This window comes from Oncorhynchus nerka, linkage group LG26, assembly GCF_034236695.1.
Source record: "Oncorhynchus nerka isolate Pitt River linkage group LG26, Oner_Uvic_2.0, whole genome shotgun sequence".
Taxonomy (NCBI): Eukaryota; Metazoa; Chordata; class Actinopteri; order Salmoniformes; family Salmonidae; genus Oncorhynchus; species Oncorhynchus nerka.
The window spans coordinates 12,555,557-12,677,452 of NC_088421.1; the positions used below are offsets into that span (position 1 = coordinate 12,555,557).

The window sequence follows — 121,896 nt, forward strand, 5'->3', positions numbered from 1 at the left end:
TTACTGTATTGTACAAATCCATATCGGTATACCAGTATTCCAGATATATCGCCCAGCTCTAACCACATTATTGACCATCATTCTGGGCGGGTCAATGGACCTGAGACAATGAGATGGTGAAACAATCACCTTTCTTTTTTTTTACTGAGAAAGTACACAAAAGATAGCATAGAATTGATGTGTGTGGTTTACCTTGCCTAGGAGGGGACACACACACAACATGGCCTAAAAACCACACCAGTTCTCTCATGCAGACACTACAGGAAAAGACAGACTGAGACTCTGCAGGCCAAGCCTCCCTGAACAGCCTAAGAAAGCATTTTATGTCAGTGGGAGAACCATGCTGCACGACTTTTTCTCTGAAAGAAGACAGAAACAAAATGCTATTATTTTGTAGGTAGTGCCACACTGTGACTAAGAGTAATTGCAGTCTAGGAAAATCTGCCTCAGGGGCTTTTGTGATTTTTGTAACTCAAAAACACTCATGTTATCCTGAAAACCTTAAAGGTTTACCTTGTTGAATATGATCTGTTTTCCAAGGTAATGAATAGGTTCTTACTGTGGTGGAATTGTGAACTGATGTTTCAGTATCTAAGCCTATTTTAGCCCAGTGTTTCAGTATCTAAGCCTATTTTAGCCCAGTGTTTCAGTATCTAAGCCTATTTTAGCCCAGTGTTTCAGTATCTAAGCCTATTTTAGCCCAGTGTTTCAGTATTAAAGCCTATTTTAGCCCAGTGTTTCAGTATCTAAGCCTATTTTAGCCCAGTGTTTCAGTATCTAAGCCTATTTTAGCCCAGTGTTTTAGTATCTAAGCCTATTTTAACCCAGTGTTTCAGTAGCTAAGCCTATTTTAGCCCAGTGTTTCAGTATCTAAGCCTATTTTAGCCCAGTGTTTCAGTATCTAAGCCTATTTTAGCCCAGTGTTTCAGTATTAAAGCCTATTTTAGCCCAGTGTTTCAGTATCTAAGCCTATTTTAGCCCAGTGTTTCAGTATCTAAGCCTATTTTAGCCCAGTGTTTTAGTATCTAAGCCTATTTCAACCCAGTGTTTCAGTAGCTAAGCCTATTTTAACCCAGTGTTTCAGTATCTAAGCCTATTTTAGCCCAGTGTTTCAGTAACTAAGCATCTATTTTATATTTTCATGAAATAAATATACAAGAGATTTGTAATAGAGATCTCTTTATTATAGTGCATTTCTCAGATGTTACAAGATGGGTTAAAAAAAGCTAAAAACAAAGGTAAATCCTTAATTAAAAGAAAATACATATGCACACACACCTTGTGTCATTTGTACAGAAAATGATCTGAAAATGAAAGCTTCACATCTGAACAAGGGTAGCTAAATTAAATTGTCAAGTTTAAATAAATGTTCATACAGAAGTTGATATACACTTTAATTACCTGCCATATGCCAGAAGTGACGCTCATCATTCAATTCAATGGGTTTTCTTTCAGCACTAAACTCTACAATATCATTAGAAAAGAAAAGGCCAAAAATTAGATTAGAGTTATTCATTTGTTGAAACCATTTTCTGGAACAATTCATAACAGAAAAAAGAGATGTAATTGTCCAGTTGTACACAGATACAAGGGTAAAGGTCAGTCCTACCCTCAAGAGGTCAGTATGGGGCTGGGGCCTTAGAGTCATCTTCAATCAGCAGGGGGTGTGTACAGTACAGTGTACTAAGGGTTTCTCAAATAAATTAGCAGTAGCCTTTGGAATACATGGGATGTACAGAAAACCATTCTGTCAGTTATGGTATACATTTTGAAGCTGCGTGTTGATGTGAAGAACATCTGCGGCTTAAATTGCACATGGTGACTGTCTGCTGGTGTAGTTGCTATGGCGATGCTGATGGGGGAGAGTTGTCAATGAGAGCATTGCTGATGTGAGCAGAAAGCTCAATCTTTCCCCCCGCTGCTTGTTGTAAAGAGGTTGATGAGGCAACCTTCCATGGTCTAGTTACAGTACTATTGTATTATAGTGTAAGCTGGTCATGTTTCACATGGAGCAAAGGGGAATATGTGACTCTACCTGTGCAGAAGAACCGGGATAACTAACCCTGACGACACATATACAGCAAACAACCTAGATAGCCCCGCATAGGGTGTGTTAACAATTCAGTTTGGATTGTAGGCTGAAGCGGAACGCATTGAATGCCATGAGAGCTTGATAACAACACAGCACTATGAGGAATTGGAGAAGAGTGCCATGTTAGTGCAGCTGAAAGTCAGTGGCGGCTGAAGGAAGGCGCTAAAGGAGGGCCTTAATGTAATGTCTGGAATCAAACATATCGGAACCGGTCATTACAATGAGCCCATCCTCCTACAGCTCCTCCCACCAACCTCCTCTGCTGGAAGTGACCAATCAGGCCCACCCCATGCCCTGCAGAAAAGTCCAACTCTGCAAACATCCTAAAAGCTAACCCAAACACAACCAGCCCTTCATAAGTCGCTCTGGATAAGAGCGTCTGCTAAATGACTTAAATGTAAATGTAAATAAGTCAAACCCAAAGGATCCTAAAGCATTTTGATTGAAATACTGCACACCTGGCTCCTCAGCTCATGCTAGACCAAGGGAACCAGGTCATCTGTACAAAAAAGAACAATGGAAATAAAATATAATAAAAAGGAAAAAAGTAGACAACAGAAAATGTAATGAGGAGAAAGCCAGAGTGGGAGCAACTCTCAAAAGGCCTCGCTGTTCCAGTGGACAGGAACGGTGCTGAAAACACCCAACTAATCCCATGTACACTCACCCAATGTACTCACAGAGCTGTGGCTAGCTACACTCAACTACACTGACCCTCTGCCTAGCATAGGTAGTATAGTACTAGACAAATACACTGTTTATTGCGTTTTCCATACCCGGCGGTAAGGATTGTTCACTCAATCAAAACATTATCAATGATCTCACAAGGCCCTGTGAAAGGAACATATCGCTTGGTGTTCGCCACCAATAAAGATGCAGCGTGATAAAGAGGCCATCACTTGTGATCCTAGAGGGCAGCAAGGTCAGCAGCTGGTTACCATGGTTACCTTTTGGAACAACTTATTTCCAGACAAGACACGTCTTGCTCCATTCTAATAAACCAAAAACAATAGTAACAACTCATTTCAGTCAGTAATGCCTACCAAACAGCTGACCCTAAAGTCCTGCAGGTCTTATCAAGCACCGCCGTCATCATTCAGGCTAAGGCGGCTTCGCTCAACAAAAACGAGTGGGCGAGGGGCTGTGTGACATCACTAATTTGTTGTGCTTCAATGGAGATTTGAGGGTTAGGACAGAGACTGAAAGCTAGCTAATAATTGATTAGCTAGTGTTCCCAAGACAGCCAGAACAATGCGGTTGGGCATACTAGAACAACATGATTTCCCAAAGAATGCAAAGAAGGATCTAGGATGGAAAAGCTATTTTTATTTGTCTTTTTTCCAACCTGATACAGGTTACATTGAGATGTATTTCATGGTGTGGGGTCTCAAACCAACAGTTTAACAAGAGTGTCTGACAGATCGCAACACTAGTGGATGGAAAATCAAAGTTGTTTTTTTAATCTATAAACTTTATTCATTTTGCAGATTACACATAAGACTTAGCATCCTGGGTCTTTCTTTGCCTTGTGAAAACCAGGGTGTCTTAGGAGCCACTGACGGTGGGTCGGGAGGGGGGCGCTAGAGTTAGCCATGCTGTCATTTCCATGGGTGAGTGAGACTGTTGAAGGCACAGCAGGGCTGCTCCCACTCCCGGCTCACACACATGCACCCACACATACATACACATTAAGATCCACACAAACACTTGCACTCTCACACACACGCGTATGTGGGGTATCACTGGTCAAAGCCCCAATGGTTGGAGGGGATGGAGTGAGAGAGACGGGAGGAGAGAGGGGCTGGGACCAGCGCTGTCGCCCATAACACACTGCGCAGACAAAGACGCAGACAGACGGCGGAATGGTGGATCATTTTGCGTTCTTTAGCTGGTTGGAGAGCCAGTCGAGGCCCTCGTAGAGGCCGTCCCCGCTGGTAGCGCAGGTGGCCTGGATGTACCAGTTACGCTGGCGCAGGGAGTGCAGGCCCAGCTTGTCTGTGATCTCCGCTGCGTTCATAGCGTTGGGGAGGTCCTGAAGAGTGGAGAGAAAAGGGTTAACCCAGGAAAACATGCGTCTGCAACAGACCTTCACAAGCCATCTTAGTATTAGAGGTCGACCAATTTAATCGGCATGGCCGATTTCAAGTTTTCATAACAATCGGTAATCTGCCTTTTTGGATGCCGATTACATTACATTCCACAAGGAAACTGTGTGGCAGGATGACCACCTGTAACGCGGGTGCAACATCAAAAGGGCCTTGTGGCTGCAAGGAGCCAAGGTAAGTTGCTAGCTAGCATTAAACTTATCTTATAAAATACAATCTTAACATAATCATTTGTTAACTACACATGGTTGATGATATTACTAGGTTAACTAGCTTGTCCTGCGTTGCATATAATCAATGCGGTGCCTGTTAATATATCATAGAATCACAGCTTACTTCAACTTCGCCAAACGGGTGATGATTTAACAAAAGCGCATTCGCAAAAAAAAGCACAATCGTTGCACAAATGTACCTTACCATAAACATCAATGCCTTTCTTAAAATCAATACACAGAAGTATATATTTTTAAACCTGCATATTTAGTTAAAAGAAATTCATGTTAGCAGGCAATATTAACTAGGGAAATTGTGTCACTTCTCTTACGTTCAGTGCAAGCAGAGTCAGGGTATATGCAACAGTTTGGGCCGCCTGGCTCGTTGTAAACTAATTTGCCAGAATTTTACATAATTATGACATAACATTGAAGGTTGTGCAATGTAACAGCAATATTTAGACTTAGGGTTGCCAGCCGTTCGATAAAATACGGAACGATTCCGTATTTCACTGAAAGAATAAACATTTTGTTTTCAAAATGATAGTTTACGGATTTGACAGTATTAATGACCAAAGGTTCATATTTTTGTGTTTATTATATTATAATTAAGTCTATGATTTGATATAGCAGTCTGACTGAGAGGTGGTAGATGGCAGCAGGAGGCTCGTAGGCATTCATTCAAAGAGTACCTTACTGCATTTGCCAGGAGCTCTTAGCAAATTTTCACACACACACACGAGAGAGAGACAGAGAGCGACAAAGAAAATGTAAAAATCATCTGAATAATCACTATTGGCTTTTTTTGGTCCTCAAATAATCGGTATTGGCGTTGAAAAATCATAATCGGTCGACCTCTACTTAGTATAGAGGGAGTCCATTGTATGACCTTGAGTTGAACTACTAGTATCTGCAAACCATATGAATAACAATACTGTACTACCAATTACAGATGCAGTTTACTGGTGAAGCCTTGGGCTGCGTTAACACAGGCAGCCCAATTGATCTTTTTCCCAATTACTGGCAAAATATCTGATCTGATTGGTCAAAAGACCAAATTAGTGGAAAAAAGATCACCCGTTTGTTAGTTTCGCTCTGCTCAGTGTAAAATTGCGCTCTGATTCCATTTGAAAGAATTTCACGCACTGCTCACGCCGAAAACACTTGATTTAAGTGGCCTACTCTTTACGCGTCAAGCTAAAATTACATGTCCAGGGTAGCAGGTAAAAATACCTACTGTTTTCCTGACACACTAGTGTCTCTCCCCAGTTAGTCAGTTCACCTGTTTGTTAGCGAACACAAGCAGCACAGCGTCTCTCAGCTCGTCCTCAGCCAGCATCCTTGTCAGCTCCTCCCGCGCCTCGTTCACTCTCTCCCTATCGTTACTGTCCACCACAAAGATCAGACCTGAGAGTAGCAGAGGGAGAGAAAGGATGGAGGGTGAGGAAAATATGAACATTTACCCGGGACAGTCTCAACTTCACTGTTTCTGACTTTGAGATGGTGCTGAGGGAGTTCTGGTGATAGTGTCCACTCACCTTGGGTGTTCTGGAAGTAGTGCCGCCACAGAGGCCTGATCTTGTCCTGACCGCCCACATCCCACACTGTGAAGCTGATGTTCTTGTATTCTACCGTCTCAACGTTAAAACCTGAGAGAGCGAGAAAGATCAGTTACATCAGCAACCTAAGACACTAACACTCCAAGAGGCTGTGTGAGATGACATATCAGCAATCCCAAACAGGCAAGCTAAGTCACTCCCTTAACACAAATGTCTGTATGAAATGTCTTTGCCCGAATGTAGCTGCAAATTAAAATGTATATTTTAATAAAATACACAAAGTGAATGAACATCTACTGGAATATGAAATGTCATCAGCCTTGTGTTACATTCCTATAAGGCAACATTTATTTCAGGGGGGGCTGTAAAGCTCCATTCATTCCTATATTTAAAAGTCACTTAATCCCTATGACAACAGCCACACTGCAGGACGTTGCCTGCCTGCGGGAGCTCTGCAGCTGATGTAGGTAGGCTACACAGTGCCCGACCCACGTCTCCTAATGAAATCCATGTACAGGCAGACTGTTGGCCTTTACAGGGGCCCACTCATTGCTTCAGAGCCTGAGGGCAGCTCACGGCAGCTACTCTGGGCATGTGGGTAGTGATCAGGGTTCAGATGAGATGGGGACATTCATTTCCACTCCCCTACAACTAAACAAACAGGAGCCTAGATCTCATGAAAATCACATGGAACAAGTTATTGGAGGAATATTGGGGAGCATTTCAAGAGGGGCTTGTACCTAGGTGAGGGGTGTGTGATGACAAGGAGTAAAAGGGATAAGGCTAAGCTACTCACCGATGGTAGGGATTGTGGTGACGATCTCTCCCAGTTTGAGCTTGTACAGGATGGTGGTCTTGCCGGCAGCATCCAGCCCCACCATCAGAATCCGCATCTCTTTTTTACCAAAGAGATTCTTAAACAGGCCTGCAAACATGTTCCCCATCTTGGCTAATCTGGAGGAAGGGAGACAGAAACCAAAATGGTTAAGCTAGAGGTCGTAAAACATTCATTATGCCTAACACCAGGCTAAACTGGCCGTGTGTGTGTGTTCACGTGTTCGGTAACACAAAAGCTCAATGACGTATGTGAGCAGTGTGGATGAAAAGATTCATTAACATGAAAACGTTGAAATATTCTGCACTGCTCCCGCATACAATGTGGGTGGTGTCGGATCGGTGTAAAACAAGACATTTTTTATGAATCAATTTATAAATGTATATAGAAGGTACCCATCCTTGGTAGTTTCATTAAGATTTTTGACCTGTGAGGGTAATAATGTCAGGCTAAGCTTCCTTATCGCTGATAAAGGGCAACCACAGAGATTAAATTCATGAGAGAGAGAAAAAGTGCTGAGAAAAGCATTCAGTCACTGTCTGTGTTTATTTTGAGTCTTAACAATGGGCCCTCACAGTGGCGCCTCTGGGTCTCACACCACACACGAGCAGAACTTGGCTGATGGGGCTGCAGGTCGGTGACGTTCTGACTGGCAGGCAACTGTTTACTCATAGCCAGGAGCAGAGAAGTGGATCACATGACTGGCAGAGCACTGACCAGAGACACGATCCAGGGGTAGAGGCTGGTTACAACATAGCATCACCTGAACACCTATTGCCCAACACCCACCAGGCAAGAACACAAACAGGCTCTGTAACAGCAGCCACAACGATTAGAATGTAATAGCCTAGTCAGTCCCAAATAGAAGCCTACATACATGTCTAACACAACACCATAACTAATTCATGTTTTTTTACTTAACTTTCTCACTGTTGAAATGCGTTTCTAAATGTACACGGGTCTTTCCATCAATTTGGTGCCTTTTGAGAAGTGTAACTTTTACATAATTTCAATTTAATGAAAAAATAAAAATCCTCCCTCAAGAGGTACATTTTGTTTTAATAGTGCCTATTACATGCAAAATAAAGTAACAGGGTTGATGATTTCTTCTGACATCAACCATAAAATTTGGGGCGGCAGGTAGCCTAGTGGTTAGAGCGTTGGACAGGTTGCAAGATCGAATCCCCGAGCTCACGAGGTAGAAATCTGTCGTTCTGACCCTGAACAAGGCAGTTAACCCACTGTTCCTAGGCCATCATTGAATATTAGAATTTGTTCTTAACTGACTTACCTAGTTAAATAATGGTGTAATTTTTAATTTTTTTATAATAATATCCACTTGTGACAGGGAAACTTTCACAGAAACATTTGTTCAACCGGGAGGGGCAATTGAATGCAAGCTTCACACAAAAAAATACATTGTTACAACATTTCTAGTCTATGGGTAACTGGGTTGACATGTTATGCTCGACCCGCTCAGTTTTGCACCACAAAATTGCCAAAAAGAGTAGAATCAGCTCATCTGCTTTTACTCTAAGATATTACTATTAGATGTTCAATGTTTTAAAAGACAGTGTCACCATATTAAAATGAGAGTTCAGTTCACATAACAGGGTTGAGGGACATACTTAAATGAATCACATAAATAATCATCTTCAGAAATAACTGTCTAGCAACAAAATGACTAGGACTTTACAATGATGCTGAACCATGAAGACGTTTAGGGATTAAGTGGGTTAAAATCTTCATAGAAGTGAGAGTTGACAGAGGGACGTCAAAATGCTGCATTTTAGCACTTTAGCAGATTGATTGAATTGTCCATGTTGTCTATAATATTAAAGGGCACCGCATTTAAAATAAAAGGCTTTTAAAATCCAATATTGGTACACAATTTCTACTTAAAATATCGAAGGGCACTCTTTCATGGAATGACCCACAAATGTATAAATTGTTAACTTTCATTTTGAATTAGGCAAATTCATTGCAATAACATTCATTCCTATTATTCAGTATGTTGCCAAGCACATCGCAGAATCATGTGATTTAAGACACAGCTTATGATGAAACAGGCTCACTACATCAGACAAATAGTGTATCCTAAACACCATGACAAAAACAGATTCATATTTGAGACAAGTTAGCAGTCTTAATACAAACTGGACAAGAGTAGGGGACAATGGGACCACATTATAAAATACCCATACAAGTGTTGTAGGTGAAACGAAGAGCATGCAGTCTGAGCTCAAGTAAAAACACACAATGAGGCCAGTGATGTGGCGAATATAGGTCAGCGCTCAGAAGAACCAGAGTACTAGAGGCTGGATATGGGAGAGGTAACAACACACCTGTAAGCAGAGACACACTGCTGAATTAACCAGGAGAGAGACAGGGAAACAATGATCCTGTCAGGGCAAATAGGCTATTGAACACTCAGGTCTTTCTCCAAAGGACAGGAATGACTTTAAAATAATGGAACACTATGATGTTGAGCAAATCCCTCCCACTAGCACATGGCTACAAATGATAGCATAGGATAACACCAACACGGTATTATTACACTCCTTCAAGACAATTGTGTGGCAAATGGTATACAAATGAACATAATTCATAAAGGTGTTCTTTGGTGGAAACATGCTGAAGCCATTTAAATATGACACACGCCTTGGCACTTCTGAAAAACTACACAACAACCGTAGGCAAACAAAAGCTAGGAGGGGTGTGATTTGAGTTCTAACATCATGAACACAGGGAGTTGTCAGTTTCACAAAGTGCCTTCCTGGATTCAGAATGTGACAACGAATCTAGCTCTAGCCAACAGGCATTCCACAGAGGGGAGTTCCAGAACTAGAAAAGCTCATAGCTTGCAGATTTCTAATGACATCACAACAATGGCAGCTCATTTGAATCAGGATTGTCCACCCTGTTCCTCAACTAAAGCAAAGCGGAAGTGCTCAGAATGCATCGTCCTCTGAGGAAACAGGAATAACAGGGGAGGGGTATGGGAGGCCAGCAGCAAGTCAGAGAGTAGTTAAGTGAACTTATCACAGTATGCATGTGATATAGGCTGCCCGAGGTAGAGTCTTTTGGGGTGCATTGGCAGTCAGTGTTAAGGGGTTCTAAAAGAGGTGCCAGTTACCAAGAGATGCTCATAAAAAATTAAAGAGCCCATGTGGATTAATAATTGACATGCCAAATGACAAGGGGGTGGAACATGTGATGTACAGCCTACTACATACAGTACACACATTAATATTGAGGGAACACTAGGGACAGCAAGGGGGCTCACTTTCTGGTTGGACAGGCAAATAGTGGACATTTTTCTTTTAAGTCTAGCAATGTTTTTCCATAAGGGAAAGTTAGGCATGTTGGGGTTAACCTGCTCCACCAGTTGTTTGATCAGCCCCTCATCAGGACCTGAACAAAGTATGAAAATCTGCCAGATTCCTGGAGAACTCAATGTTTGAAAATGGAAATGTATGGAAGACAGAGACATGGGTGTCAGTCATAAATAACACAAAGATGTGTGTAGCTTTGCATGCATCTCACACACTATTTTGCTTCAGTTGTCTGTCCATTAAAATTATTTGGGCCTAACATAAGGTTTTAGCTAGTTAGCTACATTAATTTGTAACACTAGCTAGTGACTAACCATGTGACGGGTTCAGTTTGAAGACTGACCATCCAGTACCAACAGTTACGCTAGGTAAAGCTTCCCGGCACAGTTTAGTTACCCAGCTAGAAGGCCGTAGAGACCACCAAGTCACCTTACCGTTTAACCCACATGCTGGTTAACTACATTCATTTAGAGACGAGTTTAACGTTGGTTAACTAGTTAAACGGCGGACGACTCAAATCTCAATCCACGTAAATTAACGTTACGCAGTCAGAAAATAGGCGTAGCTAGCTAGCTAACGTCAATTTTGCGAAGCGGCTCGACATAATGCCTCCAAATAGGAGGAAGCTGAATGTCCAATCACAATGACCAGCGAATACTTACTAACACAATTCCAGTAAAATTAGCGGAATAATGTTTTCACGAGTTTTACAGGTCGTGAGAATATAATGCCGGGCGAGCTAGCTAACGTTAACTAGCTATTGACGGCAGATGATCCTCGTTTGGTTTGAGTCTACGCATTCGTTGTCAAAGCTTGCGTTCAAGCCGAAAGCAAATAAGCAATCGTTTGCATTCCAGGTCCTGAATTTTTTTTTAAATACTACGAATTACATATATTATATTGCTACGTTGTATACATGTTTTACCTTTTAGTGGCGGTTTCTCGATCTTTCTTTTACGCTCCTATTCACCGCTAACAACAAAATGGCGTCTTTCACAAGTGTCAAGAAAGCCGCGTCATGGACGTTGCACATCGTAAGATCTTCACCAATCATATTATCCATGCAAGTTACAAAAACGTACCCTGCTGTGCTGCGGGCCAATCGATGAAACAACATTTAATGTTGAGGGCGGAGATTTTACAGAAGGCCCTCCTCCAGTTTGCCCTACAAACTGAAAGACCAGTCAAGCTTCCCGGAGGATCAAGCATCCCCGCCCCATATTTCCGGCTTCAATGGAGACCGGAGAAATTTGCCACTGGCCCAACCCATCATCATTGGGGAGGATAGCAAACAAAACAAACCGGTTGCAATGGTTCAATCCAGAAGAAAAAAACGTCCGGAAAATACAGGACCATGGGTGTGTATAGACTTATATTGGATATGGCAAGCAAGTGCTGCCTTATAGCTAGGCCACGTACCCATAATGGCATAGAGATCATAATCTCAATCAATAAGCAACAGCCTACAATTTACATTTCTGATCAAAGAATTCCAGCCTGTTTCTGTCATTCATCTTTTAGTTAAACAGCCTGAAAGAGTCAGAGCCAACACCATAGAAATAGGAATTATAATACAAATGAAGTAATTTAATGGGATCTCTATGGCCAACACTAACAAGCATTTCGCTACACTCGACAAGCATTTCGCTACACTCGCATTAACATCTGCTAACCATGTGTATGTGACAAATAAAAATTTGATTTTAACATGCAAGGTCTAAAAATGACAGCTCGGTCTATAGGACCAACATGTAGGTAAACTGGAGTTGGGGGGCCCCTGGAGGTGGGCAGAGGGGAGAAGTGGGTTGCGAAGTTCAAGGTGCATCAGGGTTCAAGCGTTCATCAAGGTTGTTGGGGTCATCGTTAAAGGCTCACAGTGTGTGTTGTTCATATTAAATCCACTAGATGGGGCCGTCTCCATGCTGCAGTCATAATGTCCCAATAAATCCAAGCCAATAGTTTCCGTTTCGTGCTTCCTTTCCATAAATCAACCACTCTGAAATTATAGACATATGCCTATGTGAGTGCAATATCATCAGTTGGAAGTTTGTCCACCTTTCATGTGTTTGTGCTCATGGTTAACTAATTCAGGTGGTTGTCCGGTTCCCTCAGTTATGCAGGTGTCACACTGAGCAGACAAAGAGATCTTTGATTACCCATTCATCCACATGGGGGTTGTAAACCAGAGTTGTTGTTGTTGCTGTTGGACATGAAGTGAATAAAAGGGATTTTATATGAAAATAGTCTATGGACTGAGACATCCTGGGTGGTAGGCAGATATATCTACAGGTGTCATGAAGCACAGAATATCATTTAATTAGGGGGTATAAGCCTTGAAATGCAATGCATTAAAATACAAGCTTATTGTTGATGTTTGTCTGTATGTGTTGTTGTACAGTAATTACTTATTCACCGTGACTAGGCAGTGAGCATGCCACTTGTTATTAGTTTGTGTGTTGTCTAGGGCTGGCTATCCCACAATGTGTTCCTTCTCCTTGCAGGTGTTTGGTCAAGCGCCCACATGAGCATAAATATATTACAAAATAAAGATGTAATTCGTTTGAGTACAAAAACGTATTTATAGAGGTTGTTCCCTGCTGCTATGAAACAGTAAGTAAGAATCAAAGAAAAAAACACTGTTAGGTAGAGAAATTTAGATTGGAGCCTTGGTGGTTTGTAACCATTATGACCAAAATGAAAATAGAGTTATCAAGAAGGAGACAGACCATCAGCGAGTCTTTGCTGGCAATGGAAAATAGTCAGCAAGCAATGGTGGAGATTCAACTGTATAAAAGTATGTATTGCTTAATAGATGCCTATGTAATCCTATACCTATAATCCAAGATCCATTTTTGCAATAACAAGTGTATCTGCATCTTTGTATTTGTAGGCTATGTCTACCTTCTCAGGCAGCTACAGAACTTCTTAAAGGAGCACACTTGGTTATAGTCAGCCACATCCTATAGCCTATAGTTATTCTGGTATATGCCCATACACTTGCCACTGGTGTATCCACCATAAACATGGCACAGTAGATCTGTCAGTGGGTAGAATGAAAATGCACCAGCAAGTTTGAATATGAGGCACAGTAATGACAAAACTCAGACGAATGCTCATCACAGCCAGGTAGATTTGCTACCTGTCACTTCCATCTAAGTGGGGGGCGTTTCCATGGTTGGGGCGGGACGACAAGGGAGTCCAATGGGCGTGTGGCACGATGATGCGCTCCCCAGAGGCCTTGCCTCCCTTGGGACCGCGCCTGCCGCAGTGGACCGAAGTTTGTGTGGGCCACTTAGGAGGTGAGCCTGCCAGACGGCACAGACTTTCCCAGTGCAGAATCAGCGAGATGAAGAGCAGCGTCGACCCGTCATCATGTGCTCTAGGCTCCCAAGGACCGCCTGCCTACTGCGACTCATTGAGCTCTGCATCCTCCTCTCGCACACTGCAGCATATTTTGGGTCAGCCACAAGTCTTTTACTGTTTTGTCTCTGAAGATTTATTGTCTTTTCCTTACTTCTAACATATACAGCAGATCGATGTCTGTAGGAAATAATGCATGTGATGCGACGTACATTGCCTGCCTATATGCCATGGAAGCCCAGCGTTCCATGACTATCGTGCGCAATTACGCACGAGACCATAATGTAGGACTGTAAATGTTGACTTGTTTGGATGTTCAAGTCCACAGAGATGACTTATGATTGCATTTTTCTGCTATCTAAAAGTAAACAAAGTAGGCTAGTTTCCAAGGCTGTGTGACAATTTTTCAAATAGGCCTACATCCTTATGACACATCTACAAATTGTAATAATATTATTGATAATTATTAATTTGCCAAATACGTCTCAGAGCAGAATATTTGAATATTTAAGAAATTCTTTGTATGATCTATGACTTGCTGAGAGTGTGAATGGTTTCTCACGGTCTCTTGACCTCTCGAGTTTGGCACTACCTCAATTCTCTCACTTTTTGGCAATAGTCAAAATTTGTATGAGGGAGCTAATTTCATGCATAAACAGATTTTTTAAATATTTTATTTTAAAATGAGAATCCTACACTCAGTTTCCTTTTTTAACATTATTATGTGGTTTTATTAGGCACATGTTGGTAGGACAGACGAAGTCAAATATAGGCCGATATGTGCGTAATTTTACTTTGGAAGCAAATTTAAACATTTTGATATGACTTACTACGTTTATACTTAATTGCGCGTATACATGTGTGTAGTGTGTTGTTAAAAGCTTGTAGAGTCAGCAAAAACGATACATATTGTTTCTATTTATAGGCTATGGCTCTATAAACAAAATGTAATTGTTATGGACACATGTTACAGAAATGACTCTGGAACAACATGTTTTCTTTATTCCCAGGACCACCAGAACGTTGGGTATTATTTATAGGTATTATAGGTTTATAGGTTTATGTTTTCTTGATAAGATTATTTATATGACATTTTCCTTTTGAATTTGGTAAGGTCAGTGATAACTATACTGCACTGAATGTATACATTTGTCTCCTTTGAAAGGCTGACAGGCCGAGAGCCCTTGGTCTTTTTGCCTGCCCCGTTCTCCAATGAACCCCCAACGGGAAAAGCTCACCTAAAACAATGCGAGCAGATGACACTGGCCCGTAGGCAGAAACGACTGTGTCGCCGCGAGCCGGGTTTGGCGGAGACGCTGCGTGAATCAGTGCGCCTCAGCCTCTTGGAGTGCCGCTATCAATTCCGGAACGAGCGCTGGAACTGTAGCTTGGACGGCCGCGGGAGTCTTCTGAAAAGAGGTGCAATAATATGTCATCAATTCACAGAGTTCCATGTATTTACACACAGAGAGATATGAGGGAAAGATTTCCATCTGGAGGGACGCATCATGGGAAGCAAGTAAACATGTAGGCCTAATAGCCTAGACTGATGTTGTGTTGTGAATATCGTAAGTTTCAAATTACTACTTCATGATGCAAAGGATTTCTCAAGTGCAACAATGCAATCGATTGAAAATGTAAGTATATTGAATTGATCAATTGACTGTTGTGGGGGTAGGTGAGTGATCTCAAAATAATGAGCCAGGCTAAACTCTAGTCTATAGCCTACAACAACAAAAAACTCCACCCCTTATAAAATCATTTTAGAGCATGCTTATGCTATCAGCACGAAGAGCCATGAACAGGTCAGCATGGAGTTAATTAAGGGCTGAAGAGCCAAAAAGCCCGGTGCGGCGGGGCCTACGAGGGCCCAGTGGTTATTTATATCTCGGAAACCCGCCCAGTTACCAGAGGAAAAGGGCGGCGTGATTACTCACTTTCATCTAGGGGGGGAAAATCCTTCCTAGTCAAAATAAGAATTAATTGGATTAAAATACATCATAGCGATGTCTCTGGGCTAAGCAAATAAGTGCGAAACCAAACCACCGGGAACAGTCAGCAGACTGTTTAAATGGAACACTGGAGTAGAAACATGGGAGTAGAATGTAACCAAAATATGTATCTCATGAGCTTGGATGATAGTCTAGTCTTTGCATGTCTGGGCTTAGCCAATTTACAAAGAGTAAACAACATTTACATTTTTATTTTTATTGTAGACTATTATTAATTGTTGATGTCATTTGTCTATTCCAGGCTTCAAGGAGACGGCCTTTCTTCTTGCGGTGTCTTCAGCGGCATTGTCCCACGCACTAGCAAAAGCTTGCAGCTCAGGCCGAATGGAGAGGTGCACGTGCGATGACTCCCCAGGAATACAGCATCGCGAGGCATGGCAGTGGGGGGTCTGCGGTGACAACTTGAAATACAGCACCAAATTTCTCAAGAAGTTCTTGGGCCAGAAGAGGGTCAGCAAAGACCTGAGGGCGCAGATCGACTCCCACAACATTAACGTTGGAATCCGGGTGAGTGAGTGTTGACATGTGCATAAGCTCAAGCAAAACAACAAGAAGCCCATTAAGCATTTGTGAGTGACACTATTGTGGCATAAGTTAATTTTTTCATAAGAGAAAGGTGTAAGCCTATGCCAGTAGTGAGTAGTTTCCTCCCAAGCATCATAAACATATCAGCCAATAACAACTCACTTTTAGACCTACCAGCAGAAGACAACCCCAACACTGCTTACCATACAACGCACTCTTCAAACAGAGGCAGCAGGGACTGTGTGACTTTACCAGGTCTTGCACTGAGTCCTTGCCCATATATCTCATCCAGTGCCAGTAGTCCACTCCCCCTGCATGGTGTCTCCCTTCCTGTAGCCCTGGTGGATAGATAGCTACTGGGCCTGGGCTGGTTGAGGCTGAGGGAGGCAGCAAGTACCAGGGATAGGAGAGGAGGCTGTCAGATCCCTGTAGCCAGGTGTTCCAAGGCAGGCATGATAAAGCTTGCTGTGCGGGCCCACAGAAAATTAAAGGTTTCCCGTCAGAGAGAACAATTATAACTGTTGCCTCTTTTAATATACGAGCAAGCATTTTTTCCACTTACTGTATGGCGCTGAACTATGCTCTTCTCCATAAATCCACAATGTTCATACGTTAACACTATGTGTGTATTTCTGTGTGTAGCTTAGACACAGCCAGCCCCAAGGCTCTTCCCCTTTACCTTTCAAACTGAGGCAGCAGGCCCTTCAGAGGGAGAGAGGGAGAGATAAAAACAACAGGATGAACTGAAGTAGTCTATCTTATCTTATCTTTATTGAGTGTGGTGTTTTCCTCACCTTCCACCTATCCAGCTCAGTAGAGACCCGGAGGTGGTTGTTTTTTCACAACACCCCCCTCTAACCCTCATCCCTCAGTAATGTTCTGAGATGCCCCTGAGGGGTTCATACCTGTGTAGGGCGGAACTCGGCAGAACTCTTCAACCCTGAAGTAGCCCCTGGGTCTCCCCCTCCCCGTAAGGATGACCCCCATGCCGCATGACCTGTCTCTGGCCCCCACCCAGTTAGAGTCTCTCTGGCTGAGTGCCTCAGCGCTGGTACCCCCACCCCACCACCACCAAGCTCAGTGAACTTTTGAACGAAGGCAGGACACCATCCTTTGGCCTTCTAACCCAAACTCTCTAACTGTTTAAACTCTTATGATCGTTTTCCGTGCACACACACACACACACACACACACACACACACACACACACACACACAAAGAACAAGGTGGAAAGATTCTGCTGTCTGTCTGTGATGCCTGTCTCTAATGCCCCAGGCTTCATAGGAGAAAGAGAGGAGAGAAGCAGTGAGAAAGAGCTAGTTTCAACACATTGAAAAAACGAATCCGCAGGCGCTGTCTAAATGCGAGACGTCAGGTGAATGAAATACTGCATGGCGAACAGTCTCCCTAATCCATCATCTCAACCGTTCATACTGAGTTAAACTAAAGAATGACTAGCCCCATACCATCTGACCCCCGCCCCACCAACCCACCCTGCAGGAAACTGTCACGGCGTCTCCGGTTCCTGTGCCGTGCGGACCTGCTGGAAGCAGCTGTCCCCGCTCCACGACACCGGCGGTTGCTCCCAGGTTCCGCACGACACGGCCGTGCGTGTGCTGAGCGTCACCAACGAGGCCACCGGAGAGACGGAGCTGGCGGGGCCGCGCCGCCACGGCCAGAGCCACCGCTCCACCGACCTGGTGTTCCTGGAGGACTCCCCCAGCTTCTGCAGGCCGTCACGCTACTCTCCCGGCACGGCCGGACGCTCCTGTGCCAAGGACACCAGCTGCCAGAGCCTTTGCTGCGGGCGCGGCTACAACACGGCCATGCACCTCACCACCCTCTCTTGCCACTGCCAGGTGCGCTGGTGCTGCCATGTAGAGTGCCAGACCTGTGTCAGGGAGGAGGAAGTGTACACCTGCAAACATACCTGAAAAGGGGGAGAGATGGAGACAAAAAGAGAAAAAGATGGGGAGAAGAAAACGAGAACATTCAAAATGGCAGGACTAGAACCACTCAGACATTACTCTTGATAAATTAAAGGGTTTGACTTTTAAACATACCCTTACAAATGCCTGTTTTGAACTGAGAACTGTTTTGGGAAGCATGGAAATGGAACGAGGTCATAATGTTGTTGGTAGTTTGCCACTTGTTGGAATCGAACATGCGTTGTCTCCTCAGAGGAGGCAGTATCAAGACCACTTTCTGCTTTGCTCTTACTGAATGCACTGACATCACAGACCTTAAGTGAGAGGGAGAGAGGGTTGCCTTGCTGGACAGTTATGGGCAGGGAATGGGCTCTTCACAAGGTACTGGAATGGACAGTAGGTCACCATCATTGTTTGGCAACATCATCTCTGTGGGAGCCCTGACAGTTCCATTGGTCCTGTCCTCTTGTCGGTCGGTTTTCTTAGTCCGTTTGTCTTACTGCTACTATGCTGTAGTGCTTAAATCAAGATTTAGAGTATTTCCAAAGTGGCAGAAAATGCCAGAAAGGAATCTAGAGCCTCTTGACGTCTCATTTGCTGTTTGCTGGTCTCTTTGTTTGCTGTGAGAGCAGTCTAAGGGTTCATTCATTGATAATAGAAAATAAAGCACTTATGTTGGCTATGTTATGTGTAGTAATTTACTCATTTGCTTTAAGGTGAGAAATGTATCTGGGTCAATACTGATATCCACCACACACCTTAAAAAGTCCCATTGAATCACTGGATGTCTGAATATGGAATGCTAGTACAGGTTGCCATAATCACAGTGAGTTAGTATGTCATTTATGACTAAACGCAGTCATAGGGTTATTGTGTGGTAAAGTAGACCCGTTGTCTCTTGTGAGAATGTCTATGATAATACTACATGTTTGACATTGTTAATACAGTAAAGGAAAAATGCAAAGGAAATTGCACTCAAACTAAGGAAACTCCAAACACTGTCCTTAAAAACGGCTATGCAAAGATCTTCTTTTGCTGACACTGTAAAGAACTTTGCTCTATTTTTTATTTATAAGTGGGCATGTCTGCACGCACTGTGCTGTGCTTTCAAGTGTGTTCCCTGACCAAATCAAACCGTTTTCTCTACAGTCTAATTCAGGGCACATCTTTGTTCGCTAATGTCTTTGAAATGGCCCAATCATGCTGCTTGTTTTCTCAATTACCAATCAGAGAAAATAGCAGTATTTGACTCCGCCATTCCTCCAGCTCTCCATGCCAGACCTCTGTGTCTGTCCGTGGGTTAGGGTTGAAGGTCCATATCTGCCCCTAGGGTTTTTAGGTACCCATGTATGTTTCCAATATTTTTTACAATCGTTTCAGTTCCCTGTGCCAGTGTTTATTTTCTTGTTTATGCAGAGATAGAGTTATGTACATGGATATACGTGATATCAGGCTCAAAGCATATTAGACAGTGGAATCGTATATATCTCTACCTCATCTGGTCTTTGGGCAATTATCATAATGATTTATTTGCCTTGCAAATAGTTCTTGTGTCTGTCACGAAACTAAAGTCAAAACTTTTAGATCAATGTACAATTCCTTTTAAACTGGGTCATATCTGTATACTGTAACAATATGATTTACATTTTGACATACTGTATATTCTTATTTAAAGCAATTCAAATAAATCAACATATACATTTGTAAAAAAATGTCTTTGTCTCCATTCATAGTTACTATAAGTAATGATCAAGCTTGTTACCTGTTACTATATTTTACTTTCTCATCTTAAAATGAAAGTACGGGGAGCCTTGTGCAGTAACTTCTCTTTCTTTCATCCTGATCAATTTGTCATCCTTTCTCTGTATGGCTTTCTCTCTCTCTCTCTCTCTCTCTCTCTCTCTCTCTCACGCACGCACACACACGCGCACACACAATCACAGAATCACAGTCACAAAAGCCACGGCCAAACACCTGCCCTGAGCTCCACACACGAGCAGTCTCTCCAGCAAAACCACTTCCTGATTGTGCTGCTCTGCCCTCCTTTTCATCTGAAAGGACTGTGGTCTCAGTGCATCACTCTCAACCACCAACTGCCCAACACATGCAGGGGGAGGAGGCAGCACGCACATACAGGTGTTCTGCCTCTGGCACAACAGGCCAGCCATGATGACAACAATAATGATGATGATGTCCAAGACGATGATGTAGAAGAATGTTGTCTGCAGAATGTTTTTCCCCCTTTGACCTCAATATACAGTGCGCCCCTCAAAGGGTAAAGGTCATATCGAACGCTAATGATTAGAAATGAAATATTCGTGCCTGTGAGAGAAGGCTCTCCACTGGGAACCAAATCACACAAAGGCTTATTGTTTTGAGATATTGCTACATTTACAGACTGTGTCGTGTCCTGGAGCTTTTGATGTTTATCTCCGATCACAGTGATTAGACATGAGCATTCTCTGCTCCAACATAATGAGCTCTGCTCTATTAAAACATCAACAGGTCACAGGTTGACACAAGCAGACTGCTAGCTCATATATGACGCCACATAATGACTGTTTATCAATATTTACCTTTATTACATATAATTGCTTTACAATAAGAGGGGGGTGAAGAGGGAGAGAGAAAGGACGGGAAAGCAAGAACAAGACGGAAGGAGGTGAAAGAGGGGAGAAAGGGGAGAAGAGAGATATGGCGAGAAACATAAAGAGAGTCGATGGAAGGATGAGACGGGGGTCGTTTGGAGCCCAGGAGGCTGATCTCCTGCTGCTGCTGCTGCTGTTGTTGTTTTATAATGAACTCCTAAAGCCTTCATTTCCCCCACTGCCCTGAGTGGAGGGGGCTGCTGAGTCCACTACCATCTTCTCACGCACAAGCCCCCAGGGACAGGACTGAGGCAGCTCAGAGTTGGGAGTCTGGGGAGCTTCAGAATGGGGGGGGGGGGGTAAACATACACGTGTGTGTGATTGTATTTCTATGTGCAGACTGAAAACAGCAAGGTGAGGGAAGATAATTGTTTTTGCATATGTGTGTGTGTGTGCACCTGTGGTTAGCATAATGAGAGTGGTGTTCGTGTGTGTTTATAGTCCCAGTGTTCATGTGCGAGTGTGTGAGGCTGGCCAGGAAGGCTGGATGTGCTCGAACTCTTCACTGTCATCCTGAAACACAACAGAGGCGTGAATGACATACACAATGTAGGGTGACGGTGGCAGTAACACTATCCGCCCTGTGTCTCTGTTGGCGGGTTCAGTGGGCGGTGACTATGCTGGGCTGGGCTGTGGAAATGTGTCATGCTCTGATGGATGAAGATGAATTGAGCTCTGAGCCTGGACATTTTTGATTCATGTATTTGTATGATACATTTGCGTTTTAGCGAATGCCCTTAACCACAGCAACATACACAGCTTTCAGGATTATACATTACTTATTTGTACAAGTACAACAGATGTTAACTGGAGCATAGTGGGTTAGGTAGCTAGGTACCTTGCTCCAGGATACACATACATACAGTGGGGCAAAAAGGTATTTAGTCAGCCACCAATTGTGCAAGTTCTCACTTAAAAAGATGAGAGAGAGGCCTGTAATTTTCATCATGGGGTACACTTCAACTATGACAGACAAAAATGAGAAAAAAATATCCAGAAAATCACATTGTAGGATTTTTTATGAATTTATTGCAAATTATGGTGGAAAATAAGTATTTGGTCACCTACAAACAAGCAAAGATTTCTGGCTCTCACAGACCTGTCAATTCTTCTTTCAGAGGCTCTCTGTCCTCCACTCGTTACCTGTATTAATGGCACCTGTTTGAACTTGTTATCAGTATAAAAGACACCTGTCCACAACCTCAAACAGTCACACTCGAAACTCAACTATAGCCAAGACCAAAGAGCTGTCAAGGACACCAGAAACAAAATTGTAGACCTGCACCAGGCTGGGAAGACTTGAATCTGCAATAGGTAAGCAGCTTGGTTTGAAGAAATCAACTGTGGGAGCAAGTATTAGGAAATGGAAGACATACAAGACCACTGATAATCTCCCTCGATCTGGGGCTCCACACAAAGATCTCTCACCCGTGGGGTCAAAAATCCCAAAACCACACGGGGGACCTAGTGAATGACCTGCAGAGAGCTGGGACCAAAGTGACAAAACCTACCATCAGCAAGGGCATTGAAGATGAAACGTGGCTGGGTCTTTCAGCATGACAATGATCCCAAACACACTGCCCGGGCAACAAAGGAGTGGCTTCGTAAGAAAGTGTTTCAAGGTCCTGGAGTGGCCTAGCCAGTCTCCAGATCTCAACCCCATAGAAAATCTTTGGAGAGTTGAAAGTCTGTGTTGCGAGCAACAGCCCCAAAACATCACTGCTCTAGAGGAGATCTGCATGGAGGAATGGGCCAAAAATACCAGCAAGTGTGTGAAAACCTTGTGAAGACTTACAGAAAACGTTTGACCTCTGTCATTGCCAACAAAGGGTATATAACAAAGTATTGAGATAAACTTTTGTTATTAACCAAATACTTATTTTCCACCATAATTTGCAAATAAATTCATTAAAAAATACAATGTGATTTTTCTGGATTTTCTTCTCATTTTGTCTGTCATAGTTGAAGTGTACCTATGATGAAAATTACAGGCCTCTCTCATCTTTTTAAGTGGAGAACTTGCACAATTGGTGGCTGACTAAATACTTTTTGCCCCACTGTACATATAGCAAGGTCCCCTCCTTTAATTTGAACCCTCGGGTCAAAAGTCTAGTCTCTGTCACATTTCCTCCTCTAAGGAGAGGGTACTGCAAGGATAGCATCAGTGTGTATGCCCAAACCACCAAACCAGGCCACACCCTACCCAGCCCTGGCAAAATGGAGTGGTGAGCAGGGCGATGGATTGAGTGAAGGGAGCGGGAGAGAGCGAGAGGTTGGGGAATACGGCATGGGGTAGGAATTTGGAATGAAATGACTAATGCAATTGCTCAACCCACAACAGAACATGCAATGCCTAGAGCCATGACAGGGCTGAGTGCATACCTCTATGGAGGGCCTACCACTGAAGTATAGGTGGCTGGATGGGGGAGTTATTACTGGCGGTTGACTGGGAGGCTGTTGATGAGTCTGGATACAAATAGGTGTTAGGGCAACTTGTGCTGTAGTATGGGTGTCAGCAGAGGAGACATGGGCATTTTTACTGATGACCTTTGAAGGCAAAAGAGCTCTACTGAAGGTTCTATAGGTAGAATTCACAGGTAGAACTCATGAAAGTCCCACGTGAGAGAATACCTATGCTGTGTTTGTTTTGTGTAGCGGAGTTTTTACGACATTGTTTTCTGACACTGTCACGTCTCAAACAGTGCAGTTTTCCGTGCAGAGGTTGAAGTAGCACCCTGAGGGAGACCGTGTGGTTCCTCGGGAGCCGAGCAAGGCCTCAGAGACAAGTACACAGAGGAGAGAAACATAAATAGACAGATGACAACAATTGCTTTAGTGAATTCATTTCACACAGCAAAGATGCCTCCCATCCCCTCAGCCTGTGTTAGCCCCCAACCCCCTCCTCAACTTTTTTTGTTGCTGAGAATATTCCTTCACGGCAGGAAATGCAAACGTGAACTGCATTCAAGGTTTAAAGGCTTTTAAAGTTTGTAATTTCCACTTAAAAATGTCCGATTTGATTAGCCTAACAAAAAAATGCATCAACCCCTTCAAAAATGTCCATGAATTATAATCCACATAATAATTCACATTTCCTGTTGCTGCAGGATTATTTTCCTGCTGGAGCAAACTTGCTCAAATTAAGATCCTACATCTGTAAGCCCTTGGCAATCCTTTCCTCCATGTCTGAGGGCTGCTGAGGGCTGGGAAACTGGTGGGAGGCTGTTCCCATGAGCCCCATGGCTGCAGTGGAGGAACACCTGGAGCACCAACACAGCTGTTAGCTCTGCAGCTAGGGTGATAGGAGACCACGATAAGCCCTTATACCTCCCTATCTGTCTCCCCCTTTCTCTCAGCTCCATGATGTGCACACAAATACAAAGAAGTACAACACACACACACACACACTACACTGACACTCTCACACAAAACCACACACATTCACATAGACTACATACACACACACACACACACACACACACACACACTTTTACACTAATCATATGCTGCTCATATTCTGTTCTTTAATTTACTCCTACTATTTATCTATAATCTGATATCTGGATGCCTAGTCACTGTACCCTGCCTTCATGTACATATCTACTTCAAATACATCTGCACATTGATCTGGTACTGGTACTCCCGTATATCTCCATTCTTGTGTATTTCATTCTCTTGTGTTACTATTTTTCAACTTTGCATCGTTGTAACAAAGCATTTCACGGTTAAGTCGACACCTGTTGTATTCGATGCATGTGACAAATCAAATTGATTTGACACACACACACACACACACACACACACACACACACACACACACACACAAACAGTGTAGGCCTGACCTCCATTACAAAGCACAAATAAAGCTTTCCCAGATCAACAAAGTCCAGAACAGGAAAATAGAGATAAGGTCCAGAGCTCTGTGTTCTCAACACATGACATCTGGTGCTGCTATGAACTCATAAGTGTATTCATACTGTATGGGATATTTACATTCATGTGGTATCACCTGAAATTCTATTTGATTGTAAACTAAAGATTTTTGTTGTTGAAAGATTACCCTTTGTACAGATGTAGGATCTTATTATGAACCAGTTTGCTACACCAGGAAAAAAATCCTGCAGCAACAGGACATGTGAATTATAATGTGGATTATAATTATTGGACATTTTTTGCCAGGCTTGATACATTTTTCATTAGGGCATATCAAGTCTTACATTTAAAGTGGAAAATACAAACTTTTGAAGACTTTTAAACCTTGAATAAGTTTGCATTTCCTGCTGTGTGGGAAAATTCTCAGCAACAAAAAAGTGATCACATTAAGATCCTACATCTGTAAAATCAAACCTCTAAATTATTGGATAATAATCAAATATGTGGACATAAAAGTGTTAGTTGCGATATCCACATTTTCATCATAGAACCAATTCATTCATTTCAGTATCACAATTAAAGTATTCATCAATCTATCATCTATCTTTTTCTTTTGACTTCCTCAAAACCACATTTTAAGACTCATTGACACATATGACTTGATGATGAGTGTGTGATTAAAACCCTGGTGCATGACTGTGGGTAGGAAGCTGTCACTCTGTGTAATGCTACTGGCAGGCAGGGGAAGCCGGGTGAGGTGCTATGTTGTGCTCCTCTCTGTGCCATGTTGCTGTTTACCTTCTCTCCCTGGGAGAGCAGAGTGCAGGAGACGGCATGTCATCCAGTCATGGGGATGGACATGATCTCTCATCCTCACCGAGACAGCAGAGCGGATGCTCCGGGGTCTAGGTGTCACCACTCCTAGGTGGTATGGCCACAGGGCTGTGTGTGTGTGTGTGTGTGTGTGAGGCTGACAGCTGCATGATCCATGCTCCCTGTGCTCTCTCAGGCCAGAAAGGCAGCAGGTGGGGGGAAGAGAGAGAATGAGAGAGGAGAGAGAGAGACTCACCAGTATCTTCAGGGCAGTCATTTCACCTCCTCCTCCTCTCTCTGGGTGGGCACGCCCCTCTCACCTCCACACCTCCATTACAGCCAAAGAGCAGAAACAAATGCCAGTCGAACCCCTCTCCCTGGTCCCCATAGACAGAGACCTTATGAATTCTCCCTCTCTTTTTTGACAGGTACTCATCTGCTTTCATTCAACCTTTCATCACGGCTTCAAAGACAAACTGATAATTTCCTCAGGAGAATGAGAAGATCAGTTGCCTTCCAAAATTACTGGTATCCAAACATCGTTGCCCTGAAGCAATTTAGCTCGTCATAATTGGGCTCTTCATTTTGTCTCTCCGGTTTATGATTGTAGAGTTATAATGTATTATTTTGCCTGAAGGATCGTTCAGTGCATTAAATATAAGTGATTTAATAACATATAATTTTCCCTTTATGTTTTAAAACAAAGGCATAGGGGACTCATTCAGTGGGACGGGTGAGTTCCTCTACCTAACAACAGTGCTGCTGCCATGGTGTCTAGCCAGGAGAGGGAGACTGATCCGGCTCAAAATCCTCTAGTTCCAGGAAACTGCTTTTGACGGCCCCAGGGATCCAGTGCTGGCATCAGGAAATAGGGTGTCTTACTGGTGGTTCAGAAAAGGGGCCACACACACACACACACACACACACACACACACACACACACACACACACACACACACACACACACACACAAGACCTATCCTGAAAACCACAACAACAAACCCTAACTCAACCCTACCTACACATTCCTTCTTTGTCTCTTTCCCCATAGGTGGGTTCAGTGACTGATGTACCTGAATGTAACAGAACAGGGGAGTTTAGCAGGAGCGGGGTTGAAACGGACACATGATGATGACTTGGTCAATCAGAGTGAAGTGAGCAAGCTCCACATCTGGAGTCTAGGTGTCAGTATCTGCCTGTAGTGCTCAGGTGTGGGAGGGAAGACTGGTAAACTCTGCTCCTCCTTTCTCCAGGGTTAGGGTTAGGCACAGACAGTGAAAGATAGAGCAAGACAGTGAGGACCCTACAACCTCAGAAGGGAGGCAAATCTCGACCAACATAATCTGCCAAAGGGCTCGTAGGGGCCCTTCCTCTCCTCTCTACTTGCCTGAGCTACATGTTAAATCTAAAACATATCCCACCACTGCCCTGGGGAGGTGTTATGACAACCGAAAATGGTGAGCAGCAAGAGCAAGAAGTGGCTTGAACATGAATCATGTTTTTTTTTTTGACATGTGGGGTGGGTTAAAACAGGCCTCTGTTTGAGAAGTAAGTAGCCTGGAGAGACAAGTGTCAACCATCAACCAACAGGCCCAGCAAACCATCTCTCTCATGATAGGTCGGTTGTGCTGTGTGGGGTAAACAATAACACATTATAGTGACATTAAGAGCCAATTCCCCTGAACATATAGTATCTGTCAATGGACACCTGCGCTTGTTTGGCTGCTCTGCTCATACCCTCATGCATCTCCAGTGGTAGGCTGATGGAGCGTGGGAGAGAGCGAGAGCTAATGTGAGGTGTGGTTTTGTAGGGGTGCCAGGGATAGCCCCAGGATGATTCTCTCTTCTGCATCACTAAGGATCCATTGTTAACATCTTAAGGGGGGGACACACACACACCACTCAGTCGCAGCATAATTCTGAGTAATCAAACCTGTCTGTTTTCACACACACTCATTGAAGGGAGAGAATTTGATTGGCAGCTTAACAAACAATCTGACACCTTACCTCATCCTCATTTTATCCTGGGTGCAGACATTTGTGACTTCTCCCAATCTCAACTGCCGTGGAAAGTTTGATATCATTATTGTTGGTCTGTCTGTATCCGCGGGCAGAGGAGGGAATCCAGGATGGACAGACAGGTGTATTCCGACACCAATCTGTGGAAAAGGGGATAATTAGAAAAAGCCAGGGTGAGCTGACAAAACTTTGCCTGGAGGCGATCTTCTCATTAAGTCTTTCCAGTTACATTAGTCTCCCGTCAACAGATGAGCCCTGGTTGGATTGAGGAGGAAGGGTCTTTTGTTGTTGTGGGAACAGAAAGCACACTGTCTGTGATTCAGATTAAAGATTTATGATATATGACATGTAAAAAGCTGAAAATAGATGTAGTTCAATAAATATGACTTTTGTTACGGTAGTCTAAGCATCAAATGAACCAAAATAGAAACATGATTTAAAAGCATCACTCAAATCTAGAAAGCTCACTTCCACTTCATAAATGTAGGCTATTATCATTCCATATTTTGGTGGTGAAAGGTAAGAGAGAAAACATGAATATGGTTTAAATTACACTAACTTTAAATCATTTTATTTTGGATTTTCCTAAATTTCCGCTTCACGTTGTTTGATTGGAGCTGTCGAGCTACCTGTACCTGCCTCGTAGTGTCGCTGCAGCAGTTCTTTGGCCTTTATCACTCGGTGGAGCTTCCGTTATTCCATTTCCGTACAAATCTTCTCAACTGATGACGTGTGCTTTGCACAAAAATCCCCTTGTTTTCAGTTTCACAATAAAACCGGATAAAGGTATTCCTCTATAAACCGAGGGTATTTTTGTGTGGATTGTGTCTTGAAACATAAAGGAAAATGGAAACATTGTACCATCAAACAAATAAGTGAGTGTTTCTGTTCTCTTTCAAAACATTTAAGACCGCTAACGTAGCTCAATTGCCTTACGATATACCGCGTTACTGTAACTAGCTGGCTAGCTAACAACATTTCATGACAAAGATAGTTTTAACTAACCCCTTCCATTAGTGGTCATGATCTATTAGCTAGCCAACCAGCTAATAGATAGCCATAGATCGATTACCAACAATATTAAACTATCACTACTGTAACGGTACGTCGCGTTCAAACCAACTGGGAACTCAGAAATATTTGACTTCAGTGAATTCAAAACTACTAGGAACTCGTAAAAAAACTAGCTCTGACTTGGAAACAGTCATCCGTGGAACAGTCATCCAAGTCGGAAACTCATATTTTTAGAGTTCCGACTTTCTGACCTAAAGATCACTGACGTCATGATTTTACCTTGTTCCTAGTAGTCTTGAAAGCACCATTAATTCACTGTCTGGAGTTTACGTATCTAGCGTGTGTATTAAATTGTCACATACCATTGTCTAGTTCCTTGTCTATTCAATAGACCTTTATCTAACATTACGTTTCCATAGAGCTTCCATACAGACCTCTGCTTAATATTTACGGTAGCCTAGAAATAATTATATATCTTTACTCTCTGTCCTCTTTGATCAGGCAAATCCAGGAGGTGCAGTCGCTCATGGGACGCCTGGAGAACACAGATCGTCAGTCTGTCCACTGTGAGTTCACTCTTTCTAAATAATGGATCTTCTTTATTCAATGAATGTTGCAAGTGTGTAAAGTGTTGGTCAAATGTTTCATGAGCTGAAATGAAATATCCCAGAAATGTTCCATATGCACAAAAAGCTTATTTCTCAAAAATGTGTTTACATCCCTGTTAGTGAGCATTTTTCCTTTGCCAAGATAATCGATCCACCTGACAGATGTGACATATCAAGAAGCTGATTAAACAGCATGATCATTACACAGGTGCACCTTGTGCTGGGGTCAATAAAAGGTCACTCTAAAATGTGCAGTTTTGTCACACAACACAATGCTACAGAAGTCTCATGTTTTGAGGGAGCGTGCAATTGGCATGCTGACTGCAGGACTGTCCAACAGAGCTAATGCCAATTGAATGTTTATTTCTCTACAATAAGCTGCCTCCAACGTCGTTTACAGAAGTTGGCAGTACGTCCAACTGGCCTCACAACCGCAGACCACATGTAACCAGGCCAGCCCAGGACCTTCACATCTGGCTTCTTCACCTGCGGGATTGTCTGAGCCCAGCCACCCAGACAGCTGATGAAACTTTGGGTTTGCACAACCGCAGAATTTCTGCACAAGCTGTCAGAAACTGTATCAGGAGAAGCTCATCTGCGTGCTCGTCGCTCTCACCAGGGTCTTGACCTGACTGCAGATCTGCGTCGTAACCGACTTCAGTGGGCAAATGCTCACCTTCTATGGCCACCGGCATGCTGGAGAAGTGTGCTCTTCACGGATTAATCCTGGTTTCAGATGTACTGGGCAGATTGCAGACAGTGTGTTTGCGAGCGGTTTGTTGATGTCAACGTTAGAACAGAGTGCCCCGTGGTGGGGTTAGAGTATGGGAAGGCATAAGCTACGGACAACGAGCACAATTGCATTTTATTGATGGGAATTTGAATGCACAGAGATACTGTGACGAGTTCCCGAGGCCCATTGTGCCATTCATCTGCCGCCATCACTTCATGTTTCAGCATGATAATGCACAACCCCATGCCGCAAGGATCTGTTCACATTTCCTGGAAGCTGAAAATGTCCCAGTTCTTCCATGGCCTGCATACTCAGCAGACACGTCGCCCATTGAGCATGTTTGGGATGCTCTGGATCGACGTGTACGACAGCGCATTCCAGCCAATATCCAGCAACTTCTCACAGCCATTGAAGAGAAGTGGGACCACAATCAACAGCCTGATCAAGTCTTTATTCGCGCTGCATTAAGAAAATGGTGGCCAGATACTGGCTGGTTTTATGATCCAGGCCCCTACCTTTTTTTTTACGGTATCTGTGACCAACAGAGGCATATCTGTATTCCCAGTCATGTGAAATCCATAGATGAGGGCTTAATGAATTTATTTCATTTCACTGATTTCCTTATATGAACTGTAACTCAGTAAAATATTTAAAATGGTTGTGTTTTTATATTTTTGTATAAATTTTTGTATTTTTGTATAAATTTGGAATTTACTACTAGGCAGTATTTACATATTTTCCCCTTCTCCAGTGTTGTGCAGCCCTTTGAGCCAAGCTGTGCCCTCCCTACTGATTGTTTTGGGCGGTGGGCAGGGCGGGCAATGTTCTGTGAGCCAGGCTGGTGCCAGGGCAGGAAGCATAGGGGTGGCGACTGGGAAGAGGGACGACTGGGAAGTCTTCTCTAAAGATAATGGTGGCAGCCAGTCGGCCGCCCAGTCGTGACAATGACATCATCTCGCATGTTAGAGGGTGGAAGGAAGCAGCAGGCGTCCGAGCGAGGAGTCACTCAGTCAGGACGGGAGAGGGCTGGGGACAAGATGGTGCTAGTCCTTTTAAAGGGCAGATAAAAGCTTCCCACAAGCCTAGTGCTGCTGTCACCTTGGAATCAAACGCTATCTAGAATCTCAGCAGTCTGAGAATGAAACGGGTGTAACGATAGATATCTGACTTCAAATAAGAATCAGTGGCTGATTTGTCTTCATGAAGAGATGATGTACAAGGCCCTTTGTTTCAATGGGGATTAACTTCCTCTGCGACGTTTGAGGAAATAACACATTTGCTTTCATCCCTCTCTTGGATTCACCTGAACCGTGGGGCTGTATTCCATGGTAGCATGGAATGGGGAAACTAACTACAGTGTGACAAACCACTGACATCATCTGTCTTGTCTGATTTGTTACAATGAAAGTAACTTTAACATTTTATTTTGAATAAGATTGGCCTATTTTGGGAGTGAAACAACTGTTCAGGGTGTGTTTAATTGTGTGTGTGCTCTCCAGTGTTGGAGAACGAGCTGCAGGCCAGAATCGACCAGATCTTCAGCCATTTGGAACGTCTGGAAATCCTGGCTAGCAAAGAACCGCCAAACCGGCGTCAGAACGCCAAACTGTGAGTACTCATAAACTGCATCGGTCACCCAAATACACCAGAGATGGCATGGCGATGAATGTTTCATAAAGATGGGTGGGACTGGGACGAGGTCGCAGCTAGATGAAACGGGCACTGTGTTTCTCATCCCCTGTGGCGACGCGGCTCTGTGAAAACATTCCCTCGGAAGCCCCGTCATCACCGGCATTCCTGCCGCGTTGGGCAAGGCGTCACTTCAGAGCCGGGTAAACAGGCCCCAGGGGACAAACTGCTGCGCCACGTCCCACAGCTCTCCTCTGATCTCAGGACAGCTACAGTACGTTGGGGCCGCAGGGCTGAGCCACGAGCAGGTGATGCTCAGGAGGAGAGGGAGAGCGGGGTGGAGGGAGACAGGCCCTCGGGTGTTTCAGCCAGGTGGAGAAGTGGAGAAGTCAGATTGGGAAGAAGGCAGGCATGTTGACTTATCTTAGTGATGATGATAGAAAGCTTTTATTGAGAGCTAGAAGACATCAATACAGTGCATACCAAGGGAGATGTCATGAGTTAGTGAAGAAGGAGTGACTGAACCACAGTCCTGGAATGCTGGATGGAGCTGGAGGCAAAGGCTGCCATTTCTACCCTCTGAAATTTCCTCTGCCATTATTCGGCTGGGGGGGTAAGAAGAATGTGGTCTCTGTCTGTGTCCCCTCCGCAGGCGGGTAGACCAGCTGAAGTATGATGTTCAGCACCTCCAGACGGCGCTGAGGAACTTCCAGCACCGTCGCTACTCACGAGAGACCCAGGACCGAGAGAGGGAGGAGCTCATGAGTCGTACCTTCACCACCAACGTCAGTAGTAGTGGCCCACTCATCTCCCAAGTAGCACTACAGTAATGTCTGCAGTCATGTAATGATAACCTAAAACATGCATACTAACTCTGCTTGACAGACCACAACTGGTGTAACATGGGCAATAAAACCAAAATACATTTATTAGGGGAACATTGTTGAGATGTTACCGGTATTGTCCCCTACAGGATGCAGACACCTCCATCCCCATAGACGAGACGTTGCAGTTAAACTCCAACCTGAACAACGCACACAGAGGCATGGACGACCTCCTGGGCAGCGGCAGCAGCATCCTCACCGGACTCCGGGACCAGAGGGGGACGCTCAAGGTGTGTGTTTCCCCTTACAAATCACATTTCATTTGTCACATGCTTCGTAATCTGCAGGTGTAGACGAACAGTGAAGTGCTTACATACGGGCCTTTCCCAACAATGCAGAGAGAAAATATACAGAGAATGAATACACAATGAGTAACGATAACTTGGCTATATACACAGGGTACCAGTACTGAGTTGATGTGCAGGGGTACGATGTAATTGAGGTAGATATGTACATATAGGTAGCTGTTCAGGGACCTGTTGGTTCCAGACTTGGTGCATCGGTACCGCTTGCCGTGCGGTAGCAGAAATAAGTCTATCACTTGGGGGGCTGGAGTCTTTGACAATTTTTAGGGCCTTCCTCTGACACCGCCTGGTATAGAGGTCCTGGATGGCAGGGAGCTCGGCCCCAGTGATGTGCTGGGCCATACGCACTACCCTTCGTAGTGGATGCCAAGCAGTTGCCATACCAAGCGGTGATGCAGCAAGTCAAGATGCTCTCAATGGAGCAGCTGTAGAACTTTTGGAGGATCCTTTTTTTTTTTTTTCGTATTTTTTTTTACACTTTGCCAAGGAACACTGACCGTGACACGGCAGGTCCCTGTCGACGGTATCCCAGAGAGAGGAATCAGTATTCCAAAACAAACCCCCGGTTTCTCTCCTCTGTAACGATCACTATGTGTAGTAGAAGTGTGTGGTGCTGGTCGTCAGCAGCAGGCTAAGTGCATATTTCTAGGGAGGAGAAGAGATGGTGTTCCTGGTGAAGGCTGCTGTAGGCCCCCTGTTATCAGGGCGTCTGGTGATCAGATGGGCGTGAGAAACAGCTGAGGGACAGACTGGGAGGACAGAATGGCTGGGTTCCTCAGACAGCCTCTCCCTAATCAGTTGAGTAGAGCTTTGTCATGACCAGGCTAAATGCAGGTTATGATACGACTGTGTTTACAGTATTCCCACAAACAAACAGCAATGAAGCAGAATACCCATTAATAACTAACTTCAGCTTGTTCTTCAGGAAACAACAGCACAATCAATGGAACTTCAGCAGCTTTAACGTTTAATGTCTTTTCTCTCCTCTGTCTTCCCTAAATCCAGGGGACCCACAAGAAGATGCTGGATGTGGCCAACATGCTGGGTCTGTCCAACACGGTGATGAGGCTGATCGAGAAGAGGGCCACCCAGGATAAGTTCATCATGATTGGAGGGATGCTGCTCACCTGTGTGGTCATGTTCCTGGTGGTCAAGTACCTGGGCTGACCATGACCGCAACTGCCACCACAGTTTTGCGTTGGTCTTGGACATTTTTGCACAGTAAGCCCATAAGATACGTGAACGGTGATAAAATAGGCTCGTCTTCTAATCGGAGAGCTCCCTGAAAGTATTGTTTTCCGATCGGAAGGCGAGGAATTATCCCTCTTTTAATTTCCATGGGTTTTGTCACCCACTTCTATTTCAACCACTCTTTGTTTGCACCAGGTAAATGGGTGTTAAGCAAGACATATACACTGAGTGTACAACACATTAAAGATGCCTTCCACCTTTTGCCCTCAGAACAGCCTCAATTCATCTGGGCATGGACTCTACGAGGTATTGAAAGCGGTCCACAGGGATGCTGGCCCATGTTGATTCCAATGCCTCCCACAGTTGTCAAGTTGGCTGGATGTCCTTTGGACGGTGGACCATTAGTGACGCACACGGAAGCTGATGAGCGTAAAAACAGCGTTGCCGTTCTTGACATAAACCAGTGCGCCTGGCACCTACTACCATACCCTGTTCAAAGGCACTCTTTTGTCTTGCCCATTCAGAGAGTGGCACACATATACAATCCATGTCTCAAGGCTTACATTTTTTTTAAAAATCCATATCCTCCATTTATACTGATTGAAGTGGATTTAACAAGTGACATCAATAAGGGATCATAGCTTTCACCTGGTCAACCTGTTATGGAAAGAGCAGGCGTCCCTAATGTTTTTGCACTCAGTGTCTATTCTTTAATTTGACTTCAAACTGAACAACGTGGAACCTTGCATCCATAACTCCAGCTCGCTGACACCTGCCACTCATCTCGGCGGTCATCCACCTGACGGCCTGTGTGTGAAGCCGTAGGTGGGTGAGATAGCCAGTCATGAAATGTTCTCTACCTTATTTCAAACTAATTCTCCTTCAAGGTCCATTTCCTGCCGTAGTCTCCCTATAATGAGTTCTCCTTTTCCTTGCCTTAGTCTCCCTATAATGAGTTCTCCTTTGCCTTGTGGGTGGTTTCATCTTCACCATCTATTTGAAGCATTATTTGACTGTTTGCTGCTCTTTTCCCCAAAAATGGACAGAAAAAAGTTATCTGAAATGGATGAAAAGCTGATGTTGCACCTCATCACACATCCTAATGACACAGCCTGGAGAACACTTATGTCAGATGAACCAATATATGTATGTAGCCCAGGGAGGAAGAGGGCCGTTAACAGGGACCTGTGCACAAGCTACAGACCGATTAGTAAGAACAAAAACACAAAAGTGATGAAATATTCTGCTCGTCGTGTTTTGAGAAACTATACAAGGTATATTGTCTGGACATTTGCTTGGCCCTAGTCTCACTACGTTAGTGCAACCAAGGTTCAAATTGTAATTCTCTGAAGATCAAAAATTAAACATTTTAAAAACAACTGGTCTTAAATCTGTCTCTGAAGTGTACATTATTTTCCATGTAATCTAGCAATTAAATTAGGTATGGGTCAAAACAATGGATATAAAGCATACCCCATAGTTTAAATAATTATCTTGCTTAAAATGTCAGATCCTGTCATACAATATGGAGTTTAAATTTACAGTCAAGCTATTGTTTGGAGGGTTTTCCTTCCACTGTTTGAAATCAAATTACTTTCAAGACTTTAGTACTTGATGGGACCTATCCGGAGTGTGCATAGGAACCCCTACCATCACATCTGACATGTTAGTAATTTAGCAGACATGCTTATTCAGAACCACTTACAATCCATTTTTCACATTTACTTCAAATACAATCGTGGGCGAGCAATAAGCATGTAATGTTGCAGCAGGTAGATAAACTATGGATGAAAAGTTTTACGCTGAAATTAGACGGTCTGACTCCTGGTCTTGATGAACAGCTAGCTGTAAGTGAGGCTACATAACTTGAGCTCTGGCGCCATCTAGTGACAGCTCGGCATTCCATAACCTTCAGAAGAGTCAAAACAGATGTCAAATCTTCCAGACTTGTCCTCTAGTCTAAAAAGGGCTGCATGCAATATGCAGACATCTCAAGAAGCTTGTGCTGAGAATGAGAAATTCATTTTCATTGTAGTTTGCCACAGTAAGTAGCGAATGCATGTTTGTGCTGGTATCTGTTACTATAACATACCATACTGGATTTCTTTCCCTATGTATTGCTCACAACCCTTACTCATACCACTGCAGACTACTTAACTATGTTTAGCTGGTGAAGAGTGAAGACAAGTAGCAACTCAAAACTCTTTATTTTCTGACGCATCATATTTAAAAAAGACATACCATTGCTGCCTCTTACAGGGCAGTCCCGTCACCCAATCCTTCCCACACAGGATAATAGTTCAGAGAATGTCTTGATAAAGTATTCTTGTCCATCTTCGTTCCTTCAGTTATTTATTTTTTACAGTAGCAACAAACCTCTAGAATGTTATTGGGGTTAACTACAGCAATTTTATTTACATTGAGCAAAAATGACAAGAGGAAAAACATTGAGCATTTTGGAAAATAATTTAGAAACAAAAAAAATACAATTATTGCAGTATACTACAATCATACATTTGTTACATGATGCGAAAGCAGCATCTTGATGTACAGATTTCAGTGCAAGTCATTTCGAAATACAGCCACTACCACTTGGAACAACATGACCTTTAACCCTACAGCAGGGTGTGACCCCCCCCCCCCCCCCACAGTACCTCCAATAAAACATGAGCTTTGCCCAACCTCTTATCGGTGTTCCCCCACCAGTGACCATTTTCATTTCCTTATGGGTAACATTTCATTAGTCAGTATTAAAGAACATCCCTTATATGCCCATCATATTAGAGGGATACTTCACATTGCTCAGTGATCTATGTACACTATACCGTATTACAAATTGTTGGTGAATATTACGGGTCATGAATAGAGCAAGTAGTCATGTGAGAACATTAGATATTAATGACAACAGAATTCAGGCAGTAGACTAGAGCCACCAGATTACATTACAAAGTCAAGGCTGTTTCCAGTCATGGATGTCACCCTAAACCCCCCCTTGTCCCCATCTCATCTCCCCTTTCCTTTCCCACAACACCATCCGGCTTATGGCTTCAGCCACTGCGTCTCTTTGGCTGTAAAAACAAAGAAGAACATTGACAGCAACAATCAGTTATAAACTGTGGGACAAAAAAAATACTCCAGAGGTTTCTGATTCTATTTTTTTTTTTTTTTTTTTTTAACTGGGTTACCATTCAAAACAAACTGCCGTCTTAGATTTGAGGTTGCCTCAAACTCTCCTCCACCCTGTCCAGAAACCTCAGGGTGAATGTCAGGCAACTGTTGGGAGGGGTCCATTCAAAGAGCCCACAGTAAATGTCTGTTGTTTACCTCTGCACAGGCAGCATATCACAGCACCTCTGTCTGGCCAGTGGTCTAATGGTGGCCATTTTGATGATATTCTCATAATCACCTGCTGCCACTACACCTCCCTCTCTCCATGTTAATTCAGATGTTTAACCAGGCCTGCTCTGGCCAAAACACCCTCCTCTAATGTGGACACACTTTCTCAGGAGCCGTGGTTAGGGGGTGCTGGAGGTCCTGCCCTGAGAAAATGGGGTGCAGGAAGGGGTGGAGCTGCAGTGCGGCTGCCGCAGCGGCGTTAGTGTGCCGGGGGGCGAACAGCGTTGGGTAGAGGGATGAGTGTGGTATGTGGTGGAGGGCTAAGGGGCTGTGGTGATGAAGTGCTGAGGCTGGGATAATGTGTATGGGCTGGCCAGAGAGGAAGGCCGTGTGGTGGGCAGGGATCAGTCCAGCGTGTCCCACTCCCAACTGGTGGCCCAGAGTGTGGCCTAGAGAGTGGCCCAGGTGAGACAGGGAGATGGGGGTGAGGTGGTGCTGGGGGATGTGGTGGACCTGGGCTAACTGGGGGTGTGGGTGGGGTCCGTGTGGGTGGATGCCCATGGCTGCAGCCTGAGCAGCATGGTGCTGCTGGATAAGGTGTTGTACTGTGGTGAGGGAGGTAGCCGAGGCTGCAGACACAGCAGGTTGGTGGATCTGGATCATCTGCTGCTGGGGGGGGGGGGGTGCCGGCTGCAGATGGTTCGCTGCTGCAGCCATGTTCGCTGCAGCCTGTGCTGCTGCGGCTGAGGGGAAGGTCTTGATGTGCTTGGCCAGGAGCTGCTGCTGGATGTGCTGCTGGGCGGCCTGCTGCAGCTTGCCGTACTTCTCCATCTCCTCTGGGGTGAAGGTGATGGGCTGGCTCTCCAGCGGGGCCAGACCGTCCTCCTCTGCCTCCATGCCCATGTCCTCCTCCTCCAGGCTGGGCGGGGGGTAGTTGGGGTAGGCGTGCATGGGGGGAGGCTGCTGCTGCATGTCAGGCATGAGGGGCTCCATCATGGGGTTTTGGGAGGGGTCCTGTCCCGGCTCGCCCTGGTATGGGGGCATCAGCATGGAGGGCTCCTGATGGAACAGCGGCCGGGGCTCATGAAGAACCCGTGCGTCCAGGGTGAGGTGGCGGGCCTCCTGAACTACTACTACCGTCTCCTCCACTTTCTTATGAGCTGGTTGAGGGGGAGGTGGTGGGGGGAACTCCCGGATGGGCTCCATCAGGATGACCTCTGCCCTGGCATCTGAACCTTTCCCTGCTGATGACTTCTCTCCACCATCAGGCCGGGTCAGGGGGATCGCAGGGAATTTCTTCCCTGCCTGCAGTTTACCGAACAGGGGCAGCATGGACTTATTGCCCAGAGCTGGAGGCAGTTTGGGCCCAAAGTAGCCCGATGGTGGGTCCTTGATCTTGGCGCCAGTCTTGGTCCCTGTGGTTGGGACATCAGATCCCTTCCTGGACTGGATCTTATCCAGAAGCTGGCGGGCGGTGAAGTGTGAGGAAGAGTTCCTCTGGTCTCCTCCTCCTTCTCCCCGGGACCCCCCTGCCCTCTGGCTCTGGGAGCTGCTGTTGCGGTTTGGGGCTCGTGATGAGGCAGAGCGGGGGGACTGGGAGCGGTAGATGCAGGAGCGGTTGAAGTCTCGACGCCGTGTGGCGCTGTCTGCCCGGTCCCTGTGGGCCCCCCGGCCTCCCCGACCCCGGTGAGGGGAGCCCTTGGTGGAGCTGGAGGAGCGGCTGGCTGAGCTGTGACTGCGGCTGTAGCTGCGTCTCCATGACCTGGCGCTGCTGCTGCGGCTCCTGCTGCTAGAGCTCCGAGAGCTGCTCCGGTGCCGCCGCTGGTGCCTCTTCCTGCGGCTGTGGCTGCGTGAGCGGGAGCGAGAGTCCTCCGAGGACGAGGACGAGTAGTGACGTCTTCTGGAGCGCCGCCGCCCGCCGCTTCCCCGTCGATCGTACTCGGAGTCAGAGGAGCGTTTAGAGTGTCTCCGGTGGCGCCCCCCGTCACTGTCGTCACTGTAACTGTCTGAGTAGCTGCGGCTGCGCCGGCTGTAGGCGCTCGAGGAGCGCTCTGAGCTGCTGGAGTCTGACTGGCTACGGGAGGCCTGGCCGCGGTGCCGCCGCCGGCTGCTCCCTCGCCCGTCTCCCCGATGCGACGAGTGGCTTCGGGAGCGGCCGGAGTCCTCGCTCTGGTGCCGGCGCCCCTCCCGGGGTGTGGACCTACGGCGGCTGGATCGGGAAGCAGAGCCTCCACCTCCTTCCTCCTCACTCTCACTGCTGCGTGGTCTGCCTGGCCCGGGGCTCTTCTGGGCCGAGGAGGAGCAGGAAGCGTTGGGTGGGGCGCTGGGGTCTGTCTTCAGACGCTTGGTGCCGTTGTGCTCCTCAGAGGGCTTGGCCTCGTCAGAACCTTTCCCTGCCCCACCTTCCTCTGCCCCGGACTTCTGAGGTGCCTCTTTGGCTGGTCGTTTCCTCTTACCAGGTTCCGTTCCTGTTCCTGCTGGTGCTGGGGGAGCACTAGAAACTGTTGCGGTTACTGCTTTTTCCTCTTTAGGCTTTTGCTTATCACCACCACCTCCTCCTTCCCCCTCCTCACCTTTGTTTTTGCTCTTCTTTCGTTTGTGTTTTTTCTTCTTTTTGGTTTTCTCTCCTAGGATCTCAGTTTCCGCGTCCCCGTCGACTACGGCTCCCTTCTCTTTTTCTTTGTGCTTGGAGCCTTTGCCAGATTTCTTATGCTTCTTCTTTTTCTTCTTTTTCTTCTTCTTGGCTCCGCTTGTGCTACTCTGTAGCTTTTGCTCCTCAGTCTCCCCTTGGGAACCCTCTATTTTTAAGGAGGGCTGCTCCTTACCAGTGTTGTCAGTGCTGGGCCCAGGGGTGGTGGTGGCAGCAGCAGCAGCATTCCCCTCATTGACTGCAGCAGCTGCCTCAGGATTGTTTTTTTTCTCAGCTCCTTCACCAGCGGGCTTGGAGGACTTTGCTGCTCGTCCAGCACGGGCCCCTTTGTTGCGGGACAGTTTGAAGTCGAAGTACAGGGGGTTGCAGCTGTAAGAGAGGGCGGGCTGAGCCTTGGTAAAATCCAGCAGCTCCGAGGGCCACTGGAGAGTGGTGCTCTCGTCTTTGCTCAGGACCAGGAAGAAGGGACCGGTGGGGATTTTGGGGCCCAAGTTGGGCTCTGGGACTGGGAGTGGGGCCTCCTGCTTGTTGTCTGGTTCTAGCGTAGGGGCCGTTGTGGGAGGAGGGTCTGTGAAGCTGGCAGAGACCTCTTCAGTCTTCAGTTTAGGTGATGTGGGAGTAGGAGTGGGCTCTGTGACTGTGGGAGTAGGACTGGGCTCTGTGACTGTGGGAGTAGGACTGGGCTCTGTGACTGGAGCTGCAGGAGTTCTCGCTGGCTCCTTTGATTTGCACTCAGTAGCTTTTGGCTGTGTCTGCTCAGAAACCTCTGCTACCACCTTTTCTTCCTTCTCTTCTTCATCTTCTTCTTGCTCTCTGATCTCACACTGGTCTGTGGCCTTCATGAACACCAGGAACTGGAAGCGGGGTTTGACTCTGCAGTGAGTTGGTGGGATGTAGTGGTAGTACTCAGGCTCCTGGCCGGCCCAGCCTTCCTCCTTCTTCATCATCATCTTCAGCTTGTTGAGAGTGGAGGCTAGGGAGGCGCCATCATCCTCTTCCTCCTGCTCTGGTTGTTCTTGATGTAGTTGCTCCTCCTGCTCCTCCTCCTCCTCCTCTGGCCCTGCTGTTCCATTCCCCCCTCCTCCCTTGGGGCTCTCGGTGCTGCAGCCTGACGTCTCCTCCCGTCCCACGTCCTTCTCCCCTCCCTCCTCCTGTCCACCCCCCTCCTCCTCGTCATCCTGATGGAGTTTAGCGAACACTGCTGCGACCGTCTCCAGCTTCACCGGGGGTTTCTTGGCGAAGGAGAAGGACACGCTGACCTTGGAGGCCCCGGCCGGGGATGAGCTGCTCTTCCCCAGGGAGAAGCTGACGGTGGGGGCTGGTTTGGGGGAGGCCTGACCCCCACTGCTCTTCTCCTCCCCTGACAAGCCCTCCATGGCAGTGTCTGCAGGGGGGACATACTCGGGGGTTACAGCACTCCCCTCTTCACCCTTCTCTCCGTCTACTGCCACGGTGGTGGGTTTGAACATGGGACCACTTCCCGGGGTACTGAAACACAACGATAAAGAACATATTAAAGTAAACTGTTTAATGTGTTGTGTTTTATCCAGAAAACATTTTTTATAATAATTTTTCTTTGCATATACATCTGCATTCCTGCACTAATAGAAAGCTGCCACAGCTATTAGACTGTGAAACAGCCATCACAAGCACATTAGAGGCTGCAGCCTATAGGCATTGACTAGGAATCACTGGACACTTTAAGGAATGGAACTTTAATAATGTTTACATATTTGGCATTACTCATATGTTTATACTGTATTCTATGGTATCTTAGTCCGTTCCGCTCTGACATCGCTCATCCATATGTATATGGTCTTAATTCCTTCCTACTAAGATGTGTGTGTATTGGGTATATGTTGTGTCATTTGCTAGATATTACTGCACTGTCGGAGCACAAGCATTTCGCTACACCCGCAATAACATCTGCTAACCTAATCACGTGTATGTGACCAATAAAATCTCATTTGATATTATTCATGATTGGGTTACAGCCTCCACTTCAGCCAGGAGAGGGCGGTTGAGTCTGCAGTATATACTATAGCATGTGCTCACCGGTTCTGCTGTTTCCTCTGCTCAGCCAGCTCATGCAGCCTGCGTAGCAGCTTCTCCTGCTTCTTCCCACCCTTCCGGGAGCGTGATGACACGTTTCTCGCAAACTCCCTCTGCTTCAGCTCCTTAAGCCTCTGCAGCAGCACGGGTCAGATGGAGAAGAACAGGGATGAGGGAGAGAGCAGCTAAGGATTCCTGCATCCACAATAAGGTCAATGGTGCAGCAACACCATTCAACAAGACCATTTTATATCTGCAAAGCCCTCTCTGTTTCTCTAAGCTCGTGTACACGGTGACAGGAAACCCAGTGTGTGTAGTGCTGTAGCAGCGTGGGGGTCAGCGGAGGTACTCCTCACCTGCTTATGAGCGTGATCGTACGAGTTGATGTGGTTGTCAAACTCTTGGTGCTTCTGGTACTGTTTCTCACACAGCTCACAGTAAAAGTTGGCCCGCAGGTCTTCCAGGGCTTTGGCGATGGCCTTCTCCTTTTCCACCTGGTCCTATTGTTGGGGTCAAGGAGGGCGGGGGGCAGAGACAGGAGATGTGAGTGACATTGATACAGATTAGAGATGAAAAGATGAAATACGATCAGAGCCAGTATAATCTGGTATCCTATCATAGGGTTTGGTACTGGTTGAGTAATCCACAGGAAACTCTATGGTTGTTTATCATGGAGGTTAAAAAGTTCAATAACTGAAAGAAATGACAAGGTAACAAATTGAAGTGTACAAGGATTGTGCTCGCAGGTTGTTGTTTATACAGTGCATTCGGAGGGTATTCAGACCCCTTCCCCTTTTCCAAATGTTATTACATTACAGCCTTATTCTAAAATGGATCAAATAATTGTTTCCCCCTCAATCTACACACAATTCCCCATAATGACAAAGCGAAAACAGTTTTATTTTTACACAATAATTAAAAACAGAAATATCTTATTTACAACATCCTTGAGATGTTTCTAGAACTTGATTGGAGTCTACCTGTGGTACATTCAATTGATTGGACATGATTTGGAAAAATATACAAAAGGTCCCACAGTTGACAGTGCATGATGTCAAAGGAATTGTCCATAGAGCTCCGAGACAGGATTGTGTCGAGGCACAGATCTGGGGAACGGTACCAAAAAATGTCCGCAGCATTGACGATCCCTTAGAAAAACAGTGACCTCCATCATTCTTAAATGGAAGAAGTTTGAAACCACCAAGATTCTTCCTAGAGTCAATATATTGAAGGAACCGCAGGTAGCCCAGTGCTTAGAGTGTTGGGCCAGTAACCGAAAGGTAGCTGGATCGAATCCCCAAGTTGACAAGGTAAAATTCTGTTGTTCTGCCCTGAACAAGGCAGTTTAACCCACTGTTCCCCGGGCGCCGAAGACGTGGATGTCGATTATGGCCCCGCACCTCTCTGATTCAGAGGGGTTGGGTTAAATGTGGGAGACACATTTCAGTTGAATGCGTTTAGTTGTACAAGATTCTCTGGTCTGATGAAACCAAGATTGAACATCTGGCCTGAAAGCCAATTGTCACATCTGGAGGAAACCTGGCAGCATCAATCTGTGGGGACGTTTTACAGCAGCAGGAGGGATCGATGTGCAGAAATACATTTCTGGAGACCTGCTCCTACAAGACAGTGACCCGAAGCACACAACCAAGTCAATGCAGGAGTGGCTTCGGGACAAGTCTGTCAGGTTGTCCTTGATTGGCCCAGCCAGAGCATCTCTGGAGAGACCTGAAAATAGCTGTGGAGCAATGCTCCCCATTCAACCTGACAGAGCTTGAGAGGATCTGCAGAGAAGAATGGGAGAAACTCCCCAAATACAGGTGTGCCAAGTTTGAAGCGTCATACCCAAGAAGACTCGAGGCTGTAATCGCTGCCAAAGGTGCTTCAAAAAAAGGTTTTGAAATAAATGTGATATCAGTTGTAATTTTTTTCTGAATTTGCAAACATTTCTAAAAACCTGTTTTTGATTGTCGTTAGGGGGTATTGTGTGTAGATTGATGAGGGACATAAAAAACAAAAAAATCTATTTTAGAATAAAGTAACAAAATTTGGAAAAAGCCAAGGGGTCTGAATACTTTCCAAATGCACTGCATGTCATTTCTGCAGATATACCGGTAACCCGCTAAAATAAATGATTTGGCACATGCATGACAGTATGAGCATTCCAGTAGCTCCATTGACTGAGCATCCGTCTGTCTGTCTGTCTGATATATTAAGAATCTCACACCAGCACAGACAGCAACTCCTCACATGAAGTCATCCAATTTTCTCCACTAGAAAGAAGCGCATGGGAGTGGGAGATGAGGAACAGGAGAAGCTCTACGATTCTCCAAGGCCGATTTTATTGCACCGACACACAGAACGGCAGCAGAATCCTAACAAGACAAGGCTATGAGTCACTGGCACAGGAGAAAAGCAAGAAGGTATGCAAATGCAGGAAAAGGGGTCACCTTGAAGCGAGTGAACAAATGCTAGTGAGAGATTGTTCAAACGAGGACCTTGAGAAGAGAGGCGTATGTATGGCTGGATTGAGTTGGCTAGTAAGAAGAGTCTCACCTTGTATTTCTGCTGTAATTCCTCTGTGACTTCCTTCTCCACCTCCAGCACTTTCCTCTTCTCTGTAGCATCTTCGGCAACGTCCAACTACACACACACAATATGTAAGTTAACAAACTCGCTAAGAACAAACTAAAATAAAACTCACAAATACACAGACCCATTTTAGAATACAAAATGTAGAACATGGATATTTTGTGAACCACTGACTGTGTCGTACCTCCATCTCCATGCGTCCCATCCCCATGACATCATATTTAAGGATGATGGGCACAGGGTCGGTGCGTCCTGGGGGGAGAGAGACAGAGAGAGGGGGAGGTGAGGCTCTGACACTGGGACGAGGGGACAGCTCGGGGACAGCCTGCTTTTAGAGCACAGGGTGCTGGGGTTAGAGAATATTGCCTTGAAGTGCAAAGAGACCAGAAAAGCTACAGTGAACCAAACACCAGCCATTCTCACAGCTTACCATAGCCACCAGGCACGGCACAGCTTAAGTACCCTGACTACTTCTCAGCTGGGTTCTCTTTCTAGAAAGATGCATCTAAATTGCTGCACTGATCCTAGTTCTAAGAGGTAACCAGCAGAGGCCTTATGAGCAGTTCAGAGACGTCCATTTGGATAAGGGAGGGGGAGAGGAAAAGGAAATGGAGGGATAAAGTATGCTGGACAAAAACGGAGAGGCAAGGACAGGGTTTAAGCCTGTATCTGTCGCAGTCTCTGTGTGTCTCCCTCCAGTCTCTACTACTGAGCGTAGCCTCTCTCTCCCCTCCCTCCTCCAGTACAGCAGTCCTGTTCAACAAGAACGCCAAGTTTACCAAGGACAATACTGCCAGAGGGGCTGGCTGACGCAGCTGCTACAGATTACTGAGCAGAACACCACTGCGACAACATAGTACAGCCTCCCCATCACCCAGCTCTGAACTGCCCAGTGACTGACCCCACAACCCCCTGTACTGTCCCATAGGAGACCCAGCCTCTGCTCCCCCTCTACCCCAGGCCTCTCATCATGGCCCTGGCCTAACAGGCTCTCCCCCCTCTTTCCCTCAGTCTACTTAAGCCATGTTACGTAAGCTGTGAAAAGAGCTAGATCAGAAGGAAATTAACTTTAGAAAAATAAATGAACCAACCAAAAACAACCAGAAAACAGAATGAAACAGAAAAAGATCAAAACTATGTTGGAGATTTGACACGTAATTGCTTAATCCACTCATAATCAGCCAAACGAAGCAGAGAGAGAGAGAGAGAGAGAGAGAGTAAATAAAGGACAAGCACTGAACTACAGCGGAGTGACGTCACAGGCCAGGAATCGCCGTGGTGACATTGCAGGGGAGGGGATACTTACCTGAGAAAATAGGGTATGGGGTGGGGTTGGACAGACAGGGGTTCTCAAAACAAAAAAGGCACAAAACAGAATTTGGACTAGTCTGCTGCAGCAGTGGCTGTTGGTTGGCAGCCAGGTTCACAGTAAATCAGATAAGAGTCCAATCAGCACTTCAGTTTGGTTTCAGTTTTTTTTCTTTTTTCTCCTTACTCAAGATTACGTTATTGTCCTCTTGGTCGATTTTAGACTCAGTTTATACCCTTGGGCAAGAGCGATTATTAACATTTTAAAGATGCTTGTCTTTGGTTAACAGGGCTAGGAATTAACAAATCCACAATCGGAAACAAATAATGACTAACTATTATTTCCACATAGCACAACCTATTAGTGATTATAAACTGGGTGGTTCGAGCCCTGAATGCTGATTGGCTGAAAGCCGTGGTTATCAGACCTTATACCACGGGTATAACAAAATATTTATTTTACTGTTCTAATTACATTGGCAACCAGTTTATAATAGCAATAAGGCACCTTGGGGGTTTGTGGTATATGGCTAATATACCACGGCTTACAGTCGTAACTAAGAACAGCCCTTAGCCATGGTATTTTTGCCATATACTACACCCCCTCGTGCCTTATTGCTTAATTCTAATACACATGCCCCTTTACCTCACAAGTGAGGAGAATAGACTGTAGTCTCATTCTGAAACTAAAAGAGCAGGTTTGGTTTGCATCTTAAATCATGTGATTACTAATAATGTAGGGCAGTAGCGACATTAGCGGTCTGATGGCATAAAACCAGACATATTAAAAGGGGCTAGTGATAATACAGTGACTATGGTCTTACGTGCCGACTGACTACAGTCTTCTATTGCAATGGAAGCCAGCGTGAGTCAGCATTGGCATAACAGGGCAGCAGCATAGGCTTACATACCTAATGTATTCATTAGTGCCAGAATACAGATGTGAGACTAATTAATTCCTAGCCCATGGGGCGGAAAAAACCAACCCAAATTTAATTTGAATCCTCTCTGTTAACATCTGTCTGTTCTCTGAATTGTTCTTGTATCATTGTTATGGTCACAGCCCAATGGTATAATCCTAATTCTTAAATTATAGCCGTATGTGGATCAAATAAGGGCCTGTCTGGACTCCAAACCCCACTACAGTGTCTGTCTGCCGGTTGGACACATTAAGGCATGGTCTCATACTAACTCTTTCAGACAATTTATGATCTGAAAATGTGGTCGCGGCACCGTATGGCGGGGTGTGACACAATGGCCAAATTGAGCTCTGTACCACATCGCCGTGCACCCCTCAAATTTTGTAACAATGTGGAGGGCTCCGTATAGCTCCGCATTGACATGATTGGTTGACAGTAGGTGGGAGGTCCTGTATAAAACACAAACTCACTTCCTTGACAACAGCTCTGCGCTGCTCCCTGAAGCGTAAGAAGTATCAACGCCCTGACTTCTGCAGAGGCTGTTTCACCATAAATGCTGCACAGTCAATGCAGACGTCCAAATGACAATGCAGCGCCTTTCACCCTAGGTGATCCGGAGCCTGCTGGTTCTGTTCGACCTGATAATTAATTGCACCCAGGTCTAAAATCAGTCACTAATTAGAGGGGAACCATGAAAACACAGTGGAACTAGCGTCGAGGTCCAGAGTTGAGTTTGATGGACCTAGACTATTAGAGTGAATATTAAGCAGTCCAACCACAAGGGGGACTGCTTGAGACCAGCCCACAGACAGACAGACAGGCCACTGCAGTAAAGCTCTCCGCCAATGGACCAGTTCACTGAGAACACGGGGGAGGAGTCACAATCCAGGCACCTAATCTTCATGAAATACGATTTCTTTTTTTACAATTACAGAAGATGTCCCCAACTATAACCATCTTTAAAAACACAGTGACAATACCTTCAGCATTACCCATTCCAGTGGAAAACAAAGGGACCGAACAAAAAAAGTGTGCATCTAAATGACAGTGTGAATCACAAGGTAAAAAAATAATTAAAAAAAAACTGAAAACAAAATGAGAATGTTTGTAAGAGTAATGTAGATGTATATATGATAATATACAAGCAGCAGAATGAGTACTAATACTGATAGAGAATTGAAAGCCTATATAGCATTGGTGCTCTGATGACGGGAAAACAACAAATAAAAGAAATGAGAGGGAAAAAAACAAAACAAAATAAAAACAATTCAATCGGGGGGAAAAATAACATTTACCACTAAGTTTACCATCAGCACAACATGGGCAGGATCAAATCGCTGTAAAAAAGAAACACCAATTGGTTAAGCAGGAAGATTCGAGGCACATAGAGAAGGGCGGAAGGGGTGGGGATGGGAGTTGGGGGGGGGGGGGGGATTAAAAGCCCTCCTCTCCTCTCTACACTCTTGGCCCTCTGGGTGCTTACAGGGATCTCCTCTCACTACCACACTCTCTCACCCACCATCCCAGTCCTGGGTCTTTCTACCCCAATATCCCATGGGTGCCTGGACCCCCTGTTCCTCTCTCCTGTACACCTATATCTGTGGTAAGTAACCCACAAGACCCCTCACTTTTCCTTCACCCTACCCCAAAGATTGAGAGCTAGAGCCAGCAGCTGGCTTCGATAACATCCCCATCAGATAAGGGCTCTGGTGGAGTTTAGTTGGACTCTGTTCTTCAGGGTAGGGGATGATTGTTTAAACAGCTGAATCTGAGGACAGATCCACTTGGAACAGGGCGAGGTTCCCTGTCCGGCTGTCCTACAGATCATGCTTTAAATGTAGTGTGTTAAAATATCTATCGCATCTGCTAGAGTAAAGAGGAATTACCATGCCTCATTTGATACGAGCATGCAACCAATCAGCTGCCCCTGACAACAGAACACCACTCGACACACAGCCACCATTCTCCCCTCTGTCAGCCTCACAGACAGATGTTTGTCTTGTCAGCCTGGTTAGCCTAGATCCCCCCAAATCCCCTCACTGTCCCACTGTCAGCAAGCTCAGTTTGGGACATGCTTACCCCCAGGATGGTGAACATAGACAGAAAGGTACCTGAAAAAGTGGGCCACAGGGCTTTGAGCAGTGCTTAGGAGACTTGGTCTAGCACTAAGTGTGCAACAACAGGAAAATAACAGTCAAATGACTATTTAGAGTTGAATTTTAAGTACTCCATGGAGCATATGAAGGGTTCTTTGAGTGTAGCACTGTAGCCTATACAGAGCACTGCTTAAATCCCCAGATGACCGAGGCAGGCAGGGTAGAACCTCTGGGACAGACATGCTGTGCAGGGGGGGAAGGCCAAAGGGAGAGGGATGATGGGTGTGTGTGACATTGGTGGACATGGGAGGGAGGGGCAGACACATTTTGGGTGCAGGAGGGGGGAGTGAGGTTCTCCCTGTAAGTTTTCCCTAGGGCCCCCGTCCGTGAATGACACACACAAATTCACACGTCTCAGTCCCACATGACAACCGCACGCATACATACAGTACACACTCACTCCACAGGTTTGAAGGTAAATACAGGCAGGTGGGGGAAAAGGGGGCTACTCTGCAAGCCATTCAAAAGACTGAGCCGTGGTCACAGCCAATCAGAACCCCCAACCATGGCAGCCACAGACACTCAAAGGGAAAAACACAAATCTAGACTTGGAGCTGGTGATTCTACAGGATGTGATGCAATCTTTGGTTACTAGGATCTACCTTGATTTTAATTGGATTTTGGTTGGGGTTTTCGTACTTGGAATCAAAGCACTGTAGGTACTTGTGAGCAGATTGTGAAAAGTGAAATAATAGTTTAGTGGTTTATAAAGACAAGAGGAAGCCGAGAGAGGCCAGTATTAGCCTACGTTGTAAAGGGGGGGTGTTACATTGAGGTAAATTGTAGAGAGTGGGAGAAACACACACACTTATACACACACATACAGAGGGAATCCAACAAACCTTACCTAAAAAAGGGGCAAAAAGAACAAAAGAAGAAATAAGAACAGAGTCAATACAGTGAAAACTCAAAGCACAGGGGACACATTGCTATCAAGTCAAAAATGCTTCTGTTCTGACAGGAGGGGAGAGAACGAGTATAATCCTGTATTATTATTAGAATATGATCCCACAGATTCATTCTATAGTGATGTGATGGCGTGATACGGTGATTGTGTTAGAAGTCCACTCCGGAGAAAAAGTAGATGACCATATTTGTCGGGTTCAGACACAGGACCATTCATATAGACAACAATTGGACATGCAGGCAGGCTAGTTGCCACAAACAAGACTCATCTACCCACAGAGCAGAGGCCACTGCTTACAAAACCACACTGTACTGACACCATGCAAACAGCAACACAAGAGCTACACTCAACCAATTTAAATATTTGACATTAGAGTCATTTAGCAGACGCTCTTATCCAGAGCAAATTACAGGAGCAATTGGGGTTAACTGCCTTGCTCAAGGGCACAGATAGTCGGCTCAGGGATTCGAAACGGAAACCTTTCAGTTACTGGCCTAACGCTCTTAACCAAAATGGCTACCTGCCGCTTAGGTCATAAGCCAGAAACGTTTACAGATTATCACCTCAAACACACAAATTACAACCCCCTTTATTCGCTAGATTACTGACAATCAGACAGCAGGTCCATTTTTAAAATGCATATTTAAAAACAAAACACCCTGTCCTGTCTGTCTGTCTCAATCCTGTTATCAATGCATCAGAGTCATGGGTTGCCACAGTGCTTTCACACACTCACAGACAGGTAGTTCCCAATGTGTCCTGTAGGAGGCAGTGTCCTGGACTGTAGGGCCTCTGGCTGATAGCTGGTAACAGAGAAGTGGATTGAAAGCCCTACATGTCCATGAGCAGAGGAGAGGAGAGAGTGCAGAAATACCAGGAACCCCTGCCAACCTCCTTGCAACCAGCCCCTGGCATGAGCCTCAATCCACCATTCCTCATGGGACAGAGTTGAGACCATCAGCAGCAAGCAAGACGCCACGCAACGGCTGTGTCCTCTTCAAGGCCAGAGATGACGAGTCGTTGACACAAGTGTAAAAACCTCTTCAAAAAGCTTCTTAGCATACGAGAGCGTTGTTGGTATTACATTTACCGTGGCTGCTGTGTGTGTGGCATTACTCTGTGTGACTGTTGTGTTTAGCACAGTGCTGCCAAATGGGAGGGTGGGACAGATCCCCAGCTAGATGAGCCATGGATAAACACTACAGACAGAAAAGCAGACACTAACAGAATGCAGTGTGCCCTACGCTACGTACACTACTCGCCTCCCTTAAAACAAATAACCAGCTGACCTGACTGACGCATGTCTTAACTCAGTGCAGATCCTTATGTTGCACCAGAGGCTACTACTGCAGGGAGGCTGGCAGTCTACAGTTGCATAAGCAGCATTGTAACGGCATCCTCCTCTAAAAGCAAGTATAAAAACAAGGTTCTCTAACAAGAGCCTATTTATCCACTTAGTAAGACGTTAAGATGCAAATGTAGCATTCGACACAATGTTACAATCACCTGCTCAGGGTGTCAGACTGAGCAAAAGGACAAGTCCCCAGTAGTGTACGGTTTTGAGAGGGAGAAGGCATCCAGGCACTGTGTCCTGGTTGAAAACAAGACAGTGTGTTAGGAGATAGAGAATGAGCAGACTGGGACGTTTCCCATTAGCGTGTTGTAATGCAGCCCAGATGCTTCCTGCTGGGTGGGGAGGGAAAGGCTGGTGTGACTAAGGGAACGGGGTGAACGAGAGGAACGATAGAGGGATGAGAAAAGGCTGGGTGAAAGACGGGTCTGGGTGGTGTAGCTAGCTATGGGCAGAAACAAATGAGAGTGAAAGGGGTTGGATGAAGAGGTTAAGAAGAGGTTACTTCCCCTGGACTCAGATCCTGGACTCAGCCCCATGATGTAGACACACCCACTCTAAACCAATTCTCAATAGACGACATGGACCAACCAGCCTGCCAACTATGACATCATTCAAAGCTGAAGGAAAACACTACATAGGGCTCTACAGTGCGACCATTTTACTCGCATAGGCACCTAAAAATGTTGTTGTGCGACCTGGAACTTTCATTTCGAGGCACCAGTGCGCCTAGAAAAATGTAAGATTCTAGCTTAATAACCCAAAATATTTTGCATTGTGCTCCAAAACGTATTCGCGTGCGCCTACATTTTTACAACTTAGGCGCACACGTGCTCCTTGTAAAAAAGGTCAGCGTAGAGACTTGCTATTCATTACCCGCTTATAGAGAGAGGGGAAGGAGAGGGAGAGCCGGGGAGGCGTGGGATGGAGAGAGGGAGAGAAAGAGGACGGGTGCGAGTATGAGAGAGGGGAGGGGCAGATACTGAGTGAGCGAGGGAAGAGAATGTAGCATAGCAGGCAGGAGTTGAGTGTAGAGAAGCCCAGGCGCTGCACCACTAGGACCAAGCAAATGAGGCTGTGAGCTGAGCTGAACTAAAGGCCTAAGCCCCAAACACAGCTCTCTCCAGCCAGCCTATGCTGGCCTGCCAATCCCTGCCTATAGAAGAAAAACAGCATGGACCACAGCCAACAGCTCTGCATCCTGCACCGAGTGTTGCTGCTGCGTGAGGTTCTGAAGGCTGTTTTCAGACCAAGACAGTCCTACACACAGACACAGACATGAAAGCTTGTACTAGCACAGAAGCGCAGACAGATAACATGCAAACACGTGTTTGGGCTGTCTAATGAAAGTTCACCTGGACATTACAGGTCAAAGAGAGGAGGAACTGCAGAGACAGACACTGAGTGCATTGGCTGTACTCTCTTGTCTGTCACTACTAAACTCAGAGGCCTTTATGCTCAAACCCTTGCCAGCCAACTAAAAACATCTTCTGACATGAGCTGTGGTCAATCAGTGCACACAATATGCATCAATACAATTAATTCAAATAAGTTAATAGTGAATTACCATAGAAACCCTGAAATAACAGAAAACCAGTGTAACCCCTAAAGTAACCCAACCAGATTAGCTTTAAATTAATATAAATAAAGTGCCAGTTAACAGGGAGAGATCAATAACAGAAAAGGAGGGAGTGAGATTAACCGTTTTTAAATCTAACCAACATATTGACTGAATTACTTTGACTGAGTACTGGGGAGGCATAGGTGATTATATATATGATTATATTATACATAGCTAGATACAGACCACATCAGTTATAGTAACTTTGCAATCGTCTACGAGCACATATCCAACCCTACAGCGACTTGTATCACTGTACTAATCCCCACAGCTATGAAGCCCAGACATTCTAGAAACTGAGGTGAAATTCCAAACATGACACAGGTGTTCAAAGGCAAACTAACTTGACTCTTGATCAGTGGAACATCTGAGAATCAGACCTGGACTCTGTCTGCTACACACTTCACAGTGGAACCAAGCAGGGTACACACAGGCATTCCACCATCAGACTGTCTTTTTTTGGAGGAGAATGAACAGCAGCTCCCATTGGCTGAGGGCAGTGTGTCTCAAGGGAGCTTGTGAGCATCAGTGCGAGTGTGTGTGGGGTGGGCATGCATTCTTCATCCTTGTGCATCATGGGAAGGGAACAGCAGTGGCGCAAAGAACAAACACCACCCCCCTCCTCCTCCTCCTCCCTCTGCCCCGCCCGTCCTGTCCCAGGGTGCATTACGCTATCCTTTCTACACCTAGTTCTGGCGAAGACCAGGGCAAGACCGACAGGGACAACTGTACCGGGGTCATGCACTAAATACTCTGATCCTTGCCATCTACCAGAAGAGGAAGACAGAGATCAGAAAAAGTACAGAAAATAGAAAGGAAACAGTTGAAAAGAAAAAAAGTACAAAATAAAACCTGGAGAAAGGTGAGGCAAAGAGGAGGAGTACTGAGAGGAGAAGAGACGGTATTAGCACACATTTGAGAAAGGAGTATGGAGAGAGAGAGAGAGAGAGAGAGATAGAGAGAGGCGAGTGTCTTCTTACCCTGCATGGTTTTGCCCAGTCCTTGCCCCAGCTTCCAGCCATGTTTCTGAAGCAGCCGGTGCCCAATGTTATCCTGGCAGACAGAACAGAGGAGAAAAAGACCAAAAACATTCCAATAATAAGAAAAGCTTTTCCCGTGGGCACGGGTCACAAACACATACAGGACTACTACCAAATCATCACCACCTCCTCCACCATGTGACATCAGTGTCTTCCAGCACAGGGGGGAGGTGAGGAGGGAGGGGAGGGAGTGTGTAGTCTCTGAACTAACATCCTTATGGCCACACCGAGGGGTAGAGAAGGAGCCTATCCTAACAGGAACTGATTAAAACCTCTAAAGCTTACAAACTGGGGATGAAGCGTCCCATGTTCTACTCGTTGTTGTAACACAGAGAATATCAGCTGTCTGGGAGGTACGAGGGGAAGGAGGAAGAGGAGAAAGGAGACGGTAATATATGTATCACACGCTTATACATATATGAACCGCTATAGAGCGAGATCTATCGCACACAGACAAATGGAACAAAAACGAGGTATGGAAATCTTGCATTAACAGAAAGAGGACCAGAACCTCCAAGCTTGTTGTGATTCCATAACCAAGACAGAGGGGAGCACCACGAAAAAAATGCAGCCGTCACGAGAGAAATACAGCGAGAGAGGGGGAAAGAAAGAGAGAGAGAAAGTGCTAGGAGGGCCTTGGGTTACCATTACAAGGCCCAGGGTTGAGAGTGTGTATGACTGTGTAGGAGAGAGGAAGACATCAGGTGAGTGACTGAGACTTATAACGCTATGGGTCGGCAGTAAAAACAAAGTGAAAAGCAAGACTGTCGCACCACCACAAGCTACAGCACATCATCAAGCACAAAGAAAACAGAAACAATGAGATTTAAAAAATACATTTTCAAATTTAAAAAAGAAAGTTGCATTTCAGTTGTGATTATAACTATTCCAAGCTTTTCTACAACCATTCACCAGAGTGCTGCAATCTACCAAAAACATACAAACCAACCCCCAAAAAAAGGATATTTATAATCACAAAGAGAGTAGATGTCAAATTTCAAACAGAAAACCAAGTGGGAGGGATTGAAACCAAACAGTAAAACAGCATGCAGCTTTTTGTTAGAGTTGAACAAAAAGAGACGGTGTTAGTACTGGACTGTATATGATGGTGCATATACAGAAGGGCAGGGTCAACAGAACGCCTACGGACCAATGGTGTTAGTCTGAGATGGCCTCAAGCACAGAGGTGATGGTTGGACAGGGTCATAGTAGATGGTCTTGACAGAGAGAAAGCAGTGGAAGTGGATGGAGATGTAAGGGTAGTGGTGGTGGGGTGGGGCAGTATGGGTTAGTGCATGTGGAAGGGGTAGTGGTTGTCACACACAGAACATGCTGCATCTCCGCCCATCTGCCTTTGTCACAGAGATGGATTTTAATCAATTTTATCGAGTCCCTGTGGTATTTCAACCCAAACTAGTACCCCCCCCCCCCCCTCTGTATAACTAAGTCAACGCTCCCCGCTTGCTTATCGTTAACGAAAATATCATTACCTAATTGGTTTGTTTTAAGTGTGTCACATAAAATATTGTTGAAATGGCAACTCCCCTCCAAAGCCACCGACAATCTCCCTCATATACAGGATTTGTTGTAGAGCCTTGCTGATAAAATACCCAAATATTTGTTTTCCTACCTTACCCCAGGGAAACGTTGAACTGCACCACTTCCTTGCTCTGTTTGGTTGTGTTTTTTTCTCCTTGTCTAATTCCAGACAGGAACACCCAGTAGAACAGAGCCTGGGAATGGGGGATATATGAGCTGTGTCTGTGTCAGATATGCTGGAGAGAGGGATTGCATGTGTACTTATAATAACTGGGGATATACATCACCTAGCATGGTGTCACCATATAAACATGTTCATGCTGGTTGCTAGACACATCAAGTCAAAGCAGATATAAATAAAAGAGGGGCTGGAGGACTACAATTCCCATGATCCTCTGCAGCCTCGTCGCTCTGCACTGCAGATGGTGCTGCAGTGGGCTCCTCCCTGCTCTCATTGACAAAGAGATACTGGGGATGCTTTTAGTTCTAACCGCTGTAGCTGCCTGCAACAACCCACACTGAAACACAAGCACTGGCAGAGCAGAGTAGTAGTTGATCTAATAGCACCTCTCAGGGGTGGTAGTCAAATGTAAGACAATAGTCTGTAACCCTCCCCCATAATGACTCTAGCTGCGTCTGTAAATTAGAATGAGGAAAACCAGGTGGGGCTGGTGATGGGGAGAAACCTCAGTCCAAAATGGCTGAGACTGATCGATGAGCCAATCAGAATGGACTGAGCAGAGTGTGAGGGCGGAGATGAGGCGCAGGCTGTGTGCTGAACAACAGATGAATGAATGCACTAAATGAAGAAGAAAACAGACAGACGGACGATGAAAAGCAACGACGGCGAGTTCCAACAGCAGTGCAAGTGGAGTGAAGGCATTTCCATACGAACCTGGCTTTAAAATACTGGGCTGTCAAAAGAACAGTCACACGTGACACAATGTAAGAAACCGGCCAGTCACTAACGCTTTCAACTGCAATTTGTTTTCTACTTTTTTCTTATTAAAAGAGCTAAAATCTTTATTTTGCCCTAAAAAATATGTATAAAACACTGTACACAAAACAGAAATGTGGTAACTAGGCATATCAATAAACTCACTGATTTAATGATTACTGTTAATATAAGAGAAAGAAAAAGAAAATGTTATCCAAACAAGAGAAATCCACACCGAGTGTTGGTAGGGAGGGTAATGTGCATTGTGCTGTCATTGACACAGTGCATGGGAGGGGGAGGTGGAGGGAGGGTAAAAACCAAATAGATGGGGGTAAAGGAAGGAAGAGGTATACAGGGGGCACCATACCAGGAACCTGTGTGCGTCTTCAAACCTAGTGATGCTGACGGTGTTATTTTCTGTGTGTGGTAGACGCTGGCTGTGTGTGAGCCTCACACTGGGGTTCAGAAGCCCCTTGCGTTATATGGGAGGTTTTTAATAGGGATTACTGCACCATCAGTGTCTTAGGCCTTAACCCACAGAACAGACAGCACGCTAATCCACTTAACCAGAAATTAATGTCCAAAACCAAAACTTGGGTCATATTTAATATGATTATCTCTGTATGAGTGAGTGAGTAACTATGTGACAGTAGAAAACAGAGGGTGGCAGTCAGGCGTCACTCGCTCTCGTCCCCCTGTGGAATGTGTGTTTTTACAGGAGTCTTGTGGAGCCGGGTCTGTTAGACAGAGCAGGGGGGTAGCTCTCCTCTTCCTTGTAAAGCTCTATTTCCATCTCCGCTGTCCTTGGCTCTCTGTCTGTCTGCCTTGCACGCTCACATTCCTCCCTGCTGAGGCTCAGATAGGTGTGACTAAATGGAAACAACAGCCCCTGCATGGGCCTCAAGGGACTCAGGCCAAATAGAACAGACACCTTCCAATCATTGGATCCATTACAATCAATGACCTTAAAAACATCTAACTGACCTCGTCAGTCTGCCTCCTGCAGTGTTGGAGCTGGTGCTGAATAGAGATGGAGCCCTCGGCGGGGTCAGGGTTGTAAAGGGGACGAGTGACTGACGGCAGATGACCTTTCCCTTGGTAATCTTCCAGGGGTTCATTTTCCCAAATGAAGGCGGGGAGGTGGTGGGAGTGTAACACTAACACAGCACAGAGCAGAGAAAAGACACAGCTGGTGCCTGAGCAACAGCACAGTAGTCTGCGTATAATTGTGTGTTCCTCTAGGCTCTGTGTGTGTGTGTGTGTGTGTGGGCGAGTGAGCAATGTTGTTGCGTGTGTGGGTGGCAGTGAAAAAACACCTATACAAGGTTGATCATTGCAAAGACACCTACAGCTCTGTTGATACATGGATGTGAACAACAACATAGCCTTTAAGCAGTTGGTACATCGTCACAGTCTGTCAGACCCACCTCATGTTGATGATGTCAGCACCTGGACCCAGAGCAGAGAGTCACCAAATGGCTGTTAGCACCCGTGATAACATACTGAGGGTGGGCAGGGGGTCAGTGTGTTACTGCAGTCATACTGCACCATGAGAGTGTACTGTATGACCTTTGACCTGTCATAAATCCCTGGGCATGTGTGTTTCCTTCTAATCTGACTGAGGTTTGATTCTAACTGAATATTGTTGCCAGTGGTGCTGTGATGTAGCAGACCCTGACTTGGTGCAGTGTCTCAGTAGCCAAAGGTAAAAGGCCGGAAAGCATCATGTGAAATGGCACGGTGTGAAATCAATCTTCTCTCTCAAGTTCGAGGCCAGCACAGTTTGTGCACAGGTGTTTTTTAAATCGAGTTTGCTCTTGTGTGTGTGAACGCGTGTTTGTGTGTCTCTGAGGCTGCCCACTGGATCTCTCTCTCAGGGCCAGGGATTTGGAGGAGGGAACAGGGGTAGGGGACATTGGAGAAATGGGAGAGGGGAGGTGAAAAGGTGTTGTGATTAGGACAGAGTGTGAGAGAGCTAGTACCGAATGATACCCAGTTAACACATGCAATGCAAAAAAACTTTGTTAGAGAAAGAGCGAGAGAACAGAGGAGAAAGACAGAGAGAAAACGGATCCCAGTAAAGTACCACAGACCTCTAGCTGCCTACAGATCAGAACACACACACGAGTGGCAGGGGAGGGGCACAGAGAGGTGCGGGAGCTGCACACACATCCAGCTCCGTGACGTGAGACACGCTGACAACTGTCATTGCCCCCGTCATCCCAGAGCCATGACACTGCTGCTGGAGTGGGAGGGGTGGGGGGTCAGCTGATGTTGGTGAGTGTGTTACAGCCTTTTTGAAAATCAGACAAACCTAAGTGGAACTGTGAACTTTCAAAGCTGATCAACTGCAATTTCACTGAAATTAAACGTTTGGTGGGTGTGGGTGTGTGTGTGTGTAATACGCATTATGTGAGCGCATGCGTCTGTGGTTGTAGTGACAGTCCTCTCTCTCTCTCCACGTGTGTCAGGAGCTGTAGTGCTACAGCCCGGCTCTCAGCACCCCTCCATAGACAATAGCGCAGGAGCAACAGAGCCACTTTACCCAGGTAGGCAGGCCACCTCTCCTGCTCTCCTCTCCACTCCTCTCTACCGCCCACCCACAGTGGGCTCCTGAGCCAGTGAGTGGGTTGGTGCTACGTGGCTCAGCTTAGTTTGGTCAATCCGCCCACCATGATATATGAGTCATATGAAGACCATTGGAGAAATGGTCAGGGCCAGACAGGAGTTTCTCCCTCACATTTCATAAAGGAAGCCTTTTTAGCATGGCTTAGTAATGCTTTCAGAGCAGCAGGATAACAACAGAGCTAGGAGAAGGACAGACTGACCTTGCTGTTACCGCTGTTGTTACTGCTGCTGCCTATGTGCCTCACAACAGACACAGGATTATTTACACCAGAGTGCCTGGCTGCATAATTTGGCTTTGTTACAGCTACATGCTTAAGGCTAGCTCTCAACGTCTAGAGGTATAGTTGTGTGGGTGTGTGGCGTTTCGATGTAGACTGGCTGTATATAGTTTAAAACAAAAGCCTAAAAACCCTCCTCGTACCTACTTGTAAGTAAAGCTTTATTTATCAATGTAGCTGGAACTCTCGCCATGAACTCTCAATGCAGCTGGGCTAAGATACTGTTCTGCTGTGCCTTGAGATGCTCAGAATCAGATCAATAGTTGTAGTCAGAGGACATCCACTATGCCCTGAGGAGGAGACGGATTAGAGGTTGTGGAGACAAGAGTGGAGTTCAGGCCTGCTCTCCGTGGTGCTTCAGAGAGAGAGAGACACGGAGAGAAAGGGGGAGGGAGAGATGGAAGGGGGAGTGAGAGAAAAGAGCTGCCTGCGATATTATCCATGTGCCTCGTCAGCGAAAAATGCAGTCCCAGTTGCACAAGCACCATGCCAGCACAGAATGACAGAGGGTACTGTACACCGAATCACTGTGTCGTAGAGAGAGAGAAAGAATTGTTTGAACATAGGTGCATGAAAAGAACAGAGGAGATGGATTGAGAGAGAGCAGAAAGACATAGAGTGATGTGAGGACAGAAAGACAGTAAGAGAAGCGTTACAAGGAAACCCTAAAAGATGGGAGTAGGAAAGCAGAGCGTGCAAATACAAACCGGGTCATTGCTGCTTAGCTAATAGGGGCCAATTCGCTGCAGGAGAGAAATGTCGAACACCCCAAGTTGTGTACAATACTGTAATGTTCTGAGATAACGGTCCTATATACACACAAACACAGAGTACACAAACTCCACACACACAAATACTAAACATACACTTCCATCTCCAAGCCTACACCTCTTCTCTTCTCTTCTCTTGATGTGGAGTAGATAAGGCACTGAGTCCCTTTCCTTTACCAAATCAGGTCAGAGCAGAACAATCAGACCACATCTGATTCCCCTGTACCCCCCCCAGTGTGTGTGTATGTGTTGTGAACATGTATGCGAGTATGCAATTGTGTGCTACGCTTCTAATCTTGTTAGCCCAGAGAGTATTAGATTTGATTTGATTCATGAACAGGACCCCTCATGAGTATGTCCATCTCATGATAGTGTTTCAGTGGCTAGGGTACTAGCAAGCCACAATTAACTATGGGAGAGTGTGTGTGTGCGTGTCGTAGAGGGGGCTAGAGAGGTTTGTACAAATGGCCTTTATTGCTAAATAGCCACGGTGTAATTTAGCACCGAGGGCAGGGGAGGCAAACAGCGATTAGCAATCTTCCACCACTAAACTCATGGACCTCACGCTTCCCTAGAGGACATACACAAACACCATTTTACTGTACACTGCCCTTTTAACAGAGTGATTGGAAGGTATTTAAACTATAGACTGGTAACAGTGCCTTGTCCACTCCACTCTAACAATCTGGTGTACTAGTGCCTGGATGACTGAAAACGGGCTAAAAAAGACACACGCACATTCAGAGTTAAGATCTACAATTAAAGTCAAATATAATAATGAATAATAATGAAAAAATAATCCTGTTCATCCAGCTAAGAGCTATCACACAGGAAATGGCACAGGAAGCAGAGGGCTTGGGAAGGGAGGGGGTATACAGTGATTCTACTGATTGGGTAGGGAGAATGGGTTGTCAAGGGAACACTGGACGTGTATCACACAGGCAGTACAGGGTGAAGGAAGGGGGCAAGGCTCTTATTCCGCTCTCTCTGGACCAATCATCCATTCTCTCACACACACACAGTTTCAAGTTGGGCTTGTCCTAAAGGGTGCAGGGGTGAAGGATGCGGCCTTACCGATTCTATGGGCTTGTCCAGGGACGCCTGCTCCAGCTCCAACTGGCCCTCTTCATACTGGTCAAAGTGATTTCCCCCCTAGGAGAGAAGACATGGGGACAGAGGGTTAGACACCAGACAGCTAAAACACAACTAGACAGAGAGAGCGCGCGAGAGAGAGAGACAGCGCGAGAGAGAGAGAGAGAGAGACAGCGCGAGAGAGAGAGAGAGAGACAGCGCGAGAGAGAGAGAGACAGCGCGAGACAGCGCGAGAGAGAGAGACAGCGCGAGAGAGAGAGAGACAGCGCGAGAGAGAGAGAGACAGCGCGAGAGAGAGAGAGAGACAGCGCGAGAGAGAGAGAGAGACAGCGCGAGAGAGAGAGAGAGAGACAGCGCGAGAGAGAGAGAGAGACAGCGCGAGAGAGAGAGAGAGACAGCGCGAGAGAGAGAGACAGCAGTGAAAATCCAGAGGGAACAAAAACCAGAGGAAAATGGAACCGTCTGCAAAAGAGAAACTCCTGTTTCTTTGTTCCCTTAATGGAAGTGAAACCATTTCACCTCCCAAGAGGCTAAAACATTTCAAAATTACACAGAAAACACACAATCAAAAGGGGATGAAATGGACATGTTAAAACACATATAGATGCCTACCAAAGACACATATTAATGCACGCACACACACTGTTGAGATAAGGTTCTTTACTGCCTAAGTTTGACAGTTGAAGAGCACCATATCTTACAAGACAGATGGAAACCTAACGTTCACCCTGAGTGGTTAAGCAGGTTACAGCGGTACAGAATAATAGGCTAGAGTGTGTGTGTGTGTAGCTAGATTACCACAACATTTCAAATGCCATGAGGACAGTGCAGAGATCTAACCCATTTCACTTCACTGTCTGCAATGAGGGGGAACAAATTGGAGAGCTAGAATTAATTGAATTATTTGTATTTTTCAGGGCAGACGGATGCAAAAACGATGCATCCCATTTGTATGAGACAGGGTCCTTGACCTGAGGACGACATCACGAGACGAGTAATGAGCGTGTCACTCCTTCCACTAGGTGGGTATTCTATACAGTCTCCGTTCCCAGATGAGACACATTACCCCTCAAAGCAGAGGCAGCAGAATGGCACGTGAAGGTCACCTTGGAAAGCAGATGCGATTCCTCTTTGACCTTCAACCTGCTGAGACTGAATGACTGGAAGACACAAGGCAATGTTCTTTCAATGTGTTCAATTAGACTGACTGAAAGCCACTGTTCCAGTGTGTTCAATAACACAGAGATCCGGAGCCCCATATCCCTTTGCTCCGAGTCTATTTGAGGCTTGGGTCGTGCTGCGGTACTGACTTTATCAAATGGTTTGAGACGACTGAGGTGGGGCTATACGCTGACCTTTTGTTACGAGTAGCACGTGTGCGCCTAAGTTGAACAATGTTGGCGCACCCAGAGAAATTTAGAAACACAATGACAAATATTTGAGTAAAATCGCATCACTGTAGAGCCCTGTGGGGCTTATTGAGTTGAACACAGAACCTCAGAGGAGGAGCCATTTCTATTACCTTTTTATTACAGAACATCAAGCTGAAGTGGATTAGAACCCGCGGGACGTCTTCTGATGAGCTCTGAAGTTTGTAGAGGCGGCCGCCAGCAGCAGTGACTGTCTACTCACCTACTGAGTCTACTACCACTTCATCTTTACAACTGGGGGATCCACTGAAGAACACAGATACTAGCCTAACTACAATAGATCACGGTATTGTAGCTCAAACCTTCAGTGCAAATCCAGGATTAAATTCAAAACGGATCACCTGTTCCCTTATTTCTAACCAGACAACATGATCTATACCACAGTAAAGCTTTACATGAGATACAAGGATGACACTATTTAAAACGGGTACAAACAACCCTCACACCGCTGTCCGAGCCCATATTAAAACGGGTACAAACGACCCTCAAACGTCTGTCCGAGCCCATATTAAAACGGGTACAAACAACCCTCAAACCGCTGTCCGAGCCCATATTAAAACGGGTACAAGCAACCCTCAAACCGCTGTCCGAGCCCATATTAAAACGGGTACAAACAACCCTCAAACCGCTGTCCGAGCCCATATTAAAACGGGTACAAACAACCCTCAAACCGCTGTCCGAGCCCATATTAAAAAACGGGTACAAACAACCCTCAAACCGCTGTCCGAGCCCATATTAAAACGGGTACAAACAACCCTCAAACCGCTGTCCGAGCCCATATTAAAACGGGTACAAGCAACCCTCAAACCGCTGTCCGAGCCCATATTAAAACGGGTACAAACAACCCTCAAACCGCTGTCCGAGCCCATATTAAAACGGGTACAAACAACCCTCAAACCGCTGTCCGAGCCCATATTAAAACGGGTACAAGCAACCCTCAAACCACTGTCCGAGCCCATATTAAAACGGGTACAAACAACCCTCAAACCACTGTCCGAGCCCATATTAAAACGGGTACAAACAACCCTCAAACCGCTGTCCGAGCCCATATTAAAACGGGTACAAACAACCCTCAAACCGCTGTCCGAGCCCATATTAAAACAGGTCATTATTTCAGTTGGAGGGCAAGCTGCATCAGCATGTTTGTTTTGGAGAATTCCATTAGGGAGAGGCAGTTCCTTAGAGCGAAGGGAGGGGGTTATTTACCATTCGGGACACACAACTCTTGATTTTCTGAAGTGATCAGAATGCCTAAATGTGTGACCGGCTGCAGCTCCAGCAACAATCTTCACACTGCTGCCTGCTGGTCCTCTCTCATCTCCCCTCTGTCTCTGGTCTAATTTCACCACTCACTAAAGCAAAACAAATATTGTGGCATTAAAAACAAATAAACATCCATCTAAACCTGTAACTGAGAGTTTCCACAACCACTGCCTACAGTGAAATGGATGCTTACCTCGAATGACCCCACATTAGGGGAGGTCTGCTGCTCAGACCGAGTCTGGTGGTAGACACATGAAGGAAGAGAGACTAGGTGGCTGCTCTGAATACTGAGCAGTATGCTCTGCATAGTGTTATAACATGCAACATGCCTGAGCCCCAATGACAATTTAGTCTGAATCAATGGGCTTTCTATGAGATGGGTGGGATGAGATGTCTGTGTACACAGGCTGAAGTTAGACCGACTGTCAGTGGATCTCTGGGTTTTGCTTGTGCAGTGCAGTGTCGCTTGGCAGCGGGCTCTTGTGTAGACCAGGAGAGAAACACCTGGCGAATACTGAGCGACTGGGTATCCTGGACTAGAAATAGTTACATATTTTGATATTATTTTTGACAATACATCTTCAATATCGCAATATTATTTTTGCACTAGTTGGCTGTACCTGCACCAAAAATCCAATAAAAAAATATATAATAATTGAAATCGCAATACATATAGAATCGCAATACATATTGTATCGGCACCTAGGCTAAGTATCGTGATAATATCATATCGGGAGGTCGATTCCCAGCCCTACGAAGTAGCGTAACATACATACATCATCATCTAACAAGAGTTAACAAGCATCATAAATTCACTCTTAGTTTCAATCCAATGGAGCAACTTCTTAGCCACATGACTCAGAAGAACAGTTGTGCTTCCACACTCACAAGCAGACCCCATCTTCCACGCACTGGAACATATGGCCTGCCCTAGGGCTCCCCACCAGAGAGACAACACTCAGCAAGAGCCAGTAAGGCAGCCATACATGGGCTCTGAGGTCCCCACTGGGACACACAAATCCTGGATGAGGCGTTTCTGCACCCTGATCACATCATCAAGCCGTTGAAAAGTGCAGACGGCTTCATTGTAAATCAAACACGAAACATTTAATTTTCCTCTCAAGAACCCAAGTGCTGCAGAGTTTGCATGACAAACATAGGTCACTCGGGGCATGAATGCCCAGTCTCATTGTCCTTGCTCATCAAGCCACCTCCCCAATTCCCCCTCATATTCTTTAACGAGAGGGGGAAAAGCTGGCCTCAGCAGCATCTGAGGAATGAGCTCCGACCAGAGAAGGCAGATTGGTAAGTGCCACACTTCCCACCGGGGTCTGTATTCCCCAGAACCATTCAAGCCCATAATCCCAGTATCACATATCATCCAACCACCACAGAGCTGATCAGGTAGAGGAGTATTGGAGGTACGATACACATTCATAAAAGAACAATTGAAACCCCTCATTATTTCTGGGAAATCAAGCCAACAACTGCATCAAGGGAGAGTGTTGTAGTGTTGAGGTAGTGGGAGAAAATTACAGACTGGGTGTCTGGGCACAGCTAGGAGAAACCCACTATGATGGAACCCAGGACAGCAGAAAGTTCACAAATTCTTAGAAACCCAGAGTGTTTGGAGAGACAATAGATCGCGGAAATACAGAATGCTCCAGATGGAATGAAGGCAGCAGAGTGTGAACACTGACTGCGACAGTTTGAGACGGAGCAGTATCACGGCAGCAGACTGGTTTGGCTCTGGCTGTGTGAGGCTGGGCCGACCTCACGCCTCTGTCTTCTGCTCCTCACAGGAGGTAGGGTGGTGTGAGGAGGCGTGGTGTGTGATTGGGCCTGTGGCTGGCAGACTGCATGCTGGGAACAGCTGGTCTGGAGCAGTCTTCACTGGGCTCTGAGGCCACACAACAGACCGTGTGTGCTGGTGCTGCCTCTCCTAGTCCTAACCCCACCCCACGGCAGCTGCACAGGATGCCCAGCCACAGATCTGTAGACACCATGAGAGTGGCCAGTGGCTGTCCACACTAACACAAAATAAAATTATTGAAGTGCTGTTTCTTGTCCAGAGAAGCTGACAACCATGCTGACCACTAGGTAACCAACAGCTTGGAAATAGAAATCTCCCGTAATTTCCTTGTTCTACATTCTTGATCTGGTATTTTAGCTTGGATCATTCAATCAGTTCTTGGGTGAGGGCAGCGTTAAAGAGCACCCAAAAGCAAATAGAAAACTTCCCGTCCAAAAATAGGTGCTGCCATCACTTAGAAAAATAAGCCCCTAGTCTCATTTGTCAAAATATCTCACTTAAGGGCTGCTAAAAACACTTAGGGAATGTGTCAAGTTAGACATAGCTTAAATAAAAAACTAAATTGATCACAGGTTTATAAATATCAAAACCCCAAAGAACAAACAGGGATAAAACAGGGCAGTTGGCATAACGTGTTCTAAGCCTCATTAGGAGAGCAGAATTCTGCTGGGTTCAGGAACGGAAGAAGAAAGTCAATATGAAACACAAACAGCTTTTCATAACAAGCATGAGACAGGGGCATGACTGATGTGTCATTTTTGCAGACGGATAGATTTGCTTGCAAGGGCATGTGAGAGCAGAGCAGGGAGATTTAGGCGAGTTAATGGGAAACGTTCAACATTCAATTGCGCAGTGTAACCTGCAGCGACAACCCCCCCAAACTCTACCTTCTCTCACACCTTGCAAAAGAGAAGTGTTGGCATGAATATTTAAGAAACATCTTGAGCTAAATTCATTCATTCACCAAATAGGCCGCAGGTATTTGAGATGGAAGTATGCCACAGACATTCATTGGAGGACTGAAGGGCAAGACATAATTCATCACAGACACAGTCAATAAAAAAAAGTCAATGTAGGCTATATCAAAGCACACCATTTAATCATGTTCTGTATCACGGACACCTTATATTTGCAGAGTTATATTACATTGGGACCTAGCAACTAGCGAGCATTACTGACTGTGGCAGGACTCTTTTGGAAACATTCGCTCTCTAACAATGTGAACTCAATGAACAGAAAACACTATGCAGTGTACAATAAACTGGTAGAATACATCTATGGCCCTGCTTTATATAGCCTAGTAGTGGACTTTACTATAGGGTGGTGACAGAGCAACACATTTGACAAGAGTTTGAGCGTTTCCTATGGTCAAGGACAAGTGTGAGTAGCAGACAACCAAAGCTGCTTGTGGGTAGACGGCTCCAGCTGCCCACAAATACAAGCATAAGCCCAGACCAGTGCCAACACCAACTAAAGTAGGGTAAAGTAAAACAACACAGCCATGAAGGCAAGCAGATCTTTTGCCAGAACTTTGGGCAGCTTTAACCCAAGGGAATTAGTTTGAAAGGTATGTAGGTTATCCCAATTTGACGCAATGTAACATGATCATTGCAGTGGTAGGATGCCAAAATATAAGAAACTGGCACAGGACGTGCACATTTTTGACAGTGGCACACAATGCAGCACAACTTGTCCCAATCTCTCAAACTCTTAGCTACTTTGACAACCATGACTGAAGACCAATGTTCCCTCTAAGCTGCGCGTGCGTGCAGTAGAGCATGCAGCTCCCCCATGACTGCATGCAGAAATATCTGCCCACAGAGAGAAGCACGAGATGGAACTTAACTTTCTAGAGCAGTGGTCACCAACAGGTCGATCACGATTTCCAAGGCATTCCTAGTAGATCGCCAAACATTTCTACAAAAAACCCAACGATAAAGCCTTGTGTTCCTATTCATTTTTGTTTTGTTGTCTCGGGCTGTACAATACAGCTGCCCTGCCCACCGGGTAGGTGAACTGTTGCCATTTTGAACCATTTCATGTGTCAAAGTACAAACTCTGCCTTCCTGACGGGCCCAAAGAGCAAATCAAGTGCACTATAGGCCTAACGCTGGCCAATCGGATGGCTCAGATGACCATGTCTGCAGAGACGTAGCAGGCATAAAAGAAAGCTACAGCAAAGTTGATACTATATGATTTCAAAATGTTTAAAACCACGACTAGAGAGAAACTATCAATGAATACAGCAAAGAGCTGCCGTTTTCATGAGTGAGTTCATGTTCAAGTTCTTACTCAGCACTCTCAACATGTTGTATTTAACACTTTTAAGCCATAAAATTAAGTTTTTCCTATTTCCACTCAGCGCTACAAGTACTGCAGCAGTAATGAATGAGTTGGAATATGTATCTATGGGCTTGCGTTGTTGTTATTAGCGGTTTGGGTCTTTTTTAATATCAAGGAATATTTCACTTTCTCTGTTCATAGGAGTAACATGAATTTGTGCATGAGACAAAAATAATGGGGTGTGACTCAAGTTTCGCTATCAGCTGGTAGACAGTGTCATTTTTTGGTCAGTGGAGGAAAGGGAAAGTGGAGGGATGTTGAGAGGCAGACCCTCAGTTTGCTGCTTTCTCCCAGCACAGTAAAATAAAAAGCAAATTATTTAAATGTAAGCTCACTCAGCTGTGCTTCACAAGTAATCTATTACCGACCGATGTGATCATGTAGCCTACCCCAATTTTTTTTATTTTATACATATTTTATTTTTTAAATGGCCCCAACAAGAACAATGCACTGGCAGGGAAATTCAAGCAAAGCCAATATGTGGTGATAATCTATTGGGCCTATAGCTTATGGCACAAGCCTCATTGCGACAGTACTGTTTTTAATCAGTTAATTTTGCAAGGGTTTAATTTTAAGTCATGTTAGATCTCAGGTTGCATTTTGACTCAAAGTGATCTTGACTCAGAAAAGGTTGGTGACCACTGTTCTAGAGTTAACACTATCAACATTTCCCTTTACTGTGGCAAATGTGTTCGAATCAATGCAATAGCCACTTTCAATTCAACATACCAAAACAAACTATGCAAGAGATTTTGTTGTAGGCAGAATACATCTGAGTAGGATTCTATTGCATTAACACACACTACTCCGCCCGTACTCTACACAGACCGGTGCAGCATAAACAATCAGAGCTGCAGTAGGCCTATATGCAATTAGACCATTGACATATGGATCGGTGCCATTTACTTTGAACTGGACTGTGTTTGCAGCATTAGCGGTCGTGACTGGATGCGCTTGTTTTGAGATCAAAGCTAGAGCTGCATGTAGCCACATGTGAAAATGTTGTTCATATCCTTTGCTAGTTAGTGAGTTATTAGCCCAGTCATTTGTAGTCAGCAATAGGGGAGTGAATGCTTCCTACGAGAGAACAAAATGTGTACATTTCTAGACATTGTAACCAGAGTCAGGTAAAGAGCTTTATTTATGTCTTAAAGGGGCACTATTGTATTTTGAGACAGGCTTGAATAAGCTAAGTAGCCAATAGGCAGAGGGTAGCATAACTTGTCTGATGATCTGTAATAATGGTATGGGAATAATAATGCATTTTGTAAAGTGGTTTCTTGCATCAAACAACATTTTCAGTCACCTCCTTGTCTGAAGCACAAGTTGATAAACAGGTTAATGGCAAGCTTTGTATATCAATTTTCAAAAGTCTCATGGAATTAAGGTCTACAATTGTATTTATTTTTATTTGTATTTCACCTTTATTTAACCAGGTAGGCAAGTTGAGAACAAGTTCTCATTTACAATTGCGACCTGGCCAAGATAAAGCAAAGCAGTTCGACAGATACAACGACACAGAGTTACACATGGAGTAAAACAAACATACAGTCAATAATACAGTATAAACAAGTCTATATACAATGGCTGCTACTGTAGGCTGAATGATAGAACAGCTATTTCCATGTTAAAATGTTATGGGATGCATTTTCGCCATTGTTTTGATGGTGGTAGGCCTACATTATGATCAAATTGGCAATGTAGGCTACTATGGCTCTGTTAAAATTGTAACTTAAAGCAGGTACAGCCTCAGTGTTCACAGTAAACATGTACGGGAAGTTGCACAGAATTTTCACAAAGTTCAAGTTTCCACTCAGCAGACTTGAAATTTGCTCAGAGCTTAAAAACATTTGAGGGAACATTGCTGAAGACCACAACATAATCACTGACATGTTCTATTCTAAATACTCTATGTATTCACTAGCAACGGCGGCAGAAATTACACACTGGAAGACCAACAGATTATAAGGGTGACGACAGGACACCAACTAATCGGAATACATTCATTGCGTATGGTGAGGTTAATAGTTAGTGTTGTGGTGCTGCCAGCAATACAGTTAAATTTGTAGCCCATTAGATGTAACATGCCAAGAAATGCGTGAACTAGTTGGCATAACTGGTCAATCTGACATCAGCAGAACAGAAGCAAAACACATACCCAGCAATGTCGAGAAACTGAGAAGGGAATCCGCTGACCTTATATGTACCCTACTAGTAGTTAACAAAAGCGAATACATTGTGGGTGCAGGATTCACCAACAAGCGGCGTAGCTAGCTAGCTGCAAACGATACATGTAGTTAGCGCTAACATTACACATATTATTCTCAACTCGCCCGAATGTTGCACAGCCAGGTAGGGGGTATGTAGTTCCATGGATGGTGGCTACAGTACAGTAGAAGCCATGTTTCCTACTTACGAGCTCGGACTTTGCTAATAGCTACAATGAGGAATGTTACTATGACTGTGATGTGTTTGTCCCACCTAGCAAGCTAATTTAAGATGAATGCACTAACTGGAAATCGCTCAGAATAAGACCGTCTGTTAAATGTACATTGTCATTGTTGTCATTGTCAGCACCAACAATGTGACAGCTAGCCAGCCAACTAATGTTAGCTAGCTCGATGTAGTTAGCTCATTTCCCCAAGGTCACTCGGTTCACTTTGTCAAAATGACTAATATTATTGTGTATCCACTAACCACGTGCTAAAGAATTGGTAGTTGTGGGTTCAATCCATTGCTCGCTGGCCAAGACGAGCTCGAGAGCAATGCAACTCGTCGAACACTGGACTATCAAGTTGCTGCTAACTAGCCTAGCTAGCATACCTTTGAACCTATTACAGATTCCTGATTCATTTCAAAATGTGTTATTAATGTGCACAATTATTCTCTTGATATTATTTATACTATATTGTGTTTAGTTGCTAAATATTTGATTAACATTACCTGGAAATCACGTTCTTCGTTGAACCTAGAAAATCTGTCAGCCATTTTCTGTACGCAGCAGCTTCTTTCGTCTCTCTGAATGCTGGACTTGGAAACGCCTACTGAGTTACTAACAAAGCAACTGTCCAATTGTAACTCGCAAATGCTTTGATTGACGTATACTTTGAAACAATGTAGCACATTTGTAAAACAGTGTAACTTATTGTTATTAAGCTTGCCCAAGCATATTAGCTGGTTCCTAAACCAGCAACGGCCACCCTCATATGACAATCTAGGTCATTTAGTTTAGACTACATTTATACCCCACACAAATGCCCATTCATGTACACTTTGTAAGATTAGAAATATTATTATTTTACTTTCAGCTGTCGAAAGAGAGCAGTAAGCTATACATTACATTATTACTATGTTATTACAGCTCAATGGGAGACAACGCATTTCCACAAGCTCTACCTGGATAACAATTAAGCTAGGTTCCCATGCCATCTGGTGGCCATACATTGAATAGCTCCAAGCCCACACATCAAACAGCATTTAATTGTCACATGCTTCAAAAACAACAGGTGTAGCCTAACAGTGAAATACTTACAACAACAAAAAACACCACAAGATGAATAAATACGCAATGATACAGAAGCTCGGATATATATATTGGGTACCAGTACCGAGTCAATGTGCAGGGGTATGAGGAAATTGAGGTAGATATGCACATATAGTTGTGTGTACGTGTTATGTGTAAGTGAGAGGTGATGCAGACAGTCAAGATGCTCTCAGTGGTGCAGCTGTATAACTTGTTGAGGATCTGAGGGCCCATGTAAAATCTTTTCAGACTCCTGAGGGAGAAGAGGCTTGTCGTGCCCTCTTCGACTGTGTTTGGACTATGATAGGTCCTTAGTGATGTGGACGCTGAGGAACTTTAAGCTCTTGGCCTGTTCCACTACAGCCCCATCGATGTGAATGAGGCGTGTTCGGCCCTCCATTTCCTGTAGTCCACGATCAACTCCTTTGTATGTTGCCCATGTTGAGGGAGAGGTTGTTGTCCTGGCACCACTCTGCCAGGTCTCTGACCTCCTCAACATAGACAGAGAAAAAAGCTGAGAAAATATGTTTTTGCAAATGGTACGCAGCATCATCTGAATATGTGTGCAACAAAAGTTCAACATTCACCTTCTGCTATTTCTGTTAAGTTCCACTTCGATCACACCGACAGTGTCATTGCATTCTGGTACACCAGAATTACATACATTTCCAATTAAATGCTGCGTTTGCCTTGCAGCATTGCATTGCATAGGCAGTTGTAGTGCATTTGGTGTGGTGCATAAGTTGAAATCTATGTGTCAAACTGTATGCATAGACGGTTTGACAGGAATGGTAGCAGAAGGTGAATGTAGAACTTTCGTTGCATACATATCCAGATGATGCTGCATACTATTTAGCGCAATGATGCTGTCGGTGTGTTCAAAGCATTATACACATACAGTTTGACACATACGTTTGATAAATCCAACATATGCACCACACAGCACACACTGCAACTGCCTCCAACACAATGCTGCAAAGCAAATTAAGCATTCCACTGGAAACTTGGTACACCAGAAGTACATTAGTTTCCAGTGGAATGCTTAATTTGCCATTAATTTCCAAAAGAACGCTGCGTTTGGCTTGCAGCATTGCCTTGCAGAGGCCGTTGCAGTGCGTTCTGTGTCGTTGGATTTATCGAATGTATGCATCAAACTGTATGGTAGTGGGCTTGACAGAAGTGGTAGCAGAAGGTGAATGTTGACCTTTTATTGGACACATATCCAGATGCTGCGTACCATTTTCTGTAATGAACCTGTAGGTGTGATCAAGGCATTAGGCCTATATACAGTTGAAGTCGGAAGTTTACATAGGTTTGAGTCATTAAAACTTGTTTGTCAACCACTTCTTTTTAACAAACTATAGTTTTGGCAAGTCGGTTAGGACATCTACTCTGTGCATGACACAAGTCATTTTTCCAACAATTGTTTACAAACAGATCATTTCACTTATAATTCACTGTATCACAATTCCTGTTGGTCAGAAGCTTACATACACAAAGTTGACTGTGCCTTTAAACAGCTTGGAAAATTCCATTAAATGATTTCATGGCTTTAGAAGCTTCTGATAGGCTAATTGACATGTTTTGAGTCAATTGGAGGTGTACTTGTGGATGTATTTCAAGGCCTACCTTCAAACTCAATGCCTCTTTGCTTGACATCATGGGAAAATCCAAAGAAATCAGCCCAAAATTGTAGACCTCCACAAGTCTGGTTCATACTTGGGAGCAATTTCCAAACGCCTGAAAGTACCACATTCATCTGTACAATCAATAGTATGCTAGTATAAACACCATGGGACCACGCAGCCGTCATCCACTCAGGAAGGAGACACATTCTGTCTTCTAGAGATGAACGTACTTTGGTGCGACCTTAAAGGCAGCTCGGCAAGAAAGAAGCCACTGCTCCAAAATGGCCATAAAAAAGCCAGACTACGGTTTGCAACTGCACATGGGGACAAAGATCATACTTTTTGGAGAAATGTCCTTTAGTCTGATGAAACAAAAATAGAACTGTTTGGCCATAATGACCGTTGTTATGTTAGGAGGAAAAAGGGGGATGCTTGCAAGCTGAGGAACACCATCCCAACCGTGAAACACGGGGGTGGCAGCATCATGTTGTGGGGGTGCTTTAATGCCGGAGGGACTGGTGCACTTCACAAAATAGATGACATCATGAGGGAGGAAAATTATGTGGATATATTGAAGCAACATCTCAGATATCAGTCAGGAAGTTATAGCTTGGTTGCAAATTGGTCTTCCAAATGGACAATGACCCCAAGCATACTTCCAAAGTTGTGGCAAAATGGCTTAAGGACAACAAAGTCAAGGTATTGGAGTGGCCATCACAAAGCCCTGACCTCAATCCTATACAACATTTGTGGGCAGAACTGAAATAGCGTGTGCGAGCAAGGAGGCCTACAAACCTGACTCAGTTACACCAGCTCTGTCATCAGGAATGAGCCAAAATACACCCAACTTATTGTGGGAAGCTTGTGGAAGGCTACTTGAAACATTTGACCCAAGTTAAACAATTTAAAGGCAACGCTACCAAATACCTATTGAGTGTACGTAAACTTCTGACCCAATGGGAATGTGATTAAATAAATAAAAGCTGAAATAAATCATTCTCACTACTATTATTTTGACATTTCATTTCACATTCTTAAAATAAAGTGGTGATCCTAACTGACCGAAGACAGGGAATTTTTACTAGGATTAAATGTCAGGAATTGTGAAAAACTGAGTTGAAATGTATTTGGCTAAGGTGTATGTAAACTTCCGACTTCAACTGTATCATGGTGGCAAGGCATATGACAGGGATCATCTACTAGATTCAGCCTCGGGATAATTTTTTCTTGTAAGGGAACATTGAGAGGATGGTCGGGAGGCGTAACATAACTACAAATAATTTGTAGACTGCAAATTGACTGCAAGAAGCCCCCAAAATATGTTTGACTAAAACATCATTTCAAACCTTTTTTACATGTGTATATGATCACATCGTGTCTCTGTATTACATGTGGAAATAATTTGGAACAGATTTCTTAATTGAAAATAACTTTTTTTACAGTATTTTATGTCCAACAATGAAAATTCCACCCACCAAAAAATGTATAAATATGTACAGTACAAGTCAAAAGTTTGGACACAACTACTCATTCAAGGGTTTTCTTTATTTTTACTATTTTCTACATTGTAGAATAATAGTGAAGAAATCAAAACTATGAAATGACATATGTTATCATGTAGTAACAAAAGTGTTAAATCAAAATATATGAGATTCTTCAAAGTAGCAACCCTTTGCCTTGATGACAGCTTTGCACATTCTTGGCATTCTCTCAACCAGTTTTACCTGGAATGCTTTTCCAACAGTCTTGAAAGTATTCCCACACATGCTGAGCACTTGTTGGCTGCTTTTCCTTCACTCTGCGGTCCAACTTATCCCAAACCACCTCAGTTGGGTTGAGGTTAGGTGATTGTGGAGGCCAGGTCATCTGATGCAGCACTACTTCTTGGTCAAATAGCTCTTACACAGCCTGGAGGTGTGTTGGGTCATTGTCCTGTTGAAAAACAAATGATAGTCCCAATCAGCGCGAACCAGATCATCCGCTCACCTACTCTGCGTCTCACAAAGACACGGCGGTTGGAACCAAAAATCTCAAATGGACAGATTTCCACCGGCCTAATGTCCATTGCTCATGTTTCTTGGCCCAAGCAAGTCTCTTCTTATTATTGGTGTCCTTTAGTAGTGGTTTCTTTGCAGCAATTTGACCATGAAGGCCTGATTCACAGTATCCTCTGAGCAGTTGATGTTGAGTTGTGTCTGTTACTTGAACTCTGTGAAGCATTTATTTGGGCTGCAATTTCTGAGGCTGGCAACTCTAATGAACTTATCCTTATCCTTGAACTTAGTCTTCATTTCCTGTGGTGGTTCTCATGAAAGCCAGTTTCATCATAGTGCTTAATGGTTTTTGCAACTGCACTTAAAGAAACTTTCAAAGTTCTTGAAATGTTCTGCATTGACTGACCTTCATGTCTTAACGTAATGATGGACTGTCGTTTCTCTGTGATTATTTGAGATGTTCTTGCCATACTATGGACTTGGTATTTTACCAAATAGGGCTATCTTCTGTATACCACCCCTACCTTGGCACAACACAACTGATTGGCTCAAATGCAATAAGAAGGAAAGAAATAACTAACATATTTTACTTTTAACAAGGCACACCTATTAATTGAAATGCATTCCAGGTGACTACCTCCTGAAGCTGGTTGAAAGAATGCCAAGAGTGTGCAAAGCTGTCATCAAGGCAAAGGGTGGCTACTTTGAAGAATATAAAATATAAATTATATTTTGATTTGTTTAACCTTTTTTTGGTTACTTTCAGGTTCGATATAACTAAATTGAGAAAAGTTGTGCCTACATTGTGAAAATATTTAGACTGCGTTTAGACAAGCAGCCCAATTCAGATTTTTGATGTTTACTAAAGTAATTGTACACAAGAACCACACACATCCTACATTCAAACCTAACTTCGAAAACGATCATGTACTTTCGATTTTCAGATCTACACCCCTCCGATGACGCAATTTTCAACGTTAGACATTTTTAGCGAACTGTGTAGATGCTGAAAACAGCCGACGCCTTTTATCAATTGCAAAAACAACAGACCTGAACAAAGGTAAGTCAATATGAACTATAAATATATTAGAATTGAATATGTCCACAAGATTAATAACTTTCTTAGCAAATGGGTTGAAGTACATTTGAAATGGCGGAGGAAAAGGAGGTGAAGTGAAGTCGCGTCAACATTTTTTCTCGACCATAGCATAATGATAATTTTTTATTTAACGACTTAACGTTAATTACTTAAGAACTTCTTAGTTGTTACATTTAAGATAACAAATGACCCAGGTAGATGTTATGCACGAAGTTTCCACATAGGCTATTACAGTAGATATTGCCATATATTACAGTACAGTACACGGCCTGTTGACGATAGTATCTTCTGACCCGGGTGCTTTGTTAAGAGGAGCCAACGCGTGCTGCAAACATGAACACGTATCGCTTGCAGAACGTTTTTTGGAAACATAAGGAACGTGTCTTGCAGATCAGAGAGAAATAACCTTTTGTTCTCATAAAACAAAAGTTTAAATTACTACGCACCTTTATTGGGTTAGTGTTCCCACACGCCCAAATATATCTCCAATATACATCGCTTGTTTATGGAAGACATAGGTGGCCACCTGGGCTAATTAGCTATCTAATGCGATCCGAACACGTGTGTAAGTGTAACTGGGGAGGAAGTGTAGTTCCTCAACTGGATGGAGGCTTGCACAGCTTGTGGATCTGTGCAAAACGCTACAGTAAAGTGTATATTTTTTTTATTTGAAGGATTCTTTCTCGCTGATATGAAAGACAACGGGCAAATCAAATTGTATTTTTTCACAAACACATGGTTAGGAGATGTTAATGCGAATGTAGCGAAATGCTTGTGCTTCTAGTTCCGATCATGCAGTAATATCCAACGAGTAATCTAACCTAACAATTTCACAACAATTACCTTATACACACAAGTGTAAAAGAATGAATAAGAATGTGTACATAAAAAAATATATGAATGAGTGATGGTATAGAACGGCATAGGCAAGATGCAGTGGATGGTATAGAGTACAGTATATACATATGAGATGAGTAATGTAGGGTATGTAAACATTATATTAAGTGGCATTGATTAAAGTGGCTAGTGATACATTTATTACATCAATTTTTAGCATTTTTAACATATCAACATATGTTTTGAAAACCGGTTGGAAAGTCATGATTGTTGACTTTTTTAAACTTTAAAACACAGCATCGGAATTGTATACTGAACAAAAATATAAACGCAACATGCAACAATTTCAAAGATTTTACTGAGTTGCAGTTTATATAAGGAAATAGTCAATTGAAATAAATTCCTTAGGCACTAATCTATGGATTTCACATGACTGGGAATACAGATCTGTATCAGTTGGTCATAAGTAGGGGTTTGGAACACAAAACCAGTCAGTGTCTGGTGTGACCACCATTTGCCTCATGCAGCACGACACATCTCCTTCACATAGAGTTGATCAGGCTGCTGATTGTGGGCTGTGGAATGTTGTCTCACTCCTCTTCAATGGCTGTGCGAAGTTGCTGGATATTGTCCAGAACTGGAACACGCTGTCGTACACGTCGATCCAGAGCATCCCAAACATGCTCAATGGGTGACATGTCTGCTGAGTATTCAGGCCATGGAAGAACTGGGACATTTTCATCTTCCAGGAATTGTGTACAGATCCTTGTGACATTGGGCTGTGCATTATCATGCTGAAACATGAGGTGATGGCGGCGAATGAATGGCACGACAGTTGTCCTCAGGACCGCCACACGGTATCTCTGCGCATTCAAATTGCCATAGATAAAATGCAATTGTGTTCTTTGTCCGTAGTTTATGCCTGCCCATAACGCCACCATTTGTCAATCTGTTCACAACGTTGACATCAGCAAACTACTCGCCCACACGACGCCATACACGTGGTCTGCGGTTATGAGGCCAGTTGGACATTCTGCCAAATTCTCTAAAATGATGTTGGAGGCAGCTTATGGTAGAGAAATGAACATTCAATTATCTGGCAACAGCTCTGGTTGACAGTGCTGCAGTCAGAATTGCACGCTCCCTCAAAACTTGGGTTTTTCATGCTAGCAGTTTAATTTAGTCTAGTAGTTGCAGAATTTGATAAGCCAATTTGGCCTATCAACCCTCTACCAGTTGTCTGTACAGGGTCTGCTGTCACTCTTCCAGTATGCAATATATAGGCTTTGGCAGTATACCGTATATACCAATACAGCAGAGAAATTGAGTCTCGCGCTTTAACGCTTTTAGTTGTTGTTGAAATGAATCCACTATGCTGTTTACTTTCTGCATATACGTATGTTATATCGCTGATTCTACTTTTATAAACACCTGCAGTCAACTTGTGCAATTCTCCAGGCAATAAAGCAGATCGCGTTCTTCATTTCACCTCTCACATTATTTTACATTATGAAGCTCACTGGTAGTCCCGTCACATGTTGCCTTTTGAGTCACTCACTGTTGTGCAGCATACACAATAGCATAGTTACAGTATTGAATTCACAACTAAATGTTTGCAGCTAGATATAACTATTAAGTTAACTGTCTAAAAATGTGCTAAATGCTCTGAGGTTGTGCATTTGGATAGCTGACATAGTAGCTAGTTATCTACCAAGCTTCACTCCATTGATCTTCGTGGGTGGAGTGGGATTTTTGGAGTAGGGAAAATATTTTTGTAATATGATTTCCTTGCCGGGCCCACTCTCATTCACAAGGGGGCGATAGCAACGTTTTTTCATTTTGTGACTTTCCTTGCTAGTAGTAGCTAGCTGGCAGCCACTGAGATATAATAAGAACTGGAGACCGCATCCAAGATGTCCAACCGTTGTTTTCAAGGTAGATCTACTCATGTTCACATACGCCGATTCATGGACCATGTATACCTCGGTTGCATCCGATTTATACAGCCAACATCTCCTACGCACAGGGAGCAGCCATGACGTCATCACGTCATCCAAAAACATGGCAGACATTGGATGAATATAACATTTTAATATCTTCGGCTGTGAGTGATGGAAAACATTCAGCCTCAACTACAATTATTTGAATAACGAAATTAATGATTTGTGCACAAAGGTGATGACTGAAGTGTCTCATTAGGAATTCTCTATGTCTGATGCATTATTAGCACCTGTCACGTTGTTCGAAATAATGATGGTCGGACCAAGGCGCAGCGTACATAGAGTTCCACATATTTTAATGAATAAACTTAAGCAAATACAAAACAATAAACGAACCGTGACGACAATTCAGTGCTAACAGGCAACTAAACATAAACAATATCCCATAACCCACAGGCGACAAAAATGCTACTTAAGTATGATCCCCAATTAGAGACAACGATAACCAGCTGCCTCTAATTGGGGATTATACAAATCACCAACATAGAAAATCAAACCTAGAACCCCACAGAAAATATAAACTAGATTTTTTTTTTTAACCTAGTCACGCCCTGACCTACTCTACCATAGAAAATACAGGTTTTCTATGGTGAGGACGTGACAGAACCAGAATAAATAGGTGTTGTCTTTCTGGCGTGTGAAGGATGTGTTTCTATGCACAGAGGCCTTCACCCCCTCTGATACCCAGCCTTATTCACTCATTGAGACATTCATTTTGGATTCCCATGAGTTTCTTGAGTTTCCCATGAATGAATGCCTCTTAACAGTGCTCTGTGAGGGACTGGGGGGCCCAGAAGTACTGGCAGGTATCCAGGAATGGCGGAGGCGTACTGGTGTGTTAAATTATCCAGGTCCTGCAGGAGATGGAGCCCTCGGCTGTTCTTACTCAAGCCTCTGGTATTCTGCTAATCTGAGTGGGCGTATATGAGTCAGTGGTCATTGTGTGTCTGTGTGTATCCATCCTGAATCTTTTCAGCAGTTCCATCTGCAGCCATTCCTCTATTTGTTCCTTTCTTTGTTGTATCCTCTACAGTCTACATTCACTCCCCCAAAATATAGCTGCCATTTTTGGATCCCCTTTCCACCCCTCCTCCCCTTCTTGTCCTTTCTGCCCCCACATTCTCTCACTCCTCCACCAAGATTCCAACTGTCCCCCACCCCTCTGCTCACTGAGTATCATGCTCGTGTTTTTCATGCATGTGTTTTTGATAGGGAGTCGAGAGGTCCTCAAACACAGTTACATTTGTCACATTGACAGATAGACAGGGGCCTACATTGTTATAACAAAGTTGTTACATTGCTGTAATAACACAACATAGAGAAACAAAAAACTGAATCTGCACAGTTGACCAAATACTGAGTACAGCTAGGGGAGGACTTAGTTTATATATCACAATGACTGGTCCCTTTGGTCAGAGTGGTTTTCTGGGCTGTGGAGTGCAGCTCTACAACCTATCATTAGCCTGTAGTTCTCATAGTTTAACCTCTTCAAGAGGTTTTTAAGAGGGCAAATGACTTGTGAGTGACCCATCAAGGCCAGAGGATGTAGGCTAATCCCAGGATAGAAAATGATCACCTCTGTTTAAGCGATCACAAGTAAAATAAAGCAAGAGTCAAGGGTGATGATAAGTTCATATACTGTAGGCTACATGCTTTAAGCTGTCACTCACTGCTATGATTTGATACAAGAGTTGGCTGTTTGACATGTCCAAATGTGGTCCCTGAGTTTCCTTGCCCTTTAGTGACTCTGTTCTGAGTAATGTGTTGTTCCTCTCAAAAAAAGAGGAAACCGAAAAAGGAAGTGAGGTTTTCCCAAACTCAAAAAGGTGGCCGACCTTTTCCCTGCTATGAGTTAAAACCTCACAATTCTCACATGTAATCCTCACGAGTCAATCTGATGTTGTTTTATTTATTAAAATGATTATAACAAGGGAAAACAGCAGGGGCTAAAGGTCTGGAGTTCAACACCCATAACTAAAAATTATAGATTATACAACAGAGGGGATTTGATAGCAGCATCATTGATTTATGGGTGCACATACAGTGGGGCAAAAAAGTATTTAGTCAACCACCAATTGTGCAAGTTCTCCCACTTAAAAAGATGAGAGAGGCCTGTAATTTTCATCATAGGTACACTTAAACTATGACAGACAAAATGAGAAGAAGAAAAATCAGAAAATCACATTGTAGAATTTTTGATGAATTTATTTGCAAATTATGGTGGAAAATTAGTATTTGGTCACCTACAAACAAGCAAGATTTCTGGCTCTCACAGACCTGTAACTTCTTCTTTAAGAGGCTCCTCTGTCCTCCACTTGTTACCTGTATTAATGTCACCTGTTTGTACTTGTTATCAGTATAAAAGACACCTGTCCACAACCTCAAACAGTCACACTCCAAACTCCACTATGGCCAAGACCAAAGAGCTGTCAAAGGACACCAGAAACAAAATTGTAGCCCTGCACCAGGCTGGGAAGACTGAATCTGCAATAGGTAAGCAGCTTGGTTTGAAGAAATCAACTGTGGGAGTATTTATTAGGAAATGGAAGATATACAAGACCACTGATAATCTCCCTCGATCTGGGGCTCCACGCAAGAGCTCACCCCGTGGGGTCAAAATGATCACAAGAAAAGAACGGTGAGCAGAAATCCCAGTACCACATGGGGACCTAGTGAATGACCTGCAGAGAGCTGGGACCAAAGTAACAAAGCCTACCATCAGTAACACACTACGCCGCCAGGGACTCAAATCCTGCTGTGCCAGACGTGTCCCCCTGCTTAAGCCAGTACATGTCCAAGCCCGTCTGAAGTTTGCTAGAGAGCATTTGGATGATCCAGAAGAAGATTGGGAGAATGTCATATGGTCAGATGAAACCAAAATATAACTTTTTGGTAAAAACTCAACTCGTCGTGTTTGGAGGACAAAGAATGCTGAGTTGCATCCAAAGAACACCATACCTACTGTGAAGCATGGGGGTGGAAACATCATGCTTTGGGGCTGTTTTTCTGAAAAGGGTCCAGGACGACTGATCCGTGTAAAGGAAAGAATGAATGGGGCCATGTATCGTGAGATTTTGAGTGAAAACCTCCTTCCATCAGCAAGGGCATTGAAGATGAAACGTGGCTGGGTCTTTCAGCATGACTATGATCCCAAACACACCGCCCGGGCAACAAAGGAGAGGCTTCGTAAGAAGCATTTCAAGGTCCTGAAGTGGCCTAGCCAGTCTCCAGATTTCAACCCCATAGAAAATCTTTGGAGGGAGTTGAAAGTCTGTGTTGCCCAGCAACAGCCCCAAAACATTACTATTCTAGAGGAGATCTGCATGGAGGAATGGGCCAAAATACCAGCAACAGTGTGTGAAAACCTTGTGAAGACTTACAGAAAACGTTTAACCTCTGTCATTGCCAACAAAGGGTATATAACAAAGTATTGAGATAAACTTTTGTTATTGACCAAATACCTATTTTCCACCATAATTTGCAAAAAAATCATTCAAAATCCTACAATGTGATTTTCTGGATTTTTTTTCTCATTTTGTCTGTCATAGTTGAAGTGTACCTATGATGAAAATTACAGGCCTCTCATCTTTTTAAGTGGGAGAACTTGCACAATTGGTGGCTGACTAAATACATTTTTGCCCCACTGTAACTTTGGCTATATGCAGAACATAACTAGGGTGTTCCTGTGGACATGATTGATGCGACTACTCTGGCCTGATGGGATCAAGTCGCTTATTCATGCATCATCGTTTGCTTGATATTAGACCGTGAGTGTGTTTTAAGAGCATATCCCTGAACCCTGACCCCTTTCTGCAGCCCCAACGCAGCACAATGAGAGGCTTAAAGTGTGGCCAAAGAGTATAACATAGTCTAGTACATAACTAACACGTGGCCCCTTGCTTTGGGGAATTAGATCATCAGGGTTTGTTGTTTTGGGTCCCAAATGAACATTTAAAGAGTTAGACAGGTTAGATTTGGACACTGTTGGGTGCACTTTTTAATAATGTGCTCTAATTTTCCCATTATTTAGGGAGAGTGAAAATGGGACAGAAAGACACTGAGCATAAGTGAGAGAAAGAGAGAGCGCAGAAAGAGCAAGACAGCCCTGCTGCTGCAGAGAAAAGAGGGAGGGGGGATGTGGGGAAGTGAGATGGATTTCCCGTAAATCACCATCAACCAATCACAGCTCCTACCCCGGTTGGCAGTAGGCCAGTGGGATCAAGCGACACCAAGCAACTGAGATACACAGCAAGATTACAGAGTGAAGTAGAGAGAGAGAGAGTCGAAAGAGACCTATATTACAGAGCGTGAGTTATCATTTGGAAGGATAGGGGTATTTACTAGCAGAATATTTGACTTCAGTTTAGTTTAGTGAAAAACGGATAACCAGAAGAGACTGCAGACCTGCAATTCGGACCTGCCTCTGTTGGTAGGTCTATGTTTCCTTCCTCAGCGTCTATTTTTCTGTCCAGTTCTTTGTCAAAGGGCCTGTTCTTACTTCCGCCCCACTTGATTTCAGTTGGGGTGTGGTGCTGTGTTTTGGAGGAGGGGTACGTGTGCGGAGCTCTTGCTTTAGCAGGAAGTCATGATCAGTGAATGACAAAGCTGGTGTGCCTGATCAGAGTCTGGGTTAGACAAAGTGTGTGTGGAGGAGGGGAATGAGAGATTGACAGGAAAGTGGAGGAAAATTCACTGAACAGTGTGTGGAGTGTTTTATTTGAATGCTATACAGGTTCTAAGAGATTTCAAACAAGATTTGCATATCCGGGTATAAACATTTACATAGCATTTACCCTGGCAGTCAACCTGAGCTTGGCGTGTCATAAAGGGAACCGGGCACCTGTCTAAGGGAAGATCAAAAGTGAGGGGGAAAGATAAACTCCTGTGAAGTGCTGGCACACTGATGCAACATGCAGCAACCCTAGCTCTACAGCTCTCCGCTTACAGTGCTCACTAAGCGGGCCTAGGTCCAAAGCCTTTCTGGCCTTTCTCTACTGAATTAAACATGCTCAGATCAGAGGGGTTTTCATTTGAAATACATACTCCATGCTTGATGCACACACAGACACACACACACACATTATATTCTGTGGAACTGAGGCAGTTCTGTTCCTTGAGCATGCCATGTAGCAGTCTTTACAACACAACTACTTCCTGGTGTTAACTACACAGTTGTAACTGTCAAAACAAGGCCGTGATCGAGTTTCCTGTTTCATTCGCTCACCGCAAAACGTGAAGTTTCAGCAGAGAAGGAGTTGCGATCAAGTTTCTGTGTCAAGCATACACTTCCTCCATGTTGAGAAATGTATATGTTTCAAATCAAATTTTATTGGTCACATGCACCGAATACAACAGGTGTGGTCTTTACCGGGAAATACTTACTTACGAGCCCATTCCCAACAATGCAGAGTTAAAAAGTACAAAAAATATTTACAAGGCAGAGATAAACAATACAAGGCAGAGATAAAAAATTACTAGATTGACTTGTTTCACTGCCACACAAAGCCGGACATTATTCCATTCTTAGCAGGTGCGAAGTTCAATTGACATGAGGGAGGCTCTTTCCAGAAGTTAACAAGCTATACTGGGGTTTTTGATTACCCAGTCGCTGTCCCAGCAGTCACAAGCTCTGCTCCGCTCTCTGCTAATGGACAGGTGTGAGGATCGCTTAGATCAGCAAGTTGGTTGTTGTGGAGATGTGCTTCAAATGAAGTGCTGTACACTGAGCTGTTCAAGGACGGACCGTTTTGAATAGTCCAGCCAACAGCGAAGTCAGTAAACAGGATAAAACCATGTTTTATTCTGAATTGACATAATTTTCTGTTTCCTTTTCCAGCAGGTGAGAATGGCGGTGAATCAAAGGATCTTTAACTCGACCAGACCATTCTCAGGGTCACCCCAAATAGAGCTGAAGGGGTCTTACCCAAGCCTCCCCAGCCCAGAAGACAGGACGAGTGACGAGGAGGGGAAGGAGAGCGAAGGGGACTTCATGGCTTGTTTAAAACCCAGACTAATTCAAGTCCTAACGCAGGGCACAGCAGAACAAGTGGGTGAAGCAGGTCCACTGAACTATCAGAAGAACTCGTTCATAGCCCAGGCTGAATGTGAGTATACTAAGGACGGGCGATACTAGTTTTGATAGGATTAATTACAGAGAGAGAGAGAATGGCACCAAGCTAACACCTGCTGTCTGTGCTTCCCCAGGTGAAACCCAAGACTCCCAGCAGTTCAGCCCTTCCTGCTCCGAACGCTCCTATGTCGGGTCCCCCAACTGCTTAATCAACCGGTATGACCTCACGTATCCCTCCATAACACACTCCATTATCTCTCCTTCCAACTATCTCAATCTTTGGTTTTCTTCTTTAGCTACAAAGCATTGGTTAAACCAATGTCTTCTTACAGTTTTGGGTTTTCGTGACAGTACTGCATTCACACAGGCATTGCTGTTGTCTTCCACAGGGACTCATCAGAGCACAACAATGTGGCGTGTTCCACCGCAGCCTCCAACCAGGACCAACCAGGCTCCCCGGCCCACTGCTCCCCCAAGAAGAAGCCAAGGAAGAAACAGAAGAGGAAGGAGAAGAAAGAGGAGCAGAGGGAGACAGGGAAGCAGAGACAGAGACGTAGAGTACCTTCTGGTGTCCCTGAGCAGGAGACCCAGACTGGCAGTTCTCCTCAACTGATCCAGACCCAGGTAAGATGAACACTCTCCCTGTAACATCCTACTGTCAGACACAAAATGGATGACGTTGAACTCTAGTTGAACTTGAAGTGCCTTTCTTATGATTCATAGTCTGTAGTATGAACCGTAGACGGTCTCATATAGTGTTTGAGCTTCTATCAGCAAACATCCTAACACAAACATTAGCCTTCCAACCGGGAGGAAGTGATTCAGAGAACTCTTGACTGTCTGACAAAGCTTCCTTTCAGGTGTCCATACTAGTCTTGAAGCCTCACCCACATAGATAGTTGTCAGTGTCAGTATCATCACCTGAAGGTGAAAGTTCTTTCCTGGCAGACAGTCACCTTTAATCACCGGGTGGTTGGTTTGTCTTTCTCCCCTTTAGGAGGACGCTTCAGAGCCATTAAGTAACATCAGCACTTCATACAGTAGCAGTATCCCGAGTTTAGAGGCGCATGACACAAGACGCCCCCCTTACCCACTCCAGGACTGCAACAGGGGCCCCAGCCATTCCCATCCATGCTGGGGCCCCCAGGTGTTTAGCCCCTCCTGCAACCTCTCCACCTATGGGCAGGAGAGTGACTCGGACTCTCCTCTCAGCAGTGTGGGAGACTGTTCGTTGGCCCTAGCAGGGCTCAGGGGCAGTGTCAGTCAGGAGGACCAATGCTACGCAGGTCCCTTCTGCAAAGACGTGGAAAGGCATGTCTGGGAGAAGGAGGGAGAAGTCTCAGAGACTGACACAAACGAGGGCCTGATCTTCAATGAGGTAACTATCCAGACTGCAATAGTTGTCGATTAAATGCAGTTGTTTACTTGTGTCTTTTTCTGATTCCTCCTTATTCACTCAGCCAATTGTTCCCTCTTATTTCCTATTAGAATATTCAGCCTGTGAATTATGAGTACAGGGAGGGGAAGGACTACAGCCTCTGCAAGTCTATCAACACAGGGTCATACGGGGAAGTGCACAGTGTGCAAGACAACAGAACACACTTCAGATTTTGCGCTAAAAAGGTACAACAGCACTTACACTCTCTGTGTACACTCTCTGTGTACATTATCTGTGTGTTATCTCTCACTATTGATAACTATTGAACTCTCGTCCCTCTCCTTCCTCCCAGATTCTCCTGAAGAGTTTTAGTAGTGAGGAAGTGGGTACGTGGAGTGCCCTGAAGTCTCCTCGTGTGGTGGAACTCTTCGGAGTGATCAGAGAGGGGCCCTACGTCGTCCTCTTCATGGACCTCAAAGCTGGTGAGCTATACACTATACTGTACCTCGATCTCAGGCAGTGACCTGGATGCTAGTTATGTGCGGGCAAGCTTTTTGTTCACCTGCACCCACCCACAATTTCTAATAACCCATCCGCAACCGCCAGACTATATGTGATAAGGTGACAATCTGAGGCCCGACCCTAACCCGCTAACATAGAAAAATGCTGTAGGCTATAGTCAAAAGACAGTGGAATTATTTTTTGACAGGGGGTGCAGATTTTCTCCTGATTTTAGATATGTTTCTGCTTATAATTTCTAACATTTTGGTTGACTATTTGTTAGTCAACTTGTCTATAATTAAATAGATGCAGCTTTTCTTCTGTCATTTTATGTTGCCCTCAAAGACTATATTAACCCCTGCTCACCAGATTGTCATAAATCAATAGAATGAATGCTTTAATCTAGTTGACATCGGTAGAGTTTTTCTCTGTCATCTTCTTTCATGGAGCAAAGACGTTTAGGGACCAAAGAATAATTAAAGGGGGAATATTTTATGTGGTTGAAATTCTATCAGCTTTTATGATGCTGATAAAGATAGATACCATCTGTAGAGGTACTAACTGAGCATTTGCATTCTCTCAAGATGCTGATAGAAAGAAATCACATTTCACTTGTTCCTGAGTCAGAATTTTGCCTACATTTGGTGTATCATGTTACTGCAAGAAATCCTTAATTTTGAGTTAATATTAAGGCTATGTGGAGTTATAGACCTACAGTCAGTGTCCAGATTTCAGTTTCCATTTAACCCATCTGAACAATAGGCTACAGTTCCCTTGAACTTCCCTATTTGAAGTCCCCGTCTTGTGACTGTTGAATTTGTATAGCGCCTCACAATCATCACACATTTCCCACTTCACCAAATATTTTCCCAACATTACTTTTCTGGCCCTCCTTTCCCTTTATATTCAACATTTCAAAGCGTTTCTCATGTTGAATTAAACTCCTTTTTGCCTCCGTGGATTGACGTAACCTTAAAATTATTATTATTATTTTTTACAAATTACCCCTTTTTTCTCCCCTATTTCGTGGTATCCAATTGGTAGTTACAGTCTTGTCTCATTGCTACGATTCCCGTACGGACTTGGGAGAGGCGAAGGTCGAGAGCCGTGCGTCCTCGGAAACACAACCCAACCCAACCAAGCTGCACTGCTTCTTGACACAATGCCCACAATACCCAACCCTGGAAGCCAGCCGCACCAACACCGTACACCTGGCGACAGTGTGCACTGCGCCCGGCCCGCCACAGGAGTCGCTAGTGTGCGATGGGACAAGGACATCCCTGCCAGCCAAGCCCTCCCCTAACCCAGACGACCTTGGGCCAATTGTCCGTCGCCCCATGGGTCTCCCGGTCGCGGCCGGCTCCTACAGAGCCTGGACTAGAACTCAGAATCTCTTGTGACACAGCTAGCACTACGATGCAGTGTCTTAGACCGCTGTACCACTCGGGAGGCCGACGTAAACCTTTTTTGCCCGTTCCCAAAAGCATGTGGTTATTGGCATGTAGGCTATTTGGCGTTAGTACAGTTAGAACCCTAGGTTTATGCACTAATGCCAGGTAGCCTAAAATAATTAAAGAACATCCTCAGTGTAGCCTATAGATATAAATTGCACAGGAATGACACATTTATGGATTTTTAAAGGTATTGTTTTCCATTTATTCAACACGCCACCCACCCTCCCTTCATCCACAGAATATTTATTGACCCTAAGTGCGTCCGGTTTATGAGTCAACCAGGGCATCACTACTAGACGCCTCTTTTAAGAGTTTCTCGAAGAATGCCTCAGATCACCACTATGATTTTGAGGTGATTTTCCATCACCCATTGACCCCTCCTGCCCTCTTCTCTATTATCTGCTTCTAGGTTCTGTGGGTCAGCTTATTAAAGAGAGGGGTCGGCTACCTGAGGACCTGGCCCTACACTACCACTGTCAGGTCCTGGGGGCGCTGGAACACCTGCTGAAGAGACGAGTGCTGCATCTGGACATAAAGGGTAGGCCGAGACATGAGATAATGAAAAATGACTGACTTAGGAACAAAAATACACCAGAAGGTTCATAAAACACACAGTAACTAAATGTCTGGGCATGTAGACTGACTATGGTGATGACACTAGGCATTTTCAAACTAGGTTTGATTACAGTGTTTGATTACGGTGTTTGATTGCATTGTTTGATTGCGGTGTTTGATTACAGTGTTTGATTATGGCAGCTATTAAAACAGTAATTAAAAGACTTGTGTCTTGACAGTTGACACATGTAAAGAGAAATAGAGAAGCAGACGTTCAGGCTATTCATATTTTGTTTCATATTTTGCCTTGGTGAGAGTAAGTTCTTTCTCGGCTGTTTTTGCAGTTGTTATGTGGAACACAAGAGTCGCAGATCGTGTCTTGATCTCCAGCACCTGTGTTGTGAAACCAGAGCACCACAGGCTGAGAACGCGCCAAGCCGGGAATTTCCCACAGCGTGACTCACCGCTGCTCTTTAGAGGGCGCAAGCGCTCGCCAGCCAGAGAGAGGGAGAGACAGAACTCGAGGAAGAGAGAGAGCGACAGAGCAAAGGATAGACAGTTGGAACCACATGGCTCAGTGCTCAGATGCCACCTGGTGTCAGATAAGCTACACCACAGGCACAGATACAACAGGGAGGTTTTGCCAAGTCACCTGCTGCCTGTCTATTATGCTATAAGCCCCAGATTCATTCCTTCCCCAACAGCTGTTTCTTAATAGCCAACATGACTTGGATTTGACTCTCTTTTCCCCCTGGTTACCAGAACCTTGCCCCATCTGCATAGCTACAGCGCTGCTAAATATGGCTGTCTCATCCCAGGATTATAGAACAACAATAACCAAATCCAGTATATAGCCATAGATTAACATGCCTTCCTGTGTGTGTGTGTACGTGTGCGTGTGTGTGTGTTGCAGCGGACAATGTGTTGCTGTCAGAGGATGGGAGGGACACTTTTCTGTGTGACTTTGGACACTCGGAGAGAATGGACATTGGTGGACAGAGCCTAAGTGCATCCCAAGGAGGTAGCAAAATATGAACTCAAGACCACACTAGACAAAAAAAAAAGGGATACACCAAAAAAATAAAGTGTTTGACCTGGTTGTCATGTCTGAATGTATACTCTGTGTATGTGCGTGGAAGCAGATCTGAAGGGGACAGAGACACACATGGCCCCGGAGATTGTGAAAGGGGAAACCCGCGGAGCCAAAGCAGACGTGTGGAGCAGCTGCTGCATGTTACTGCACATGCTCAATGGCTGCCAGCCCTGGACACGATACTACTCCCGCCCACTGTTATTCAAGGTATCCTTCAACACAACAACACCCTGTCTTCATACTTGACATGTGACAACTATGTTTAACTTTTGATGTTTAAAAAAAAAAAATCGGAGCCAATATTAGGCCTCCAATTGGATTGAATCTTCATGTCGTGGATTCATTGTTCGTATGGCTATGGTTACAGATAGCCAATGAACCACCGCCTCTGAGGGAGATCCCGCCCGATTGTAGTCCCTTCACTGCTGATGTCATAAAGGTGGGACTACAGAAGGAGCCAACCAAGAGGGCCTCTGCCCCGGAGCTCAAGGGAAGAGCAGCCAGAGCTCTGAGAGAAGGTGAGGGTGTAGCACCACCACTGTTTTTAGATCTGTGCTTAGATGTTAAAAACTGTGGCTGTTAACCATGTTCATTTGAATACTGGCTAACAAATCTACTGCCTTTAGATCAGTCCTTAGATGTTATAACTTTGTTATAACTGACTAACAACCCTAATGTGTGTCTTTAGTGGGAGGACTCAGCAGCCCCATCAGAGGGTCCTATAAGGAGCCCCTACAGATAGATGACAGCCCCGGCCAGTCTAGCCAGCCCTGGCCTCCCTTCAGCAGAGACACCTGCTCTGAGGAGAACCATAAGCTATTGCTGGAATCCATGAACCCAGGGAGCAGAGAGCTGAACAATGATGAGGAGGAGGAAGGTAGTGAGGCAGACACAGAGGAGACAACCTCACCTCCAGACTCACCTCGCTCTCTACTGACACAACTCCATGAATGGCAAAATCCCAAGATGGCCGACGTCACCTCCAACGTGTCTGAGCTTGAACTGCGCAAACTGGAGAGAGGTAAGGATTGTTGCAACATTCTGCATGTTTGCTGTCTGTCAGTCTGTGTATCTCAGTTCATTTTACTTGATGTATATCCTTGTGTGTCTATATCAACTCAAGTCAACTCCTCTGTTCTTAACGCTCCCCTTCTGTTCGTCTGCAGAGTTCTACCTGACCAGTCTGTCTCAGCTGCACTCAGCAGAAACCCAGGAGCAGCTACTGTCCTGCCTGAGCAGCAGTGACTGTTACTCCAACAGGGACTTATGGGACAGAAAGGTAACCCACCATACAAACCTGCCATACCTGACATGTTAGATAATATGAACAGCTGTAGGGTGTGTAATGTGTTTCTGTGGGTTGGTATCTGGATCTCTCGGTCACATTATCAACCCATTCACGGTTCTCCCTCTATTTTCCCTGTCTCCCTCCTCCCTGACTACAGGACTCTGGCCGTTGGTCCATCAGCCCAGGTGATGACCTCAGCTCTGGCGTGTTCTCCTACAACAGCCAACCGGACGGACAGATTCTCAGTATGGACTGGCTGGTTCACCAAAGCCACCTGTCTCCACCCCGATGCTTTGAGGGTGAGTGACATCGTTAGCTGAACCTGGAAGGTGCTACAGCTCAGGATGTTTAGATAAGAGGATCATGTCATATTTTTTCCCACTGGATAGGATCTCATTCCCATAGAGATATCACTCATGCTGAGAAAGCATGTGCAGTGCACTCATGTTGGCTGTTTCTCTGCACTGTGATTGGCTCAGGAGTGGACGTCTGCATCACAGACGTAAATGGGCAAAGCATCCGGATCCGAGAGAAACGTAGGGTGAAGGTGGGCCACATTGCCACGGGGATCAGCGACCAGGTGAGTGAGGAATCATGGTAGACCCCTGACAACAAGTCATGCACAATCATATTTTCATGTTTATGCTCTTGTCCTTTTCACAGGCGACTACACAGTCCTTCATTACACCACAATAAATCTTACACCTGTGTGTCTCTCTCCCCCCTAGATCTCTGAGAGGGTGTTCACCATGGAGACTCAGGAGCGGGAGCCAGTGGCCCATGATGAGGAGGTGCAGGACTCTGGCCTCCTGCTCCGCTGTGTCCCTGCTCCTGACTACAGCCAGGCCTGGAGATGGAGGGTCAAGGAGGGGGTGCTGGAGACTCGTGACTGAGCCATCAACTCCCCCCATTCATCAGTAGCAGTCTCATCAAGCTTCAGGACTGTAGACTCACTCCTGTACGCCGGTCTCAGTCTATCCTGCTTTTTATCAAACTGTGTGTTATGCATAATCTTCTTAAGGATCGTACCCTTATTTCCAATTTTGGCCTAAAATGACAACCCATATCTAACTGCCTGTTGCTCAGGACCTGAAGCAAAGATATGCATATTCTTGACACCATTTGAAAGGAAACACTTTGAAGTTTGTAGAAATGTCAAATTAATGTAGGAGAATATTAACGGCAGGGATTCAACCTTTAGAGCCCAGTTCCTACATTTGAATATAAAAATAGATTTTATCAAACAAAACATTTTATCTCTGGGACCCTCAGGATGACAAATCAGAGCAATATTACTGAATGTAAGTACATTATTTACCTTCAGGGGGGAATGTATCAAACCAAGTGGTGTGATAAGTTTGTTGTTGTTGTGCACTCAAACAATAAATGGTATTTTTTTCACTGTAATAGCTGCTGTAAATTGGACAGTGCAGTTAGATTAACAAGAATTTAAACTTTCTGCACATATAAGACGTGTCCATTCTAGTCACATTAGCAACAATCGTCCCGGTATAGGGACACCGATCCCGTAGAGGATAAAGGGACAAATGTCATGGGTTTCTAATAAATGGATATTTACCTTACAGTAACATGGCATCATGTCATGAAATCAAAGCTCTACTCTGGAGAATTTCATATGCATTTGTTGATCAATAGGAAAGATTCAATCCAACTACTGCATTACTATTAGACACTCTCTTATGCTTCCAGTTGATAATTTGTGTATAAGCAGGCAATAGTTTTAAAATCATCTTTTTCACACCCCACAATCTTTCCCCAAATATGTCACAGCTTAAGAAGGATCACAATCCATAAAATGTTTTTATTTTAGGTTCATATTACTAAAACAAACTGTCACTGCAAAAAGATAGTTTCAGGGGACAAGAGTTTTACAAAAGATTTATAGAAAAAGTGAAAAATTTGAACAATATCAAAGCAATTTATTGTAGAAATTAAAAAAAGGACGAAGGCACTGACAACTTAAAAGAAATAAGAAAAAGTTCCCTTATTTGTTAACACATTAACAAAGTGTATAAAAAGAGCATTTGATTGTGAAGGATTATGGTATAGTCTACTTTTAAATAGCCCACCATAGAATACAGTACTTTGAACACTGCTGAGAGAGAGAGGTAAACATCTGTGAGAGGAGGACAGTGCTGTGTGTGTGCAGTAGAATTGCGCACACACACACACACACGCGTACCTGGAACATATGTTGATCCTATGATCACACATAGATGCTCACAGACACACCCCAAAATGCATACTCTAGCAAAGAGATACAATGAAGACGGCTGGAGAGAATGATCAGATAGGAAAAAGGAGACTCAATGGGAGAAGTGCAACAGAAATAAAGCACAGCAGGAAAGCATAGGAGATTCGCATGGCTAACCTGGGGGTGATTTAATGTCATCAGTTCATGTCATAAGACTTAAGCAACAAAATGTCATGCAGCGACTTGTTTGTTTGTAAGAAATAAAAAATAAATTAATTCAAAGATGTGCCCTGGCCGAGTCTCTATACATCTCTTTCTCCTGTATGTGCGGTCAAGAGCCACTCACATTTTCAGCGGTGTAGGGAACAGAGGTAAGTAGAACTTTGAATCTGATTTGATCCTTTGCCATGGATGGAGGGCAGGAAAGAGGAGTGGTTGATCAGGTCCAAACGTAGCTGTTTTTCCATTCCCAACTCTATTTTTCCTCACCTTTTCCTTCCCCAGAAACACTTCCCATTTACCCTCACATCAGGTCTGTCTCTACTACCTAGTTCTCCCAGTCTTATGTCCCTCCCTCTTTGTCCTTTCTTCTCTCAGGCTCTCCTCCCCCTCACATCCTGCGGATGACCAGCACAGTGGTAAGAACTCCAGCGAGGAACACCCCCACGGTCTGCCAGGTGGGAGTGCCAAAGTAGGAACGGATTCCCTCCTAAGAATTAGGAAGAGACCATTGTCTTCAACCATCACTACAACTACAAATTGAAAAACACATTTATAAAAAAAAAAACATGTATGAAACCTGTAAATCAATTTGGGGAAAGCACATCTACTGATTCCTTACCCAGCCACCCTGCTCCCTAATCCAGTTGATCACATGATCTCGCAGGTAGTCTGTGGCCCAGCTGATAATTGTTCTGATGATGTCGGGGACCTTGGTCAACAGAGCCTGAGGAGAGAAAGACGATGCTGTCTTATTACACAATGAAGAAGCCAACTCATCCCAAAACTTGTAAAATGCAATACCATTCCAAGCGTTGCGGTTTTCAAAACAGTGAATCTATTCCGACTGAGATGAGCCCCGTTTCCTTTGTCTAACGGAGGACAAGAGAGCAAGAGATTGATTGAGAGAGGAGAGCTAAATAAAACACAACCACTGACAACCCTCACCTTGATGACCAGCCGACAGGCAAAGTAGAAGAGTGCCACCACCCTGCCCCAGTTGAACTTCCCATCAGAGAAGATCTCACAGGCCACTCTCATAAAAACCTCCTGGCTGGGCTGGAGTGCAGTATCATTTATCATACTGAATGGAAAAACAAGAGAGACGCTCTGAGTATTGCAAACTCCAGAGGTCAATTCAAAGTGAATATCGATTCAAGCAAAGAGCTGGAGTCCCTTTCTAAGTCCTTGGTTTAAGATACCTTTGGAGTTGTGTATTGCCATCCAGCTCATCTCCAATCTGCTGCAGGCACTGGGCCAGTTTCTTGTGGTTGGGGTCACACAGCTCACTCCCGCCCAACTGGGTCTGTAACACTGACAACTGAGTACTGCTGTCAGCATGGCGACGAACCCGCTCATAGATGAAACTGCGAAGAGAGGGTCACCGGTAAACAACCTAGCTAGTATATGTGATCCTTGTCTGATTAATCAGGGTGTAACAAAATTAATTGGTATATACAGCCTGAAACATTGGAGTGCAAAATCTTATAAAATGTTCAACCAGAATGTTGAATTTTTTTTTTTTTGAACTTACTCTACAGGTTGTCTGTGCAGTTTGTCCTTCAGACGCTCGAAATTTGAGACAAATATCCACAGGAAAGTATTGTTTAACAGGCTTTTTAGAGTGCTGGTAGGTCAGATGAATGCGAGCAACGTCTGATCTGTGGTTCGCTGACGCTTGGCTATTGTTTACATATTGTACATATTGTACAGAGGACTGGCCACCCCACATATGCTCTCTCTAATTCTCTCTTTCTTTCTCTCTCTCGGAGGACCTGAGCCCTAGGACCGTGCCCCAGGACTACCTGACATGATGACTCCTTGCTGTCCCCAGTCCACCTGACTGTGCTGCTGCTCCAGTTTCAACTGTTCTGCCTTATTATTATTCGACCATGCTGGTCATTTATGAACATTTGAACATCTTGGTCATGTTCTGTTATAATCTCTACCCGGCACAGCCAGAAGAGGACTGGCCACCCCACATAGCCTGGTTCCTCTCTAGGTTTCTTCCTAGGTTTTGGCCTTTCTAGGGAGTTTTTCCTAGCCACCGTGCTTTTACACCTGCATTGTTTGCTGTTTGGGGTTTTAGGCTGGGTTTCTGTACAGCACTTTGAGATATCAGCTGATGTACGAAGGGCTATATAAATCAATTTGATTTGATTTGATTTACATGTGTTTACGTCGCATTCGTCAGAAGATTGAAAATACACACCAAAAATACAAGCCAACAGAACCATATACCTACCGGCTCAGTAAAAAGCCTGGTAAAAGCCTGGTCAAATTTCAATTGGCTGAAGGACAAACCGCACAGACAACCTGTAGTGTAAGTTCAAATGTAATGTTATTCAACATTCTGGCTTGTAAAGGAACATTTATGATTTGGACTCCAGTGTTTCAGGCTATATGTACCAATTAAATAGTGTATTACAGCCTGATTAAATCAGACAAATGTGAATAAAGAATAAAGGTCACATTCAGGAGTAAACAAGAAGGTATACTCACTCTGTCAGTAATCTTTTTCCCAGTTCTAGTACCTGATCAGTTCCATTACCTGAGAACACAAAGCAACACTGTAGTGAGAGTACTACCAGAACATAAACCAACAGCAGGTAGAGGCAATTTAAGACAATGCCTATGTCTAGGTAGTCTGGCTAACACTGAACTCTTGAAGTCCTCCTGACTCACGTAGGTAGCGTCAGCCAAGGCCAATGTATGGGTGTCTGTCATATCGAAACTGGGGAGTCATAAATATATTATGTAATGGGCTAAACATGATTGAAATGTGACACAAAAATATATTTTTGAACAAGTAGGTACTGAAGTATGCGGGTCTCATGACCAGTTCAGTGTGACATGAATTAACGTGAAAGTTAAAACACCAGCTGACTCATTTTCAGAAGTAGACTTCTCAGCTGACATTAGCAACAGTTGGGCTGGCCCAAGATGTACTACATATAGGTTAGTTGCCAATGATGTTTCTGGAATTACAACCATTAAGAATGAAGTACAACGACTCATTGGACTGCCACACCTGCCCCTACCAGCCCTACATGAGGGCAGCTCCCAATCAGCCCCGTCCAAGCTCTTCTGTGCCCTAGCACCCCAATGGTGGAACCAGCTTCCCCCTGCCCATCTTCCCAAAAACATCTGAAACACTACCCCTTCAAAGAGTATCTTAAATACACCCCCACACACTAACATGCATATTAAACACAGCTAGCTAGCACCCACATACTAGTCTGACGAATCAGTCTGTAATACACTATTAATTGGTATAAACAGCTTGAAACAAATGCCTGCAAAATCTTGTAAATGTTCCTTGCCAGAATGTTGAATAAAATTACATTTAAACTTACTATACCGATTGTCTGTGTGGTTTGTCCTTCATCTTCATTGAGACAAAATATCCCCAGGAAAGTACTGTTAAAAAGACTTTTTAGAGAGCCGGTAGGTATATGGTTCAGTACCAAGGTAAAGGTTGTTTTATATAGGATATTCGGTTCTCTCGCCAATAGCTATTGAACCAAGCATGCCATGACAATGAAAATATATTCTAAACCAGGGAAGGATGGAGAACAATCCATAGGTTTTTTTGTGTATATTTCTCATTTTCTTATCAGATTTCAATCTTCAAAAAGATCTAAGATTAACACACAAAAGGTGTCGATTGTTCTCCATCCTCCTCTGATTCAGAAATAAACGTCACAATACTCCATGTCATGGCATGCTTGGTTCAATACCGAATATCCAATACAAAACAGAATGTTTGGGGTGTATATGTATATACCAATTAACTGTTTATTACAGACTAGCACATAACGTTACAGGCTTACAGGCTAGCTTGGTGAGAAAAGAAACAAGTTAACTATAATGTAGCTTTCCCAGATAGATAGATAACTTAACTACCTAGTTATGTGTATGGGCATGTTTCAGAGATGGGATGGCTGGGTGTTATGTTAGCTAGTTAACCAGCTGGCTAGCTCGACGCGGCTGGGTCCAACCGGTAACAAACCTCAATTATTTAACAAGTTAACTAAACTGTGACAAATACTTTAAGTTCCGGCTCACGATAATTACGATATCAGTGCCACAGTTCCGTATCGATTGTGTTTATCATAGTTATGTCACTTACCTGAATCGCCTCCTCCCGACGGCGTAGCCATCTTGTAACGTTACTAATATTACTTTGAGTCTGCTTCCGCCTGCAGTCATGTGACATATGTTTACAGTAACAGAGGAGTGGCTTCGTGTTGCTCGTTCATGAATGCCAGCTTGTAAGAACACAACGCAGAGGGCCGATAACATTTACGAGTAGTCAATTTACAAAACACTAAGATTATAGCAAGTTTAATCAGCAATGAATATAAATATTTTGACAAATGTCATCCAAGGTTCCGCTTCTGCCTTGCCCTTTATTAAACGTCATATCCTGACCTGGCTGACTTCTGTCCGTTGCGCGCATGCTTAGTTCTCTTTACGACTCGGCTGACAAAGATGGCGGATGCACAAGTACGTTCCGCAAAACAGCGTGGCGAAATTAATGTGCTTCTTTTTGACAGAAAAATAACTAGCATGGCATCGTAGCGTAAAATAAATAGCGTTGGTTAAGCGAAGAGCATGCGATTGAAGTATTTCACTGTAGTTTGGTCCCGCAGTTGTTTCGACTATCGCGTTCCGAGGCCCTGTGCTGTGGAGCGCATTGTCGTAGATCCAGCTAGGCCGTTTGCTAACTAGGCCTTTACAGCATTGTGCGTATGCTTAATCTGTAGTTGGTAATCGAAGTTTACTGATTTATGGCAGAGTTGATAGCTAAAACGTGTCATTGCTAGATAAATGTATGCGCGAGAAGCTCAGTCTTAACGTACTGAAAAAGCTATAGCCGTCAGGTTAGTTTTTACGCTAATTTGGCTGGCTTACTAGCCAGATAACTCTTTCGTTGGCCAAACTCAGCGGTCAACTTTCTCAATTTGTATATTCCAAATGTTATGGCTATTGTTTTAGTTACGTAGTTAATTTGCTCTGCTTTTGAGTGCAGCCAGCTCAAACTTTTCTGAACTTTCATAATGGCCAGCTTCATAGTGTAAATCTGGCTAGTGCACCCTTTCTGATCTGCTTCTCTGTTAAATTAACTTATAATATTTTGTAAACATTAATGCACAGTAGTCAAAAACATTTTTACCTGCAAATGATGTTTTTCTCACGATGGTCTTCCTAGCCTGTGAGGCTCTGACGACACTGCCTAACGGCAACACTGATGCAGTATAGCTTGATGGGGGCAAGACATCAGTAGGTTTATAATTGAACACATTTATGAAGATTTTACACTATTGTGGAGAGATGTACTGTTTGGATTCTTTACATACAATAGAAATAAGCAGAATCATTTTTATGTAATTAATTTCATTATTCTTTTGGCCAAATTTCATATACACAAATGTAAATTTATAAACAGAAAACCACATTTTCGTATCCTACAAAAAGAAATTGAACTGTATTTTAAGACTGTTAAATGCTCTACTAACAAAAAAGCTGTTAGAATTGTAAGTATATGCATGTCCCTTAAGGTCCTTGTGTAATTGTAATGTGATATTGTACCCCCTAGCTCGATTGTCCATTGTTTGTAATCTATGTATGCTTGTGTTCCTCATGTGCTTTATGTATTGATTTGTTGTTAATAAAAAAATTTTTTTAAAGTATAGCTTGATGGGTCTTTTCAGATCCATGATGCACTAACGGGTTAGTCTCTGCATAGATTATTTGTTTGACTTGGGGGTTATGTCTTTTCCCCACAGACCGAGAGGGCTTATCAGAAGCAGCCAACCATCTTCCAGAACAAGAAGCGTGTTCTGGTTGGTGAAGGTGGCAAGGAGGCCAAGGAGAAGCTCCCACGCTACCACAAGAGCGTTGGTCTAGGCTTCAAAACCCCAAGAGAGGTGATGTACCCAACGACCTAAACTATCGTAAAACTACAGTTGTGCTCCTTATGGGCAGTATGATTTAATTGTTTTTTGAATACAGCCTTGTCTGAGGTGTCAATTAGCTTGTATGGTTAACTGCTCTTTAAAGCTGCAAATGATGTTTTTCTCACGATGGTCTTCCAAGCCTGAGGCTCTGACGACACTGCCAAATGGCAACACTGATGCAGTTATAGGAGGGCTTTGGCCATCTATACTGAACAAAAAATAGATGTACGGTTATGCTCCAATGTTTCATGAGTAGAAATAAAAGGCCCCAGAAATGTTCCGTATGCACAAAAATATTTTTTTTTCTAAAATGTTTGTTTACATCCCTGTTAGTGAAGATATCTCCTTTGGCAATATGATCCATCCACCTGTGGCATATCAAGAAGCTGCTCAAACACTATGATCATTACACAGGAGCACCATGTACTGGGCACAATAAAAGGCCCCTCCAAAATGTGCCGTTTTGTCACACAACACAATGCCACAGATGTCTCAAGTTGAGGGAGTGTGCAATTGACATGCTGTGACTGCAGGAATGTTCCCCAGAGCTTTTGCCCTAAAATTGATGACAACGCATGAAAAATGAATATTTTTGTCTAAAGCCCAGTGGGTGGGCCTATGGCCGCTCCCCTGCCCATTCATGTGAAATCCAAAGATTATGCCCCAATTAATTAAAATGTCTTTCATTCATTATGAACTGTAATTGTTGTATGTTGGGTTTGTTTTAGTTCCGTATTGTTTATTTTTACATGGGTTTGAGAGTTTTGGAAGGAGTTGCAGAGAATCTAACTTTTTTTCCCCAACAGGCTATCGATGGTACTTACATTGACAAGAAATGCCCCTTCACTGGGAATGTCTCCATCCGTGGTCGTATCCTCTCCGGTTAGTCTTTAAATGTCCTTGCTGTTCATTGTTTTTGGTTTGGATGTAAAAGTCATCTTTGGCATTTAGAGCCCTATATGACCACATTCTCACTGAACTACAAATAGTTTTCTCATGATGGTCTTTCAAGCCTTCTGGATATGACAAAGCCTTATGGCATTACTGATACAACGACCCAAACCCCCTGCTCACCCTATTCAACGGTCTACTCCTATCCCTAGATCAGTCCCTAGATCAGTGCTTAGATGTAGTCTAATTTGTAAGTCGCTCTGGATAAGAGCGTCTGCTAAATGACTTAAATGTAAATGTAAATGTAGTCGAAGATTGACCACATTGACCTGATTCTGCCTTTTCAGGCGTGGTGACCAAGATGAAGATGCAGAGGACCATCGTCATCAGACGTGACTACCTGCATTACATCCGCAAATACAACCGCTTTGAGAAGAGGCACAAGAACATGTCTGTCCATCTCTCACCTGCCTTCAGGTAAGAGGATTTCTGTTGAGTCTTTTCAACCTCTCTTCTTTGCATGTCTTTTTCTTGCCAGGCTGTATCCAAGAATTGGCTGATCGTACCAAGCTAGTGCCTTTCCTACTGCAAGGGTGGCTGTAACTCACTGTTGCACTACAGTTGAAGTTCTATGGAATCAGATTTGATGTTGGCTGCAAATGATGTTTTTCTCACGATGGTCTTCCAAGCCCATGTGGCACTGACGACACTGCCTAATGGCTACACTGATGCAGTTTGGCCTACCTATCACATGAGACGGCAGTGGTTTCCATGTTTCTCAATTCCCCTTGCATTATCTTGATGTTATTGCTAGAAAAGCAGTGCCAATTCCCTCCTTTTCCCTGCAGAGACGTCTCCGTCGGAGACATTGTTACCGTCGGAGAGTGCCGACCCCTCAGCAAGACAGTCAGGTTCAACGTCCTCAAGGTCACAAAAGCCGCTGGAGCCAAGAAGCAGTTCCAGAAGTTCTAATCTAGGATGTGCAGGAGATGAGACCATTTTACAGGAAGGCTTTCTAGGCTGACCTGCTCTGAAGTATCTGAAATAAAGAAAATGTTCTGTATCTTGGTGTTCTGGCCTGTCTTTTGTTAAATAATTACGTTTGTACAGTTCAATGGGAAGCCTTTGCCAATTAACTGAAAAGGAGTGCTTTGTTTTGCGTAATAACTGAGTGACTTATTGTGTCTTCTGCCAGACAATTCTCTCCGTTGTCCATCCATCAACTGAGTCCTATACCACGGCTTTCAGGCAATCAGCATTCAGGACTGGACCCATCCAGTTTATAATTATTTATATACCTTGGTCTCAAAAGTCAAAGATGGATACACAATAGGGACCCCTAGTGGATAACTAAATCTGTCAAGACTCAAAAGTGTGTGGCCTTGTCCTATGCTTAACCAACAGAGGGTGACAAACTCCTATTTTTAAATCAAAACCAAATGTACTGATGAGATTTGAAGTAATAGCACACATTACATTTAAGTCATTTAGCAGACGCTCTTATCCAGAGCGACTTACAAATTGGTGGCTTCCATCCTGGGACTGGGTGTAGGAGGATATAAAGTATTGTTAGTACCATAACAGTAAACAAAATATTCATTTTATTTAAATCTGATAGACAAAGTAATATTAATTTTTATCCTTTAATTCATTCACATTTAGTGTGCCACATTCAGCGGAGGCTGTTTGAGGCAAGTTGATTGTCGCCCATGGTCCACACAGCAGTTTCCAAGTCATGGGAGAGATCTGCAGTGGCATGCTACTGAAACTCCCAATGTGAATACAAAGAAACAATATGGAATACAAAATAAATGCTTTCAGAAATCAAATGTTTCAACTGACAAATACCAGTGGGGTTTTCCCTTTCAAACTGGCAATGTAAGGTTTTTATATTTGGTCTGAATGATGGTATGAAAGTATTTCTCCCACGAGACCATATACATTTGAACCCAAACAAATCATGTACACAAGTCCTTGTTTGGACTCATTCTAGGGTTGTCTTGTTTTTCAGCTTGTTCCATTGTTTCCTAGGTGTTTTGCTATAGGCCTGTACGCCCAATGGCTTCTGAGACCCAGGAGAAAACGTACCCAAACATATGCAATACATGCTAAATGGCCCTCGTGCATCAGCTGAGGCATATGGGGCTTTGATTCTGATATCCAACCCCTCAGTGTCTGCATGGGAATGAGAGAGAGAGCTCCTCAGCCCCTCCCTCAGGCTGAGCTTCTGTCTACTTTGCTGCCTGGGTCTACCAAGGTCTTGGCGTCTGCATTTACATGATGTTGAGGTTGCTGCTTTCCCAGTGCCTATGTGAATGTGGACCGTATGGTGGTGACGTGAGTCCAGCTATGGCAGGGGGTTGAGTGGGGCATGTTCTCACATTGTAGACACACTGATGAAGCCAGACCCATAAGTGACCTTGCTAGACAGTATTCATAAGAAGCTTGCAATCCCATAGAATCCCTGATCCTTGGCCACTGCTTATGCCCACCTCTTATTTGACCTAGTCACGGATTAAGGTCTGGATTCAATTCGTATCGAGGAAGATCTACGTAAATTTAAAGGCAATGTTCCCGCGTTCGCAGAGACTGCATTCACGGTAAACGCGGATCTTCTGCGATACAGATTGAATCCAGCCCTAAACCTTCTACCAGACTGTTGTCTGACTGCAGAATCCTGGCACACAATACAGCTTCTCAAGAAAGGTAGTAACGTAAATAAATAAATGAAACATGTCTAACAAGGTAGAGTTTCTGTCAACTCCCAACATTATGGCACATCCGTTCAATGGAAATCATTCTAAATACTGGGATAAAAAAATAACTACAGGGTCAACTGCATTACTTCATCAGCAAGGCTGGTCTCCAACGCTGGGGTCGTCACGCCGTAGGCCTCCATAGACAGGGGACTGTGTAATGGGGTTAGGATAGGCCCCAGGGGTGATCTGTGGACCATAGCTCCTCTCACGCACAGACACCCCAGGGAGAGGAAGGAGAGACCTGACCATAGCTCCTCTCACGCACAGACACCCCAGGGAGAGGAAGGAGAGACCTGACCATAGCTCCTCTCACGCACAGACACCCCAGTTGAGAGGAAGGAGAGACCTGACCATAGCTCCTCTCACGCACAGACACCCCAGGGAGAGGAAGGAGAGACCTGACCACGACCCCTCAATGGTCAAGCTTGCTCATGAATCCATACTGAGGGGAGGCAAGAGAGATGAATCATCATATAGTGAGTTTGTTTAGTGAGCAGTCATAGTGTGCATCTGGTTTTGTTCTTTTTCATGCTACTCTGAAACTTGCCACGTCACTTACAGTGAGGTCTAAAAGTGGATTTGAAATTATACAATGACTACGAGGTTAAAATGCATACTGTCAGATTTAATTTAAGGTTACTTTAATCCATATTGGGTGAACCATGTAGAAATTACAACCCTTTTGGGAACCAAAAGTACTCTGAAAAATTAACTTACAGTTGAAGTCGGAAGTTTACATCCACCTTAGCAAAATACATTTAAACTCAGTTTTTCACAATTCCTGACATTTAATCCTTGTAAAAATTCCCTGTTTTAGGTCAGTTAGGATCACCACTTTATTTTAAGAATGTGAAATGTCAGAATAATAGTAGAGAGAATGATCACATTCCCAGTGGGTCAGAAGTTTACATACACTCAATTGGTATTTGGCAGCATTGCCTTTAAATTGTTTAACTTGGGTCAAGCTTGGGTCAAGCTTCCTACAATAAGTTGGATGAATTTTGTCCCATTCCTCCTGGCAGAGCTGGTGTAACGGAGTCAGGTTTGTAGGCCTCCTTGCTCGCACACGCTTTTTCAGTTCTGCCCACAATTTTTTTTATAGGATTGAGGTCAGGGCTTTGTGATGGCCATTCCAATGCCTTGACTTTGTTGTCCTTAAGCCATTTTGCCACAACTTTGGAAGTATGCTTGGGGTCATTGTCCATTTGGAAGACCCGTTTGCGACCAAGCTTTAACTTCCTGACTGATGTCTTGAGACGTTGCTTCAATATATCCACATTTTCCTCCCTCACGATGCCATCTATTTTGTGAAGTCGACGAGTCCCTCCCGCAGCAAAGCACCCCCACAACATGATGCTGTCACACCTGTGCTTCACGGTTGGGATGGTGTTCTTTGGCTTGCAAGCCTCCCCTTTTTCCTCCAAACATAACGATGGTCATTATGGCCAAACAGTTCTATTTTTGTTTCTTCAGACCAGAGGACATTTCTCCAAAAAGTATGATCTTTGTCCCCATGTGCAGTTGCAAACCATAGTCTGGCTTTTTTATGGCAGTTTTGACGCAGTGGCTTCTTCCTTGCTGAGCGGCCTTTCAGGTTATGTTGATATAGGACTCGTTTTACTGTGGATATAGATACTTTTGTACCTGTTTTCTCCAGCATCTTCACAGGGTCCTTTGTTGTTGTTCTGGGATTGATTTGCACTTTTCACAACGAAGTACATTCATCCCTAGGAGACAGAACGCATCTCCTTCTTGAGTGGTATGATGGCTGCGTGATCCCATGGTGTTTATACTTGCGTACTATTGTTTGTACAGATGAATGTGGTACCTTCAGGCGTTTGGAAATTGCTCCCAAGGATGAACCAGACTTGTAGAGGTCTACAGTTTTTTTTTCTGAGGTCTTGGCTGATTTCTTTTGATTTCCCATGATGTCAAGCAAAGAGGCATTGGGTTTGAAGGTATGGCCTTGAAATACATTCACAGGTACACCTCTAATTGACTCAGATAATGTCAATTAGCCTATCAGAAGCTTCTAAAAGTCATGAAATAATTTTCTGGAATTTTCCAAGCTGTTAAAAGGAACAGTCAACTTAGTGTATGTAAACTTCTGACTCACTAGAATTGTGATACAGTGAAATATAAGTGAAATAATCTGTCTGTAAACAATTGTTGGAAAAATTACTTGTGTCATGCACAAAGTAGATGTCCTAACCGACTTGCCAACACTATAGTTTTTTAACAAGAAATTTGGAGAGTGGTTGAAAAACAAGTTTTAATGACTCCAACCTAAGTGTATGTAAACGTCTGACTTCAACTGTATATGTGTATTAAAGTAGTTAAAAACTTTAGTGTTTGGTTCCCATATTCCTAGCACGAAATGACTACATCAAGCTTGTGACAATACAACTTGTTGGATGCATTTGCAGTTGGTTTTGGTTGTGTTTCAGATTATTTTATGCCCAATAGAAATTAATGGTAAATAATGTATTATATCATTTTTGAGAAAGTTTATTGTAAATAAGAATAGAATATGTTTCTGGATGTCACCATGATTACGGATAATCCTGAATGAATCGTGAATAACGACGAGTGAGAAAGTTACAGAAGCTCAAAGATCAAACCCCCAAGACATGCGAACCTCTCAACATTACCATTAACAGAGGAGGTTAGCATTTTTTGGGGGGTATGATATTTATTCCTCTCATTATTCACGATTCATTCAAAGGTTATCCATAGTCGTGGTGACATCCACATGAATGTAGAAGTGTTTAGAAACATATTCTCTAATATTTTAATTAAAAGGGACTCCAAAAAGTGCTGTAATTTGTAAACGGTTCACCTGATATGGATGACAATACCCTCAAATTGGAGCTCACTACATCACTGACAAATAGTTGTCAGCCTCATTTTTAAAATGGTCACTACGCACCCTTGTTTTGGTGTTAGTTGGTGATTTGCTAAGGCAATCAATTGCAAGTAAGGAAATCAGCCCATGTAGTTTTCCGTGGAGGATGGAGGATTCTGTAACTAAAGAGACTTCATAGAGATGGTTTGAATCATAAACACAGGTCTCAGTCGGATGAGGAGAGGTCCATAAATTACAGGAGATCAAAGGTATGTGGAGGTTTTTAAGGTGTGGTGTCACCACTGTTCTATCCTCATAAAATAGATATAGCCGTTGACCTTTGCAATGCGTTTTGCGAAAGAATACTTGAATATTTTATGATATCATCTTTATAAGGCTTTTAATTCAAATCTCTTTCATAAATCCAGCTTGATTTCGTTTCTGTAGTGGATAAAAATACATAGAACCAGGGTACAGTAGCCCACGGTGCACAGATGTCAATTCAATGTCTATTCCACGTTAGTTCAACGTCATTTCATTGAAATGACGTGGGAAGTTAACCATTTCTGATTTTGTGTACATTAACTTTTGTATTGCAGGTTTTCTGCCCAAACTGTTGGCAAACAGGGGGAACTCCAGTGACTGATTTCATTATCCTAGGCGCACACAACAATGCCATCAGGCAAGGAAATATTAACTTATGTAACAACTTGAGAAGCAACCACTTGCAGCAGTTCAAAGCATATCTGTTTCATTTATTACATGGCAGTTAAAGCTGTCTGTTATGGAGTATACCTCATTGTTAGTCCATGTTGATACGTGCATCTTGTGCTCACACCTGCCGCAGCTGTTAGTTCAATACCAATGACTCACTGGGGGATCCATATACTTAAATGTAACTCTAAAGTAAATGTTAACAATGCAAAAAGACAGGAAGAAGATGCAGATATTCTATACTGTTCTCGTCTTTTGGTTCCTTCTCAGTCAGAAACTGTTTTCGGTGGGTAGAATGGGACTGAATGATTCTTCTTGTAAGTTTTCAATATTTTGTAGAGGTTCAATTAAGATGCCAAACTCTCTAGATGATTTGCTCTCGCTACAATATCATCTAATTTGTATTTTCCTCCATGTCTCAATCTTCACTGTATCATTAGTTAGGTAACCTGACTCATGAGATTTGCCACTTTTGAGCTGTGAGTAATGTGGCTGTAAGTCTGCCTGCTGGTACTGTACAGTACAGCCCATTCCAGTGGGGATCATTTCCATTTAACACCCTGATGGAGTGGAGATCATTTCCATGTAACATCTTGAAGGAGTGGAGATCATTTCTATGTAACACACGGATGGAAAGTCTAGCTATTTCTCCAGGTGAGGATACTGTTGAAAGAGGGCCCAGGGCAAACCTGTCCCTGTCCATCTAATTTCTCTGCTAAAGAGCTCAACACTTTCCAGCTGGAGAAAGTCCTAAAAGGTGCAGCTAAGAACTACTGAGAGGGTTAGAAGTGAATGGATAATCAATTACAGGCATGTGACCTGGGCACATGGGGGGGGGGGGGGAGTACAGGAATCCCTGAAATTCCTTTACATTGATGACTTTTTGCAAAACCAATCAGTTTTCCCCATTGATTCAACGTCATCACATTTATTTTTGTTGTTGAAATAACGTGGAAACATTGTTGATTCAACCAGTTAATTCCCAGCGGGATGGCACTACAGCCCACAGCAGATCACTACCCTGCCTTGCCTGGCTTCCTTTCCTCTCCATATCATTTACTGTCCACCACTTAACAGTCCAGTGCCTTGCAGGTTTACATGTTTACCTAGTGTCACTGAGCATGCACACAGGTTTTCTTACTTGTCCATTCAGCAGCAGGGATGTTAGTCTAGAGGGTCATCTCCGTAAGGGTCATGTCTGAAAGTTAAACACTGGCCTTATGGTGTCCCAGCAGGGGTCTGGGCAGGGGGCAGGACAGGAGGGGTCACGGTGCTGCACAGGACCCTCATCTTGGTTTGTTTTGACATGTCTGCAAGCAGCACACAAACTCTTTTCCAGCAGCGGTGGAGGAGGCCCGATGACTTGAGCAGATGGGAGCAGAGCGGGGTTGTATACTATAACGTAGTGGAACATGGACCCTGGCATCAGCAGCCCCTCAGATGGCCCCCTGCCCTCTGTCAGCAGCTAGCATAAAGGCGGGGGTGGGGAAGGGGCGGAGTCCTCTACTCTACTGGGGTTACCAACACAGAGCTGGCAAGGTACTGCACTCTGAGGTTGCACGTAGGAGGAGGATATTGTCTTACTATGATGCCCTGGTGGCTTATGTATGATTATGTGAATGTTAAGAGTTGATGTAGAGGACTCTCAACATGTCTATGTAATCATACAGGAACATTTGTACTTCTGATATGTATGTTAATGCAGTTTTCATTCTTATCTTTGTTGATGTTTGTCATTCTCTTGAGATGTTTCAAATCATTAGCAAGTATTTGCTTTGCTGATGTCTAGCTGCACGCTTTTCTGTTTCCAAAGGCAAGTACATTTTCCGGGCTTGGGCAGTCTTCTGGGGCACTGTGGGTCAGCACCGGGTCACACACCACATCTGGACAACGCATCAGCCCTTCAGATGTGCACAAGGATATCCACTGTCCCTGGATCAAATCAACTATATTTGTGTCCAACAACTTCCTGTTGAAAGACAAGGGTGTCAACAGAATAACAGACAATCATATGCATATCTTACACACTTCTTTATTTTAACTAGGCAAGTCAGTTAAGAACAAATTCTTATTTACAATGACAGCCTAGGAACAGTGCCTTAACTGCCTTATTCAGGGGCAGAACAACAGATTATCCAAGCTTGGTGATTCGATCTATCAACCTTTTGGTTACTGGCCTAACGCTCTAACCACTAGGCTACCTGCCGCCCCTTAAAAGCAGATGATATAGGATGAGCTGATATAAGTTGTTTGTTGCCAGTGAAAGTAGTTGATGTGCTGATCATTAGCATGTCAGAATACATGAGGCAAAGGTCAGAGGTGCCTGTCATGGTTTGAGGTGTCTGGTACCAACAACAGCAGTGCATTTACAAGTGTGAGGTCGGCTCCTTAACTGATTTGAATGGGTTTTGCAGATGGGGCTTACCCTTCTCTCATTTCATCAAAATGTAATATCCATACCATAAATCAATCTCTGAATTTTGGTTATGAAATGGCTTGAGTTGCATCCAAAAAGTGAGCATAAACTTATCAAAGTTTTCATTTCTGTATTCAATGGTAAAGGTTTATTTATAAATCAATGCAAATGAAAATGCAGGGACTTTAAATTAGGTGAATTTACTCTCAAAACAAAGTTACAAGTTTGTTTTGAGCAGTGAGATATTTAATAGAAATGTACAATGATTATACTTCACCTGGTCTGTCAGTGAAAGCTGATAGCTGTTACCAGCTGCTCTTGAAGCTGGCTGGTCAGAGACGGGGCATGGGGCCAGCCTCATCCTCTTAACAACTGGCTCCTACTTTCCAGTCAAAGCAGCAGGTCCTAATTCAATATTCCCAGGATCTGCCGTGTCTGCCTGTCAGACCGGACGGATGGATGGCATGTGTGGGTGTGATGGGCACCTCTGATTTTACACCAGGGTCTCAGATCAAACAGGCGCTGGGGTCAGAGATCAAGATACAGGGTGTACCCAGCGTCAGCAGACTGGGGTCATGTGTGTGAATCATCCAACATGGCTTTCATCAGAGCATCCCTGGGGTGTGCTCTCAGTGACTGATGGTCATGTAAACCTACTGGAATTTGAGAATCTGAAAACCCATATAATGTGGGCCACATATCTGACTGGCAGAAACACAGGTTCCATTTTCATTGTTCATGCATTGTGTTCTACAGGTCAGCTCCTATGACTACATAGACAGAATACATCTGAAATGCTACAAATCTGTTTTTCCTTAGGATGTAGTCTGCCACTAAGGCTATGATAAACAGACACTACTATAGATATAACTTTTTGAATGCATATTCATTATCATTCATCTTTTTACCAAAAGAGACAAAGAAACTAGACAAACCAAAGCCAAAAAAACACAAACATTTTGTTTCTCTGTTGAATTGGCCCTTGGCTTGAGCTCTGAGCAGGAGGAATTCTCTGTGGCAGATGGTGAGTCATAACCCCTGAGGCCAGCAGCAATGCTACACTCTGGGACCCGGATACCTAATAATGCCCTGTTGAGCTTCTCACCCACAATGTTATCTCATCTCCCTTACCTATTGTGGCACTCACTGGCAGTAATGACAGTGGGGAGACCCAAGCTGTGATCAAGTCTCTCCCCAGAGAGAGACAAGACCCTGGGAACCTGGTAGTAATCAGCACACAGGCCCAATCTCTCCATCTTACCTCAGTGGCATATCTCGTTTCCTATCACAGCACACAGTTAGTCTAGATACTGCTGCTCCTGCTGCTGCTGTTGTTTGAGGTCAGCTACCAAAGACTATGCTTTAAGTGGAATCTGTTGAATTCCAATTTTGGGTGTCAGTGTAGATACTTGAGATTGTTTGTAAGGTTTTTGCTGATGTTCAACCTGGTCTCAGAGCATTTGGTATTATTCTTTACGTAAATTAGAGACACTCCATTTAGTCAGTTGTACAACTGAATGCCTTCAACTGAAATGTGTCTTCCGCATTTAACCCAACCCCTCTGAATCAGAGAGGTGTGGGGGGCTGCCATAATCAACCTCCATCTCCGGCACCGGGGAACAGTGGGTTAACCGCCTTGCTTAGGAGCAGAATGACAGATTTTTACCTTGTCAGCTCGGGGATTCGATCCAGCAACCTTTCGCCCATTTCACCCATAATATGTTACGAGTCACAATTCGCATTATATGTAAACATTTGCAAAATGTACAATATGTTACGAATCTGCAAAACGTACAACATGTTACGAATTTTCTAAATGTATGATATGTTATGAATTCTAGCTAGGCTAGGAGTTAAGGTTAGGGGTTATGGTTAAGATTAGGGTTAAGTTTAGGATTATGGTTAAAGGGTTAGGGAAGGGTTAGTTAACATGCTAAGTAGTTGCAAAGTAGATAAAAAGTAGTAAGTCGTTGAAAAGTTGGTAATTATCTAAAATGCTAAAGTTGTCCATGATGAGATTCAAACTCGCAACCTTTGGTTTGCTGGACATTGTCTGTGATGGGATTTGAACTCGCAACCTTTGGGTTGCTTGACATTCGTGTTATACCCCCAACCACCATACTTTTGTTTTTGCTTTAAGTAACCATCTGTCTTATGTAACCATACCAAACGTAACCTATCATACTAATTTGAGTGTCCCAGGTTTACATTTACTATTTTACGACTAGTCTATGAGACCAGGCTGTGATCCCAGATAAAGTGGGTGGATATTGCAGTTTGTTCTGTCTTTTGTTCCTAATGTGTTACACAATACAAATATAGTGTAAATACAGTGCAACCTAACAAAGGAGAGAAAGAAAGAATAGCAGAGAGTAACCACATAACAATAGTGTTTCCCCAAGAAGAAAAAGGCTATAGCCCCAAGAGGATCTCTGTGTATTCTTACCAAACTATAAATTAGAAGGAAACAGCTGACTGATGCCTTTTAATAAAATGCACACAATGCATACAGTGTCATTACCATGACAGTAAGATATGCCAGTACCCAGGACATTTTCCCAAGATGCCAAAACAAATGGTCATATGTAGGCCAGATACAATCAGTAAAATATGTTAATAAGAAGACGCCATGCTGAGCCCAGCATATCTCGATCAGATAGTGACTGTCCCAGTGTCCCCATTACCACCGCTCTCCTATGATCATTAGTCCATCAATTACACTGTTCTCATTTACAGCAAAAAACTATAATCCTTCAAACAAGACCCCCAACAAATATAATCACTGAAGTTAATGTTTTAACCATCCACCTTTATAAACATGAATAGAAAATATGATTGGATTCGTTTTTTTAAGAGCAATCCCATGATTCAGCGTCTATTCCACATTGGTTCAATGTAATTTCATTAAAATGATGTTGAAGCAACGTTGATTCAACCAGTGTGTGCCCAGTGGAATCTATCTATGAGAGTCTTTCAACAAACTCAATTGATGAAACTGAATTGTACAAAGAGGCAAAAAGTCACGTTTCAATGGAGGTCCATAAACGAGGTACTTTCTATGGAGAGGAGAAAGAAACTGTATCTTGTTCCTTCAGCAAATTGTAGAGGGAAAGAGTGAACAATAGAGATCAAATGCTGACAGCACACCCAAGTGCTCCCTGAGAACCCTCAGGTTGTGATCCCATCATAGTGACAAAAGAACCATGTGACCATGAAAATGGGAAAAAGGGCTTTCTACTTAACCTTGTTTCAGACCAGGCTCAATGAGAACACTGTATCATGGCTCCACTGGGGTAGGGTCAGGAATCTGCTGCAGCTCAGCATTTAATAACACTTCCCAGGTTCTACATGACTCTACAGATATGTATACTAGCACAATGAGTGGGGACTGTGGTGTAGCTGGGTAAAAAATAGATTGATTTGCAGTTCCCATGGTAATGTGGTAAACAAAAAAAAGTTTGCAGCTGACCACCATGTCAGGTCTGATATTTGCAGTGGCGGTGAGGCAGCAGTCCGTGACATCCCTGCATGCCGGGAATGAGAGCTGTGATCAGGCACTAATTGAGAGAGGGGGGAGGGTTTCATGAACGTTTGTCTGTTAAGTCTTTCTCAGGGGAGGCAGAAAAGTGACAGCAACAGATAACCTCTGTGCCTCTGTGCAATATTACTGTATTTGTTGCCAGAAGAACATATCTCTCATCAGTCTATGGTGTGACAGGCTTGAAATAGATGACTGAAAATCTCAAAAGAGCAAACAAGTCACCCATTCTGTGCTATGTTAAAACACACAGTATCTCCTGTTATCTGGAGACAGATAGCATCTCTGGACCCTCAGCAATTCAAAGTACGTATAATGAGGGGTTTCTGGGTATTTTAATGCCCTAGGGGACAGGGAGCTAACACATTTCCATCTCTTTCTTGTATACAAAGAAGAGTATATTAGAGCATGGCACCAAATAAACTGATTTGAGGCAATCGTGAAGATACATTACACACTATGCAGAAATGTTTCCCAAATAGCTTTAAATTCCCAGTGCTGTCAAAAATGGGATTTTCCTGTTTTATATATATTTCCACACTATGAGGTTGAAATAATACTGTGAAATTGTGAAAATGATGATAATGCCCTTTTAGTGTAAGAGCTGTTTGAAAAGACTACCTGAAATTTCAGCCTGTTTTGGTGGGATGGATTTTTGACCTGCCTGTGACATCCCAGGCGGTAAATTAGTTAATAGACCAATAAGAAAGAAAGAGAGTTCCAACCCTCTCTGCCAATAACAGCTAGTTTTCAGTTTTCCCCTCTACACTCAGACCAGTCCCAGACAGTCCTAGCAACATTTTTGCTTGAGAAATTGAGATTTTGTTTCCTTTTGACCATTTTAATTGAAAACAATCACAGTAAGGTGCTTAATTGTTACCCCAAAATGATTTTGATATTGAGATAAAAACATCTGTATTGGACCTGATCCAGCACTCAGTTATGCTCATTGTAAAGCAAGAGGGCATTTTTTTACGCTGACTCTCAGTCCCAGCAGTAAAAGTGATGAGTGTGTGTTTTATGGGAGGAAACCTGCTTGAAACCAAACCTCAATCCTGTTATCAGCACTTTGGCCCCACGTATCCTCAACCAGCAGATGAGGTCCAACACACATTTTCCATGGAAATGACAGAACCAGCATATCTTTTCCATACATACATACACTACTAACCCACATCATAGCCAGTCAATTAACCATTATAACATTCCTTTGGAATTTCAACAACTCTCTGATGTCTTCTAGAGCAGAGTCACATCCTGTGCACCGCCAAAAACAGCGGAATCAAACTGTTTGCTTTGTACTTATCAAATGGAAAAAGTGACTCATTTGATGACACAGGGAGTCGGATCCCACCACCGCTGCTTCTACTGCTGCTACACTGCTTCCTACTGAGGTGGCCCCAACGTAAACACTGATTTGTTCAGCAGCAGTGTAAACTCTCCATGGTTGAACTGGTGCACACGCTTCCTGGGGGGTTGATACTACAGAGATAGAGCTCCGTCAGATAGAAGCCTCCTCTTCTTCATGAAGCTTAAAGCTGTTTTAGGCCTCTCCACTGGCAAACAATTCACTGATACAAATTCAAGTCATGTGTCCTTTTCAATGCCGCTGGTGCACGGAAAATTGTACTCGTCCAAACTTATTGTCAACATATTGTGTGCGATGCAGAATGCTTTAGGATGTGATATGACAACATGAGCTATGTCAAAATCAGTGACACGCGGCAGAAAATGTCACAACGTTCTGGGACTACGCTGACGTATTTTTCACAATTTATTAGACATCTATTCATGATTTGTTTTTTTTCCCGAATGCACCATTTAATCGTTACCCAGGCCTGATCTCTCTCGAATCCTCTGTCACTCTGATCATAATAAGAGAAGGTTATAAAAGAAAACAGGGACATGCCACAGTGTTATTGTTATGACAGAGGATTCATGAACTGTTTCACCCTTTTTATGTGTTTTAGGGACTCTTTTTCATTTCCTGCTTAGAAACAGCAGATTAATATCTCCCATGGCAGAAACCCAACTGAAACAAACTGACAGATTTCTCTCCCTGCTACTCCAGCCAACAAGGCAATAAATGTTATCTCTCAGTCCCAGTCCCTAAGACTACTAACTAGTGAAACACTAGCCAGGCAGAGAGCGAGAGAACGCATTGCAAGCATAATTGAAGACAATGGTCATGAGAACAGTAGATATGTGTGATTTCTAGCAGCCTGGGGGGAAGTCCCACCCAGGGAGTTGGGAGAGGAAGCAGTGGGGAGGGAGGTCAAAGTTGGGTGCTCACATCCTACTCACAATTTAGCCTGTTATTCCACTCCCTCGTCCCCGCTCACACAGATACACACATAGACAGGACTGTCCTAATGGTGAGAGACTCATCTAAAACAAAGTTTTGTTCTCAATAAGACTTGTTTTCTCTCCATGAGGATGCAGATATAAGAGTAAAGTTTGGTTGTAATGGGTCCTGGTTTGGGTCCACTCATGGTCACACACTGTAAATGTACAGATTCTTCTGGTCATCAGAGGTATTATCATAAACTCAGCAAAAAAATAAATGTCCCTTTTTCAGGACCCTGTCTTTCAAAGATAATTTGTGAAAATCCAAATAACTTCACAGATCTTCATTGTAGAGGGTTTAAACACTGTTTCCCATGCTTGTTCAATGAACCATGAACCATGAACAATGAATGAACATGCACCTGTGGAACGGTCATTAAGACACTAACAGCTTACAGACAGTAGGCAATTAAGGTCACAGTTATGAAAACTTAGGACACTAAAGAGGCCTTTCTACTGACTCTGAACATTACCAAAAGAAAGATGCCCAGGGTCCCTGCTCACCTGCGTGAACGTGCCTTAGGCATGCTGCAAGGAGGCATGAGGACTGCAGATGCGGCCAGGGCAATAAATGACAATGTCCGTACTGTAAGATGCCTAAGACAGCGCTACAGGGAGACAGGACGAACAGCTGATCATCCTCGCAGTGGTAGACCACGTGCAACAACACCTGCACAGGATCAGTACATCCGAACATCACACCTGCGGGACAGATACAGGATGGCAACAACAACTGCCCGAGTTACACCAGGAACGCACAATCCCTCCATCAGTGCTCAGACTGTCCGCAATAGGCTGAGAGAGGCTGGACTGAGGGCTTGTAGGCCTGTTGTAAAGGCAGGTCCTCACCAGACATCATCGGCAACAACGTCACCTATGGGCATAAACCCACCGTCGCTGGACCAGACAGGACTGGCAAAAAGTGCTCTTCACTGACGAGTCGCGGTTTTGTCTCACCAGGGGTGATGGTCAGATTTGTGTTTATCACCGAAGGAATGAGCGTTACACCGAGGCCTGTACTCTGGAGCGGGATCGATTTGGAGGTGGAGGGTCCGTCATGGTCTGGGGCGGTGTGTCACAGCACCATCAGACTGGGGCTTGTTGTCATTGCAGGCAATCTCAACGCTGTCCGTTACAGGGAAGACATCCTCCTCCCAGCCATACTGCTTGTCCTGTGTGTGAATTCCTGCAAGACAGGAATGTCAGTGTTCTGCCATGGCCAGCGAAGAGCCCGGGTCTCAATCCCATTGAGCACATCTGAGACCTGTTGGATCGGAGAGTGAGAGCTAGGGCATTCCCCCCAGAAATGTCTGGGAGCTTGCAGGTGCCTAGTTGGAAGAGTGGGGTAACATCTCACAGCAAGAACTGGCAAATCTGGTGTAGTTCATGAGGAGGAGATGTACTGCAGTACTTAAATGCAGCTGATGACCCCCCCTTTGTTCAGGGACACATTATTCCATTTCTGTTAGTCACATGTCTGTGGAACTTGTTCAGTATATGTCTCAGTTGTTGAATCTCATGTTCATACAAATATCTACACATGTTAAGTTTGCTGAAAATTAACACAGTTGACAGTGAGAGGACGTTTATTTTTTGCTGAGTTTATAATGTCACATAGAGCTAGTAAACCAGGATAATTAGCCAAGGCTCTCCTGCTAAGATGGTATTAACAATGTACAATGGACCATAGATCCAGAAGACAACATGGCAGTGCCAGTAGCAAGCCCTTTAACGCTTTAAAGATGTTAAACCAACACCTGAGGCTAAATTGATCAAATCCGAGATCAGCCAAATTTCATGTTTGCTCACTTCCGATTTACTGAAGTTGTAAACAAAAGTTTTCTGGACTATTTTGTGTACTATCCCTTATCCTCATATGATTTTCATTTGTTATTGTTTGTACTGTTTCTTTTAAACAGACCAGCATTGTGTTTCTCAGTTTGCATGCATACAGTATATCAGTATCTTCAAGATGCATGCTATGTACACCACCATGTTCCTAAATTTGAACAGAAAATAATGACACTCTGGGAAGTTATTTTCATCCTGTCTACAATAGCAAAGGGTCACCCCCAGCTGCTAAATACATCTCCAGCTTTAAACACTTCTAAACAAATCTATATTTCTAAACAGATTCCCTGATCCCCTAAACAAACATCTTTAGCAGCAGCTTCTTTGGACAAGGCAAGCGTGAAAGTAGATGATAAACAAATATCTTGATGCTTTCCAGAAAACGCCTTCACAGCAGACAATGGTGGGAAATAACAGATTGAAAACAGTAAACACTACTGAACACATGAAAGGACAAGGACTCTCAAAGTCGACACCGCCTCAACTTGAACGCTTCAGTCACTCTTTGTAAAATGCACACGCTGCAAACATATTGGAAACATATCAGAGATACACATGAAGCAAGCCTGTGCCCACGGTAAGGAGGAAATGGGAGAAGAACAGAGAGGAACCCATGCTGACCACAAAGGTCTAATCATAATCAGGAGTCTTCCTGCAGATGTGACCGTGTCCATATGGTCTCAAAGCAGGTCTCAGACCTGCCAAGATGAGCCAGGTCTACATCAAACATTCCTTGGCGTGGACCAGCGATGGTTCCGCCAACAGTAGTGATCATCATATTCCAGAGGGGAAACAGTGGATAGGATGTTTTCCTGTCGGTACAGACACAAAGGGATGTCAGGGGAGGATGACCCTTTATTCCCACTAATCAGGAGGAGATTGGCTGAGAGGAAGGGGTCCTCCCCGGGCCTAACTTCTGCCCACACTATGATGAGGTTTCCATGTTTGACTTGGCTCAAACTGAAAAACACAAACACGAGGATTGATCGTAATGCTGCTGGCTTGCTACTGACTGAGCACCCTAGCTCATGTGCTCACTCAATGAATTATTTCAATGTAATCTCATTCAATTTGTTTTAAGTCCCTCAACATAGCCAGGGTGCTGGTCACTCTGAACTACTGGAAATTACACTGAACAAAAATATAAACGCAACATGCAATCATTTCAAAGATTTTACTGAGTTACAGTTCACATAAGGAAATCTGTGAATTGAAATAAATTCCTTAGGCCCTAGTCTATGGATTTTACATGACTAGGAATACAGATATGTGCCTGATGGTCACAGATATCTTAAACAAAAGCTTGGGGCGTGGATCAGAAAACCAGTCAGTATCTGGTGTGACCACCATTTGCCTCATGCAGCAATGACTCATCTCCTTTACATAGAGTTGATCAGGCTGTTGATTGTAGCCTGTGGGATGTTGTCCCACTCCTCTTAAATGGCTGTGCGAAGTTGCTGGATATTGGAACTGGAACACACTGTCTTACAAGTCTATCCAGAGCATCCCAAACGTGCTCAATGTGTGACATGTATGGTGAGTATGCAGGCCATGGAGGAACTGGAACATTCTCAGCTTCCAGGAATTGTGTACAGATCCTTGCAACATAGGGCTGTGCATTATCATGGCATGGTTACATGTGGTCTGCGGGTGTGAGGCCTGTTGGACGTACTGCCAAATTATCTAAAATGAATTTGGAGGCGGCTTATGGTAGAGAGATCAACATTCAGATCTCTGGCAACAGCTATGGTGGACATTCCTGCAGTTAGCATGCCAATTGCAAGCTCCCTCAACTTGAGACATCTGTGGAATTGTGTTGTGTGACAAAACTGCACATTTTAGAATGGCGTTTTATTGTCCCCAGCACAAGGTGCTCCTGTGTAATGACCATGCTGTTTAATCAGCTTATTGAAATGCTACACTTGTCAGGTGGATGTATTATCTTAGCAAAAGGAGAAATGCTCACTAACAGGGATGTAAACAAATTTGTGCACAACATTTGAGAGAAATACGCTTTATTGTGCATATGGAAAATGTCTTGGATCTTTTATTTCAGCTCATAAGACATGGGACCAACACTTTATTTGTTGCGTTTATATTTTTGTTCAGTATATTATCCTACCTCTAGTCATGTTCTGGACTACGCCAGTATGATTGAGCAAGATGTCTTCAAATGAGCTGCTGTGCTGGATTCCTAAAATAACCGTTTGTCCGTTGTCATAGCAATACAGTGGTGAAGAATAACCTCTAAGTTGCTCCTCTCTATTGTAATAATTTAGTCTGTATTGTAATGACACAGTAGGAAACAAACCCTGGGAAAGACTGTTGTCAGTTTGTCTGTGAGGAAGATCATATCTCAGAGGTGAGAACCAGAAACTGCTGTAGGGATTGTGGTTGTGGTAGAAAACATGTGAAAGTCTGACAAAAAAACAGATACTGTAGATGCCTGTTTTAAAAGTCTTCATTTACAGTAAATGTGAAGAAACCCAGCTCTATTTGCAAAAGCCATCAATGTAGTCTGTTTGTTTTTAACTGTGTGGCAATGTGCCTTATATTTTAGCCTATTTTCTATAAGGTGTTTGTGGTGGTTACTGAGAGCTGAAAGTGATACATATATGATATAGAAAGAGCTAGCAGAGCTACAGAGTAAGTTGCTGCTGCCATTAACTGGGAGATGAATTCACTTTCCAGCAGGACAATAACCTAAAACACAAGGACAAGTCTACAACAGAGTTGCTTACCAAGAAGACAGTGAATGTTCCTAAGTGGCCGAGTTACAGTTTTGACTTAAATCTACTTGAAAATCTATGGCCAGACCTGAAAATGGTTATCTAGCAATGATCAACAACCAAATTGACAGAGTTTGAAGAATTTCGAAAATAATAATTGGCAAATGTTGCGTAATCCAGGTATGAAAGCTCTTAAAAGACTTACCCAGAAAGAAAGACAGCTGTAATCACTGGCAAAGATGCTCTACAAAGTATTGACTCAGTGGTGTGCAAACATATGTAAATTAGATCATTCTGTATTTCATTTTCAATACATTTGCACACAAAGAAATGTAACATGTTTTCACTTTGTCGGTATGGGGTATTGTGTGCAGATGGGTGAGAAAAAAACCTCAATTTATTCCATTCTGAATTCAGGGTGTTACAACAAAATGTGGAATAAGTCAAGGGGTGTGAATACTTTCTGTATATTTCAATTACATTGAAATCAATTTCATGTTCATTAAATTTGGTTTTATTTATCTATTTGGCGACTGTCACATTTTTTTGCCTCAATATATTTCTTGAAGTATAGCCTTACATGTGCGCAATGATGTGTCAAATCTTGATTTAGTGCAATATTATAGGGTAAGCATTAGAATAAGCCGTCTCCATATTTACAGCCATAGGATCTAATATCTTTCTAGGAGTTGATCCGTCGTCAGTATTGTGGAATAATTCTATTGTTAAGGTAAGATTTGAATGGCGAAAGCTGACCCGAGAGCAGCTCTGCCTTTCTTTCCATTCTATTAGTATCGACACATAATTCTTCATTTTTTAACCAGGCAAGTCAGCTAAGAACAAATTCTTATTTACAATGACGGCCTACCGCGGAACAGCGGGTTAGCTACCTTGTTCAGGGGCAGAACGACAGATTTTTACCTTGTCAGCTCGGGATTCGCTCCAGCAACCTACTGTCCAAATGCTCTTACCACTACGCTACCTGCCGCCCCCAAATGCCTCAACGACGCACTTTAGCGAACGTTCTTTGCGTGGTGTTTTGGGAAATGTAGTAAAGATGCAACAAATCACATTGTAAATCAGTGTTGTATCATCTACTAATCTCACAAAATAAATACACGTGAAACTTGGCTAGATCTGATACATTCAACAGGCCACATTATGTATCTGTCCCAAAAATAAAACAGATCTTCATCCCCCATAAAAAACACTTCCATGCAATAGTATTACTTTGTCAACACAAATTCCATAAGGTAAATAAAGGAAGTGGTTACAATTAGAAGAAGCAAATGGTAGACCTCATATTGTACAAACTGTACATAATCCCTACAGGTTCTGAAGGGGCTTTCTTTGGTGTCTCTCAATGGGAGATGATGACCATGGCTTTTGTGGGCAAAACGGTTCAAAGACTTGATAGCCGAGCTAAAGCCAAGATGTGTATCTAAGGGTTATTTGACCTGTGCTTTCTTTCTGATGGCTGAAGTTCACGATTTATCCTCGGGCCTGACCTCAGGCCTGGCCTCACTTTGACCCAAGGCTGTGAACCCAGTAATGTTATACAAATGTCATGCATCATTGGACTGACATCTCCCATACAAGGCACCAGCGTTTACCCTCTGAACATTGTCCTGGAGGCAGAGAAGAGCAGAGACCCCTGGCAAAATGAACAAAGATATTTTATAGACAAGGTCATGTTCAAAAAAGAAAAAACACTCTAGCACAGTGAGGCAATGTTTTCTACTCACAGCAGCTTCCTTGTAGAACTGCTTCCTAAGACTTCTCTCCTCGGTTCCTGCCCGATTACCATTTATTCTTAGAGGTTGCCTGTTCTCCCTCCGTTTCCCCCTGAGCATTTCATGTGAAAACCTCCCAGGAACTAAGTTCAAAATGCTCTCTGAATGTAAATTCAACGCAACAAAAACAGGTCAGCACGGAGAAAAGTCAATGCAAGGTCTTCCCACAGATTTGTCTGAGTGAAAAGTCATCCTGTGTCACTCACTGGGGAGTGCTGAACAGCTTCAGTTTCTCCATGTATTATCCCCCATGTCTTCATATATCTTTCATCATTGTATTATTTTGGTTTTATGACCCTCCACGCACCTTCCATTCCAATCACCCTCCTCAATCTGGGGCTCCCGAGGGGCGCAGCGGTCTAAGGCACTGCATCTCAGTGCTAGAGGCGTCACTACAGACCCTGGTTTGATTCCAGGCTGTATCACAACCGGCTGTGATTGGGAGTCCCATAGGGCGGTGCACAATTGGCCCAGCGTTGTCTGGATTTGGC

At 44.0% G+C, this 121,896-nt stretch overlaps 8 protein-coding genes and 3 non-coding genes across 29 annotated transcripts; 8 read left to right on the forward strand and 3 right to left on the reverse strand.

Annotated features, from left to right (window-relative positions):
- Positions 1-3,398: 3,398 nt before the first annotated feature.
- Positions 3,399-11,171, reverse strand: arf2a (ADP-ribosylation factor 2a). The gene is made up of 5 exons (XM_029635825.2): positions 11,064-11,171; positions 6,765-6,922; positions 5,948-6,058; positions 5,692-5,816; positions 3,399-4,124 (listed from the first exon to the last, which is right to left on the reverse strand). The coding sequence occupies exons 2-5, from the start codon at positions 6,910-6,912 to the stop codon at positions 3,963-3,965; spliced, it is 546 nt and encodes a 181-aa protein (XP_029491685.1). The 5' UTR covers positions 6,913-6,922; positions 11,064-11,171; the 3' UTR covers positions 3,399-3,962.
- A 2,007-nt stretch (positions 11,172-13,178) lies between these two features.
- LOC115110302 (protein Wnt-9b-like) lies at positions 13,179-17,149 on the forward strand. Its single transcript, XM_065010100.1, has 3 exons — positions 13,179-13,596; positions 14,664-14,917; positions 15,752-17,149. Exons 1-3 carry the CDS (start codon positions 13,511-13,513, stop codon positions 16,030-16,032), a joined length of 621 nt encoding a protein of 206 aa, XP_064866172.1. The 5' UTR covers positions 13,179-13,510; the 3' UTR covers positions 16,033-17,149.
- Positions 17,012-17,969, forward strand: LOC135564980 (protein Wnt-9-like). Its single transcript, XM_065011061.1, has 2 exons — positions 17,012-17,072; positions 17,536-17,969. The coding sequence occupies exons 1-2, from the start codon at positions 17,012-17,014 to the stop codon at positions 17,967-17,969; spliced, it is 495 nt and encodes a 164-aa protein (XP_064867133.1).
- Positions 17,970-28,030: 10,061 nt separating this feature from the next.
- LOC115103617 (Golgi SNAP receptor complex member 2-like) lies at positions 28,031-33,942 on the forward strand. The gene is made up of 6 exons (XM_065010101.1): positions 28,031-28,191; positions 28,832-28,896; positions 31,171-31,279; positions 31,953-32,085; positions 32,274-32,414; positions 33,495-33,942. Exons 1-6 carry the CDS (start codon positions 28,163-28,165, stop codon positions 33,654-33,656), a joined length of 639 nt encoding a protein of 212 aa, XP_064866173.1. The 5' UTR covers positions 28,031-28,162; the 3' UTR covers positions 33,657-33,942.
- A 1,926-nt stretch (positions 33,943-35,868) lies between these two features.
- On the reverse strand, positions 35,869-70,752 carry LOC115110304 (G patch domain containing 8). Of its 9 annotated transcripts, XM_065010103.1 has the most exons (9): positions 60,840-60,903; positions 59,703-59,738; positions 56,048-56,066; positions 53,554-53,626; positions 44,495-44,562; positions 44,275-44,361; positions 42,075-42,218; positions 41,722-41,852; positions 35,869-41,154 (listed from the first exon to the last, which is right to left on the reverse strand). In XM_065010103.1, exons 4-9 carry the CDS (start codon positions 53,558-53,560, stop codon positions 37,164-37,166), a joined length of 4,428 nt encoding a protein of 1,475 aa, XP_064866175.1. In that variant the 5' UTR covers positions 53,561-53,626; positions 56,048-56,066; positions 59,703-59,738; positions 60,840-60,903; the 3' UTR covers positions 35,869-37,163. The 9 variants fall into 9 exon arrangements, with proteins under 9 accessions (XP_064866175.1, XP_029491690.2, XP_064866176.1 ...); XM_029635830.2 differs by lacking the exons at positions 56,048-56,066; positions 59,703-59,738 and adding an exon at positions 70,650-70,752 and having other exon boundaries at positions 60,840-60,917; XM_065010104.1 differs by lacking the exon at positions 59,703-59,738 and having other exon boundaries at positions 60,840-60,917.
- Positions 70,753-75,804: 5,052 nt separating this feature from the next.
- LOC115110305 (mitogen-activated protein kinase kinase kinase 14-like) lies at positions 75,805-95,720 on the forward strand. 10 transcript variants are annotated; one of them, XR_003860617.2, is made up of 18 exons: positions 83,012-83,216; positions 84,624-84,891; positions 84,992-85,073; positions 85,247-85,481; positions 85,855-86,235; positions 86,346-86,480; positions 86,588-86,717; positions 88,600-88,728; positions 89,659-89,766; positions 89,885-90,045; positions 90,206-90,356; positions 90,527-90,859; positions 91,005-91,117; positions 91,284-91,425; positions 91,606-91,706; positions 91,855-92,084; positions 93,939-94,947; positions 95,102-95,720. XR_003860617.2 is itself a non-coding variant. In XM_029635840.2 (16 exons), exons 2-16 carry the CDS (start codon positions 84,633-84,635, stop codon positions 92,017-92,019), a joined length of 2,625 nt encoding a protein of 874 aa, XP_029491700.1. In that variant the 5' UTR covers positions 75,805-75,911; positions 84,624-84,632; the 3' UTR covers positions 92,020-93,627. The 10 variants fall into 10 exon arrangements, 3 of the variants coding, with proteins under 3 accessions (XP_029491700.1, XP_029491699.1, XP_029491701.1); XR_003860619.2 differs by having other exon boundaries at positions 93,939-94,032; XR_010461184.1 differs by having other exon boundaries at positions 93,939-94,032; positions 95,333-95,720.
- LOC115110306 (apoptosis regulator BAX-like) lies at positions 93,952-97,787 on the reverse strand. 2 transcript variants are annotated; one of them, XM_029635844.2, is made up of 7 exons: positions 97,693-97,787; positions 96,922-96,992; positions 96,063-96,111; positions 94,763-94,927; positions 94,509-94,644; positions 94,183-94,287; positions 93,952-94,050 (listed from the first exon to the last, which is right to left on the reverse strand). In XM_029635844.2, the coding sequence occupies exons 1-7, from the start codon at positions 97,770-97,772 to the stop codon at positions 93,952-93,954; spliced, it is 705 nt and encodes a 234-aa protein (XP_029491704.1). In that variant the 5' UTR covers positions 97,773-97,787. The 2 variants fall into 2 exon arrangements, with proteins under 2 accessions (XP_029491704.1, XP_029491706.1); XM_029635846.2 differs by lacking the exon at positions 96,922-96,992 and having other exon boundaries at positions 97,693-97,777.
- Positions 97,788-97,962: 175 nt separating this feature from the next.
- rps11 (ribosomal protein S11) lies at positions 97,963-101,477 on the forward strand. Its single transcript, XM_029635848.2, has 5 exons — positions 97,963-98,069; positions 99,353-99,493; positions 100,330-100,405; positions 100,762-100,891; positions 101,263-101,477. The coding sequence occupies exons 1-5, from the start codon at positions 98,055-98,057 to the stop codon at positions 101,384-101,386; spliced, it is 486 nt and encodes a 161-aa protein (XP_029491708.1). The 5' UTR covers positions 97,963-98,054; the 3' UTR covers positions 101,387-101,477.
- On the forward strand, positions 98,741-98,824 carry LOC115110937 (small nucleolar RNA SNORD35). Its single transcript, XR_003860697.1, has one exon. It is a non-coding gene; the product is annotated as a small nucleolar RNA SNORD35 (small nucleolar RNA).
- Positions 99,628-99,709, forward strand: LOC115110936 (small nucleolar RNA SNORD35). The gene has a single exon (XR_003860696.1). It is a non-coding gene; the product is annotated as a small nucleolar RNA SNORD35 (small nucleolar RNA).
- Positions 101,069-101,152, forward strand: LOC115110935 (small nucleolar RNA SNORD35). Its single transcript, XR_003860695.1, has one exon. It is a non-coding gene; the product is annotated as a small nucleolar RNA SNORD35 (small nucleolar RNA).
- Positions 101,478-121,896: the final 20,419 nt, after the last annotated feature.

Coding starts and splice junctions, on each gene's coding strand:
- arf2a (XM_029635825.2), bottom strand. CDS start 6,912: ATGGGGAACATGTTTGCAGGCCTGTTTAAGAATCTCTTTGGTAAAAAA. Junction 6,059..6,764: donor CACCACAATCCCTACCATCG/GTGAGTAGCTTA, acceptor TCGCTCTCTCAG/GTTTTAACGTTGAGACGGTA. Junction 4,125..5,691: donor TTGTGTTCGCTAACAAACAG/GTGAACTGACTA, acceptor TCCACTCTTCAG/GACCTCCCCAACGCTATGAA.
- LOC115110302 (XM_065010100.1), top strand. CDS start 13,511: ATGTGCTCTAGGCTCCCAAGGACCGCCTGCCTACTGCGACTCATTGAG. Junction 13,597..14,663: donor CACACTGCAGCATATTTTGG/GTCAGCCACAAG, acceptor CTCCTTTGAAAG/GCTGACAGGCCGAGAGCCCT. Junction 14,918..15,751: donor CGGGAGTCTTCTGAAAAGAG/GTGCAATAATAT, acceptor TGTCTATTCCAG/GCTTCAAGGAGACGGCCTTT.
- LOC135564980 (XM_065011061.1), top strand. CDS start 17,012: ATGACCCCCATGCCGCATGACCTGTCTCTGGCCCCCACCCAGTTAGAG. Junction 17,073..17,535: donor GTTAGAGTCTCTCTGGCTGA/GTGCCTCAGCGC, acceptor CCCACCCTGCAG/GAAACTGTCACGGCGTCTCC.
- LOC115103617 (XM_065010101.1), top strand. CDS start 28,163: ATGGAAACATTGTACCATCAAACAAATAA. Junction 28,192..28,831: donor TTGTACCATCAAACAAATAA/GTGAGTGTTTCT, acceptor CTCTTTGATCAG/GCAAATCCAGGAGGTGCAGT. Junction 32,086..32,273: donor GTCGTACCTTCACCACCAAC/GTCAGTAGTAGT, acceptor TGTCCCCTACAG/GATGCAGACACCTCCATCCC.
- LOC115110304 (XM_029635830.2), bottom strand. CDS start 70,694: ATGGCTGACAGATTTTCTAGGTTCAACGAAGAACGTGATTTCCAG. Junction 60,918..70,649: donor ACGAAGAACGTGATTTCCAG/GTAATGTTAATC, acceptor CTTCTCTCCTAG/GGGGGAAATCACTTTGACCA. Junction 41,155..41,721: donor CAGAGGAAACAGCAGAACCG/GTGAGCACATGC, acceptor GTTGTGTTTCAG/TACCCCGGGAAGTGGTCCCA.
- LOC115110305 (XM_029635840.2), top strand. CDS start 84,633: ATGGCGGTGAATCAAAGGATCTTTAACTCGACCAGACCATTCTCAGGG. Junction 85,074..85,246: donor CCCAACTGCTTAATCAACCG/GTATGACCTCAC, acceptor TGTCTTCCACAG/GGACTCATCAGAGCACAACA. Junction 85,482..85,854: donor CTCAACTGATCCAGACCCAG/GTAAGATGAACA, acceptor TCTCCCCTTTAG/GAGGACGCTTCAGAGCCATT.
- LOC115110306 (XM_029635844.2), bottom strand. CDS start 97,772: ATGACTGCAGGCGGAAGCAGACTCAAAGTAATATTAGTAACGTTACAA. Junction 96,112..96,921: donor ACAAACCACACAGACAATCG/GTATAGTAAGTT, acceptor TTGTGTTCTCAG/GTAATGGAACTGATCAGGTA. Junction 94,051..94,182: donor TTAGGGAGCAGGGTGGCTGG/GTAAGGAATCAG, acceptor CCTAATTCTTAG/GAGGGAATCCGTTCCTACTT.
- rps11 (XM_029635848.2), top strand. Junction 100,406..100,761: donor CCGTGGTCGTATCCTCTCCG/GTTAGTCTTTAA, acceptor CTGCCTTTTCAG/GCGTGGTGACCAAGATGAAG. Junction 100,892..101,262: donor CATCTCTCACCTGCCTTCAG/GTAAGAGGATTT, acceptor TTTTCCCTGCAG/AGACGTCTCCGTCGGAGACA.